Genomic DNA, 125,782 nt, shown 5'->3' with positions numbered 1-125,782 from the left:
TGGCGAATTCATAGGCGACTCTGAGGAAGGCGTTAGCAGATATCCCGATGCCGATCATCGCAGTGGAGTGACTGGAGTAGTGCCATCGTCCCGTAGGGGGTGGGGGAGCAGTTGAGGAACAAGCTCATTCTCGGCGGGTTAGGTGTTGGGTATGAAGACAGGATAGTTTAGTGTGACCCGGAATCGCGACCCAACGGGTGTCCCCGGGACCGCGCGCAACAACCTCTCCCTTCTGAGGGGGACCCTGTGGCTGTCGGACCCACACTCTCCCTGAGTCTTTGGTCTCAGGGGGTCCGGGGTCTTGCAAGTCGGGAGGTGGGGAGTGTGCCAGATGGCGGGATAGTGTGGCCAGTGGACCGTGTATTCGGCTGGTCGATGGCCTGCTGTAGCACGCTCGACCACCCCTGCAGTGTGCGGGAAGGCGTTAGCGTGCGCACTTTCTCTTTCAGCAGGCCGCTTATTCTTTCCATCAGGCCCCATGCCTGTGGATGGTAGGGGATATGGAACAGCCATGAGATCCCTGCATCAGCCGCCCAGTTCTGTACTTTAGCCCCTGCAAAGTGTGAGCCCTGATCAGATTTTACCTCCAATGGGACTCCATAGATGGAGGAGAGGTACTGCAATCCTTTGATGGTGCTGTTCTGGTCGACCCTCTCACAGGGCACCGCCACCAGGACACCCGAGTATGTGTCCACCATCGTCAAGGTGTATTGCTTTTTATTGCGGCGTGGGAGCATTCCGATATAGTCTATCTGCCACACATGACCTGTTCCCATGCTGCGGCGGATGTGACCCGGTGGCCCCGCTGGCCAGCCTTGTGGTTTCACTTGTTGGCAGGTGAGGCAGTTAACGACAGTGGTCTTGCACTGGTCCACTGTGAGGGTGACCCTGAACTGTTTTGTCCAATATCATGTGCCGGCGGTCCCTAGGTGACCGCTTTGGGATGTGCCCATGTAGTTAAAGCACTGAGGTCAGGTTCCCCCGGGGAGGCGGTAGTGCGGCATATTTCGGCAGTCTGCTCCACAGTGGCATTATGTATAGCCTCCTGTGTATTTTTGTGGGTATGAGCATCCACGTGGTGGACTGAAATCTGTCTTTGGGTGGCCTGATCCCAGATAAAACGCCAGTGTCCCTGTCCCCAGAGGGGGCGTCCATGAATTTCCCACCCTGTTTCGTGCCACCAAGCCATCCACACGGCCATACAGTTGGCCACTGCCCAAGAGTCGGTATGGATGTGGACCGGCCCGGTGGTGTTCTGTGGGGTAAGTGCTACTGCTGCCAGTTCAGCCAATTGACTAGATCCACCCACTCCCTCTTTGGTCAAGGTTTTCCCCGTGGTGGGATGAAGTGCCGCCGCCTTCCAATATTGTTTCCCCCCTTTCCAGCGGCTGGAGCCATCTGTGAACCAGGCGCGCAGTTTTTGTTCGGGATTGAGGGAGTTCAAGGGTTGGCCCCAGGACACGGGGGAGGGCTGGATCTCAGGTATGTCTGGGGGTGGGTCCTGGGACTGGGGGAAGGGCATGACCTGTTTGTGGAGGCAGTGCTCGGTGGCGAGGAGCGGCAGATAGCAGGCTAGCAGCTGGCGCTCGAAAGGGCAGTAGCAAGTGGCGGCCTCAGGAAATGATTTGGTCCAGAAGCCAAGCGGGACTCTACACCCCTGGACCTTCTGCCAGAGGCTCCATTCAGCAACGACTTGGTAGCGGAGACCTGTAACTGGAAGGGGACCCCTGCCTGGTGGGTGGCAAGCGGCAGGGCTTGCTCCACAGCTTGCTTGGCTGCCTCAAAGGCAGCCTGCTGTTCAGGCCCCCAGGAAAAGGTGGCCGTCTTCCGAGAGACCCTATAGAGGGGTCTCAGGAGCATGGTGAGGTGGGGTATGTGCTGCCGCCAATAGCCGAGGAGACCCATGAAGCTCTGGGTGTCAGTTTTGTCGGAGGGGACGACAAAATTTTAAATTTTGTTTTGGGCAGTTTCAGGAATGTCTCATGTGCCTGCGTGCCACTGGATTCTGAGAAACAATACATTCTGGGCTGGGCCTTGTACCTTTTCCATATTAATGGCGCAGCCCCGTTCTCTGAGGGAAGAAATTAGCATCTCAAGAGCCTCTGAGACAATGGCTTCAGAAGGCCCTTGTAGGAGTATGTCGTCAATGTCGTGGGCGGCTGACACCCCAGGGGGAAATTGAATGGCTTGCAAATCCCGGGAGATTAGCCTGTGGCATATTGTCGGACTATGAATGTACCCTTGTGGTAGACGTTGGAATGTGTATTGTCTCCCGTCCCAGGTGAATGCAAATTGGTCCTGGGAGGTGTGATGGAGAAGAATGCATTGGCTAAATCCACAACGGCTTACCACGGTTTGTCTGGGCGCCCCAAAATATCCTCCACCAGAGTGACGATGTCAGGTACAGCAGCAGTGGGGGGGGGGGGGGAGGAGGCAGAGTTATTGAGGTGTCTGTAGTCCACCGTCCTGTGCCACGTACCATTCTTTTTGCAGACGGGGCTATTGAAGGGGGAGGCTGCAGATCAGATGACTGCCTCCCGCAGCAGGGCTTGGATGGCCTCAGTGATGTCTTGGTGTCCCCCCGGCACCCTGTACTGTCGACTGCAGACGACCTTGGAGGGAGGGGGAACAACAACCGGTTCCCACTTGGCCACCCCGACTACCACCGTAGCCTGGGCAACTCCAAAAGTGGACTTGCCCCATTTCCTGTCTCAGCAGGTCCCGGAGCTGAGCCCTGAGGGCAGGGGAGTGTTTCAGGTGGGGGAGGGGTGGAGGCAGTATCAGTGTCTGTGGGGGCAGCCCACGTGGTCTGGCAGTTGGGGCACCCCCGTATTGGGCTTGGTCCCGGGGTGGCTGTGGGTCTTCCCCCGGCCGGGCTCCCCCCTGCAGAGCTCCTTCTACTGTGCGTGGAGAGTGGAGGTCAGGACCCCGTCTGTGCTGGTGTTGTCCACCCCTCTGCACAACAAGTCCGGGTATAACTGCTTGCGTGTGGGATGGGGGGGGGGGGTCGTGTCCCCAGCCCTCTTCTCCACTCTGCGGACCTGGATGGGCACCCCCCGCTGCATGTAATCCAGCCCTTACAGGAGAGTGATGGCTTCCCATATGGTCTTCCCACTAGTCGGTCCCATGAGGGGCAGGACCACTGGCCTCAGGTTGGAGCACGCGGAGGCAACCAGGTACCCCACTAGCGCGCTGGTCGCCCTGGTGTTCTCTAAAAGCTCAAGGACGCCGGCCCTCTCATAGATGCCAGTCACCAGCGCCCATTCCCTGATGACCCTGGTGCCCTCACTGACCGTGCTCCACTGCAGTCGCCCGTATAAATCCCACTCGAGGAGGGTAGGGTACCGGACCCTCACGGCGGTCACTACCCAATCCCACAATGTAGCGGTGTCCCCAATACCTCCCGGTGTCACCCGCAAGGCGTTATTAATGCTCTGTTGGTCAGACAAGCTCCCTAGGGCGCTTGCTTCCTGGTGAGAGAGGCTCATGTTGGGGGCCTCCTCATCCCACAGTCAGAGCAGCCATGCGCTCGCTCAGCCGCCAGTGGTACCAATCTGCCAGCTGGGTGAGTTCCTTGACAGAGAAATCCTGGGTCTCCATAAGTCTCGGAGGGATCACGGGCACTTCCCCCTGCGGGGGCCTCATCCTGACTCCCCTCCCCTCCGTGGCGGACCTGGGACCACATGGTGATGGGTCGAGCATGCAGGAGTTCAGGTGGGTAGAGGGGGGAGGGCGGGTGTGATGGGGCCCCGGCTCTTCGGGCACCTCCTCCTTGTCAGTATCCATCCATATATCCCCATCCCCCAACCACGTGTCCAGCTTGTCACTGCACCAGACCAGGGCACGAATTTTTAATGGGTCTGGCTGCCAGCCAGACCAGCGGGCTGCCTGCACCTACTGTAGCTGAATCAGCCTGCAGGCGACCTCAGTACCTCTGGCCTCAAGGTCATTGGCTCGGGTCTGGGCAGCCTGGACTGCCTCCTGCAGCACACAGCACCGCTGCTGCAGCTCCTTTATCTCCTTGTCTTTCTGGAGACATGTATTCTGTGTCTGGCTGGTAATCCCAACCTGGCATCTCAGGAGGGACGCAAACAGCCAGAAGGCACCTCTTTGACTCCCTTTGGCCCTGGGGGACCCCCGACTTCTAGAGGAGGGCGACCACGTGGTGCCCCAGTTTCTCACCACGGGGGTCTAATTGCTCAGCCCAGTCCACTGGCTTACTGTGGTCTGCCAGCATGCTGGCCAAGCTCCCAAATCCCTCACTCTCATCAGTCCACCCGGGGATCCTCTCCTCAGTGCCTGCACTGGCCTTCTTTCCCCTATTCCAAAACATCCTTCCCTGCATCTTTGTCCAGCCAAGACCTTCAAGATCAGCGCTAAATGTTGTAAGATCAGTTCTTTAAGGTCTCAAAGGGCAAGGACTCTGGACACAGTCTTTGGAGTAAGAAAATGATTTATTCACAAGACAAACGTGGGACAGAATGAATGGGAACAGATGCACACACACGCACAGAGATGATCGCGAATGTGGGGGAAATCGCAACATGGGTGAGATGTGTGTGCGTACACACACACACCAAACTGGTTACAAATGATCAAGGAAGAAACAATACAATGCCTGACTCCCTGACTCAGTGCAAGCATCGGCTCTACGCTCCCAGGAATCTACTTTGGATGCTCCTAACCCTTGTGGAATTGCACACTCTTACCAATGGTCTCTTCAGCGTTGTTTCACGATTGCTGGAGCAATCAAAAGAGAGCTAACCACGCACATGTGGCATTCTTTATAGTGCTGGAGGGCTGGGTGGTCCAGCCCAGGTAATTCAAACAATCCAATGATTCAAGGCCAGGTACAAAGGTGTGTATGGGAACCAATGGTCAAGGGTGTGCACTAATGGGTGGGTGGAGCCAGACCTTGATTGACAGCAGTGTGGCTTTCGACCATGTGCTCAATGGAGTCACGTGACAGCCATGACCCTTCACAATACACATGGTCAGACTGGGGAATTTCATACACACCATTAAAGTGAAGAAGGTGTAGCTTGATTTGATGGAAGTGTGTAGGAACATGACAGAGTTAGACAGGAGAAAGCCGTTCCCATTTATGACGGTTCAAGTACAAGGGACACAGATTTAAAGTGAAAGGCAAAAGACAGTGGTGGGTGGGGGTGGGAATTCATTTTTGATACGCTCAAAGTGGTGATAAACTGGAACTCACTGCCAGGAGGAATGGTGGAAGCCAAATCAATCAGGGCTTTCTGAAGGGAATTGGATAGGTGAGAGGGAAAAATAACTGGCAGGGAAAAGAGCAGAGGAATAAGTTTGAACAATTCGCTTTGGAGAGCAGCAGCAGAGATTAGACGAGCCACATGGCCTCTTTCTGTACTCTAACAATTCTAGAATCCTGTGTTGTTCTGAGCAGCCTCTCCATATTTTCTGGGGGTCTCTTATTTCTTGCAAATCAAAGCCTGCAGATGCTGGAAATCTGAAATAAAAAACAGGAAATGCTGGAAACACTCAGCAGGTCAGGCAGTATCTGTGGAAAAAGAAACAGTTAATGTTTCAGGTGGAAATCGCTTGATCAGAACTGGAAACTGGATCCTTTCATTTGGATTCTCCTTCCAACTGCAGAGGGGATGCCCCAGTTACCTCTGCATGACTGAGCTCTGGCAGTGCTCTTCGTTGACCTGGTTCCTCAGGTTAAAATGATCTCCCAACATTTTTAACGATAAGCACTTTTATAGAACACAGAACATTACAGCACAGCACAGGCCCTTCGGCCCATGATGTTGTGCCGACATTTTATCCTGCTCTAATATCTATCTAATCCTTCCCTCCCACATAGCCCTCCATTTCTCTATCATTCATGTGGCCATCGAAGAGCCTCTTAAATGTCCCTAATGTATCTGCCCCCATAACCTCTGCTGGCAGTGCGTTCCACACACCCACCACTCTGTGTAAAAAAACTTACCCCTGACATCCCCCTTATATCTTCCTCCAATCACCTTAAAATTATGCCTCCTTGTGTTAGCCATTTTCACCCTGGGAAAAAGTCTCTGACTGTCCACTCTTATCATCTTGTACACCTCTATCAAGTCACCTCTCATCCTTCTTCTCTCCAAAGGGAAAAGCCCGAGCTCACTCACCTGTAATGAGGTGACCAGAACTGAACACAATACTCCAAATGTGGTCTAACCAGAGTTCTATAGAGCTGCAACATTACCTCGTGGCTCTTGAACTCAATACCCCGACTAATGAAGGCCAACACACCATATGCCTTCTTAACAACCCTAGCGACCTGCGCGGCAACCTTTTGGGACCTATGGATGTGGATCCCAAGATCCCTGTTCCTCCACACTGTAAGAGTCCTGCCATTAGCCTTGTATTCTGCCTTCAAATTCGATCTTTTGAAGTGTATCACTTCACACCTTTCCGGGTTGAACTCCATCTGCCACTTCTTAGCCCAGCCTTGCCCTGTTGTAATCTACAGCACCTTCTACACTATCCACAACACCACCAATCTTTGTATCATCATTAAACTTACTAACGACCTTTCTATATCCTCATCCAAGTCATTTATAAAAATCACAAAGAGCAGGGGTCCCAGAACAGATCCCTGCAGAACACCACTGGTCACTGACCTCCAGGCAGAATACGCTTCATCTCCCACCACCCTGTGTCTTCTATGAGTGAGCCAATTCTGTATCCACACAGCCAAGTTTCCCTGGATCCCATGCCTCCTGACTTTCTGAATGAGCCTTCCCTGAGGAACCTTATCAAATGTCTTACTAAAATCCATGTACGCCACATCCACTGCTCTACCTTCATCAATGTGCTTTGTCACATCTTCAAAGAATTCAATCAGGCTCATAAGGCACGGCCTGCCCCATGCTGACTGTCCCCAATCAGCCTCTGCTTCTCTAAATGCCCATAGAACCCTTGGCAATTGCCTTTCTGGACTCTTCTAACACATTTGGTATCACTCGTGGAAAGGAACCCATAAGATATCTCTATATGCAGATGACCTGTTACTCTATATTTCTAACCCTGAGAAATCTATCCCTGCAGCATTATCACTGCTTGCTCAGTTTAGTGTTTTCTCTGGTTATAGATTAAATCTTAATAAGAGTGAGCTTTTCTCATTAAATATGCACATCCCAATTTATAGGCAATTACCAATTAGATTAGTGACTATTTTACATATTTGGGTGTTAAAATTACCAAGAAGCACAAGGACTTATTCAAATTTAACTTTTTACCCTTAATCGATCATGTTAAACAATTGTTTACTAAGGTCCCCATTGTCTCTGTCATTGATTGGCTGAATTAATGCAGTTAAGATGACTATTTTACCAAAATTTTTGTATTTATTTCAGGCGGTTCCAACCTTCATCTCGAAATTCTTTTTCGATACTATTGATTCTAAAATTCTTTCAGATATATATGGCAGAATTAAAACCCAAGGTTAAGTAAGAAATATTTACAAAAATTAAAAAAGGATGGCGGTATGGCTTTGCCTAACTTTAGATTTTACTATTGGGCAATTAATATTAGATACTTAATTTTTTGGACACAAGATTTAGATGTAATTCAATGTCCCCGATGGGTGTATCTTGAGTATGAGACTGTGCAAAGATTTTCATTAGCTTCTATTTTAGGAGCCTTACTCCCTTTTACACTTACTAAATTGAGTAAACAGATGATTAACCCAATAGTTAAACATACAATCTTCAGTTTAAATTTCGTAAATTTTCTAGATTGAATAAATTCATTTTATCAAGTCCTATCCAATCCAATTTTTTCTTCCAACCATCCAGAATTGATTTAGCTTTTTCTTTATGGAAAATGAAGGGAATAACATGCTTTCATGATCTATTCATTGATAACTGTTTTTTGTCTTTTGACAGTTGTCTAATAAATACAATCTGCCTAGATCACATTTTTTTCGATATTTACAGATTAGAAATTTTAAAAAAATTATTTTACCTATTTTTCCAATACCACATAAAATTGAAATTACAGAAAAAATTTTAGGTTTTAATCCTTATCAGAAGGGCTTGATAGCAATAATTTATGATCTGATTATGAAAATACGTCTAAAGACAAGAATGAATGGGAAGGAGAACTCCAGACACTTTTACCTATAGAGACATGGAAAAAAATTCTTCAATTAGTTAATACATCTTCAATGTGTGCCAGACACTTTGATACAGTTTAAGGTGGTTCATAGGACCCATATGTCGAAGGACAAGTTAGTCTGTTTTTATCACCATATAAATCCTATATGTGACAGATGTAATTTGGAGGTGGCTTCCCTGACACAACTGTTTTGGTCCTGTCCCCTTTTGGAAAAATATTGGAAAGACATTTTTAATATTATTTCAACTGTATTGAATATTGATTTACAACCTCATCCTATTACTGCAATTTTTGGGTTACAAATGATGGATTCTGGCCACTTACCTGCTTCGACTTGTCGTATGATTGCTTTTGTTACATTAATGGCCAAGTGATCCATTCTATTTAAATGGAAGGATCCTAAACCTCCCACCATATTTCAATGGTTTTCTCAAACTATAACATGTTTAAACTTAGAAAAAATTAGGAGTGGCACTGTTGATTCTTCATTTAAATTTGAGGAAGTCTGGAGTCCATTTATTCAGTATTTCCATATGATATAACCAGACGTTTTTCGAATCTCTTTCAATAACCTTTGAATATAGAGGAGCGGAGCTAACGATATAATTTTTTTTTAACTGAAGAAATATCAGTCCAGCTTTTTTTTGAAGTTTTTGGTTTACTTCTGGTTATTATTATTTTTTCTAATTTGGGGTTCTCTTTTCATATAATTAAACTTCTTTTCAAATTCTTTTGTATCATGTTCACTTAGTAAGAGATTGGGAGGTTCAGATTATATATTTTACTCCCTGTGAGGGTATATATTAACTGCCATTATTGCTATCCCGATCTCTTCGCACTATGTGTATAATCACTAATGTTGTGTATATTAATTTGAAATTAATTTGAAACTTAATAAAAAGATTGAAAAAGAAAGTAAATGCCCACAAATCCTGTCTCTAAGAATCTTCTCCAGTAATTTGCCCACCATTGAAGTAAGACTCACTGGTCTGTAACTCCCAGGGTTAGCCCTACTCCCTTTCTTAAACAAAGGAACAACATTTGCCACCCTCCAATCATCTCGCACTATTCCTGTGGCCAGTGTTGCCACAAAGATCATTGCCAAAGGCGCAGCAACCTCTTATAACCTTGGATATATCCCGTCTGGTTCCAGCACGTACTCTTTCCTCACTTTGACATGCCCTGGCATATCAACCTGTCGTACACCACTTTATGTAAACACTTGTTTGGAGACCCGCCTGTTCAAGCATTGGGATTATCTGCTGTATTAAATATACTATCTCAAAGCAAATTATTATGAAGATCACTTTGAACTAAAAAAAGCACATGCAAGTTTGCAACACATGCCCCCAAAATAGATCTCACTTGTTAAAAGCAATGTTTGTTTTTCTTCAAGAAGCAGAGCTTCCTGCAAATGGTGTTTGTTCCTGCAGGCAACGAATACCTCGTGAAGAATTCAGTGAAAGAATCTTCCCTTTAGTGGTTGTTATTTCTGGTGTCTTACAGCAAAGGAGGCAGATGCTGCAGAGCTCCCGGAGCTCAGCAACGAGCAGACTGGTTACTGGGGGCGTCACCGGGGCAGACGAGAGGAGGATAAGGATCCGGGCGAGTTGAGACCGCGAGGGGAAAAGCAAACGTGTTCTTTGCCCTTTATTGTTTGCAGCCCTCGGACAGCTTCCCGATCGGGACGTGCCGCCAAACGTACTCGCTGCACTGCCGCACTTCTCAATGCAGCTCCTGCTGATGACGTTCCAGCCGGCGGACCCGCTCAATCTCAGCCAATGAACAGGGCGAATGAAGAGGAAACGGAAGCCTATGGTGGCTTGTCTTGCAAGGCAGGCAACGTCCGTGGAAGGGAGGGCTTTGACGGATGATATTTGGAAAAGGAAGGGAGTTCCCGTAGCTCATTTGGTCATTGCTGCTGCGGAGGCATCGCATGTAAGTCATCTGGGTTCTGGAACAGTTCACCCTTCATGGAAGCTGATAAACATCTTGTCATGGCTTCTTGCTTTACTCGTGAGGGGCAGAGGGCAAAGGCACGACTCCTTCACTTCCAACGCCCTCCTCCTAAACCTGTTTCAAGAAGTAATTAAAGGACCAATAAATAAAGCCCTGCTTGAACCGCGATATTGTTGATCTCGTGATTCATAAAGTCACAGAGTCAGAGGCATACAGCCCGGAAACGGCCCTTTTGCCCAACTGGTCCACGCCGACCAAGATTCCCATCTAAGCTGGCCTCATTTGCCCATATCCCTCTAAACCTTTCCTATCCAAATACATTTAAATGTTGTTAACGTACCTGCCTCAATCACTTCCTCTGGCAGCTCATTCCATACACTGACCACACTATGTAGGGAAAAAAGTTGCCCCTCAGGTTCCTATTAAATCTCTCCCCTCTCACCTTAAACATGTGTCCTCTAGTTCTTGATTACACAACTCTTGGGGGGGGGGGGGAGGCTATGTGATTTAACCCTATCTATGCCCCTCATGATTTTATACACCTCTATAAGATCACCCCTCATTCTCCTGCACTCCAATGAAAACAGTCTCAACCTTTTCAACCATAACTCAGTCCCTCAAGTCCTGACAATATCCTCGTAGATCTCCTCTGCACTCTTTCCAGCTTAATGGCATCTTTTCTATAGCAGGGTGACCTAAACTGAACACTATTCCAAATGCAGCCTCACCAACATCTTGTACAACTGCAACGTAACATCCCAACTTCTATATTCAATGCCCTGACTGATGAAGGGCAGTGTGCCAAAAGCCGCCTTCACCACCCTGTCTACCTGTGATGCCACTTTCAGGGGACCTTATCAAAGGCTTACTGAAGTCCATACAGACCACGTCTACTACCCTGCCCTCATCGACCTTCTTGGTTAATTTTTCAGCTGAACTTAATCAGACTCCTGAGACTTGAAATCCTAGGCACAAAGCCATGCTGACTATCCCTAATCAACTCCCATGTTTCCAAATGCTTGTAAAACTTATCCCTCAGAATTCCCTCTGGTAACTTACCTACCACAGATGTTAGGCTTACTCATCTATAGCTCCCAGATTTTTCTTTGCAGCCCTTCTTAACTAAAGGCACAACATTAGCCACACTCCAGGCTTCTGGCACTTCACCGGTTGTTAACGATGATGCATACATCTCAGCCAGGGCTCCTGCAATTTCTTCTCTAGCTTCCTACAGTGTTCTTGGATATACCTGATCAGGCCCTGGAGATTTATTCATACACTTTAAGACATCCAGCACCTCCTCTGCTGTAATGTGGACTACCCCCAAGACAGCCCCATTAACTATCTTAATTTCCAATGTCTTCATGCCCTTCTCCACGGTAAAAACAGAGGAGAAATATTTATTGAGGACCTCAACTATCTCATACTGCTCCACACAAAGATGTCTATTTGGTCTTTGAGGGGCCTTATTCTCTCCCTAGTTACTCTTTTTCCCTTAATATACATAACATTTCTTTGGATTGTCCTTAATCTTCTCTGCCAAAGCTATCTCATATCCTCCTTTTTGCCCTTTTGATTTCCTTCGTAGCATCCTCCTGCATCCCCTCCAGGGACTCACTTGATCCCAGCTGCCTGTACCTGAGCCATGCCTTTTTCCTGACAAGAGCATCAGTATCCCTCATATTCCTGGGTCCCCTACTCCTGCCACCCATGCCTTTCACTCTAACAGGGACATGCAAACTTTGAACTCTCAAAATCTCACTTTTAAAAGTCTCACGCTTGCCGGATGTCCCTTTGCCTGCAAATAACCTACTCCAAAAAACTTCAGTAAGTTCCTGTCTAACACCGTCAAAACCTGCCTTGCCCCCATTTAGAACTTTAACTTGTGGACCAGATCTGTCCTTTTCCATAATTAATTTAAAACTACCAGAACTCTGGCCACTAGTCTCAAAGTGCTCCCCCACTGACACCTCAGTCACTTGTCCTGCCCCATTTCCCAAGAGCAGTTCAAGCTTTGCTCTCTCCCTAGTAGGGCCCTCTATATATTGCCCAACTAGACTTTCCTGAACACACTTAACAAATTCCACACCATCTAAGTCCTGAGCAGAATGGTAGTCCCAGTCTATATTAGAAAAGTTAAAATCCCCTGCTATGACAACCCTATTATTCTTGCAACTTTCTGTAATCTCCCTGCATATTTGTTCTTTCTAATTCCCATTGACTATTAGGGGGCCTATAGTACAGCTCCAACATGGTGATCATCTTCTTATTTCTCAGCTCCACCCATGCAGCCTCACTGGACGATCCCTCAGTAATTTCATCTCGGACTACTGCCATGATGTTTTCCTTAATCAGAAATGCAACTCCTCCTCCTCTCTTTCCTCCACCTCTATCTCACCTATAGCACCTGTATCCTGGAACATTTAGCTGCAAGTCGTGTCCTTTCCAGAGCCACGTTTCTCTAATGGCTATGATATCCCAGTCCCATGTAGCTATCCATGCCCTGAGTTCACCTACCTATGAATGCAGTTTAATCCAACAGTCTTTCCTCACTCCCTGCCATGCTGCTGCCTGTCTCATCTACTGACATTACTGTCATTGAATTCTGTCTCCACTTCCAGCCTCCCATCTGCCTCCCTTCTGATATGGATCCCACCTGCCTGCCAGTCTAGTTCAAACCCTCCCTAGTACCACTAGCAAATCTGCCTGCTAGAATATTGATTCCCCTCCAGTTTGGGTGCAACCCATCCCTCTTGTATGGGTCACCTCTGTCCCAGAAGAGACCCCAATGGTCCAAAAAACTGAAACCCTGCCGACTGTTCTAATATTTCAGCCACACATCCTATTCTTACCCTCACTAGCTCGTGGCGCAGGGAGTAATCCAGAGATTACTACCCTCGATGCCCTGCTTTTTAACCTCTTTCCCAACTCCTCATATTCACTATGCAGGACCCCATCCCCTTGTCTACCTATGTCATCCGTGCCAATGTACACAACGACTTCCGGCTGGTCACCCTCGCCCTTGAGAATGTTTTGCAACTGCTCAGTGACATCCTTGACCCTGGCATTAGGGAGGCAACACCCATCCTGGAGTCTCTGTTGCAGCCACAGGCCCCTCCCGGACTATCGAGTCTCCTATCACTACAGTTCCTTCTGTCTTCACCTTTCCTTGCTGAGCCTCAGAGTCAGTCCTGGTCCACAGACCAGGCTGTGGATGCTGCTGCTTTCTCCTGAACAGTCATGCCCCCCAACAGCATCCAAAACAGTATGCTTGTTTGCCAGGGGAATCCTTCACTATGTCTTCCCTCTCTACCTTTCCTCATGGTCACCCAACTACCTGCAGCTTGCACCTTAGGTGTGACCACCTCACTGAAACTTATCTATGATGCTTTCAGCATCCCAGATGATCTTAAGTTCAAACAGCTCCAGCTCCTTGACACGGTCAGCTTGGAGCAGCAGCTGGACACACTTCCCACAGGTGTGGTCCTCAGGGACACTGGAAGTCTCCTGATCTCCCACACCCTGCAGGACGAGCATACCACTGCCCTAACTGCCAACTTGACGCACTAAGTTGAAGACAAAAGTTGAGAGACCTTACCTGTGCTTACCTTGACTCTTACCTCTGCTCAGCCTCTTCGCTGAAGCCTCACAGTCGAAGCCTCAGCACTTTGACCTCAAACTCAAATAGAGCCACTCTCAAAATGTCCACTCCACTGGAGCCTGCGTCCCTTTTATACCTGTAAAGCAAGTTTTAAACTCTGCAGGCTCCTCCCCTCTGCTGCTAAGGCTGCTGAGTCTCAAAAACAACAAATCCTTACCTGAATTCAGAGAATACATGTTGTTTATTCCCATGCAAAACTAGTTTTTTATCATTTGAAACATTGCATAATTACTTCTGCAAATACATTTCTCTATTTTATAGTATTCTTTGTCTTGATGATATCGTAGACAATTTTCCAAAACTGTATAAGGCAGTGAAAAAAAAGACTGTGCAAAACATGACATTGGTGCATGAAAAACCCACAGAGACAAGTCCACGGCAGTGCAAGAGGTGGTCTGTAGTGTTCCGTTGCTGAGGTAGGGTTAGGGTTGTGCAGGTCGGTTCAAGAACCTGATGGTTGTAGGAAAGTAGCTGTTTCCTGAACCCGGTGGTGTGGGACTTCAGGCTTCTGTACCTCCTGCCTGATAATAGCAGTGAGAAGAGACCGTGACCCAGATGGTGGGGGTCCTTGAATGTAGGTGCCGCCTTCTTGAGGCAGCGCCTCCTGTAGATGCAGTCAATGATGGGAAGGGCTGTGCTTGTTAGGCACCAGGCTGTGTCCACTATTCTCTGCAGCCTCTTGTGATCCTATGCACTGGAATTGCTGCACTAAGCCATGATGCAGCCAGTCAGGATACTTTTAGCAGTTGATCTGTAGAAGTTTGTAGAGTATTTGGTGACATGCCAAATCTCATTAAGCTCCTCAGTGTTCTCAGTGCCAACCTGAAAGCTCCTCATCCACCCGGCGGTCATGGGCTAAAATTCCCAAGGAGTAAGTGGGGAAGTTGCATTTCATGAAGGAGGCTTTGAGTACATTCCTGAATCTTTTCCTGTCCACCTGGTAATCTCTTCCCATGATAGAGCTCAGAATAGAGCGTTCATCTCAGAAGCCTGATGTGACCTGGATGTGAACATGTGACCTGCCCAACGGGGTCAATCAGTGCCTACAGCAACTGCGTATAACGCACAAAACATTGAGTATATCATACAGTTGTTCCCCTGCATATCTTGTGTATTTATTATCTCCTTTACATGTGCGTTCTCATGCCATAGTTTTGGCTACCTTGCTGTTTCTTTTGATTTGATGTTGTGCTTTTTGCTTTTCTCAGAAGTGTTGACATGGAGGCGGCCTGGTGCTGTTTCAGTGATCATGTTGGCTTCCGTGGCACGATCAAGAATTCTGCCAGCGATTTTGTGGTGACAGAGATCGACACGTGTGGAAGACTGGTCAGCGACATTGGAGTCGATTGTGTCCAGGATACTTGTACCATTAACCACCAACAACTCAAGTCCCAGCCAACACCCAGCAAAAGGCTAAAGAAATGGGAAAAACCATCAGAAAACGATTCTGAACAGACAAGCATTGATAAATCAGAGGATTCCACAGCCGCAGGCAGCATTGTCAGCCAGACCACTGATTGTGGGTTGTCAGAGTCTGCACTTAATTCTTCTCCAATTGAAATGAAGGGAAGTACCTTGGAGCTGCTTTTGGGCAGTTCGCTAGCCACATTGCTGGAACAGTTTGCAATTTCAGCTAAAGAAAGTCAGCCCACGAAGGGGGAAGATGAGGCCACACTTTCACTTGGGACCTTCCAAGAGAAAAGCCAGCGAGCAGCTGTCCACTTGGCTGTACGGCAGAGATTTCCCTTTCTAAAGACCATTACCAGCAGCACTGAGATTCAAGTCAGGCTTGACCCTCACTACTCTGAGCTCTGTCAGTTGGTGTCTGAGGAGGAAGCAGATGGGTTGTTCCGTTTCTTGGATTCGAAGGACAGAAGTTCCAAGTTTTCTTTTCAGCCGGATGGAGACAAGGAACATCGGAAGGCTGTCCACCATTTTGTCAGCAGGTATTTTGGGAAACTGCTGGAAACTAAAAGCTTTTCGGAGCAAGCTAGCAGGAGCCAGGGTGATGCGGTGATTACTGTGAGGTTTCGAGACAAAATTAGCAGTGGCAGGAAACGAACTGATGAATGCCAGGCACCTTACACAGGTATCAAAATCACTTCATGCTTTTAAACAACGGGTCACAGTTTTTTGGGGGGTGCAGAGGGCTGATGAGTTTTAATGTTAATCTTTTTGGACATTTGGGAGGTGAGGCAAGGAAAAGCAAGGGGTTTTTTTTCTTAGAGATTATGAATATTAGAGGATGTGAGAACAGAGTGAAATTGGCCTGATATTAATGTGATGCATGGCATCCTGTGGCTTTTATTATCTCAATTAACAAAGGGAATATTTAACATTCGTTGAGAGACTAATATGGCTGGTGTCATTCCTCAGACAGTTAAATAAGAGGTTCACATTGATGTGGTATTGGGGAGGGATGAAGGTTGAGGGGAGCTGCATGTGAAGCTGATAAAAACAGGCATGGACCTTTTAGGTGGAGTGGCCTGTTTCTGTGCGACCTAGATCGAAGGAATGTTTTGACAACCTCTGATTCACTGTGACTTTTTTTACAGCCAGTGGAATATTCTTGCAATGTAATCACTGTTGGAATGTAGTTAAATGGAAATGGGAATCCAGAATTGGCTAATGGCCAACAGACTGTGGTGATGCTGTATCAGCCTAGTTCTCTACCTGGTTGGAATGTTGAATGTTATTTGTTGTGAGGTAACAAACCAAGTTATCTACTCAAGATTATTTATTTGGGATGGATAGACATCCAGGAAAGAAAACCAAGGTGGGGGTTCATGGTAGCTAGGGTTCTTAACTATTCTTGATGTAGTTCGGCTTTAAAACATATCTGGACATATTTTGAAGCATTCACCCTGTGCAAGGTGAACATGGAAACTCTGGATGCGGTCGCTTGCCTGGCCTCGGAACTTGGTGTGGTACCGTCGGACTTCAGCTACGCAGGCATCAAAGACAAGAAGGCTGTCACTTCCCAGACCATGGTAGTGAAGAATGTGACAATCAACAAGTAAGATCTTTTAAAAGTATGTACTTTTAAAAGTTTGTTTATCCAGCTGTGGCTGTCAGAACGGATGCCTTTTATTGCCTAACCATGGCTGCTACAAGCAGACAGTGAAACGATAGAAGTAGATCAGTTATCAGTTGGTGGGGGCTAGATTGCAGAGACCAGAACAGGTGAAAACAATGGCTCACGCTCAGTAATCAAGTTCATCCAAACATTTCTACTTATCCCCTCACAAGCACCAAGTGCAGCACAGCCATGGGCTCTAGGTCGGTCAAATTCTTCATTTTAAAATATTTTACTGTGTTCAGATCCCTCCCTATCTCTGTGCCCTTCTCCATTCACACGTTCTTGAAAAACTCTCCAGCATCTCTCACTTTAATCTTCTGGATCCTGGGATCCAAAATTCCCACTCTCAATCTCCAACTCTCCCTCCTTTTTAAGACCAATATAAAGCTGATCTTTCAACCAAAATTTTGGTCAGCTCTCTTGATATCCCCTTTGACCTGCTGTCAATTCCTGTCTGATTATCTTTAAATGCTTGTTGTTATTGTTCCTTCCCATGAGCTCAGTAAAGAAAATAGATATAAATAGGACACAAGTGTTACTGTCTTCTCACTTGTGGTCCTGATCAGGAAGTACGGTTGTCACAGAGACTGGAATCTAGTGTGTTATTCCTGTTGGTTTGAACCTGAATCATGATAGTCACTTCCCCCATCTGGCCTGCTATGTGTGACCTATTCACTCACAATTAACCCTGGCTTAAAAACATTTGTACTCAATTGAAACGTGGTGTAAGTCAAGTAAATTCCTGCCAGGAAAAATATTTGATGGATGGATTTCACTTCAGTGGGATAGAAGGTGAGGACAAGGTGAATTCTACCCTTACTGGGAGAAGAGTGGGCGAGAGCAGAGGTGTGGGAAATGAAAACCTGATTGAGAGCGCTGTTGACCAGGGCAGGGAAAAGGAAGACCTCTCGGAAGCACCGGCATGAAGAGTCTCAACATAAGAACAGAAATGACAGGGAGAGAAAGTAGAAGAATGAAATGGTCTCGTTGCAGGAAGAGTGAGAGGAAGGAGCAGGCAAGATACCTGTGGGAGTATGTGGGCTTGTCATGAATATTAGTGCACCTCCCTGTGGCGCCAGAAGCTTTGAGTCTTTTAACTGAGATGAACATGTTCAAAAGTGTAGCAAGGCAATATTCAATATAATTAAAACAAGTCTTTGTGTAGCTTCTGTGTTCTTTAAAAAGTCAAATATAGGCTGTCCCTGGGATAAAAATGCTCGACTTATGGAAACCCCTACATATGAATGTGCGCCCATAATATTATTAAATTCAAAAGTCAGAAGTATGTACATACATTTGTTCCTCTGATCAGCAGAACTAGTTTCTTCTCTCTCTCTCCACTTCTAGTGATTGTACTTATCAGTCTTATGTGGATTCATCACAGTACTGTGGAGGTGTAGTTATCATATCAAGTGATTTTTATGTTTTCTCTGACTTATGGACAAAATCAACTTATGGACATCTGTAGAAATGGAACCCGTTTGTTACCTGGGAACGACCTATATTTTGGGCTCTGGAAATCAACGGTTATTTGGATAGAGCTCTGGCAATCTGGCCGAAGCCCAAATTAGGTAATCAGGCTGGAAGTTGCACTCTTTGCATCATTTATTTTTATGCTGTAAACGGAAGAGGAAATAAAGAAGATTTGAACTGACCCTGAATTTGCACTTCAGTGGCATTGTACATGATTAATTATTTTATTCAGTGGTATAAAAGCACAATTTTTTAATAATTACTGTCTGCTGTAGCACAAAGGCCCAGATAGCAGTATATCCAGTATGAGAAGGGTGGCAGTGGGGCAAGAGCAGGATGTTGTGGGGAGTTGAGCTGAAAGTAAACACAGATTAATATCAGATGTTTGCCAAATACATCCCCAGTTTTCTTTAAGTTTTGGAACACCAAGTACTGAAGCAACCTACACCTCACTAAAGGAAGTGTTTTATAATTGTATCATTAATGAGTCATTGCAGAGTTTTGCAACCTGCAAGGAGTCCTCTGGGTCAATGCTGCAGTGGCTGTGGAAAGAGACGGCGGTTGAGGTCCTTGCAAGGGGTTCAGCTGCAAGAATGTGGATGGAGAGCCATGGAGGGTTCGGCGGCTTGGGCTGAGGTATTTGAACAGATCTTGAAATCTCGTTCACCATCAGCATGGCTGGCCTTGTGACCTACGCATTGTGCCACACCCTTGGCACTCGTCTACCAGTGAGCTCAGCAGTGAGAACCCAATGATAACGTCTATCTGTTACTCCACAGCTTCCCACCACTCCCGAGCTTGCACGCATAACTGGCTATTCGACCTTTGCTGTCAGAACATATCAACGTGGCAACCCACTCTCTGACACACATTCCTCACTCTTCCAGTGTGTTTGTATATTAATGTATGTCATTGTTAGTTTCACTTGCTGAGACAAGCATTGCTGCCCATCCCTTATTGGTATTGGTTTATTATTGTCACTTGTACCGAGGTACAGTGAAAAACTTGTCTTGCAAACCGATCGTACAGGTCAATTCATTACACAGTGCAGTTACATTGAGTTAGTATAGAGTGCATTGATGTAGTACAGGTAAAAACAATAACAGTACAGAATAAAGTGTCACAGCTACAGAGAAGGTGCAGTGCAATAAGGTGCAAGGTCACAACAAGGTAAATGGTGAGGTCAGAGTCCATAGCGTATAAGGATACCGTTCAGTAGTCGTATCACAGTGGGATAGAAGCTGTCCTTGAGCCTGGTGGTACTCGCCCTCAGGCTCCTGTATCTTCTACCCAATGGAAGAGGAGAGAAGAGAGAATGACCCGGGTGGGTGGGGTCTTTGATTATGCTGGCTGCTTCACCAAGGCAGCGAGAGGTAAAGACAAGAGTCCATGGAGGGCAGGCTGGTGTCCGTGATGCGCTGGGCTATGTCCACAACTCTCTGCAGTTTCTTGCGGTCCTGGGTTATTGCTCAGGTGTGGTCATGATGGAGTGGCCATTACACACTCAAGGGTCAATGGCAGCACAGAGACCAGTGCAGGTGAGGGGCTGCTCAAATCTAATCCTCCTCTCATTTCACTTTCCTATCATTTTGCAATCCAATTTGATGTGCTCATCTTTTACTAACCACCCACTCCTCCCTGTCACAACCCTACCCTTGTACCCTCAGATTGACAGGAACTCGTCTGGTCAATCAATAGTAATGGCTCGGCAGTGATAGAGTAGTGACAAAGTCCCTCCACTAGTCTGACGCTTGTAGTCACCAGCTGCGATTCTGACACCTAGTGTAGTGTAGAGGCAGGATCTGTGGACATGAGCACCCTGGTGACAGGGCAAAGGGAAAGCAGTAGCCTGGATGAGAATCCCTCAGAGGAGGTGGTCACACAAGTTCTGCTCACAAGGCACAGCCTGCAGAAGTTGCTGACGTACTCGGCACATTGGCAGTTCTGAAAGAAAACGAGTGTTCAGTGTCCGATACAGGAGGCAGCCCAGCTCCAGCCTAGTGCGGTGCTTTGCCCGGGGTCTGTGTATTACTTCCCGTGCGGATATATAAGCCAGCTCCATTTCTAAACTTGCAGATTCAGCCTGGGGGCCAAGGCCTTGACATCCACTGCAGTGCAAACAGAAGCCAGTGATTATCAGCACTGCAGCAGAAGCTGAAATTTCTGCCATGCAAGTTTGGACTGATGCCGTTGTGGTTCTGGGTCATGGTGTTCAAAGTGGCTCTGAGGGTGTCCCAGCAGTACAGAGTCTTCCTTTCAAAAGATCATAAGGATCAGCGGCTCCACTAGGCTTCTGTCCATTCTCAGGGTGGCAGTATCTGGGGTCCCACATTGCCACTGTGCCAGTACTCTTGCTCTCATTAATCAGTCAGACAGCCAGGACTGTTGAGATGATGCGGTCTTTAGCTTGGACCTTGGAGTTATCTCTTGGAGTTCTCTTGGAGGCAGTTGGAGAGGTGTTCTTTTCATGAAATTCAGCACCCTTTTTTCTCCAAACTTTCCTGCGTCCTCACCACAAAATTCAGTGTCAGAAGTTTGCAAAGGAACATCTAAACAAGCCTGATGCATTTTGGAAACAAGTCCTGTGGACTGATGAAGTTAAAATAGAACTTTTTGGCTGCAATGAGCAAAGGTATGTTTGGAGAAAAACGGGTGCACGATTTCATGAAAAGAGCACCTCTCCAACTGTTAAGCTCGGGGGTGGATTGATTATGCTTTGGGCTTGTGTTGCAGCCAGTGGCACGGGGAACATTTCACTGGTAGAGGGAAGAATGAATTCAATTAAATACCAGCAAATTCTGGAACCCGTCATCACACTGTCTGTAAAAAAGCTGAAGATGAAAAGAGGATGGCTTCTACAACAGGATAACGATGCTAAACACACCTCAAAATCCACAATGGACTACCTCAAGAGGCACAAGCTGAAGGTTTTGCCATGGCCCTCACAGTCCCCTGACCTAAACATCATCGAAAATCTGTGGATAGACCTCAAAAGAGCTGTGCATGCAAGACGGCCCAAGAATCTCACAGAACTAGAAGCCTTTTGCAAGGAAGAATATGTGAAAATCCCCGAAACAAGAATTGAAAGACTCTTAGCTGACTACAGAAAGTGTTTACAAGCTGTGATACTTGCCAAAGTGGGTGTTACTAAGTACTGACCATGCAGGGTGCCCAAACCTTTGCTTCGGGCCCTTTTCCTTTTTTGTTATTTTGAAACTGTAAAAGATGGAAATAGAAAAGTAATCTTGTTTAAAATATTAAAGAAGTGTGTCATCTTTAACTTTATGCCTTTTACTCGCTTAGCTATTCACAGTAACAGAAATTTTGACCAGGGGTGCCCAAACTTTGGCATGCCACCGTAGATGCCCAATTTTGAGCTGCCTGTTTGGTCTGACTCTGTACCAATTAGCATGGTGATCATGCCACAAAAGGCTCTCTTCAAAGTGAAGAGAAAACTTTCTCTCTACAAAGACCATGCAGTGCTCAGGTCCTACCAGTGCAGGCGTGGACAGATGCTTCTGCAGCTGGTGGTTTGGTGAGGATAAGGTCATGTCTGTTCATCCCTCTTGATCGAGTGGGTTTGTCACTACCCACTGCAGAGCCTGTCTGACGGCTGTGTCCTTCTGGACTGAGCCAGGTCTGTCGTTGTGTTCGTGTGGACATTGATATGGTTAACACTGGGGGAGAGATGAGATGGGAACTCTGATGGGAACTGGGATTGTGTTTATCGAAGTTTGGGTTGCTCTTGTAGTTCCTAAGTGGGCTTTCGACGTAGCCTCCTCCGTTCTGCTTTATAGCGGCTGGCAGGGGCTGAGTTTGTGTTCTTGCCAGATGAGTGGTAATTTGTGCATTATGCTCCTTAATTGGGAGATCCACTCTGCTGAATATGACTGATCTAGTGCTGCTAAATCTCCCTGTGCTCTTCAAAAACTTCCAACACAAACCAGCGTTTATCTGCAGTCATATCTCCTACAAATTAACCACCACAAACCTGAGAGCAATTGCGGATCCCTTTAAATAGCAGTTTGTCGTCAGGGGCCCGGTTTTTCTTGCTGTTAGTGGGGAGTACAGTGACACAGAAGGTAACTCTGCTGCCTCACAGCTCCAGGATCCAGGTACGATCCTAGCCTTTGGTGTGGTCTGCCTGGAGTCTGCGGGTTCTCTCTGTGACTGCATGGATTCCCCCGGGTGCTCCAATTCCCTTCCACATCCCAGAGATGTACTGGTTGTAGGCTAATTGGTTATTGTAATGTCGTAAGGTGGTAGATAATCTCGGTGTAGCTGATGGGCATATGGGAGAGAATGAGTTACAAGGAAATAAGTGGGAGAATAGGATTGCTCTGAGAGACAGCATAGATTCAAAGGGATGAATAGCCTCATTCTTTGTTGTTAGAGTTATGAGAGTTAGCCACTCTCCACACCCACAATAAACAGTCGATATCAAGCTTCCTTGCTCACTGGTTTATTCAAACGTATGTAAAGAAGTCACCAGGTGCAACGTTCCAGGAAGACTTTTAAGTTCCAGGAAGACCATAGTGATTATTATAACCTAGCATCATTACACATGATTTCTATCACCGAATTCTAACATTACACATCATAGATGAGCATTTTCTTGACCAAACATCAAATGTATGAGTATTATTCTTTGATTTACCAGAGATGAGACCTTTGTCCCTCGTCATTACCCCATCATATTAAAACCTCTCTTTGATTCATAAATCAGTCATTGTTACATACATTTATTAGCCATTTGTAGTCTACAAGCTTGCTATTATTAGGGGGCATATCTTTAGTGACAGGTTTTGTTTCTAAAGTCATCACTCCTCTCCACATTTCTACAGAGGTTAATTGTTTTAGGGACAGACTGGGACTCTGTCCCATCTTAGGAAACATTCCATTTGGAGCCATTTAAGTAATTAAGCTAGTAGCCTGGGCAGTACAAATATCTGCTAGCTTAATTACAGAAGTCAGGTCTGACGTGTTTAACCGGACAGAGACATTTTTTTCTTTTGTGACATGTTTTACCAGCTGCATCATGTCCCAAGTGTCATAAAAAAATATACTCCTAGAGTAAGGAAACATGAGAAATGATCTCTGGGTTCATCCCTGTTAGCTGCACACATGATGTTTGCAGATCCATCAAAATATAAATTGACAGCACTGGTCTGGAATCAGCATTGCACAGGGATTGGCATCAGTATCTGCCTGCTGTGCAACCTTAGTATGTATTAGCAACGCATGTCCCCAGTATGGCAGATGTTCAGACCTGCCCTTAGCGAAGAAAATTCAAAGCCAAGTGCAATCTGTAGGGTTTAAACAACAGCTAATATGGAAAAGAACTTTGTAACCAGTAAATGAATAAACAAGAGTCTTGGTTAAATCCAGTTTTGAATTCAGAGAAACTTCTGCCTGGATACGGTGAGAATGTGGAACTTGCTGCCACAATGTGCAATTGATGTAAATAGCATGAATATATTCAACCAGAAGCTTGGTAAGTTTATGGAAGTAAAAATTAGAATTCGACAAAAAATAACACTGAGGCAATGAAGGAAATATTCAGAAGGATAGCCAACAGATCTGTCCTGGCCAGGATCAGAGAAAATAAGTTTTTTAAGCAACTTAATTCTGCTGGGCTGGCATGACTGTGTTTCAAAAGGAGTGAGTGGGGCCATCCCAACCCTGCCCATGAACAAGGGAATATAGAAGATGCACTCTATAAACTTCTGAAATATAAATCATTGAGGAATATAATGAACTTCTACCCATTCATTATCAGGGAATGAAAAATATTGCCAACCTAATTAACAATTGTGGTTTTTAGCTCAGTGGACAAGATACAAGGCATGACTAATCTCTCTTGCATTGATTGTATCTCATCCAATTTCTTTAATTTTTTGTTCTATGCACAGTTCTACATTAAATTTTGTATTAGGGAGAAAAACAGGGTGGTTTTAAAATAGCATCCACATACTATTGCATAATGAAATGCTCACATTTTTACACAGGGTAAAGCCTGTTTTTGGCAAACCGTGAAACTCGTCAGTGTCTGGTGTTGTTATGGTGTTGAAATACCTCAAAGGTGGTACAGAGGAGCAAAATCGACTTTCCCCGATGTCGGAGATAAGAGCTAATGGTAATGATGTGATAAGTTGGCTCTTCTCCCAGATAATGTCTGAAGATACATAAGTACTTAATGAGTACTTTTTCTTTTGCAACAAAATGAGGGCCCAAGTTCTCCCATAAAGCAAGTATGAACTTTTAATCAGGCATCAAAGCTTACAAACTGGACACATCCACAAAGGAGGAAGATATTGTTACTGCGATGGTAGTGCTGCTGTGCTGGAATGATAAGATCAAGTAGGCTGAAGAGCCACCTTTAAGCTAACACATAGTGTGATGGTTTTCTCTTGATCCGTCTGTTGAAAATATTCTAAAGTCCATGTTGGTGTGCCATTTCTATAATTAGCCTTTTATTCTCAGTTGAAGGCACACAGACCACTAGACATTACATTACGGGCATAATTGGTTGTAATTTTACCCCCAGCAAAGTTTTCCAAAAGAAAACAAAAAGCCAAAGATGCTGAAAGTCAAAAATAAAACAGAAAATCAGGCAGCATCTGTGGAGAGAGAAGCAGGGATAATGTTTCAGGTTAACAAATTTAATTGGAACTGAGAAAAGATTGAAATTAAACAAATTGCAGAGAAGGAGGAGACAAATGTGGAGGGGAGAGGGGAAAAGAAAACTTGAAAGTGTACGATACACAGTGATGCATAGAGGGGAAGCAAAATAGTGCAGATACTGGAAGACTTAAATAAAGGCAATGTTGGAAATACATAGCAAGCCAGGCAGCATCTGTGTAGAGATAAATATAGTTAATTATTGTTGCATATTGATGACTAATCAACATAAATGGCCAGTTCTGATGTAATCTGGATAGGCTGCTTATCTTTTCTTTAATTCAATGTTGCCCTGAGGGATGTATGAATACATTGGGCTTTTTACAACAGTGTAAAGAGGTGAAAGACCAAGGTTGGTCAGAGTGCGAGTGGATGGAGAATTAAGTAACTGAAAGCTAAGGGCCACAGTTGTGAACTGATTGGTGTATTGCAGTTGATAGTCACCTCTACATTGGAGAGATGCAGGTTGAGTGGCTGCTTCGCAGGAAACCACTGTACAGTCCCCAGCGATGCCCCTGACACTTTATTTTCCATTCCACTCTCATTCTGACCTCCCGGTCCTTGGCCTCCCATAGTCTTCCAATGAAACCTGACTTAAGTTCAAGGAAGAGCATTTCATTTTCCAAATTGGTGTATTACCACCTTAACGACTCAACAGTAGATTCAACAATTTCAGATAACCAGCCTTTCTAGAGTGTGTCAAACTGGCCAGTTCTGACAAAAGGCCACTAACTTGCAATGTTAACTGTACCTGTGACTCCTAACTGCTGCCTGAACTGCTATTTCCAGTATTCTTAATTTTATTTTTTATTTCTTATATCTGCAGTGTTTTGATGCTTCAGCATTTTTTTTCCTCCTGTTTCTATCTCCTCCTGGCAACACACCTGTGATTAACAAGCCGTTATCACCCTTGCTCAGCTGGCACCACCACCATTGGTGTTATTCAGTCCCTCCTGCTCTCCACCTGATCACAGACATTCCCTTTGCTCTCTGTGCCCCCTCCTCATTCTCCACAACTTTGCAGTTTGTCCGATTTCCAGCTTCTCCCAGTTCTGATGAAAGGTTTATGACCCGAAATGTTAACGTTTTTTCTCCGTCCACAGATGCCACCTGACCTGCTCAGTATTTCCATCATTCTACTCTTATCTCAACAAAGTTCTGCCTGCTACCTCTGAACCAGTAATTTCAATACTGAAGGAATCCCACAGTGAGCAGTAGATGAGCTCTTGGTCTGTGTTGTACAGAATTTGGATCAGGCTGTCACTGGGAATTAGTTAGGTTATTCATTGTGCAAGGCATTTTGGTAAGTTATTCATTGCCAAAGACAACTTGGTGCTCAAATGTTGCATCTGTTGAAATCAAATTTGGGATTTTATCTGCCATTTTACACTCAGATAATTGCAGATTCCTGCAACAAACAAACAAACCCACATGTAATTCCCCATTCTAATTAACATATCACAAAACAGTCTCTGAAACAGTACCTCATGCTTTATCTTAATGTGGCAGGAACCAGATGCTGTTGCTATCTTGTATTAAAGTCAGATGGCTGTAAGGAAGGACACATCTACTCCTCTGTGCATGGAGAATGGTTTGATTCTTAAGAGAAGCTGTAAAATTAGATTGAGTAGCCCATATGCTGTTTGTGCAGTTGTTCTTGCGTTATCTCAAACTACATGTAAAGAATTAAGAAGTAGCAGTAAAAAAGTAATATCATCTGCTCAGTATGGTCTTCCTGTTCAGTAAAAATGCTGTATACATCCTCCTCCTCTCTTTGCCCTGCTGCATGTTGAGCTTTGTTTTGTTATTTTAAGAATAGTTTGAAATTTTAGAGATACACTCTGTGTTGCATGCTGCCTTTTCTGCACTGAAGTGTACAAATCGAAATTTTGCCTAATGTTACGAAGTTACAGAGGATTTACAGCCCTTTCAACTGTGGCCAAAGGAAGTTCAATAAATGATAGTGAGATAAATGACCAGATTATGTGTTTTGGAGTTGGTTTAATGGCTCATCTGAGGGAAGGGTATGACATATTGTTGACACTCCATCATTGCAACACTGCTCAGTACCACAACCTGTATTATTTGTTCAAGTTGCTGGACTGAGACATTGCCACACAGCTTCTGACTCAATGGATTGAAATAAGCAGCATAAATTTATGTAGCTCAGTAACCTAGCTCTTGTGGTCACACGAACAAAGCTGCTAAAGCTATTCTGCCTGGGACTCTCTGTTCCTTTCTTCATGTTAAAGGGTGCTACATTTTGTTTGCTGACATTTAGCTTTTGCCAAAGAATGAGGGAACCCTACCAGAAGCCAGTGGTCGAACTTGTGATACTTAAGTTAAAATGTTTTGTGTGTGTAAAAAAAAGTAGAATGTTTGCACTTGTAGCCTAATCCACTGTAGTCATACACACCGACTTTGTTTCCCATCAAGGTTAAAAGCAATTCAGTCGTCAATCCAAAACAAGGATTTGAAAATATATAACCTCCGTGCTGCAAGCCAGCACTTGCGAGTTGGACAGCTAAAAGGAAACCATTTTAGTATCATCATAAGAAATGTCAGCAAGCACCTGGAAGATGATCCTGAAGCAAGTCTTACTGAAAGGGTATTTGATGCCATTGAGAATGTCAAGGTAAAATTCCATTGAAAGTTGTTGCCTATATTGTACTGAGGATAAACAAAGAGAAGAGAAAGGGGAGATAGATTTATTCACTCGACCCTGAGCCGTGCGCATATTAATGTTTGATAAATATTTAATCCTCCACCTTTGTCCTTGGGTCGGCTTGGTTGACAGACAATGACGAGGCTGACATGCCAATCGTTTTAACACATAGAGTTTATGCAAATGATGTGGCCCCAAGATCATAGAATTACAGAAATTTAAGCACAGAAGCAGGCCATTTGGCCCATCCTGTCCATGCCCACTTTAAGTTAAATCTACTGCTCAGCTATTGTTTCATCGTTTTGCAGATAATGGCTCCTTAAGTGATCATTCAGGTCCTTTTCAAACAAGGTGAGAGTTTCTGTTTCCACCACCCAGGCATTGAATTTCAGATTCTCATTACTCATTGAAATGGTCTTGCATCATCTCACCTGTAGTTCTTATACCAATTGACTTTAGTCTAATTGTAGAGTTATAGATCAACACAGCATGGATACAGGCCCTTCGGCCCAACCAGTCCATACCAACCACCTTCTCTTCCCAGCTAGTCCCAATTTCCTACGTTCAGCACATATCCCTCTAAGCCCTGCCCCGCCATGTACCTATCCAAGTGCTTCTTGATACTATTGTACCTGCCTCAGCCACTTCCTCTGGCAGCTTGTTCCATAGACTCACCACCCTTTGCCTGAAAAAGTTGTCCCTCAGGTTCTTTTCCCTCTCATCTTAAACCTCTGCCCCCTAGTTTTGGACTCCCCTATCCCGGGGAAAAGACTGTTACCATCTATCCTATCTATGCTTCTCATAATTTTAAACACTTCAGTGAGGTTGCCCCTCATTTTCCTACGTTCCAAGGAATAAAGACCTAGACTGGCCAACCTCCCTATAACTCAGATCCTGGCAACATCCTCGTAAATTCTTTCCAGTTTAACCACCTCTTTCAATATAACAGGTGACCAAACCTGTACACAGTGGGGCCTCACCAATGACTTATACAACTGCAACATAATGTCCCAACTCCTGTACTCAGTGCCCCGACTGATGAAGGCCAGTGTGCCAAACGCCTTTTCCATCACTGTCTACCTTTGACATCACTTTCAATGAACTATGCACTTTGTGTTCCTAGATCCCACTGTTCCATTACATTCCCTAGTGCCCTGTAATTCATAGTAATAAGACATTTAGACATTTAAAGACCTTTTTCAAAGCCCTCAAACCCAAAAAGGAAAAAGGGACGGAAAAATAAAAAACCCACAACCCCAACAAGGACCTGCAGACCCCACCACAGATGGAGCAGGAGGTGCTTTGGCTTCGATTTGGGAGGTGAATGAGCTCCTTCTGATGCTTATGCTGGGTTTCTTTATGCTCCCAGTGCTTGGACTCGAGGTGCTTGATGCCAATCCAAATGCTCCTCCACTTGGGGTAGTCATGGGCCAGAGATTCCCAATGAAGCTGATGTAATTAGGGCCTCATTACTGGGCATATTAGCCTGGGAGAGGATGCTGTTGTTGGTTTGCTTATCCTGCTAGTGGATTTGGAGCATTTTGCAGAGTTAGAGTTGATTGAATCTCTCCCTGCTATCTTGGGTGTCCAATGAAGAAGGTAGCCGTTTCCATCATAGCAATGATTAATCACAAATACAAGAGCTAAAACACTCAATGTTTGGAGGAACTAATGTCACCTCTGCAAGGTAAGATCCCCTGATGGTGCAGTACATAAGTGTCTGACAATTTCTATTCTCTGGAGTGAGTGCGAAAATGAAACACTCCTGGGGTAGAGACAGTGCACCTGCAGTATGTACAGGGTGCAAACAGCAAATACAGGACAAAATGTGCTTGCTAATTACTGACATCTCGACTAAGGGGAATGAGTCCTCATTGTTTACCCTGCCTAACTTCCTCATGTTTTTAATGAAGTTCAATTAAATGTCCAAGAATCAAAGAACAGCCCCAACCTAGATGTCTCTCCTCTTGACAATACTTCTCCAGACCTGCAACATTCTCAAATTTCTTCTTTACTCTCCATTGATCTCGCGTCCTTCCTGTAGCGTGGTGACCACACTCTACGCGATGTTCAAACTGTGGCCTAGCTAATGCTTTGTACAATTCTGGGTGACCTCCCTGCCCCTGTGTTATAGCTGAACCAATAAAGGCAAGTATCCCCGTGCTTTCTTAACCACCTTATTTACCTCTCCTGTTGCCTTCACGAATTTTCAAATATGCGGCCCAAGGTGTCCAAGGTGACTTTTTAGTATTCTCCTGTTTATTGTGTATTTCCTTGTCCTATTTACCCTTCCCGAATGCATTGCCTGTCTGGATTGACCTCCATTTGACAACTTCATGCCCACCCACTGATATCTTCCTCCAACCTTGAAATGTGCTGCCAACTTTGGTATCATCAGCAAATTTCTTAATTGTGGCTCCTATGTTTAATTCCATATCATGTTATACCACAAGAAGCAAGGACCCTAGTACTGAGCCTTGTAAAAGCCCCCTGAATACAGCAGCTGAGTCACGAGAATTCTCATCAACAATTGTCCTTGGATTTCTGCCACCGAGCTGTTTTTAAGTAAGCTTTTCTCATTTACCTTGTGTCCATTGGGCTTGGGCTTTGTTGATTCATCTTCCTTGTAGGATTTTGTCAAACACCTTTGCCAAAATCCATGGGTGATATTATCAAATGCTCCATCCTCATTGATCATTGTTAGCTCCTCAAAAGAAGTTGTTAGTCAAACATGACCTCCCCTTAACAAATGTATGCTGATTAACCTAGAACTCTCTAAATCCTGATATGTGCCATCCTTCAGAATTCATTTTCAACAAATCAGCACTGTCAACGTCAGATTGATTGGCCTGTTGTTGTTAATTTTAGATCAGTTTACTATCCCTTTTCACCATTTTTCAGCAATAGTACCACGTCAGGAGTCTTCCAATGCTCCGGCATGCTGCCTGTTGTCAAGCAGCATCAGAATAATTGTAATCCAGAGCCGGTGCTGTTTCTTCCCCAGACTGGTTCAGAACTTGAGATACACTTTGTTTGGGTCTGATGTTCTATCAACTCTTGAAGGTGCCCTTCCCTTTATCGCCATAAGATGGGCTGGAAAGTATAGCCTTGAGTCAACAGATCCTCTGTATGTTGATGAGATAACAGAGTTACTGTTCTACCAAACTTTACAAAGAGCCCTATCTACACTGAATACGCCACTGTTTAAGATAAGATCAGATATCTTTGTTAGTCACATGTACATTGAAACACACAGTGAAATGCATCTTTTTGCATAGAGTGTTCTGGGGACAGCCCGCAAGTGTCGCCACGCTTCCGGCGCCAACATAGCATGCTCACAACTTCCTAACCCATATGCCTTTGGAATGTGGGAGGAAACCAGAGCACCCGGAGGAAACCCACACAGTCGGGGAGAACGTACAAACTCCTTACAGACAGCAGCCAGATTTGAACCCGGGTCGTTGGCGCTGTAAGCATTACGCTAACCACTGCACTACCATGCCTGCCCTGTTTATTATTCTTTGTAGCAGACATGGACCATGTGTATTTGTTAAATCGTAAGCTGCAGACTGAGAAAAGTTAATTTACTTCCCCTATTCAAGTGGAGATGCAAATTCTAAATCCTTAGCTGTTTCTTGGGTAAGACTGTTTAGTGATTATAAGGTCATGTCCATTTATCTTAATGACAAGTTATTACATGGAGAAATTTTATTTCCCTCATTCCTATTAATAATCTCACATTAGTACTGACAGTAATGTATTCCTGTTAAATGGCAAGTGAATTCTTTCTACTGCAGGAGAAAGGATTTGTGAACTACTATGGGCCTCAGCGATTTGGCCTGGGACAGAACGTTCAAGCAGATCAAATTGGTTTGGCTCTCCTTAAGCAGAATTTGGTAAGACTTCTTTCAACATGAACATTTTAAGACTTTCAGGTATACAGGCATGCTGAAGTAATTCTCAGAAGGGCTGAAGGCTTGAGAACTTCAGGCTGTTATAATGCCATTTCATAGCAACAAAATTTTAACCTGTTTATAGGCAATTAATGATTGGTGCTGATGTATATCAGGTTTCCTGTTAATGGCCCTGAAGTTGCAGCCAATCTGTATCTTTACAGAATTGTTATAGAACATTCAGAGCATAACTATTTTTACAGCCCAGAGTTTATGGGACAAAATTATACGTGGTCCATTTAAAGGAGCTAAATTTCATATTTGAGATTCAGGTAATGGAGGGTTACATTGCCAGTGCCAGAAAAAGAGGGATGAGAGGAAGTTCATGCAGGTTATAAATTGGTTTGGAGCATTTGAGCCAAGTGGTTGTACTGAAAGTAGTTTTTTTGCCCAGGCAGTGGATCTTGCTCCTACACCTTAGCTTTGAATAATCTTGTGATTTTTATATAGAGATTGAAACCGAGTGAAGGAGCTTTTACAAGAATGGTAAAGCTCAAAAATCACAAATCTAGGATTTCTTTAGTTGAGATGCAACCCGTTTATTTCATGATTCTTCAACCACTTAATCACTGGCTGATGTTGAAACGAAGGCATTTAATGATGGCAACTTCTAGTTGGTTTTCTTGCAACACACACACATTATAAATATTCCTGTTTCCTTATCACACAGTTGGCTATTTGGCCCATTGAGTCTATGTTGGCTGTCTGTGTAATCCCATGTACCTTCCTTGTAACCTTTTCTCTCACACATGACTATTAACACCCCCTGAGTCTCCCACCAGCCACCTGTACTAGGGGTAATTTTACATAAGCCAATTAACCTAACATCAAGCAAGTCTTTGGGATGTGGGAAGAAGCTAGAGCACCCAGGGGAAATCCACATCGTCACAGGGATAATGTGTAAACTCCACACAGTGAGAATCAAACCCGGGTGTCTGGAATTGTGAGACAGCTACACTACCTGCAGTGCCCAAGTTGGTAGCTGGCTTGAAAGTTAAAGAATGCTTCCACTTATGCAGAGCCTTTTCAATCACTGAGGTGTTGATTCACTCTACTGACAGTGGCAAATATGGAAGGCAGTTGGCATAAAAGGAACAGGAAACAGGAATGAGAGAGAGAGGGAATTTTTATTGTGATGTTGGTTGAGGTATAAATTTCTGGTCAGAGCACTTGGTAGGACAACAAATGTTCTATTTGAATGATGATTGGAATTTTTCTTACAGCCACCTAAAGAGACCATGTGGACCTTGATCTATTGTTTTAACAGTTCAATCTTTGAAGATTATTTTATTGACTTTTAAGGCAACAACTATACTTGCTTTTCCTGTTTAATTCCCATTGCAATGCACGGAGGAGGTTTTAATTCTGGTTATGTTATACCAGTGACTATTTTTCTGATCAGTGGATAAATTGGTCATTTGAAAAATTGCATCTGGGTTGAACATGCATTTAAGTTTCTCAAACACATGTTAGTTAACAAGGCTACTACAGACGATTTTGGAAAACACTTGGTGTAAATGGGCCACTCTATAACGTAACACCACATACAAAATATTGTTGAGCTCCTGAACGTTACCTCCATTTAAAAGAAAGTTTTTTGTGTCACTTCAGCCATATTGGGCATCATCCTTTCTAAGTTTAAGAATCAAAATTAAAATTAAAATTTTTTTTAAATTTTATTTACAGCGTGATAACAGGCCCTTCCAGTCCAACGAGTCAGCGCTGCCCATTTTAAACCCAAATTTGCCTACCCGTACGTCTTTTGGAATGTGGGAGGAAACCCACGCAGACACAGGAGAACGTACAAGCTCCTTACAGACAGCGACGGGAATCGAACCCCAATCGCTGGCGCTGTAATAACTCTCCTAAGGTCTGCTGCCTTAACCACACCAAATTCTGTCCATAAATCAGCACTGTGCTTGTTGATTGGTTTCCACTTTAAACTTTAAAATTCCTTGCTTCATTTTTAAATTCCTCCTGGGCAGCTGTCTTCTGCCTTCTTGTGCACAACCAAGTTTATTGCTGCACCACTCCTTTCAGGCCCAGAGCTTTGGAATTCCCTCCAAAAACCTTTCTGCTTCTCCAGCACTCTCTAATTCCTTGAGCTTCCTTTCATCCTAGTTGTTTACACGTGTTTAGTTACCCATCCTGATGTCTTTCCCTTTGGTTCATGTGATATTATTCTTCTGGGAAGCACCTGGGAATATTATGATTTGAAATGCTGTCGTTGCTGTTGTGAGGGTGATTATTGAAGTCCTGTCTGCTCCTTTATATCTGCACTTAGGTGAAAGCTCTGCACTTATTTTTTACACCAGAAGAAGGAAATGACCCTGTGAATAAGGCCAAAAGGCATTTTATTCATACTGGTAAGTGTCAACAGCCACAATTAAAAATGTATTTTTTTATTTTAGGTTTTGCTTGCTTGTTGTTAAGCAAACGGTTGTGTTTGTTAAGCAAAAGGTGTGATTGGCCTTCTGGCATGCTTTACCTATCTGGTTTATCAAAAGGGGCAATTTAATTAGTCCCAGCAATTTTTCCAATTTGCTTTGTGAAAGTTGGTATTGAACTTGATGCGTCGATTATCTTGAATCTGTCCCTTCTGGTTATTGCCTGGAAGGGATGAACTAGCATTTTTTTGGCATCTCTCAGTCAGGTATTCAGTATAATTCAAATCACTCAGCAACCAATGGCTTACTCTCAATTGATTATATTCTCACTGTTCAACAGTTTTCTTGCTGCCTCCCACCTGGAATCACTGATCACAGCCCCACATCCTGAGTGGATGCAATGGGTCAAACTCATTGGACCTTAGCATCCTGGAATTCCTGTTGAAATCAATGAGGTCTCAGACCTTGTGCCAGGAATTTGCAAAATGAGTGCTTCCTCCCCGCCCTCACTCCTGCTGAACAACTCACTGCAAGTTTCCAGATTTTGGGCTGTTCCATGCCATTTTTTGGTGTTGAAACAATCACGTGAGGCACCCTTATGTTGTTTCTGAAGGTCGCATAAAGATCTAGTGGTGAAGTTCACCAGTAAAGGCATTGTCTGGTGTCCATGTAACACCACACTGAAGCTGATGTTATTAGTTTCAGCATGGAGTTCTCACAAATTGCCAACATGTAGCCCAGCAGGTGCGATCTTTGCAGCCAGCTCTTAAAGGGACAAACCACAATACAAACAACACACTTCCAGCTACAGGAGTCTTGCTACTGAGTGGATAGGCACTACAATGATGAGAGGGGGTGTGGGAGGGTAGTCCCAAGGGGTAAGAGGGCTTAGGCAGGCTGGATGCATGTCCTCTGTGTGTGGCACCCTGGGAACCCTCTGGGGCTAAACCTAAGTGCTCCCAGTAGGAGGTTGCGAGGGAAATCTCTAAGGATGCACTTTGAGGGACCCTGCTATGCAGGCAAATACCCGTGCTCACTCTGCCTGCTCCTCTGGGGTGGAAGGATTAGTAGATGGCATCTCTCCTCGTGTACGGGGTTGGGATTTGGAGCAGTGAGCAGCAAACTGTGGGATGTGACAGAGATCTGCAGCTGCCTGGAATGGTCTTAAGATCAGGAAGCCAAGAGTGACCCAATGCTGACCTCCGTGCAAAACAGACAAGGCACACACGCGATGTATTTGTTGACATAGAAGGTAACTGACCTCATTGAGGGCAAGGAATGCAGTTTGAGTGTTGGCCCTTCACATAGCACAGTACCAGGGAAGCTACTGATTCTGTGAGTACGAACTGTTTCTTTTACCAGTGAGGTTGAGAATCACACTGCACACAAACTCTGCTTGTTGACGTCACTTGGAGTTTTACACTGGACGGGAAGTGCTGGGGAGAACGAAAATCCCGCTGAACATGAGTTGAATTTCCCATCAGACTTCTATTATTGGATTACGCTGTTTTGGTCTACATTGGATTAGGCTGTTTTCTCAGGAACACAATGCTAATTTTCTCAAAGTTTTAAGAATAAATAGCTGTATGTTTCTATTTTACTCCCAGATCTCCCAGGTATCAGGATTTTTTATTTTACTTATTTTTAAAGCAGTTGATGACTTCATTGGGAGAAGTACCATCCATGGAAGTGTTTTTTTTGCCCAATTTTAAATGCATTGAATGTGGATTTCATCTTAGCGTGTCAAAGTGCCTCCTGCAGGTGAAGCTATTAGGCTCATCACTTCTGAACAAAAATAAAGTTTGCCAATTATTTCACCCCACCCATGGCAACAGTAACTCAGTAAGTGTGTGATGAACTTATTTCATGCACATGATCTATGCCCAACGTTATATTTATAATTTTGCAGGTGTTCCTTGATTCATGGATGTTTGATTTAGGTATTTTCATTGTTGCGTTATTGACTCTTTCAGATAAATGACTTAAATTTACAAAGCTTTCAGATTAAACTAAGGCTCCATCTGTCCTCTCGGGAAGATGAGATTCCATGGCATTGTTTTGGAATAGAGCAGGGGAGTTCTCCACACTATGCTAGCCAAAACTAATCACTCAACCAATATCATTTTATCTGTGAGTTAGGAACTGCTACTATGGCGAAAATTGATGCCATATGTCTTACTTTAAGAGTTACTATACTTCATTGTCTGTATCGTGCTTTGGGATGTCTTGAGAAAAATGCTTTATTTCTGTTGCTGAATGCTAGTTTGAAACAAAATATAATCTCTGCAGCAAGAGCACAGAGTTAACAGTGGGAGATTTACAGGAATTGTAGGGGTTTCCTGCACAAAAGTTTAACTACCACTAGAATATACTCCCTCACGTGAGGCACTGAAGAGTCCTTGATACCATGTCTGTAGTGTTCTCTTTCCTTCAGAGGATGCCAAAACAACTCTTGCCCTGATGCCAGAGTATAAAACAAGAGAGCGACTGGTGCTACGTGCATTAAATCGCTATGGCAACGGTCAGGAAGGCTGTACCCGGGCTTGGCTAAGTTTACCACACTACATGCGCATTCTGTACATCCATTCGTACTGCAGTAAGATCTGGAATGAAGCTGTATCTTTCCGTTTGAAGACTTATGATATGAATGTTGTGGAGGGAGACCTGGTCATCTGTGATAAACTGGATCTAGATGTCTCATCTCGAAATAGCCAGGTAAGTCAATTTGATGGTTTTAAAAATAGCGTTGTGCTTGCTTTTGAATTTTTCTTATCATTTGCTGTACTGCCTTATGACCATAAGATCATAAGACCATAATGGATGTATTGCAGGAGGAATCAAGAATCTCTCAATCCTTTATGAATGGCCAAGCATCCACTCCTTTCCTTTCCTGAATGAGTAAAAGGATGCTTAGTGAAAATCCAGCTTTTTATGAACCACATATTTATTGCTAATCACCAGACACAACACCCTTCTCAGTTGTATGCTGTGCATGTACTCTCATTACAAGTTTGTTCCTTGGTGTGAATCCATTAAAGGCTGTGATTCTCGCAATGGCAGAAGAAAGGCTCTCCCTGCATCTCTGGCAAGAATAAACAATTTTTCACTGAAGGGACAATAATTCTTGTTTATCTTTATTTCACACTTCTTTTAAACAAAATTAGACAAACTAGTGGTGAGAATTTGATGATATCTTCTGTAATGAAATCAGCCATTTTAGTCCAAATTGTTCCTTTCTGCAATAGTTGGCTCATTCTAACATCTACGTCTAGCTGGAATAGAAAGCATGATCACTGATACCTTGGTTTCATATCTGTCGACATCTGTGATGTCTCATAACATTGGGCCTATATTCCTTTGAGTTTAGAAGAAAGAGACATGATCTTATTGAAATGTGCAGAATTCTTACAGGGCTCGCCAGGATAGATGCAGGAATGATGTCTTCCTTGGCAAGGGTAGCTAGAACCAGGGATCATTGTTTATTGGATTTGATTTAAATTTTCTCACCCCAAATATTGCCAGGTAACATATAATCAATGTTGCTTCTTCCAGTATAGAGGGAAAATGAGGATTCACTAGGTTGATTTTTTTAAGAAAAAGTGTCCATTGTTACTGTACATTTTCAAAGGACTTCTTTTGGAAAAAATTAACAGCATTTGAATTATTCCCAACCAGCAGGTGCACGTGGTGACAGCCAAAGACGTGGAATCCAACACTTACTCCATTGACCGGGTAAGGATGATATCTCTGTCCTTTATCTTAAACCTATCCCTCCATCATTGAAGGGTTTTTTGGAGAACATTATGCATGTATTCCTGAGGTCTTCACTGTTTTATGTGGAAGTAATGCACAGTATTGGTCATAATTGAAAGAAGAAGGTGGTTAATTGATGTCAGGAAAATGGACAAGTATATATGGTGCCTTACTTTGGATTTTCAGAAATGTAACTGCTCAGTCAAGGTAGTATTCTTCTGAAATTCTAAAACCATTTTGGTATAAACCTTGACTCAGTCATGCCTTGTCTCCCAATTAACTTGGAAAGCTGTAGGCTCAAACTAATTTCAGCATTTGTGCACCTAATTTAGTTCTGATATTCAAACCATCTCTGCACCCTCAGGCAGGTTAAAAGGTGCTGCAGCAGTACTCAGAGGAATGACTGATAGTGCATTCACCAATTGTTGTGGTCAACATTTATTCTCAGCTAATATAAATGTACAGGCAGATGACCTGATCATTAATATGGGGAACCACAAACACCAAGGGGTGTTTGGAGAGGCAGACAGTACCTATAAACTGATTCATTGATCATGGTCTCCATGCTACTTAAGCAGGTTGAGTTTGCCAACAATATTGTCACTAGGTAAAGAATTGGCTGTGGAATACTTAGGGTCATCATTAACTGATACAGAAAAACACATTTAATTAGAATCAGAATCAGGTTTATTATCACTGACATATGTTGTGAAGTTTGTTAGAGAAACAAAGGACTGCAGATGCTGGAATCTAGATGAAAAACACGATGATGCTGGAGGAACTCAGCAGGCCAGGCAGCATCCGTGGAGAAAAGCAGGCGGTCAACGTTTCGGGTCAGGACCCTTTTCCTATCTTCAGTCCTGAAGAAGGGTCCTGACCCGAAACGTTGACCGCCTGCTTTTCTCCACGGATGCTGCCTGGCCTGCTGAGTTCCTCCAGCATCATCGTGTTTTTCATCGTGAAGTTTGTTTTGCAGCAGCAGTACAGTGCAAGACATAAAGACGTAAAAATTACTATAAGTTACAAAAATAAATAAATAGTGCAGAAGAGGGATAACAAGTTGGTGTTCATGGTTCATGGGACCATTCAGAAATCTGATGGTGGAGGGAAGAAGCTGTTCCTGAAATGTTGAGTGTGGGTCTTCAAGCTGCTGTACCTCCTCCCCGATGGTAGTAACGTGAAGAGGGCATGTCCAAAGTGGTGTCCTTAATGGTGGATGCCGCCTTCTTGAGGCACCGCCTCTTGAAGATGTCCTCAGTGGCGGGGAGGGTTGTGCCCGTGATGGAGATTGCTGAGTCTGGCAAGCTATTCAAAAATATGTGCGAAATACAAGACTAACATTTCTTAGAGTACAAATTAAGAGGTTGCTTTTTGTAGTTTTCTTTCAGATGGAAATTAATCTGGTGTTTCTTTTTAACTGAAGGTTGTTCTCCCCATGCCCGGGAACAGCATCCAGTATCCCTGCAACAAGCTAACTTTATGGTACCAGGATGCTTTGGTGCGAGACGGGCTGGAGGCTTGCAGGTTTAGAATCCCTGCGCTCCAACTGAACGTTCCAGGGTGTTATCGGCCGCTCCTAGCATGGCCTCAGCAACTTGTGTATCGGTGGTTGGAAGGTGAAGAAGTGCTTTGTGCAAAGGAAAACTCTGGCTTTGCTACTGGTGAATCCAAGCTGCCGCCAGAAACAGGAGATGCTCTTTCTTTGTCATTCAGCCTGAATTCGTCAAGCTATGCAACAGTGTGTCTCCGGGAAATAATGAAATGCAACATATAGTTCAATGTATGCTCTTTGGCATCATCACTGTTGGTATTGTCAGAGAGGCAGTTGGCACTTTTGGTATATAGAGTGTTTGCTTTTGGAGACGGGGACTATGTGTTCATGCTTGAAGGCTGCTTTGGAAAAAGTCTGACAGGTCAGAGTTTAAGCTGCGAAAATTGATTTGTCTCTGCAAAATGAGAGTTACATTGCTTCAGATGGAATTGTGGCTGCAGATCCTCACGGCCTGAAAGGCAGGAGAAATCAAACGGAGGCGTGTTTGAGCAGGGTTGGAACTCGGGATAAATTGTCCATCAGGCATCACTGTCATGGGATGTTAAGCAGGTCTGCCCTCTCACCTAGAAATACTTCAGTCCAAGGGAAACCAGGCAGCATGAAAGGACGGGGGATAAAAGCACAATCACGGGGGAATAACCACAGAGGGAACCAAGTCACGCTGAGGGAAATGAAATATATATCTTTAAGCATGGAATATGTGCCCTTTAATTATTCCGTGAGCACTTGAATCAGAACTTGTTTCCAGTCCTGCACTATAGCCTCTATTGGCTTTGGCCAAACAACTGGTAGCTCAGAATAATCAGTGAATCAGAATTACCTTTTAATATTAAAATAGGAATGGGCAATATGGTCAGCTTGATGACACTTAAATGTGATTTTGTGTTTGAGATGTGCACCCTGTGGTTTACTATTGAGGGTGCATTGCACATCCAACATCATGATACGACCTGTTACCCTTTGCCCCTGTTATGTATTAATGTGCCCTTTTCACCTCAAATTGGTTCAAATATCCAACATCCTAAATTAAGAAGATTAAGAGCTGAGCTAATGGAGGTGTTAAAATGATGAATGTAAAAGAGCAAAGATATTTCCCATGAGTCCACAACAAAGTGCAAATCTTAACAGTGGAACTGTACCATCCAGTGGTGATGTCAGGAAACACTTCCTTACACAAAATTTGAAACTCTCCATCCTCCAACCGTATCTCCTAACTCCCCCATCCTCAAAAGGTTAAGTCAGTTGAAAATACAAAAAGTGCCGTTATTACCTAAGGAGTTGAGTAATCTACTGTTGTTGCAATGTTCCCAAGGTTCAGTTTGAACTGAGACAAAATTTGCGTGTTGTTTTTCTTTCAAAATACTAATTTTTTTCCACTGCAATACTTTCAAAGATATTGGATTCATTGGAACAAAATTATCCATTCTATGGCATGGTTGAATGACAAATAAAATGCTTCCTTGAGAAGGGAGAGAGTGTGGCACTAGTACCTGGCTCTAGTAACGCAGTTAGACAACAACAATGGCATCATCGTGAAGTATTTTCAGCCACCAGTGAAGCCATTGTGGTGCACGTGTGGTCCAGGAACTGGGGCCTGGACACAGATTCTGCTTCAGCTCCGCACAGTCCAGCCCTTCCTCTCCACAGGAGTATTGGCCTGAGGCCGAAACAAACCTGTGGTGTAAATGCAGCCACAATTACAGCATCTGCTGGCAATTCTCTGTGAACAGAAGGTACTTGGACCAAGGAGTTGTCGCCAATTAAAAAAATTAGAGGTAAGTTGCTGCTTCACATGGAAAGAGTGGGTGGTGGGGAGGGAAGAGTTAAAAGTACATTTGTACAGTGGCTACTTTGAGAAGGGAAACAAGTATTAGTGGAGAAGGAAGAATAAAGTGGGGTGTCTTGGAGGACAAAATCGCTTGGGAACACTGGGAGGGGCAAATACCTGCCTGGTGGTAGCATCCCATGAGGAGATGGAAGCTGTGGAGGATGAGGGCAGGGCGTGAAGGCTTTTTGGATGTAAAAGCTGGTGGAATGGAAAGTGAGGACGAGGAAATCTTCTCCTTGTTCTGAGAGGGGTGAGAACAAAAGTGTGGAAACTGGAGCAGACATGGTTGAGGGCTCTGTTATCCGTGGAGAAGGGGAGTGCACAGTTGAGGAGAAAGGAAAACATGGAAAGCAGTGATGTGATGGAGAACTGGGAAATGGAATGAACTCCTTAGAAGAAGCCAGCGTAGGAGGAAATGTCATCAAGCTAGCTGTGGGAGTCAGTGACCTCAAACTCTCAGATGTCTGTCACTCTGTCTCCATCTGACCTCTGCCTTCTACACTATTGGAAAGGTGTTCTACGTGAGCTTGAGGAACAGCACCTCTTCTTGCTGCCTTCTGGATTTAACCTTGGGTTCAACAATTTCAGATAATCAGCATTCCTATTTTTATTTAAGATTTCCCGAACTTACTCCATCTTGCTCTGGTAATTTTGAATAATTGATCTGAATTTACAACTCCAAACTCTTGCCTGATTTCAACAGCAACAACCAATCCGTTGGAAGAACTCAGCAGGTCGAGCAGCATCTGTGGGAGGAAAGGAATTGTCTAAATAGTACACTGCCATCCTATTTCACTTTGCACTATTAGCCCTTTTGTCATTTAAGCTCTCTTGCTTGTCATCCTTAGGTTTCCCCCCTTCTCCACTTACTCTGAATTTATTACTTTGTTTCATTGTTTTTACTAATTCTGGTGAAGCATTAACTCATCTTCCCTCTCCACAGGTGCTGCTTGACCTGCTGAGTATCTCCAGCATTTACTGCTTTTATTTCACGTTTCCAGGATCTAGAGTATTTGCTTTTGTTTTTAGTGCACCTTCTCTTGCTTTCATTGCTACAGCTTCAGAAAGAAATACCAGCGTTTTTATGATATTGACAGTCAGTGCTGATTGTTGCTGATCCTGTTCCGCACCTCAGGGTCACGACCCACACCAACGCACTGCTGAACTAAATTTATTGAGGCTGCAAGGCTCCCAAGGTCTGCCCTATGTTACTACCACAATTCATTCCATGAGATGTGGTGGACATGAGCATCGACTAGGCTGCAATCAGCAGAAAGTAAGACCCTGTCTCTGCAGCACCTTGATGTCCTTTGGACAGCTTGTGGTGAAAGATCCTTTCATTGTCTCCTGATGAGCAGAGACATTTAGAAATAGTTGGGGGAAAAACTAGATCATTGAAAGAGAAAATGTTGCTTTCAAAACACACAGAACTGCCAGTGATTAATTATGAACATAAATATACATTGAAATAAAACATAAAAAGAGAAAAGGAAGATTTGTACTTATGAATAAACAAATTAGGAACAGGATTAGGACACCTCCGGCATTCCCGCCACTTAATAATATCACAGCCGATTAGATTCTTTCTTTCTTTTTCAATCTTTTTATTAATTTTCAAATTAATACAGACTAATACAAATAACATCGGTAATTATACACGTAATACAAAGATCAGGAGGACAATCATGACATATATAGTCATAAAGAATAAAAAATATATTGTAGGCCCCATGGTTTCTTAGTAAACGAATATATTACAAAAAGAAAGTCAAAGGAGAAAAAAAAGATTTATTATATAAAAAAAAAACCCAAATTGAAAAAAAATTCTAAGTAATAAAACAAACTAAAACAAAATTCCAGAAGAAAAAAAAAGCTGGACTGATATTTCTCGATGAACAAAGAGCATTATTATGTTGTCACGCTGCTCCTCTAAATTCAAAGATTATAATTAGATTTCTACTCTGTTCTAGCTGTGTTTGGATAATGTTGTGGGGCCAGATATGAAGCACAATTCTTTGGCTCAGCCCCTGGACTCTGGCCCATCGTGCGCTTGCCGCCATTCATCGACTCCTTATCTGTGAGCCACAATTTACACCGTTACTGAACCTGCTGTACTCCTGATGAAATTTGAACGCCGGACATGCCTGTCATTCTGCAGTTAGGTCCTTTGGAGGTTCAGCTGTGAGCTGCTGAGAGTTGACAGACATGAGCTTGCCGTGCATCCATTACTGCCTGAGTAGCTGTACAGACAGGGGCTAATGTTTCAGCATTCTCCCATGAGCTGGGTGAGGAGGTGTGTTAGAACTTGCTTTGAGAATAATAGTGTGTGGTCTGATATTCCTATTTGCTCTGTAGATAAGTTAAGGCAAAACCTCTTTCAATATTTACTATGCTTTTGTACAGTTGTGCTAACTATGTAGGTCACCAAGCTCTTGAAGCATTAACGGGATAGAGAACGAGTCAAATTCTTGCGCCCATGTAAGATAATCCTTTTCCTTTAAGCAGGGCCCCGGTTGACGTTGTCTTGCTACTATTTCTATACGTAATCGTGCAGCTATTTATCTTTCACTTACTTATTTTTTGAGAAAGGTGAGTGTTATTTATCTGATAACTTATCAAAATGAAACCCCATTTCTTTTCCGGTTTTTTCCAGTAACACCATCCCAAGTATAAAGTTGCCATCATGGTGCCCCATCAGTTAGGTTTGGGACAGGGCTTCACCCAACTTGCCCCAAATCATTAACCAAACAGCCCACCAATACCAAAAAAGTTTAGTTTCACCCGATTGTAAAAGGGATTTAATCCTCTGCCTCAAATTAGGCTCTATTTGGCTTAAAACATTTATTACTGTTTCCAAGTACTAACAAGACTGTTTAACTTTCAAGATCATATGCTTTCACAGCAGTGCAGCTGTGGCCACTTAGTTCTAGGAGGTGATTAATGCTTTCTAGCAGGTGTTTTGGAGAAGTGAATCTTTAGTTTTAAGTTACTTTCACTTTAAGATGGTGACAGCATTTTGAATGTCAGTTATTGGATGGAAACCCAGGTGTGTGTAAACAGTCCTTACCAGTGCAGTAACAGGTGTAGGAAATGAAGACTACATGCTGAGTTTGTGACTGCTTATTGCAGTTAAGTTTTAAGTAGTGTTTAAACCACTGAGGAAAGTTGGCTGGAAGCATGTATATTGGTTGCTTTGTTAGAAGCATAACTCTCTCAAGGCTCTTGGCTACTTTGGGGAAAGTCAATGAATTACTTTCTATAAAGAGAGGTAAGTAGGCAATGTAAACTTTGAGCAGCAGCTGTGAAGTGATAGAATGCATAAATGTAGAGTTTATGCAAGCATGTAATAAAAGCAGAGTGGTTTTAATAGGGGATTTTAACTTTAATATATGTGGGATAAGCACAAGTGCTCATGTTAAAAATGCAGAGACTTTCTGGCACATACTTAGGACGGTTTCAGCATTCTGTCCAAGAACCAGTGAGGAAGAGGAAGTGTTAGATTGAATAATAAACCAGCCTAATTGTACATGAGCATTTATTTTACCACGATCATAATTTGCCATGCAATATAGTATTTGAAAGGAAGAAAACCAAGGTGTCTATAAGTTTTTGGATTTATGTCAGACTAACATACAATGAGGATAGAGGCTATTCCCAAGACAAGTCTACCAATGAACAGAAAGAAAGTTCTGTGGGTGGTTCTTCTGGGGGGAAACTGAAAGGCTACACAGTAATCTTCTCCCCAAAAGACCAGAGCTTTACAGCCCTCCCCCATCCCCACCTACCCTCTCCTTTCCCCTCACTCTCCTCTCATCACCCTCTTCCCCCTCTCCCTTGTTCACCCTCACCCTCTTTCCCACACTGAATCCACCTCGCCCTGCCATCATGCTCACAGTGGACCTCCCTTCCCTCCATGTCCACGAGTCCCAGACTTCCTCCCAGCTTCTTTGTCCATTCTAACCCCATCAAACCCCCTGCCCACATTAACCCCACCAATTTCCCCCCACCCTAGGCTTACACTAACCCTCTGCTGTGCCCCCTGCTCACTCTGACTCTCCTCCTACTACCCAATTTGGACTGCCCAGCAGTCATCAAGCAAGCTCTTATTTCTCTCCCCATCCCCTGGGAAATGAGGGAATATTACAGAGGGAGGTTGAGTGTTACTGGAGCTGCATCTATCCAGGCAGAGAGTATCCCATCACAGTGCCTGGTGCTGGTGGAAAGTCTTTGGAATAACAGGAAGTGAATCACTTGCTGCAGGATACCCAGCCTCTGACTGCTTATGACTCACCACCTGACACTTCCAACTAGAAGCTCAGGACAAAGCAGCCTGCCTGATCAGCCTTCCATCCACCACCCTCAGCTGGCATTCTCTCCACCACTGGTGATGTGTGGCTCCATCGGGTGCCATCCATGAGATGCATTACTTGCCTGTGCCACTGAAGGTCTGGGGCACAGACTTCTGGTCTGAGATCGATGGGTATTTGTTGGGTATCAAAGGATGTGGAGCCAAGGTGGGGAGATTTGATTAACAAACTGAGCAGTGAGATGACGTTCCAGGATATGAAATACCTTGAGGGAGCATTCTTGCTTAAACTCAAAATGCTACTCCCTATGAAAAACCCTGAAAGATCCTGTTCTTTGTGATCTTGTTTACTCTATGCTAATTTAAAAACTTCACAAGTGCTGCCTGACCTGCCGAGTATTTCCAGTATTTTCTCCTTTTTACCTGTACGATTGGTTACCTGTATGATCGGTTTGTAAGACAAGTTTTTCACTGTACCTTGGTACAAGTGACAATAATAAACCAATACCAATATTTCAGATTTCCAGCATCTGTAGTTATTTGCTTTCCAAATGTCCTCTTTCTAAGCAATAAACTACTCTGTGGGGAACAGTTTTTACTGTAATCACGTCACTGCTCTTTTGCAAAAACAGCCCTAAAAGACTGAATTTTCAATTACCAGTACAACCTCGCTGTGTGAAAACTTAGAAGATGAAATAAACATTTGTAAATTTCAGAAACCAACATGGAAGCAGCCTTGGGAGGGAGGGAGACAGATAGACAAACCTTCAAAAGAAATTCCTGCAAGGATGTGTAGTAATTGGAGATCTCCACTAGATAGCAACATTGTACTGCTGGCTTGACCCAACAAAGTAAAACTGAACACAGCATGGACAACAAACTCAGTGAATCGTTGACCTTGCCATCAACTGCCGGGTAGGGTATGTTAGTTCCTGATAATCCTATGACTTCAAACAAATATAAACTGACAAAGGGCAGAAAGATATTGGATTGAAAAATTACAGGCCAGTCACCAATTAGCTAAATCAATTAAAATTTATTCTCAAGCCTTCAGAATTTAAAAAAAGATGCATTCCTAAAAAACGTCCCAAACTCCTAAGACAGCTATTCCAACCCCCAGGTCTTGACATAATCCTTATTGCTCTCCATAACCTGTTACCTTTGAATTCGAACCTCCAAAGCTTTGAACATGATCTTTCATATTAACTGTTAACACTGATCCCCAAAGCCCAACTCCTAAACCTGTAACCACTGACCCCTATCTCCAACTGCACAAGCAATGAATTTCAAACTAAATCCCTCTATCATGGTCCTATGCCATGACTGCTCCTTGAACAATACACATTCCCTTTAGGACCTAGATATTTGCCAGTACCATTATTCTTCTTGGATGTATTTCAGTGCAAGTTCATAATTAACAAATGTCAAGAGCAACTTTTGTATTCTTGCTGGTGTTCTATATTGGTAATCGTGGCAGATTTTGTTCTTGGGCCTGTTGATCAGTTTCTACTACAAACCTCCTCCTGTACAGATAAGTGTCAAATTTCTCACGTCCATATACTATTGCTAATAGCATATCTGGCATACCTTCTTTCCACAGATGTGAGTGCTTTCGATGCAAATACCAGAGCCACTCCCAGCCTTAAGAACGTTAACCAGTAACAAGAAAGTTTCTTTCCTGTTGCAATATGACAGGCATTAAAATTTTAATTTTTTCTTAAAGATCCACAGGTTACCAAGCGTTATGTTGTAAGTCAATTTATTGGTTCATTAAGAAATGACAATTGCCCTATTTATCACAGTATAGTAACACAAATAGGTATACAACCTGCAAGATGCAATGATTTGCTGGAGTTGGATTGGCCAGTGAAGCAGTGAGCAGCAAGTTGTTTCAGTATTGGACACAAGCATTTTCTCCGGCTTCATCTTCCAGAGATGATTAAGGTACAAAGCCAAGGCTAGCATAGGGGATTTACCTTGAAGAGCTCTTGATTAGATGCCGATCCCTCAACCTTCAAACACTAAAATTGCAGACAGTGAAGGTTATCAAAAATTACAGTGGGATTTTGATCAGGTGGATAATGGGCAGAGAGTGGCAAATAGCATAACCACCAAGTCTGTTGAAACTAAATGGTTTCTCATGTTCCATTGAAACTCAACTGTTTTGTTTTCTACGATCCTTCGAAACTCATCAGGCCTCATTCCATGCTCCGTTGAAACACACCAGGTTCTGTTTCCCACATTCCTTTTCAACTACCAAGTTTGCTGGAAAATGTGTATTATACTACTGTTGCATCAAAACAAAAAGTGAATTAAAAGTGTTGGAATAACATTTAATATGTTGTAGAATCTGCTGTTTACTGAGCAAAGAGGATGCAGAGGCTTCAAGGGGATAAAGACAAGCTAAGTGACTGTGAACAATGTGGCAGATAGAGTACAAGAAGGAAAAATGTGAGATTACAACCCGAGTAGAAAAAAGATATGTTGTGTATTTTTTAATAATGAGAGATTGGGAAACATTCAGAAGGGACCTGGCCATCCTTATACACGGGAAATGTAAAGCTAACACAGTGCAGCAGGCAATTGGGAAGGCAAATGGTACATTAGCTATTATTACCATTCATGAGAAAGTTGGTGAAACACTTGTACGCTGAAGCTGTAGTGTAGCGGTTAGCGTAACGCTATTACAGCACCAGTGACCCGGGTTCAATTCCGGCCGCTGCCTGTAAGGAGTTTGTACGTTCTCCCCGTGTCTGCGTGGGTTTCCTCCAGGTGCTCCGGTTTCCTCCCACATTCCTAGGACGTACGGGTTAGGAGCTGTGGGCGTGCTATGTTGGCGCCGGAAGCGTGGCGACACTTGCGGGCTGCCCCCAGAACACTCCACGCAAAAGATGCCTGTTTCCATGTACATGTGATGAATAAAGATATCTCCTCTCTTAGAGGCATAGAAGTGCACAAAACAATGCAGAGCCTTGTCTCCCAGCACAGAGAGAGGGTAGAAGACACCACAAGTGCCCAGCAGCTCAGGCAGCCTCTGTGGAGGGAGGAGGGCAGCGAGGGCGCACTGCCGCACGGTCCCCTTGTGCTCCCATTTCCTCGGGACGCCATTGGTCGAGCCAAAGAGCGCGCGCACAAGCAGTCCTGTTGCCGGGCAACCGGTCCCCCCGCCGCTCATTCACGAAGGAGCCGCCTACTCGGTCAGCAACCATTGGACGCGCTTGATCACGTCATCTGATTGACGGGAGGAAAAGTTCCAAGGGGGGAATGTGGGCGGGGCTGCCGTTAACATTTCCTTTAATAAAAGTTTTTGCCAGAGATAAAATAAGAGCTCGCGGCACCTTTCCAACGGTGCCGACGTTACGATTTAAATCGGACCGTTGACGCAGCAGGCACCCTGCCCTGCCCGGCGAGCGGCGGGCGGCATGCGGCGCTACCTGCGGGCCGTGCTGCTGTGCCTGGCCCTCGCCTTCGTCCTCGTCCTCTACGTCTTCAACGAAAGCGCTGAGGCGGAAGGAGGAGTTCGCGGGCCGCCGACTCGGAGTAGGCGACATGGAGGGGGTGAAGCGGGCCCGCGGAGCAGGTAACGCGGAGGCCTGGGTTTAATTGGGGGGGGCCGCTGGGTCCGCTCGGGGCGGCGTTAAAATCCGCCGCTAGCGCGCCCCCTGACGGCTGGGAGGCCAAACACCTATGGGGGGGAGGGAGGCATGGGGGGTGGGGACATTGGTATTAGTTTATTAGTGTCACTTGTACCGAGAACTTGTCTTGCATACTGTTCATACAGATTAATTCATTAAGATTAAGATATCTTTATCAGTCACATCGAAACACACAGTGAGATGCATCTTTTGCGTAGAGTGTTCTGGGGGCAGCCCGCAAGTGTCGTCACGCTTCCGGCGCCAACATGGCATGCCCACAACTTCCTAACCCGTACATCTTTGGAATGTGGGAGGAAACCGGAGCACCCGGAGGAAACCCACGCAGACACGGGGAGAATGCACAAACTCCTTACAGCGACAGGAATTGAACCTGGGTTGCCGGCGCTGTAATAGCGTCGCGCTAACCACTACACTACTGTGCTTGACCACGCAGGGCATTGAGGTAGTACAGGGTAAAAACAATAACGGAAAAGTGTCACAGCTACAGAGGAAGCACAGTGCAGGTAGACAATAAGCTGCAAGGTCAAACAAGGTAGATTGTGAGGTCAAGAGTCTTATCTCATCGGATGTGGGGGGGTATGGGGGGATGTGGGGGGGGAGAATGGGAGCAGCAATGATCTCTAAGAGAATGGTTTAATAATTTATTTGGGCTACTTGCAGATGGGAGGTGTTTGCATTCAGATAAGGTAAATGGGGCAGGACTTGTACAGCAAATGGTAGAGCCCTGAGGAATGAGACCTAATTCTACCTCTGGCTAGATTTCCCTCAACTTGCACTAATGTGGTTATGTTCGCTTTTATTTATTTTGTCACATAAACTTAAATTAAGTTATACACAAATTATGTAATTTTATGCTTTGTCAGATTTGTAATGTGTTGTGCTGTTGCTGCAAAAAGTTGACTTTCATGGCATTTCTACCTTTTGGTGTGCATATGACAAGAAACTTAAACTTGGATGCTGTAGAACAGAGAGACCTAGGGGTGCAGGTGCATAGGTCATTGAAAGTGGAGACATGGGTAGAAGGCATTTGGCATGCTGGCCTTCATTGGTCAGAATATTGAGCACAGGGATTGGGACGTGATGTTACAGCTGTCCAAGATATTGGTAAGGCCACATATGGAGTACTGCGTATGGTTCTGGTTGCCCTGCTACAGGAGGAATGTCATTAAACTAGAAAGGGTTCAAAAAAGATATACAAGGATGTTACTGGGACCGGAGGGCTTGGGTTCTAATGAGAGGCTGGATAGGCTAGGACACCTTTCCCTGGAGCATGGGAGGCTGAGGGGATGACCTTATAGAGGTTTATAAAACAATGAGGGGCATAGATAATGTGAATAGACACAGTCTTTTTTTCCTAGGGTAGGGGAGTCCAAAACTGGAGGCCATCAGTTTAAAGTGAGAGGGAAAAGATTTAAAAGGGACCTGAGGGGCAACTTTCTCATACAGAGGGTGGTGAGTATATCACACAAGCTGCCAGAGGAAGTGGTAGAGGCGGGTACAATTATGACACTTAAAAGGCATTTGGATAATTACCTGAATAGGGAAGGTTTAGAGGGATAAGACCAAACACAGGCAAATGGGACTAGCTCAGTCAGGCAACTTGATTGGCACGGATGAGTTAGACTGAAGGGCCTATTTCCGTGCTGTATAACTCGGAATCTATGAGAGAGTCAGTGTGTGCTTTTCAGGTCACACTGCATTTGCATTACATGATTCAGTGTATTAGAGAGTAATATAACGTAAGAACCATCCACTTGGCTCTTCTTGCATGTGCTTTTCCTCTGTACCTACCTAGTTCTACTCATCTTGCATATCCTTGGAACTTTTCCAGTCTTGAGGGGAAAAAAATGCTGCAAATAATCAGGGCACACAGCATCCGTGGGAGGGAAATAGTGTTTTGGAGTGAGGTCATCAATTTATGTGAGTGACTTGGATGAAGATACAGAAGGTATTGTTGCTAAATTTGCTGATGGCACAAAAATGGTAGGAAAATAAGTTGTGAACAAAATAAGGAGACTTCTTGTAGTCTGAAACTGAAAGTGCTGGAAAAAAAACTCAGTAGGTCAGGCAGCATCTGTGGAAAAGAAACAGTCAATATTTCGGGTTATTCTGACAAAGGGTCGCAGACCCAAAATGTTAACTGTTTCTCTTTCCACAGATGCTTCCTGACTTGAGTTTTTTTTTTAGCATGTTCTGTTGTGGCAAATGGGGAAAATGTTCAATTTGTCAAGAAAAATAAAAATGAAGCATGTTATCTAAATGGTGAGAGATTAGAGCTCTGAGGCTGATTGATTTGAGTTTCCTAATGCATGTTTCACAAATCTTGCTGTTTAATGTTGGGGGATTTGAGTACAAAGATATGGTGGTTATATTTAATATAGACTTTGATGTCAATGTAGGAGATAGGATTAGTAAATTGGCAGATGACACAAATTGATGTTGTGAAGAAAGTGTCAGACCAAAGGAAGATATTGATCAGATAATAAACTAGGCAGAGCAATGGCAGATGGCATTTAATCCTGCTAAATTGGAAGTGATGCATTTTGGGGGCTCAAATAAGGGTAAGATATTCACAATGATTGGTACCCAAGGGAGTACTGAGGAACAGAGGGTCCTTGGTGTACAAGTTCAAAGATCTCTGAAGGTAGCAGCACAGGTAGAGAGTGGGTAAAGATGGCATACAGGGACATAAAGCTGTGCCCTGCTCTGCTACTTTATAAAATTTTTGTGTAGCTGTCTCTGGAATATTGTGTGCAGTTTTGGTTGCTTATGTGTTGAAAGGAAGTGATTGCTTTGGTGAGGGTGCTGAGGAGATTCGTCAGGATGTTGCCTGGGATGGAGTGTCTCAGTTATGGATCGGCTGGGTTTGTTTTCCTTGGAGTGGAGAAGGCTGAGGGGGATCTGATAGAGGTTTACAAAGTTATGAGGAGCATAGTTAGGGTAGACAGTAGTAAACTTCTATCTCCTCCTTTTTCCACCCCCCCCCCCCCCCCCCAACAGAGGTGTCTAGTGAGAAGAGCTTTAGAGGGGATATAAGGAAGATTTATTTTTTCAGAGGGTGGTTGGAGTGTGAAATGCACTGCCTGAGAGTGTGGTGGAGACAGACTCCCAAAACATTTAAGAAATATTCAGATGAGCACTTGAATTGTCAAGGCATAGAAGGCAATGGATCAAGTGCTGTTAAATGGGATACGTGTAGATGGTTGTCATGGATGAGGTGGGCCAAAGGGCCTGTGTCTGTGCTGTATGACTCTTTGAATTATATATGATGTTGACAAGCTTTGTCTGGAATACTGTGCACAGTTTGTCTTTTTGAGGGAAGGATATTAATAAATTGGAAGCATTTCAGAGAAAATGTACTAGATTAATACCGGGAAAGGGCAGATTATCCTATGACAGATTAGTCTTGGATCTGCTGGAGTTTAGAAACATGAGAAGGGACTAATTGACACATACAAGATCCTTGGGGATTCTTGACAGAGTGGAGATGTTTCTTTTTGTGGGAAATTCTACAACAAAGGGTCACTGCTTAAATAAGGAGTCCCCATTTAAGCTTGATGAGGCATTTTTGTTTTGCACTGAGGATCTTGAGTCTTTGTCTTGCTGAAAAGGCAGTAGTCTTTGAATATTGTTAAGGCAGAGGAAGATAGATTCTTGATGAGTGAGGGAGTAAACTGGAATGTGGAGTTCAGGTCTAGCACACAGAATCAGGGCAGCCATGATCTTATTGAATGGCAGAGCTGGCTTGAGGGGCTGAGTGGCCTGCTCCTATTGTAATTCGTATGTTTCAGGCTAATGACCTGCCCTAAGTGTAAGGTTTTCAACCTAAAGCATTAAACTTTGTTTCTCTCTCCATGGATGCTGCTTGACCTGCTGGGTAATTTCAGCAATTCTGTTTTCATTTCATTTTCCAGCATCTGCAGTATTTTACCTTTGATAATATTTTCATGTTGTTTAACCTTTTGATCTGGTTTGGGCACAAATAAGGTATTTTGTCCAGTTCTGAATGCTAAACTTTGGGGAAGATTTGAAGGATATAGAAAGGTCACAGAAGAAATTTGCTAAAATAATTCCAAGGATAAGGAGCTTTAGTTATGTAGAATATCAGGAGAACATTAGGTTATTCTCATTGGAGAAGAGGAGGTTGAAATCAAGATGTTCAAAAGCCTGAAATGTTAATGCAGAAAAAAAATAGAGAAAGAAGTGTCTCATTAATTAATACTAATGTGACAGATTTTTCCAACTATAACTAATGGCTAGAGTCATGGACACAGATTCAATTGTCGCTTTCAAAGAGGTTGTTGTATAAATAACTAAGTAGAAAGGATTTGCAGGGCTATGGGAAGGGCAGCGAAATGGGTTTAACTGGATTGCTCTTGCATAAAGCTGATACAGATTTGACAGGCCAAATGGCCTCATCCCATATTGTGATCATCCTGTCTTTTTTTTTGCTTTAATTCTTTCTTAAACGTTTGTTTAGAGAATGCAACCTATTTCCTTGGGTGAAAGCCTCTCTCCTCCTTCGCCCCTTTGCCAATTTTCTTGAATCTGTACCAGTGGAAATAGCTCCATTCCTCATTATTTTAAATCTCCCTCTAGTTTCATGTTTATTATTACTGATGCATACTATTCATTCAGTGTTTGAAGTTCCATGAGTTGTTAGTCCAGGTCTCTGAGTCACTGGTATTTCCAAGCTTTTTAGGATAATCTTTAGATTCTAAAATACTAATGATGCATAGTGAAAGACTTTTCCCTAATCAAGTTTTCAACATTATTGAGATGAATTCTATAGAAAAGAATAGTGAGTGTAAATTCCTTGCGACTCACCTGACGTTTTATTCCTAATTGTGCTTTATTTATTTTGGAGTGTGCAGCGTTAGAAGTTATGGTGCAAAAGCATGTGATGACATTTAATAAAATTTAATGAGTTCACCACCATCATCCTTGCAGACAGTTGAAAGTGGTTTTGAGGCCAGTCACCATTACCTCCTTCATGACGATTAAGGATGGATATTAAATACTAACTTGGCTAATGACACCCACATTACAAAAGCAAATGAAAAAATGTTGCTGATGTATGCATGTTGGGATAAGTTTTGCTCCATTGTTAAATGTGAAGGTGAGGTAAGACAGCTTGACTAGTCATTTAATGGAGATGACAGGGATATGAGGGTGCAGATGTTGTGAATGAGCATTGCGTAAGAGTAGTGGTGTCGTTGGTAAGATGTCATTTGAAAATTAAGCTCCTGCATCTTGCTGAGCAGCACTAAATTGTTAAAGTTCTTCATGCACTGTGCTAAATTTCTGATGTTAATCTTAGTTCTACTTATTCCCACTGCCTCCGAGCATACGTATCGAGGGTTAATGTAAAAACAGAAAATGCTGGAAAAACTCAGGAGGTCAGGCAGCATCTGGGGAAACATTTAACATTTCAGTTAACATTTCAGGTCGAAGACTCCTCATCAGAAGTGAGAAAGAAAGAAAGTTGATTAGTGTAATAGCAGTGAAGGTGGTGAAAGGCAGTGGGTGGAAGAAAGGGATTGTCTATAAAAGTGTGAATAGGACATTTAAGCTCCTTTTGTCTGTGTAATGTGTTGCTAGCGTTCTGAAGTCTGGCTGTGGTATAGTCTGACCTATTGGGGTGTACCCAGCAGGCCAGAATATATAAATAGAAGAGACTAATGGCAACAAAAATGGCAAGTCCTAATACAAACAGAAAGAAAGAGTAAATCATCTGAAGCTTTAGAATTCAATATTGAGTCCTGCAGGCTTCAATGTGCCCAGATAGAAAATGAGGTGTTGTTCCTTGAGCTAACATCGAGCCTCATTGTAACAGTGCAGAGGCCACAGAAGGAGCGGGATGGTGAATTTAAAATGGCAGGGAATTGGAAGTTTGGGATTGGTCCAATGGGCAGAGCTCGGGTGCTGCACAAAGCAGTTATCCAATCTTCATTTGGGTTCCTCACATAAGGGAGGTTGAATGCAGTACACCAGACTGGAAGAAGTGCAAGTGAATTTCTGCCATTCCTGTAAAGATTGTTTAGATCATTGGATGATGGAAAGGAAAGAGATGAAAGGGTAGGTGCAGGCAACTCCTGTGTTATTGGGGGAGGGGGGGGAGAGGAGGGGGTGGGTTGTGTCCCTAGAAGATGGGCCTTATAGGGATATTTTTTCCCTCCCATAATGCAAAGCTGCGTCATCTGAGCATGTGCCAAGAAATGTGAGTTGGGGGAAAAATTTGTATTGATTTTTTTTTCAGAGATTTTGTGAGAGCAAATTTTATTCCGCATCTCAAAGTTTTGGGTAGTGATTTGTGAATTCTGTGAGGTTAAATTTCCATAACCTGAATGGCCGTAACATGGTGGTTGCCTATCTCACAGTGGTTGCTTGGGGAAGGGCCATATGACAGGAAGTGATGGGTGGGGACAGAAGAACAGACCAGGAAGTTGCTGTTGGGAGGGGAAGGATAAGTGTGCTTGGTGTGGAATCCTGTTGGAGTTGGCAGAAATTACAAAATGTGATCTGTTGAATTTGGAGGCTGGTGGGATGGAAGGTGAGGACCACAGGAACTCTGTTCTTGTGACTTGTCTACTTGCTGCACATCTGCTCTCACCCCTTCTCCTGGACAGAGCAAGAACAGAGTGAATATTTACTGTCCTGCCAAAACTGCACTGAATGGTTGCAGATAATAGGGACAGCAGTTCCTTTATCTGTTTATGTTTCTTACCCAATTTAACACTAGTTCAAATTATACTTTATTGTCATTCACCCATGTGCTGTAAAAACACGTTGAGGAACAAAATGTCGTTTTTCCCCAGACTCTCTCAACAGAGGACATACAATAAATGCAGACAAAAAAAATTGTGCAAGTGCAAATAGTGCAAAAAACTGTACATACAGAATACAAAATTAGTGCAGGGTTAGTGCAAAACCGAACAAAATACAGAACTCTGTGTTGCACTAAATGTATAAACATGTTCAGCAGCAGCCAAAGTTCTTATATGCTGTTGTGCAAACCAGGGCTTTTGGCGCAGCATTTGTCTGAAACTGCCTCCAGGGTATTCAGGAGCCTGACAGCCTGGGGGGAAGACACTGTTGTACAGTCTAGTAGTTCTGGCCCGGACGCTCTGGTACTGCTTGCCAGCTGGCAGTGGGCCAAATAGGTCGTGGGAGGGATGAGAAGGGTCATCTATGATTCTGCAGACCTTGTGTGTTGTAGATATCCAGTGTGAAGGGAAGAGGTACTCCAATGATCTTTCCAGCCTTACTTGCAATTCTCTGCAAAGTTTTATGGTCAGAGATGTTATAGTTACTGTACCAGGCAGAGATGCAGCTAGTCAGGACACTCTCAATGATGCCATTGATGCACAGGGTGAGTGGTCAGCCTGGGCCTTTCTAAAGTCCCAATAATCTCCCTGGTTTTGTCCACGTTCAAGGAGAGATTGTAATTATGGTTTTGAGAATGGAGGTGAATACTGTTAATTGTCGCCTAATTCAAGTACTTTTTTTACCTCAAGCAACTTTGAGATTAGTTAGTGGTTCTCAACCATGATTCAAATTAGTAATTATTTTATTGTCTTCTACTATGTACTAAAAACCCATTGAAATCCTCACATACATCGTTGTCTACTCAATTGATCATTGCAAATCGACCCAAGCAAGATAAGCAGATATGTGGGCAAAACAGGAAATGTTGTTTTTTCCTTTATCTTGTATTGAGGCAATGAAGCTACTGGTAAATTTGACACCTAAGAATTAATGAAGTGCTGCACAATCATTGTAGAATCTAGCTGTTTGATTTCCAACAAGTGGAAATCTTGTGCATTTCTTTCTGTATTTTTTAGTAGAGCAACAGTGAAGTAAAATGGTGGAACAAAAGCAAAGACAGGCAGTTGCCTAAAGCACTTCAAGATTGAAGCATTACCTTCTGGCATTCAGACCCATAAATGGGAAGAAATTGCTTCCAGGTATCACATTAGTATTGAGAGAGGCAGAGCTGATCTGCCAATGATAGAGGAGGAAAAAAACTTAGTTACAGTAGGAAATTGGTTTTCCATGTGAATTTTGTTTTTCTGCTGTGGAAGATGCCTGTTTGAGGATGGATTCTTGATGTAAAATTTGGTATACAGTTGATGAATTAGATGGTGGTCAGCTTGTATGCCGCTCTAGATCCTCATTGCTTTTATGTTGATGACTCTAAATTTCATTAAAAGACTCCAATAGCTGAGGGTTTATTTAATGAGTATCTGAGCTTTATAAATAGTAGATATACCAGGTTTGATCCTTAAATTATGATGGACAAGTAGTCTTACCTGATTGATTGATAATTGTGCATGGGACAAAGAGAAGTTCATTATCCACTGCTGTTGGCATTTATTTTTCTGTGTGAATGTCATGTGAAGATAGAATATGTGTGGTTGTGATTTCCTTGTTATGAGAGATGGTTGACAAAACATTAAAATTATTTATTCTAACAGAATATGTGAATGTATTTTAACAAATTCCTCATTCTCATCCATCCATTCCTACTTCATCCACTTTCTTACTGTAAAGTTATTGCAGGGAAGAAAGTTTTTCTGTTTTTATAAGGGGTTATAAGAAACAATTTGTACAAATATCAGGTGGGGTTCCAAAGCAGGTACATGCTGTCTATGAGAAAGTTAACTAACAGTTGGCTGTTATACTCATAAGATATCTTGCAGTCCCAATACTTAGGGAAAAAATACATTCATTAGTGAGTTATTTATCGAGTCCTTCAAGATGTTTATAGATGCATTGGTATTTACTAATTCTTAAAAAATGTCTTCAGATTTGTCGAATGTATTCGAGGATGTCCAAACCAAAATACATTGCCAAATCTTCTCATGTGCACCTCACTTATGATGATTAAGGAGTTTATGCTCACTAGTCAGGTTGACATTGCCAAGGTTTGGAATTGGTTTATTATTGTTGCATGTACTGACATACAGTGAAAAGCTTCTGTTTGCGTGCCATCCAGACAGATCATTTCCGTACGCAAGTACATCCAGGTAGTAAAAAGGAAAACAGAATGCAGAAAATAGTGTTACAGTTACATAGAGTGTGTGGTGCAGATAGACAAATGAAGTGCAAGGGTCATAACGAAGTAGATTGGGAGATTAAGAGGTCATCTTTTAGCATGAGACGTCTGTTCAAGAGTGTGATAATGGCAGGATTGAAGCTGTCCTTGAGCCTGGTGGTACGTGCTCTCAAACTTTTGTATCTTCTGCCCGACGGAAGGGGGGGAGAATAGAGAATGACTGGGGTTGGAAGCGGTCCTTGATTATGTTGGCTGCTTTCCAGAGGCAACAGGAAGTGTGGAGGGGAGACTGGTTTGCGTGATGGACTGGGCTGCATTCACACCTCTCTGTGGTCTTGGGTAGAGCAGTTGCCATACCAAGCTATGATGCATCAGGATAGGGTGCTTTCTGAGGTGCATCTGTAAAATATTGGTGAGAGTCATCAGGCATTCCTCAGCCTTTCGAGGGTGTAGAGGCATTGGTGTGCTTTCTTGGCCGCTGCATCCATGTGTCTGGACCAGGACAAATTGTTTGTGATAATTACACCTCAGAACTTGAAGCTCCCAACCATCTCCACCTCAGTACCATTGAGCACTTACTCCGCCCTGCTTCCTGAAGTCAATGACCAGCTCCTTGCTTTGCTGAAATTTAGGGAAGGGTTGCTGTCTTGACACCATGCCACTAGGCACTCTATTTCCTTCGAGTACACCACCTCATCGTTATTCGAGATCCGGCCCACTACCATGGTGTCATGTGCAAACTTGTAAATGGAGTTAGAGCAGACTTCGGCCACACAGTTGTGAGTGTATAGGGAGTATAGTGAAGGGCACTGGTGTTGAGCATAATCATGGAGGAGGTATTGTTGCCTACTCTTACTGATTGTGGTCTGTTGGTCAGGAAGTCAAGGACCCACTTGCAGAGTCCTAAGTCAAGAAGCTTGTTGATGAGTTTGTCTGGAATTATGGTCTTGAAGATGGAGCTATTGTCAATAAATAGGAGACACAAAAGACTACAGATCTTGGAACCTGGAGCAAAAAGAACAAGGTGCTGGAGGAACTTAGCAGATCAGGCTAAGTGGAGGGAAATGGACAGTCGACATTTTGGGCTGAGACCCTTCATCTGGACTGAAAGAGGGGAGGTGGCCAGTATAAAAAGATGAAGGGAAGGGGTGGAGCAAGGGCTGGCAGGCGAAAGGTGGATCCAGGTGAGGAGGGTTGATGGGCAGATGGAGGAAGGGAGAGTGAAAATAGTGACCGAAGTTGGAAAGTGATAGGTGGAGGTGACAAAGGCTGAAGCTGAAGACAGGAAGGTGGAGCATGGAATCAAGTGAGGAAGTTAGATGGGAACAGTGGGGGAGGGGAACCAGTGGGAGGAGTCGGTGGGTGATGGACAGTTGGAGTGGGTGGAGGAGGGGAAAGAAACAGGGTGATAGGTGCTGAGGCAAGTGTGGGGAAAAGCTGGGTAGATCAGGAGGAGAGAGAAAAGGGACAGAGGTGGAGCAGTTTGCCTGAAATAGGAAAATTCAAAGTTCATACCATTGGGTTGTAGACTACCCAGATGGAATACAAGGTGCTGTTCCTCTAGTTTGCGTTTAGAACCCTGGCAGTGGACTAGCCAGAGGACAGACATGTCGGTGTGGGAATGGGGATGAGAATTAAAATGGCTCACAACTAGGAGATTAAGATGGTCACAGCAGATGGAGTGCAGGTGCTTGGCAAAGCAGTTGCCAAGTTTGCATTTACACTCACCGATGTAGAGGAAGCCACATCAGGAGCACCTGATACAATAAACGAGGCATGAGGATTTGCATGTGGATATCTGCCTCACCTGGAAGGGCTGTTTCGGGACCTGGATAATTACCACTGCCAGGGTGAGGCTAAACGCAAACTAGAGGAACAGCACCTGGTAGTCCCCCTGTCCCTTTCGCGCTCCTCCTGATCTACCCATTTCTTCCTACACTCACCCCAACCCCCATCACCATCTTTCCCCTCCTCTCCCCACCCCATCTATCCATCACCCACACACTCCTCACACTGATTCCCCTCCCCCACTGTTCCTGTTTGCCTGCGTCACCCCCTCACTGGATTCCATGCTCCACCTTCCTCCCCATTCAGATTTCATCATCTTCAGCCCTTTGTTGCCTCCGCCTATCACCTCCCAGCTTCTGTCGCTATTTCCGCTCTCCCCTCCTCCATCTGTCTGTCGCTTCACCTATCTCTTGCCAGCTCTTGCTCCTCCCCTTCCCTTCACCTTTTTATTACTGGCTATCTCCCTTTTTATCTTTATATCCAGATGAAGGATATCGACTGTCCATTTCTCTCCACAGATGCTACCTGACCCACCAAGTTCCTCCAGCATTAGGAGTCTGACACAGGTCTCTTTGTTATCCAGATGTTCCAGAGATGAGTGTAGGGTCAGGGAGATGGCATTGGCTGTGTATCTGTTTCGGCATTCAGTGAATTGGGTTGAGGTTGTTTGAGAGGCTGGTATTGATGTGTGCCATGACCAGCCCCTCAAAACACTTAATGATGATGGATGTCAGATCCACAGGGTGGTGGTAGTCATTAACACATGTTACCTTACTTTTCTTTGGCACCGGGATGATAGTGGTCTTCTCAAAGTAGGTGGAAACTTCAAATTGGAGCAGGGAGGGGTTAAAGATGTCTGCAAGTTTAATGTTTGTATTTAATGAACATTGGATTGTAACCATCTAAAAGCAGCTTTTCATCATCTGTGAAGCCAGGATCCTCCTCTTCATTGGGATTTTTGCTTACTGAGTTCTTTAGAATTGCATCAAAAGAACTGCTGTGCCTGGTAACTTACCTGTTTTTTTTAGTCCTAACATTGAAACCATTTACACAGCTGTACCAATGAAACATGTTAAGTGGTTCATTATCAACTGCTTTCTGCTACTGTAAACATGGCTGACACAGGTAATGAGTTATTAAGTGTTGCTATTGAATTCTTACTGTTCTAATCTGATAGCAAAAGCTGTCTTGTTCTAGAATCAACTCCATCCAAACGCACCTACCTTGCATCTACCTCACTAAAAGGAGTATAATCATTAGCTTTATTCACATTCTTATTTGCTTATCCCCTTGTGAATTTATGAGATTCTGGAAGTGATCCAGAGACTATAACCCTTGAAAAATACTCTTAAATTAATTTCTAACTCCTGCTACACTCCTGACAGGACCTCTTGCCTGTCTTTACCCATATTGTTAGTCCTAACATGCATTACAATTATATCCTCCCTGCTCTTATCTCCAATATCTTCTCAAGATGGTTTGATTACAAAGGATGTTACCTTTTTACTTAATAATGGAATTTCCCCACAGCTACCAGCTGTCTTGGGAGGCCTCCTGTTCTAATGTATCATGATTCAAGTTCTAGCTGTCCTTCCTGGAGTCTTTATGCCTGTCCTAGCTGTTTGACTCAATTGCAACTCACTCCTCATTTCTTAGAGTCAGTATTAGACGTTAAACTCAAGATCCAAGTATTTACCAGAAAATATAGCTGTGATGGAATTTTTTACATTACACTCTGTTTCTATAGCATTCCCAGTTAAGACATTCTTCAACAAGATTCTGTTAAAATAGGTATCTGGGATAAAGTAGGCAATTTAAATTTGGAACAGGTAATGGAACAGATATAGTGCAAACTGACACCTCCTTTACAGTATTGTGGCAGTGTCATATTTGTCTTTAAACTGAACAATATGGAGCCATGTCTCGCATTGTTATGGTTCATTTTTACCTTCATGCCTTGATTTAATTGCATTTATCATGTTTGAGTTTCTCTGCTGTTTCAGCACACTAATTTTAGATATGTATTTGGCTTCATTAACTATCATTCTAATGTTTAATTTTAATTAACAGTACATAAGTTGACTGAATTAAGTAGTACTTTTTATGATTTTTTTAATACTTGGTTATTTTGTTGTATTTTGATAGAGAAAGGTAGTTATTTTTGATACATAGACTACTTTGTTTTTATTCAATCAGGTGTAAGGATGTATCTGTGTCTTTCTGGAATCCATATTGGATGCTGCCCACTGGTGTTTGTGCAGTGAACTGCTTTTGGGAATCTGCATTTAGGTAGGCTGATTTGTAATTTTACAGATTCACAGATTTTCTTTTCTCCCCACAATATTAATCCTACGTGGATTTGATATATCCAGGTTTTAAAAGGAGAAAAGATGAAGTAGGATTCATTTAATTACAAAATGGTTTGGTAAAAGATCACTTATCCAGCCTTTGCCAGATTTGATGGGTGCCAGTTAAACAAATATGCCAGTTAACTCAGCCCAAGCATTCTGTCAGCACTGTCTCGATGTCAGCCTGACCATTCCCTCTAAAATGCTGGTTGCTGGGTTAAGCTAGATAACTATACTAATCTATATAAAGCGATCTTGCTGATCTTGAGGAGGGCATGGCCTTACCTCTTGTTTTCCAACAGTGAGAGAATCTGCATATATTATGGTGTTGAGAGACAGGCATGGTATAAGGGATGAAAAGAGATTTTAAGTTTAAAGTTAACCTGAAACAGAAATTCTATATCTTCATATTTCTATGTGATATTAAGATATTACCACATTGCTGGAGGTGTCCACATATTTTGACATTAAACGTAGCCTTTGGCTGCCTGCTTGGGTACCTGTATCAGGACTTCATGGCTCTATTCAATGTGGAGAATAAAACTTTGCACAGTGTCTTCTGCTTGTGAATAACTTAACATAAAAGCATAGATTAATTTAAATAATTTTTGTCATTCCTGTTATGCCTAAATTAGCTAGTGCTTTTACTACATCTCAAAAGTAATTCATTAGTTGTGAAGCATTTTGGGGCATGAGAGATGGTGTCCATGTGCAAATTCTTTCTTTACATTGTATGTTTAGGAACTGTAAATGTATCTTGTATGCAGTAGTTGTACAGATCTTCCCCAGGTTATGAACGCCTGACTTATGGATACCCTGTACATACGAACGAGTATTTGAGAGACTAGCAGGATGGATTTGCTGGCTGCTGTGGGGCTGCAGGCATCTTCTGCTGGGTGGGAACGGGGCATTTCCGTGTGATTTGTTATGGTGTACTTAGGACTCGGCATACCTGCTTTATAGTACCTAAATTTGACGTTGGTGTAAAGTCGAACCAAATGTAAATTTGTAATGTAAGCATCCTTCAATCTCCACACTGGTGAATCGTTGAATGAGAAAAATTCTTCTTTATCAAGAGAAATTAACTGTCTCCCTATCAAGTAATTAAGTCATTTCCAAAGTTGTTTTTTTTTTGGAAGATCATTCCTTATGATTCTTCCCTGTTCAGTATCCTAGCTTACATCAAGTTCACCCATCACTTTCATGCTCACTGTTCTTCATTAGTCGATTTTGATAAATCCACTGCTGGTGCCTAGGCCAAATTCTGGAATTCTCTCCATAGACTCCTTGCATGGTGTCAAAATTTGTTGGTAATGCAATGATGAAGTACCTTGGTATGTTTACTTTATAAATGCAAGTTGATAGAGTGACATAAATGCATGCTGTAAATAAAATTAAAAAAATAAATAAATTGGTTAACCTTTCTTCAGTTTTGGTCTGTTGTTTTCTCTCCGAGCATCATGTAGTGCTCTGGAGTTGGTTTTGTATCTCTAATATCTGTAAGTCCCCTCTGTCACTATCTGTTAAGGGAAAAGTGCACCAGTTTCTCTAGTTCTTTTGTAAACCAGTCATTTGATGCTCAAAATCAGTTTTGTTACTCTTCTTTTCATTGCCTTAATGTTTCCTTCTCACGTTTGATAACCAAATTTGGACACATTAAACAGTTATCTGATCAGTGCACCCTAAAATATTTTCCCAATGTCCTCATTTACTCTGTTGATTTTACAATCTTTGTTCTTTTTGAAAAGCAAAGAACTGCTGATGATGGAAATCTGAAATGAGAACAGAAAATGTTAGAAGAATTTAACAGATCAGGCAGCGTTTGTGGAAAGAGAAACAGAGTTAGTGTTTTGGGTCGATGTTTTCTTTGTTTGCCTGAACCTTTTCTACAAGTGGAACTACTTCTTTTCATTCCATTCACTTCCTCCATAGAAAAGATGTTGCACTGGGAACCTCGTATTGGTCTTATGCCTCATTCTTTCTTGTGGGTTATGTGGAACATTTATTCCAGTGAAATACAAGCCCTTTGCTCTATTTTACCAGGAGTTTGATAACTATATCAATGTTAATCACTACTTTAGCTCAGAAGAAAATTGTCCTTTCCTTCATTCTTCCACTTATCCTCTGGCTTTACAAGGTTCATCCCTTAATTCTTCCATTTCCTCAACTTCTGTTTCTGGAGATAGACTGGTAACCAGTAGGACCACTAACTCCTACAGCTGCCTTTGACTACATTTCCTTTGGTGCTGCTTCCTTTAAGAACTTCTTCATTTTCCCATCTGACAGTGCCACGGACAGTGCTTCTGATTGTGTCTGCAAAGGCAGAATAATGCATTAAGTGGAAAATGCAAATAAAAAACAAAGCTTTGGAAATGCTCATCAGGTCAGACAGCATCCATGAAGAAAAAAAAGGACTTAATATTTTAAATTGGCATTCTTCTGCCACTTCTGGTATGATGTTGCCACCCAAACACACCTTCCCCATTTAAAAGGAACTATTCTCTGTACTTGGCACCCTTTTTGTTTTCCTACAGCACCTTCACCTGCAAGTGCTAGAGATGCTACACTTTCCTGCCACATGGGGTGGAAGTCTCTTCTTCCACGTTAAGCACTGATTTATGTGCTTTCAATTTAGCATACTGTTTTTGTTATTCACAGTGTGATCTCCCTGACACTAAGGTGACCAAATAAGATTTGGGTGATCACTTTGTGAAATTCCTTTGTTCAGTCAGAAAAATTTGACTTTGAGCTTCTGGTCACCCATCATTTTAATGTTCTATCGCACATGCACAGTGACCTCTGTCCTTTGTTTCCTGCACTGTTGTAATGAAACATGGAAAAGCACCTCATCATTCAATTAAGCGCTGTACAGCCTTCAGGCTTAATATTGTTTAACAGGTTTGGAACTGCAGTTGATAATGATTCCGCTGTTATCATTTAACACCTCCACACGCTTTTCAACATCCCATTTCTCTTGCACATCATCCCTTTTTAATTTTTCTGTTTATTGTCAATCTTCGCTTTGTGTTTTTTTTTCCTGCCCCCTCTCATCTCTGTGTAAGTTGAATCTTCTAGTTCTAATGGAACGCTGATGGGCTAAAAATTGTCCCTCTCTTCAGATACTGCATGATTTGAGTATTCCCATCATTTTGCGCTTTGTTCTTGGCTTCCAGCGTCAGCAGCCTTTTGTGTTTATGTGAGTGTTATTTTACTTCAATTACCAAGCCTAACCACCTACAGTACAAATTCCTCAGTCACAGGTGAAATTCTGCTCAGGAAGAATTGTTTTCAGCCAAGAACCCAAACAAAATTGCCAAAAATAAATCAATTGATGATCAGTTAACAGTCGCGCAAAGGAAAAAAAGTTGTATTTCAATTTTGACTGATAGAGTCAGAAATGGAAGGTATTGAAAGGGATAATAGAGTGTGTATTAATATTATCAAGAAGAAAAAAAATGTAGTGGAGCTATGAACAGACTGTCGTTATACAAATCCTGATAACTGGGAAGATTGATGTTTGAACCATGGGAGAAAATTTCCTGCCTGGTCTGTTTTAATCTTTAACAGGGTGTGAATGTGCTGGTAGGGTCTCTGGCATGCCCATCCCTAACTGTCACTAAGAATATGGCGATGACTGCTCCCTGGACTGCTGTAGACAGTGTGGTAAGGGGTGTAAGCTGGCATTTTCCTCATGAACATGGTGAGCTTCATTAACGAACGAGTTATAAATTGAAGAGAACTGTGTACTGATCAGTAAACAATCCAATTTCTAATCTTAATGATTGATGAAGCAGCGGTAGATGTTTGGATCTAGGATACTTCCTCAAGGAGCTCCTGCTGTAATGTCCTGGGCTAAGATGATTGGCCTCCAATAGCAATCCATGTACCTGTCCAACTGTCTTTTAAAAGTTGTCATTGTACCTGCCTCAACCACTTCCTCTGGCAGCTGATTCCACATAGATACCACCCTTTGTGTTTTTAAAAAAAAGTCGCCCTCAAGTTCCTCTTAAATCTTTCCAAATCTTTCCCCTCTCACCTTAAACCTATGCCCTCTAGTTCTTTATACCCCAACTCGGGGGGTGGGGGAAGGCTGAGTGCATTCACCCAACTATGCCCATTGTGATTTTATGCACCTATATAAGAACACCTCTGTCTCCTATGGTCTTAAAGAATAAGTCCTAGCCTGTCCAACCTCTCCCTATAACTCAGCCCCTCAAGTCTTGGCAGTATCCTTGTAAATCTTTTTTGTACTCTTTCCAGTTTAATAGCATCTTTCCTACATCAGGATGACTAAAACTATATATTTATAGCACTATAAAACTGTATCTTTATAACACTATATTCCAGAAGCAGACTCACCAGCGTCCTGTACAACCGCACCATGTCTTCCCAAGTTTTACATCTTTGATTGCACTAAATTTAATTCCAACCAGTGGACAGGTTTCTGCTTGATTTGCATTGGCTTATTTTTTCTAGAGCTCCTTGGTTCCACAGTTAAATGTTGATGTTAAGAGTAGACTCTTTTGCTTCATCTCAGCAGTTTAGCTGTAATATCTTTAATAACAGCTTCTAACATTGCCCTATGACAAATGTTAAACCAATTGGCATGTTGTTTTCTGCTTTTTGTCTCTTTCCCAAATGCTATTTTTTAATCGAATGGAACCTCCCCAAATCTAGTTAATTCTGGAAAATTAAAAGTAATGCACTAAGTATCTGACTAGACGCTTTTTTAAACCACTAGGATGAGTACCATTTCCCTTGTAAGTTCCTCCCTTCCATCAAATGTCTGCTTTACAGCTTTTTTTGTACATCACTTGCATCCTCTATGGTCAAGACTGATACATAGTGCCTGAAATTCATCTGCCATCTCCTCCTTGCTTTTGTATTGTTAATTCCCAAGATTTGTTTTCAACAGGACCAGCACTCAGTTTATTTTTATCTATGGAAACACACTTGCTTTCCGATAAGCTTTATCTTGTACTGCAACTTTTCCTTCCTTATTAATCTTTAATGATAATCCATTCTGCAGTTCTGGTTATAGATGGATGAAAATGCCTTGTATTTTGCACCCATGCGCGAGCTCCATTATGATAGAGAATAGGGTTGTTCGTGGAGCTACCTCCTTTATAATCATTGATTATAAAGCAGAAAATTCTGGAAATAGCAGGTCCAGCAGCATCTGGGAGGAGGGCTGTTTTTCATTTTTTGTCCTTTTCATGAGTTGAATTGTTCGTGGTTCATAATAGGATGTGGCGAAGTTTAGATCTGATTTTATTTCTGGTGTTGCTTAGATTTAGACTATATTTGTTAATGTTTATTTGTAATAGTTGCACTGAGGATTAGTAAATGGTTTTAAAGTAAAAAGAAATGTATTCTCGCTCACTCCTGATGCTATTGTTCCAAAGTATAAAGAACTTAAGAACCTATTTTTGAAAAAAAGGAGCAAATAGAAATTGCTAAAGAATAAAAGAGAAGACAGACCAAAAATGGCAATGGCTATGGATTTATTCTTCATATACCACTTAAATTGATCTTGCCAACTTCTAGTTATGATGCATTTTGTTAGATACAAACATATTAGCTGCTGTTGTCATCAGACTTGATTAGTGCATTGGTACCATTACAGTTTGGACTGCTTTCTAGTGCTATGTGGTCTGCAGTAAGTCATCTTCCATAGGGAAAGGCATGCTTCCTCATAAACGGAAATTTGATGCTCTGTCAAATATCTGGAGGAGTAGGTCATTTTGCAGGCAGTAAATGCTAATGTTTGGATTTAAACCTGAAATAATAGCAGACACTCTCACATTTGTGTTGCTGGTTGCAGATCAGCAGAAAAGAGATGTAGCATTATTCTGTTCATTTTGGAACTATAGACAAAGAACATACTAAAAGCTGGACATCATTTAATATCCTTTTCAGGATTAGCTGGCTTTTTACCAATTGCTTTAAGAATCTTAGTGAATTCCAGATGTGATTTATAAGATGTGGTTATGGTAGTATCTATAATTAGACACATCTCCACAGAACCCAACTTTGTTAGTCCATGCAATACTAGCAAAAGGTCATCACGTTACATTCAAGTTCAGACAACTTCTATCTTCAAAGCTATGTGTCAGAGTCAAACATAATAATCTACTACAAGAGAAACAAAGGCCTGCAGATGCTGGAATCTAGATGACAAACACTATGATGCTGGAGGAACTCAGCAGGCTAGGCAGCATCTGTGGAGAAAAGCAGGTGGTCAACATTTCAGGTCAGGACCCTATTTCAGGTCAGGACCCTTCTTCAGGACTGAAGATAGGAAAAGGGGAAGCCCAGTATATAGGAGGGAAAAGCAGAGCAGTGATAGGTGGACAAAAGAGGGGAGGCAGGGTGGGCACAGGTGGTGATAGTTAGATGCAAGTAAGAGATAGTGATAGGCAGATGTGGGGAAGGTGGAGAGAGCAGATCCACTGGGGGATGGGTCAAAGGTAAGGGGAGTAGAAAAAAGGAGAGAGGCTGGGAAAGGGAAGAAAAGAAGAAGCATGGTTGGGGCGGTGGTGGTGGGGATGACTTAAAGTGGGAGAATTCAATGTTCATGCCATTTGGCTACATAAGTTCCAAGATGGAAAATGAGGTGCTGTTCCTTCAGTTTGCGCTTGGAATTCTCCTGGCAGTGGAGGAGGCCAAGGACTGACATATCTGTGATAGTGTGGGAGGGGGAGGTGAAGTGACTGGCAGCGGGGAGATGCAGATCGTGGTTACGGATGGAGCACAGGTGTTCTGCGAAACGGTCACCTAGTCTGCTTTTGATCTCACCAATGTAGAGGAGGCCACGCTTGGAGCATTGAATGCAGTAGATGATATTAAGGGAGGTGCCGATGAAACTCTGTCTCATCTGAAAGGACTGTTTGGGTCCCTAGTGCAATATGAGCAATGTGCTGTGGGTACGTTACTAAGGAAATACTTATACTGACTGTTGTAAAATTAAAAATAAATGTTTCAACATGTAAGCATGGTATTGCTCAATTAATAGACTAAACCATTTGACTTCTGTTTCCCAGTTTATTTGTTCTCACCTGGTAGTCTCAAAGAAAGAGTAGCTTTCATTTTGTCTTTGACCAGTTTAAAATAATAAGTCCAAATGCAAAATACTGGAGATGCTAGAAAACTGAAATACAAACAGAAAATACTCAATAGATCAGGCAGTATCTGTGAAGGCAGAAAGAGTTCAATGATTTTTCCTTAGATTGAATATCTTTCCCAGGAATTATGTCACGCTCTGTTACTCTCTGCAGTACTATGAGTAAATTGCAGTTGATGCTGATTTTTATTTTAAAAGGCAGCCATATTCACTGTTTTACTAGCTGATTTAAATTCACTTTTCTGTCTAGCAATTCAATGGAACTAGGTGGTGCTAATCTTAAGAGTGTTTCTTCTGCACCAGATTTCTGATAGTTTATGCTTCCATACTATAAGAAACCAGCAACTTCAAACTCTGCCAGTTTTGTGATTGGAGATTATTTAGTTAAGATACCAATTAAATGACCGTGTGTGTGTGTATGTGTGTGTGTGTACATGAAACATTAATAGATATCTTAATAGATGCCCATTTTTCTTAAGATGTGGAATGTGACAAGCTTCACTTTTCCAGCTGATTTATCTACCTCTAGTCTAATCCCAGAAAGTTTATGTAGACTATGGAATTTAACCTTGAATGCTGAAATTTATTTACTATTCACTTATAAATTAATTAGAAATCCCTCCTAAAGCCATAGTCAGAAATCTCCAGAGTAATCATGTTTGAATTTTGCTGTGATATCCAATGAATATTTGACTGGAAATGAGTAAAGGACGTTAGATGATGTTTTCCTGGATTGGACTAGAGAGCAAATTGCATCTGGAAATGCTGGAGGTGCCCTGCAGAGTAAAATATACTGTCACCCTGTCTCAGGAATCTATCCCATGATTTATCAATGTCAGCCAGCCTTACTGACAAATTACAAGCTGCTTCATTTTGTAGACTCCATTACTAAACTGTATATTATGATTTGGAAAAAGAGTTGTTTATAAGCTGCTTTACTAATCCACTGACCTACCTAGTTGAAATGCTTGCCAGGTTCTTGACTCAGCGGTGAAAATACATGGGTGAAAAAGTATTTGCATCTCCATTTGAAACTGATTCTAGATTGTTGAACAGATCATCAGATCTGTGATCTGATGTAGACCACAGATCTGATGTAGATCAATGATGATGCAGATTGATGTAGATCAATGATGTGGATGTAGTGGGGGGAGAAAATATCATTTACTCTTGGTGGTATGAAGCCAAGAATTTGTGTAGGTGGGCGAGACTACCACTGCATGGAAACAAAAGCCTGGTTTTAGTCCTTCAATGACTCGGTGAAGAGCCAAGATACCAGGTTATGAAGGGCCAAATTCAGTCCCTACCTCATTGTTTATGGAATTGATCTCCATTAGTGTGTCAGACAGAATACTGTGTTGTCAGGTGTGATGATTAGCTGAACTTTCTGATCACTATTTAACAAATCTTATTGATATGTCCATATATGAACCTTGGATAGATCAGCATAGACTATGATTCCCTGCACAATTGAATAACCTACTAGCATTCATTGTGTTGGCACAACATGGAGCATAGCTTCCTGGGCATTTAATGAGTGCTTGTGCATTAATCAGCACCATCAAAAGAAGATTTTATCTCCTTTCTTGGAAGGTAATTGTTTTTCAATTTTTGTATTATTCCTCCCAAATAAGAGAGAAATTCATTAGTTACTTAAGAGTGGATGTCTGTACATAAGAGTCATTCCCTACTGGGTTGAGATTGCCCAAATTCTTCTACTTGCAGAATATTTGTTGCCAAAGTGACAGACGTTTGGTTCAAGATTTGCAGTGAAACTGTGTGCCACTCAGCCTTTAAGAATATGGTTTGATTTTGGGTCAATGTTTACTGGTCTGTACATAGTTTACAGCAGGAGCAGTTAAAATGTTGACCAAACTGATACGTAGCGTAATTTCTTAATACAATATCTTCCTTCTCAACATATCTGCAATTTTTGACTTGATTACACACCACCTTCCTCCTAACAGTTCCCCAGGCAGGTATGTCTTTCTTTACCTTGCTTCATTACTACCTGTCCAGTTGTTGCCAGAAATTCACCTGTTTAGCTTCTTTTCCCACTCTGACATTGTTACCTCCTAGCATTTTCCTTTAATTATCTATCCTGGGCTCCCTCCTATTTCTCAACCAAATACTGACCCTTGGTGTCATTTATCTGAAAGCACACTTCCACATGTATGCCGACAACACCCGGTTTTTCATTGCTCCTTTACTCATTTCCAGTTATAATATTCATTGGATATCACATCAAGATTCTTGATTTCCTGCACCCACCCCCCACCATCGTCAACTGTTCATAGATTGTAATCTGACAAACGACAAGCAATGAGCAGAAATTTCTAACTTTAGTTCCTATCACAGACACTGCTCTGAGTCCATTGACTCCATTTCACTCACCTTTATGCAGCTGGGTCCAACTTTTCCTGATAACAGTCCTGAGTTTGCTCTCCTACAGTAATGGTGTTACATAAATACATGCTGTCAACATTTTCCTAGAAATTTGTTAAAATTAATTACAATAGTACTGGTGAAACAATGCACCCTTAAATTTAATTTGGAGAAGGGATTGTACAAGCTCACTTGATATGAAGTGTAAAGAAAATAGCAACGTGTAGACTGGTCACTGCTCTTTGGTTCAATTCTGAGCTTGGGTGCTATCCGTGTGGAGTTTCCTCAACATTTCACAGTTATGATTTATTTTTAAAAAGGTCTAATGGAACCTATCTGAATTTTAATCAATAAAATTGGATGGATTCTACAGTGGATGGGAGATCCAGTTCAATATTCTGCTGCCCAACAGTGGAAAAACCTGATTTCAATGAGATCTGGAAATGCATTTCTCATCATTGTACTGAGGAAAACGTGCACCCTTTATCAGTAGATACATTAATCTAGGAATGGATTTAAGATTATTTTGACTTTTGATGGTTAGAAAACAAATTCTCTTGTGTCCAAAATGCATTTTAACAAAATTTTGGTGTGATTAATTTTACAGGTATGAAGTAGGAAGACTGAGCTCTACAGGCTCATTAAGTTCTTCAGGGAGGATGCATCTGGCAGTGGTAGCTTGTGGCGAGAGATTGGAAGAAACCCTGACTATGCTAAAATCTGCTGTTTTATTTAGTCAAAAACCACTTTGTTTCCACATATTTGCAGAGGATGAACTCCATGATAAGTTCAATAGCTCAGTAAGTACCTGCTTTGATATTTATGCTTTATTTCTTTACAAACACATCAAGAAAATCAGTAAGCGATATGGATTTATTGAATTTCTCATGGCAATTATTTTAATTTTTAATAAAGTTCCTGGAGCACTTTTTCCTTATTTCTAGTTTAGTTAAACATTTTTGTGTGCAGCTGACCCCTGTGTTATGGGGAAGGGGGTGTTTTGTTCCAAGAAAGTGGTCCATATCTTAATTTCCCATAACACACAGCTGTATCATTTGCATATGCGTCTAGAACTGTGAGTTGGAAAATAAATTGTGGTTTTATTTATTTATGTTTCCCACATAAATTCCATGAGAGTGAATTTTATTCCATATCTCAAATTTCTGGGTAGTGATTTGTGAATTTCCATTATCTAAACGGCCGTAACTTAGTCTGTACTCTGAATTACCCCTGGCATTTTTGTTGTGCTTGGAGTTGATGGTAGCCCTGGCATTTTTTGTAACTCTATCGGAATGAAAAATTACTTGGGATCTATCTTGTATCCTATCAACATGAAAAGGGTCATGAAATTGGTTGGAGAAATTACCCCAATGCATTGTGGTCCCCTTGTGCCATTTACTTTGTTGCACTTGTTGGCAGAAGGTAACTTGTAGGATATCCTGTTAATAATCTTTCTGTTACACATGCAGCTGGAAAACTGGAAGAAGGAATTTCATCAGAAGTTCAGTCACACCATCTACCCAATTACATTTCCAGCTGATACTGCAGCAGTATGGAAGAAACTCTTCAAACCGTGTGCTTCACAGAGACTCTTTTTACCTGTAAGAAATGTTTAAGAGGAACATGGGACTAAATGTTGGAGGTTGAGTGGAATAGAGTTTGGGATAACTTCAGAGGAATCTGTGGGCTGAGGTCCAACAGAAAACCTTTGACCTAAAGAAAAGATTGTGGGTGGAAAAACTACATGTGGATCAATTCGCTTTTAATCATGACATGTGGATTATTTATTGCTGTTCTGATCAACTACAGCCCAAGCACTCGAGGCTCCACTCTACTGAGGGTCTAGGGCAAAGGAGATCAAAGGCGGAGACAGTGAGTGCCCACTGGAAGGATATTGTCTTTTACACTTGCTATTGCCTCCGTCCAACAGCATAATGTACAAGTCCACAGGAAAACCCTGGAAACAGTGAATCACTTCCCACATCTTGAAAGCTGCCACTCAAGAAAGGCAGATGTCAATGATGAAATCTACATCACCTTCAGTGTGCCAGCACAGCCTTTGGCTGCCTATGTATTTAAAGATCAAGGCCCCAAACCCAGTGCAAAGCTCATGGCCTAATGGGTTTCAGTGATCCCTGACTTCCTCTATGATCTGAGACAATGGCTGTTTATGGGAGGTAGAATGAGCAAAGTCAAAGTCCTTTTTCAGGTCAACCTCTCCAGCAATGAAGCTATAATCCTATTCTTTCAGCTCCAATAGGCAGGCCACATTATTTGCATGCCCAACACCTAACTCCTGAAACAATCATGTTTCCTTCATGCTAAGAGGTTATCAGGTGAACAGTGAGAATGATTCAATAATGATCTCAAAACATTCTTGGAAGATGTGTAAGGTCCCTATTGACTTGTGTGTATTCTTGGTCCACGTCTGCTCAAAATGGAAAAGGAGCATTCAGAATGGCATTGAGAACTTTGAATCCCTTTGTTAGGAGTACACAGAAGCTGAATATAAATGATAGAAAATGTGCACTACTTTAGGAATTATCTACCCACCTGCCCAGTCAAATGCCACCAGTGGCAGAGTCTGCGAGTTCCTTGTTGGTCTTATCATCCAACTTGGAGCTCACAGCATTGGAGTCAAAGCAAGTCATTTTCCAGTATGAGGGACTATCTTAGAAAAGATGGTGATATATTTTGGATGTTTGTTTTATCTTGTGATCCGTCACAACAGTTATGTTACTCAAAATCACTTGCCTATCTATTTAATGATCAAAAAGATTCCCATTTATATTGATTTTAGGACCAAAGTACTTTGCAGCCATGTATTTTAGAAGTGGAATCACAATTTATAATGTAGGAAACCCAAATGAAGATGAGGAAATTTATATCTTTAAAAATACCATTAAATGATGATGCTAATAGCAATTGTTCGTTGACTTTTTAAGTATGAATAAAGAAAAAATATAATATTAACTGCATCAATAATCTAACTGTAGAAAATGGATGAAATCACTTTCTGGTTACTCTAAGAACTAACCCAAAGCCTGAGATGATAAGAAAAAAACAACAGCAAAATTTAAAATTTTTTTAAATTTTAAAATTAAAATTTTATTTACAGCGTGGTAACAGGCCCTTCCGGCCCAATGAGTCCGCGTCGCCCATTTTAAACCCATATTAACCTACCCGTACGTCTTTGGAATGTGGGAGGAAACCGGAGCATCTGGAGGAAACCCACGCAGACACGGGAGAACGTACAAACTCCTTACAGACAGCGACGGGAATTGAACCCTTATCGCTGGCGCTGTGATAGCGTCGCGCTAACCGCTACGCTACCGTGCCTTCATACATTCAAACAAAACAAAACAAAAACAGTAGCATTGTGTTAGCATTCCAGCTGTGATTCAGTTGGAAGCACTCTTATCTCAAAGACAAAAAATTAAGGTTCCAACTTGCATTCCTGAGGGTCAATTTACTCCTGATGCTCCCAGAAACAAGAATGTGATGATCATGAGATGATCCTTTTTTTTGGGAATAAAGATTGAATAGGGCACTAGACTACTCCTCTGTTCATCAAAATAATGCCAGGTCATTTTTGTTTTCATCTGCCTCTGGGCATTTTTTTTCTTTTTGGAAGATGGAATGTAGCAGCTCCAACAGTATAGCAATACCATATTGGAGTTTCATCCCATAGTTTTGAGCTTGAACCTCGGGAATTTCTGGATATTAGCAGAATTCACAGTATATGGAGATGAGGCAGGAAAATGGTGCTGAGGTAGAAGATCAGCCATGAAAGATCATCTCATGAAAGTTGAAGCAGTCTTGAGGGGCTGAATGGCCTACTGCTGCTTCTATTTCTTAGTTAGTATTTTTCACATTAACTCCATTTATATATAGGTTGATTAACCATGTCAAACACTTTGTGATAAGAAAATCTTCCTTAATGCTTTGACCAGTTTTCATAACCGTCATATGAAAAATAGGTCCTCAGCTTCCGAATACCCAACTTATGTATAGCCCTCACGTACAAACAAGGGTTTTGGAGACCAGTGGGATGGCTTTGTCAGCTGCTGTGAGGCTGCAGCATCTTCTGCTGTCTGGGAACTCAGTTTGCGGCCGCATTTCTAACTTGTGAACTGTTCGGGTTACGAACCATTCTCTGGAATGGAATCCTGTCATTACCTGGGGAGGACCTGTAAATAGTTGTCAATTCTTTGACGAAATTGCATTTGTAATCCTGAATGTTCCCAGCCCCTTTAAGTGCTTTTAATATTTTACGACTACATTAATATGGTGAATTCTGGTATTGGCACACATAGAGTCCCAATTTTTTTAATGAAATTTTCCAGTTGCCTGTATGATAAATTGGTTTATTTTTGTCACATGTACTGAGATGCAGTGAAAAACTTTTGTTTGGATGGCACACAAAAGCACTATTCTACATAAATGTCACAAAGGTTGTCTCTCACCACTAGTTGTAAAGCTTGGTGCACAGGAACAAGGAGGATGGAGCAGCACCAAAAAAAGTAGTTACCTCTAAGTATTTTTTATATTGTGCTAAGCAGGAGGGTTTAACCTAAGTAGTGCCCAGATGTGTGAAAGGTTGGGTTTGCCCCTTAACCAAGACTTGATTAACCTCTTAGCTAGACTAATAAGTGGTTAGACATTCAAATGAACATTGCTTATTGAATGCCAGTGCATGAACATGTAAAAGAAGAAAATTTTAAACAAAAAAACTGTCAAAGATACCTATGAAAAATTGCTTGGGACATTGTAAAGAAAAATAAAATTTTGCCTTTTATTTAAAACACTTGGAGCTGGACACCTGACTCCACGGTGTGATCTATGCCAAATAGAAATATCTTGAGCAATCAGTTCTCTTGATACGTCCACACTGTGATGATTCAAGAACATCTATTTTACCTGTTTAATAGTTCTTCCTGATATGTTCTTGTTTTTTAAGTTGATCCTGAAAGACGTGGATTCCTTGCTCTATGTAGATACTGATGTCCTTTTTCTGCGTCCTATGGATGACATATGGGCATTTTTTGAAGATTTCAATCAAACTCAGATTGCTGGAATGGCACCAGAACACGAGGAGCCACGAATTGGCTGGTACAACCGTTTTGCCAGGCATCCATATTATGGTAAAACTGGAATCAACTCTGGAGTAATGATGATGAATATGACCCGAATTCGAAAAAAGTACTTCAAAGTAAGTGCATCTGGACTCTTGGTCATATTAAATGCTGTAATATTACATGCCTGTTGTGTTTGATCTATCTTTGTGCTTTAAAGGATGTAGGAAGCAAACGAATACAAATTGATATCTTCTGAGTTAATTCTAGTGCAGCATGAGATCTATTAAACCATTGTTAGTTCATTGTCTTTTATGGCTTAATTATTGTAGTATTGAGTTGGTTTTTAAGAACAAATTAAAAAATCATTTAGTGCAAGTTTAGATCTAACTAAATGAAAATGACACAAGTATAAAAATCAATTGCCAGGAAACATCTGATCAATAAAATTTACATAGTGAACCTAATTCCTGGCTCCAGTTTACTATTTGAATAGTGATCAAGTTGGGTAACCCTGAATGATATTGCCAATGTCCTTGCTTTTTTTTATCCTGACTCTTTTAGCTCAGGTTGCTGATATCACTGTAATCATTCAAGAACAGACCTTTTAAGATAATAGCTGATGTTCATTAGTTAGCATCAGAGTAATAGAGTTCATGATCAAATTAGAGAATAATGATGCAGAAGAAATTTTCTTAATTAATAGCTGCAATCTAAGATCTTGGAGTATATTCTGAGGGATTGTATTTTAGTAAGTGCTTTGACCAGAGGATGGCGATATTGGGCTGTCATCTTAAAGTGCTTGATTTAAAATTACATGTATGGGGGGAGAAAAAACTAATTGTTCAGTATTATTCGATATGTCACAAGCTCCGAGTTTCACATTGGCTTGTTTTCCAACTAAAACATGCTTAAAGGAGATAAAATTGCTTATTTTTATGGGAAAACTGGGTAAGGCATTGCAATGCTGTATTTTCTGTTGAGTTAGATTTGTAGCTCTGCACTACTCAAACTATAGACTGCTGTGCATAATTAGGAGTTCATTTATCACTTTTGTAATGAAATCTATATGGATTATTGAGGAATATTTTTCACATGCATTTGCATTTTATCAAATTCGCTCCAATAACGTGCTTCATTTTTTTATTTATGGAATATTATACATCGAAGAGCATTGTAATAATTATCACATTTTTATCAGCATTTTTGTTAGCGAAGTGGTTTTGGCATTTGTTGTGGTAATTTTACGTGCACTTTGAATGGAATGATCAGCAAAACTTGGACAGTTAGATATTTTAAAGAATTGCATGTTATATTTGATACCCCTTTCAATTTCAAAGCTTAGAGTTTAGCAACTCCACCTGCTCTTGGAATTGGAAGAAGCATCTAAACCCAAGGCCTTTCAGTGGTGTGAACCAGTTTGATGTGTAGGCCGCTTTTGGAAAAAAAAAGCTATTGTCTCAAATACTTTACCTGCAATTGTACTTCACAGTTGCATAACTTTGCAATATTAAAAGGTAAGGGTAGAAATTTTGTTTTAAAAATATTATGAATGGCTGTGAACCATATGGGCTGTTTAAGCCTGTTCTGTCATTCGGTAAGATCCTTCCTGATCCTGTCTTGTCCTGTTTTCTGTCCAATTTCCATTGTTTTCCTTTTGACTAATATTAATAGATAGTACTGAATATACTTAATTAGCACAGGGCACATACCTCCAGGTATGAGATTCGTAGCTGTGTGAACAAAGAAATTATTTCTCCTCTCAGGACCATGGCCTAGCCTACATCCAGATTTTCTAGACACCGTAAACCATCGATCCACACCCCTCTCAATCCCTTACTCAGAAACCTAAGTTTTGGTAAAATCACCTCTTGGAACTGTTGGAGGTCCATCCTACTCAGTTTCTCATCAAAGGTCAAGCATCTTCTACTCTGGAATTCATCAAGTGAATATTTGTTCTATTGTATCAAAAACAATTATATTACGGAGACCATAATTGCACATGTTACTCCAGGCTCTAAGCATCCACTCTGTCAATCTCTTAGTCTTGCATTAATCTTTAACTTATCAAAGCCATCCTTTAACTGAACAGTGTAGTACTTCCAGCTGTAGTAGGGACATTGTCTGTTTTGTTACTTAGCATGAACTTGAACTAAAAGTCTAAAAGGCATTTGCCACGTTTGTGACTGTGCTTAATGTGATGTCCTTGCAGCTCTTGAAATGAAGACTGTTTCACGATCTGGTTTTGCTAGCATTCCTTGCATCTTGTGAAATTTTAAAAAAACAGTTAAAATCTGTTACAAAATTCAGTTTTGGTGTTTAACATCTGTTTCATTTCTGAACCACTCATGCGGGACAAAAGACTAAATGTCATAATAAGAGGAGGCAGTTTTGCATCTTTATGTGTTCAGATACTGCCTGCTTGAATGTTTCCTCTTTGTACCAGCTTTAATCCTCTGAGTTTTAAGTTGTTGAGTTTTTTTTACATAATGGGTCAACAGCCTAAAATTACCCAATTGAGCACTAATTGTCAATCTTATTCACAAATGAATAGCTGGTATGGTTGTGTATGCAGTAGTAGATGCTTATCAGTGCTGGTACAAAGAAATGGAAAAATAGAGTATGTAATTGTTTCATTTACATGGCATCCTGGATTGATGGTGCTCTCTGTGTGCGTGTGTGCAATAAAGTAGCAAAAGGAACTTGAAGGGCGCTTTTCTGTAGGAAAGAGAAGGGTGAGACGTGACATGATTGGGGCCCCTGAGGAAATGAATGCCAGATAATCACTACAAGGGAATTAGGGAAACACTTTGTAACTGAGAGTAGAAACTATGTAGATTGTGATAGTAATTCAAATAACTAGCATTTTTCCAATTTGGGATAAATTGAGCAAACACATATGCGGGGGGGGGGGGAGAAAGGATATGGTGCAGAATAGTAGAAGGGGAATTTCTCTTTGTAAATCTATCCATGAGTGGAATTGCTTTAGGCTGAACTGTCTGAAACACAATTTAGCAAATTTGTTCTGACAGCTTTAAGGTCTGATAATGCCCATTTGTGGTCTCTTTTGATGTTCACAAGCTAGTGTAAACTGGGTACAAAATGTGCTTCAAGCATTTGGACCAATGTATGGTGTGTTTGATGATGAAAAACTGCATTTTTTTTTCTCTGTCCAAAATAATCAACAGTTGATATCAAGACAGCACAAAATTTCCATTAGGGACTTGCTTGATGTGTCGGCAAATGGATAACTTATTGGTGCTTGGATCTTGATTTTTGAATGGTTCAGTATGTCCATTCCACTTGTCTGGAAGTTCTTCATCCAGGGAAACAATTTATTCTTCTGTTTAAAATTAGTATATTCTTTCTGTTGTGTAGAATGATATGACAACTGCACGGCTCAAATGGGAAGATTTGCTTCTACCTCTCTTCAAAAAGTACAAACTCAACATCACCTGGGGAGACCAAGATTTACTCAATATTGTTTTCTATTACAACCCAGGTAAATATCATGTTTCCCTTGTTGGTTACATCCTTCTGCATTAGTAGTTTAAGTAACTTTTTGACAATGCGGTTTGAGTTGAGAATTTTTGATGCCATTTTAATTTCAAATGGTACAGCCTGTTGAATGGTTAAAAAACCTACTGCAAGAATGATTCTATATTTGATGCATACCAGAAAAATTAATGTGGAATACTTGTATTTCTTTCAAAAATCCAATTTGTACTTAAAATAGTAATGACTAATCTGAAAAATCGTTTACAGTGCACTAATTTAGTATCACCTTTATCCTATTGCAGAAAGTCTCTTTATTTTTCCATGTCAATGGAACTATCGCCCAGACCACTGTATGTATGGCAGCAACTGCAAAGCGGCAGAAGACGAAGGAATCTTTGTTCTTCATGGAAATCGAGGAGTCTACCATGATGAAAAGCAGCCAGCTTTCAGGGCTGTGTACAGAGCAATAAAAAATGTAAGTACTGTATCCTAGAGATGTAGTCTCAAAAATAATTAAAGCTTTTTATTCACTCTGTTTGAAATTATCCATTGATGTACCATAGTGTAATATTTTAATGCAGTTGCAAAGAAGCATTCTTGTGAAATTTATGCAATGCAACTGCCTCTGGGTCTGGTGCTGCTCTGTGAATTCATTTTTCACTCATACGATGTTATTTACTTGGCTCCAGTTACATGTTTTAAGTCTGGGAATTTCGAGCAATGGTTTCCAGTATTGAAATATGATGTAGCAGTAGTTATTTTTCTCTAAAAATCAATAGTAATGGCCTTTGTAATTAGTCCAATGCACATGGGGACATTTTTTCTTTTTCATGCTGCAGCAAAGTTGCATCAATTAAAGCCAGCACTCTGGCAGGTAATACACTCTTGTGTACATAAAGTCCTCCCATTCAAGTGTGCAGCAGTTGTGAGTTCCTTTTGTACTCATTAACCTTGTATAAATAAATACATCATAAGATTATTCCTTTTGCTAGTTGTTTAATGACATCCATTAGCATTTCAAAACACTAGAATATAAATTAAAACTTGTTTAATTTTACATGGAATGCTGCAAGGATCTGTGCTTGGGTTTGTTATTTAATGTCTATCAATGGCTGGAATGAAGTGATGTACCCAAGTTGCTAATGATGAAGCTCGATGTGGAAGTAATTGTGAGAAGGATATGGGCTGGTTAACTGAGCAGAAAGATGGGCGTAGTAATATGTGTATGTACTGACTCCAGTAGGATGAAATAGCAAGTATTAAATATTTCAATTCGCAGAGATTTGTGTACATGAATTACAGATGGTTAATAATACAGTAAGTAATAAGAAGAGAAAATGGTATTAGCCTTTATTTCAAAGTAACTGAACTAAAAAGCAAAGGATGTTTGCTGCAGTTTTGCAGGGCTTTGTTGAGACACACCTGGAGTACCATGTGCACCTTTAGTCTCCTTGCCAAAGGAAAGATATGCTGGCATTGAAGATTAAGTTCTATACACAGCACAATCTAATGGTTCTAATTTATTTTGAAAATTGTGAAATGGTCAAGTACACAGAGGTGTGCCATATACATGCTGCTTAAATGCATTGGCTTGCTTAGAAATTTTGATATTCAATATCTTTTGGGCTGTAAAATAAATATTGCCTAAAATTCAGTTATATTTTATATCATAAAAAATAGCAAATCAACCAGTTGCCTTTTCACTGACTGCAATTGCCACAATAGAAATTAAGATATCTCCAATTTAGGATTTGAGACTGTATTGATTACAGCGGAAGTGTATTGCTATAAAACTTTGATTGCAGTCTATGTCCTGTGAGTATCATAAAGCTGTATATATAAAGTGCTTTTATCACTCAATGCAATTTCCTTGATGGTCTTATTTTGTATTCTGTGTATGTTAGCATTAAGGTCAATCCACTTGAAACATTAAAACATTTAAAGAGTTTTTTTTTGAAGTGCTTAGAAATATGAGGAGAGAAATCGCCCTAATAATCTAGAGTAGATTTATTGGCTAAGGTGTATGTAACAAATATAACTGATCCTACTCACTCATGATTGCTAGTTCATTAAGGCAGGAACATTACAGCATGCAAAATGCAATGAATTTTTCTGCTGCCAGAATGTAGATTGTGTCCATTTAAGACTATAAAGTCTAATTGAGATCATTCAAAGATTAATTGTTATTTAGACCAGGATCATTAACTCTGGCTTCATTGGTGGCAAGGTCAATTGAGTGTCTATAGTATTTTTTGGATTGCTACAAAAATTCTCATTAAATCCCATGATAATATGTTAAGTGATCAGAAGTTTTTCATGTTTTAGGTTGCCCTTGGAATTTATGCAAGTAATTGATAAGTACATACTTCCTTTGGTCTACTATTCTAAAGGACATACTACCCTCTATAAAATAGGCTTTATTTAAAAAACACAATTCAGTCATTTTAGATGCACTATTAGTCTGAAAACTAATATTTATACAATGTAACTTGTGATGTACGTAAAGAAATGATATTCAGACTGTTATATAATGTCTCTGTGATATAAGCATCTAGCCACCATATCAAAGTTAGAAATAACAGCTTTTTTGGCAAAGCTGCAAATCAGGCAGGCAGGAGAAAGTGGATTTTATTGTGCCATGCATCCAAAAGTGGAAATGAAGATCTCATGCCCATGATGCAGAATTTTCCAATGTGTCAGATGGGAAACTGTCAGGTTTCTCAGAGGGTATTGCAAACTCCCCAGTCATAATAATAGGAAGCAGTTTTTACTTTATTCATTTCCTGGTTTCTGGGCATCACAAGCAGGGCCAGCATTTATTGCCCTTTTATCGCTAATCAACCGAGTGGCCTGCTGGGCTCTTTCAAGGGGCATTTTAGAATCAATCACATTGGTAGGTCTGAGGTCACACATAGGCCAAACCAAGCAAATTTCCTCCCCTTAAGGATATCAGTGAGCCAGATGGATTTTTATGACAATCTTGTAATTTTGTGGTTATCATTACTAATGTCTAGTTTGTTTTAATTCTGATGATCAGCTGAATTTAATTTCCATTGCTGCCTTGGATGGATATGGTTTTATGCCTCTATTATTAGTCCAGGCATCCAGATGACTAGTCCAGTAAATTAACCACTGTTGTCACCCTAAATTTTGCAGAGGTGCCAGATTTAAATTTTGACATCCTGATTTTAAAAAAAAATATTCTGCTTGTCAACTTCAGCATTAGTCTTGTGATCTGCTTCAAACCAAATTAGTCAATAGAAACCCTACTTAGTTTAATTCTTTCCTCTTTCTTCTTCTCCAAACATCCCTGAATCATGATTACACAGGTGCTCGGAGTATTGTTGTGCCTTCACCATCTTGGTGGTACTGTTTTATTCAAACAATTCAATCAATCCGAAACCTATCCTCATTTTTTTCCATGTTTGAGTATTTTATCATGGTGGACATTTAATGCAAATACACATCAATAGCTTTTGTTGTTCTTGATGTCTTCCTACTGCCTTTACTAGTTTAGCAATCTGACATGTTGCTTGTGCTTCAACAGCCTAGGCTAGCATTGCCATGGTAAGGGTTGGGTTGTGGCTGAGACTTTTTGTAGGCAAGGACGCAATAAGCCCCACAGTATAACAGATGATCCTGGGAGCAGCACAGGCTCAATGAATCGTACTGTTTCCTCTAACTAGGGATATTATACGAAGTGTTAAATAAATGAAAGAAGAAAGTGACAACAAAATGCAGCACTTGCTGGTTATCCATTACTAAACTTTGACCATTAAACCTTAATGGTTATTCTCCAGATCATTAAGGAAAATATACATAATAATAGCTTTTATTTCAAAAGCCTCAGTAATCACACACAAGCCTCAGAGTGCAAATACTTTCCATTCCCTTGTGCTAGGAGGCCAGAATTTCCTTCCTGCCCAACCTCAAAATCACCATCCTTCACAGTGTGAGCTTTATTTGAGAATCCCTCAAGTTCATGTGCATGTAGCTATCTCAGCCAAGAGTAATATCTGAAAGAGAGGTCAGAACAAGGATGGTAATTCAAAGAATCCCACAACCAGTGATGCCTGTAATAGATTTTTAATTGCAGTTAATGTCAGCAAGAGATCTGCCCAGGCTGTGCCCTGCCACCCAGGCATATCTCTTTGATGGGCACAGGTAATGGAAAGAAATCGAGGTTAGGAAGGCAGGAAAGAGAACAGAAATGAAGGATGAGATAGAATAAGTAGAGAATGTGTACACATGCCGTTCCTTATTTTCCTGGGCCTGCAGATACAGTTTTAGTTGTAGTGGGGAGGTCAATTCCCAGCAGCATCATCACACGTGTGTACGCTGTGAATTTGTTGTCACAAGCTCCAGCTTTAAACTGCCCCAAACCGCCCTACATTTATTCGGAAGCAGTTAACAAAGGCTTAAAGGTGAAGTCCAAGAAGAAGATTGGAAAATGAAAAACAAGTGGTGAATCCAAAGGATGAAAGAAATCCCACAACTCGCTGATAATTCATAGCTTGTTTTCAGTGCATCCAAGGGTGTTTCAGGCAAACTCTCTTGAATTCACACACAAAACTGAATATTGCTGGGATTATTCAGCAGGTCAGGCAGCATCTTTCAAAAAATATAGTTAACATTTCAGGTTAATGACCTTTCATGTCAATGTGGAAAAGTTGGAAGTAAAACCAGTTTTAGGGTGGGGAGGAAACTGAGGAGAACAAAGGGGAAGGTCTGTGTTAGGGTTATGGCAGCAGAGATGAAATATAGTGATAGCGGAGCTGGGTAAAGAAGTTATTAAAGAATGACAATAGGTAGAGCAGGAAGGAGTATATAAATAGAAGGCAACTGAATTTGTGACATTATCAACAGAAATAGGAAGGGGTAAATAATGGATGCTGGAAATAAAATACCAAGGCTAGAATTGCTAATTATCTGAAATAGTTGAGTTCAGCCTCAAGTCCAGAAGGCTGCAGTGTGCCTCATCAGAAGATGCAGTGTTGTTGCTTGAGCTTTCATTAGACTTTGTTGAAACAGGTTTTGGAAGCCAAACACCAACAGGTTTCAAAAGTGGAAGTGGGTTGGAGAATTAATGTGACAGACAACTGGAAGCTCAAGGTTATGCTTGTGGACTGAATGGAGGTGTTCTGCAAAGCAGTTGTCAGGAATGCTCTTATCAGTAAACCAACCAGAAGTTTGGCAGATGATAAAGATTGAAGACCACCAAAGCAGCTGGCCCTGGTGGCATACATACTGAAGGTTTGAAAGTTGGTGGAGAAACTGACCAACAGACTCCAAGTTGTTTCTCAGCCTGGATACATTCTAGCATTTTTCCAACTAATAATGTCAGAAAAGCTGGTCAGCAGTTCCCTATTTTCTCTCCCACCTTTCCAGAACCTAGAGAATTTTGGAGGATGCCTACCAGTGCATTCACTACCTCCCGTAACCACTTCCTTCGCAGTCTAGGAAGCAGATCATCAAGTCCTGGGGAGGTATCAGCTTCTATCCCTGTTAAGGTTTCCAGTACTATTTTTTATTTCCTAATGCTTTTCTTTGATCTCATTCAGCCTTGATCTATATTTCCATACCTTTTAAGATGTCTCTGTGTCTTCGGTGAAGATTGACTCGAAATATTTGTTTTATTTTTTCTGACCCATCTTCCTTTTTATTCTCCAATATAATTTCCCCTGCCTGAGTCCATAAGAGACCCACTTTAACTGCAGCTAATCACTTCCTATTGAGATACCTGTAGAAGCTCTTGCAGTCTGTTTTTGTTTTGTTTGCTGCAATGTTCTTGTATTCTACTTCTTCATTCTTTAGTCATGTCTTGGCTCTCTGTTATATTCTGAGATTTTTTTTCAGTTGTCAGGCTTGCTGCTTTTACTGGCAAAATTACAAACCTTTTCCTTTGATCTAGCATTACTTGATGCCATAGCTGGATCGCTTCCAATTTTTGCCTGAAAGGGGTATATATTATTTGTTAGCTTATGTACTGAAAGGTACTGTCATACCTTTTTAATATAGTTTCCCATTGTACTCTGTTACTCTCTGAAGGCCACTTCGTCACTAAATCATCAATTAATCCTTTCATTACATAACAGTGGATTTGTTCCCTATTTGATTTCTCAACATACTGACTTTCTGCTCTTTTTTACACACCATACATTCATCCTCCAAGATATTACTGCTAATTAGATTTGACCAGTCTATGTAGATTAAAGTCTCCCATGATTATGTTATTAACCTTGTTGTATGCTCTACTAATTTCCTGATGTTTATACAATGCTCTACTGTCTGGAGGCCAACATTCAACTCCCACCAATGGATTCTGCCCGTTGTTTCTCAGCTCTATCCAAAATAATGCTCCTCCTTGATTTTCTGTGCTAAAAGGTTATCACTTTTTGTGGTTGTGCTTTTTACTTTGGACCCAGGCTGCACATTCCTTCAGCAGAACCTTCTTTGTCCCATTTGTGTCCTTCCCTGTTTTTCATAGTCCAATAGTTCAGCTAAGTTATAAGTTTGCATGTACCTTATTAAACCCTGGACAACAATGGCAGTATCCCAATTGTAGGGCAATGTGGCAGGAAAGGCCTGAGCAAATCATTCCACTCTTTAGGAAACGATAGGCAAAACATTATTATATCTGAATATTTCACTGTCCCTAAGTTGGGTGGTAAATTCATAAATTGTTTTAGTGAAATTGTCTTTTCACTGATCTCTCTAACATCCATTCAGCTGCTTTTGAATTCCTGAAAACCTGAGAAAATTTGGGTGCACCTAAATAGTAAGCCGTCATTTGATATTCAATTGTTTTCCTTTGTAAACAAAAGAAAATGTATTTTTTTTTACTTAAAATTTAGTTGCTACTTTGATTTAATTCATTAATTGTTAAGCCTTTTTTTCTTGCAATCTCTACAGTACCCTTTCGGAGAAGATCCCATCCATTCACTCCTATATCCACTTGAAAAAGAACTGCAGAAAACTACAAATACTTATTGTGGAAAGATCCATCAAGTCTTCACACAACGGCTGCAGAAGAGCATAAGAACTTTACAGGGAAAAATTTCAAGAGGGAGGTGATTTTGTGAAATCACTTTTTCAGAATGTATTTTTGCCTTGAACTTTAGGAATTTGACCTTTTCTCATAACCTAAACAAGAGATGTTTTTAAACACGAGGAGGCAAATTGAAATGAGATAACTGACACCAATCACTGTATAGGCATGGGTATTTTCATTGAAACCTATAAATGTAGTCATTATCTCCATTTGAGCACTAATTTTACCTCTTTTTAAAAACTGAAGAATTTATTTAGTGGAAGACAATGTTTACAGAGACGCAAGTGTTATTCTGTCAAGTGAAGGTATATTAGGACTGACAATCTGTTTAATGTGTTTCAATATGAAGGTAATTAATCTGAAATTGTGTGGTGCGAAGTTAACTTCAGAAGTGTTGTATGTTCATGACAATCAAGTCTTGTATAGCACCACAAAAGATGTTTTTGCTCTGTTAGAATCTTTGCCTATTATAATAGTGTGAGAACATGTAAGTGAATTGATTAATTTTTTTTGATTATTGATGAACAACTAAAAGTAGTTCACTTCAGCCAGTTACAATTTTCCAGCAATAAAGATATTCATGCCAGAAAATATACCAAATTGGTACCTCTTAAGAATAGTTTTTCCAATTATTTTAGAAAATGAAAGAAATTGCTTTGTGTGTTTTAGCTTCATTTTGAGTTTAAATGCAGAATGTTTAAGTTTGCACCCTAAAACACACAGATGTGATGCCCAGTACTTTTTTTTTTAACCACTTCAATATGTTGCTGGAATTTGTCTTATAGCTGATATTGCAGGAAAACTCATAACTCCTGTAATTAAAGATAACAAATTTTAGCCAGCCTGGACTGAAATGTATTCACTCATTTCTTGACAGTCAAATTTTGTTTAGCAGAGTAAAATACTTGTTTACTGCTTGCCATAGTGTTTTCTTTTCCTGCAGCTTCTGAGAAATGGGATACTGTGTAAACCATGTAAATGTACCAGACGACTAAATGAAATTGACGTAGTTGTAATTTAGAGATAAATTAGTGAGAACTGAGTGCCATCATTTCATGATCTTTTTGGCTGATTGCTTAATATTTTAGTTCTTTCAGATTGAAATCCCTGGTGGAATGTAGTTATTAAAAATAAGTACCAAACATTTTATAGAAGTTTGGAATTATCTACATCTAAGGATATTTTAAATGACAAACTTAAAATATTGTTACAGTAAATGTGAAAATGCAATGTGTATTTTAATGAATAAAACAGTGTCAAATCTGTTCATGAACCAGTGTACATATTGCTCTGAGATCATCCAAATAAGTTGCAAACACCAGAGCAAGAATATAAGAAATTGGTTAGAAGCCTTGAGATTAATCCTGGGGAAGATGATCATAAATGAACATGAGCAGTTGGTGTTCAGTTTATAGTTAGCTCACCTAAGGTCTGGTAGGCCAGCTGTCTGAAATGCCAGAGCAATGGATAAAAACAGGTGGCAAGATAGACAATCTATTTTTTTGAATATTAGTTATTTATATCATATTTTGAATTTTATGGTGATCTGCCATTATGCTCACCAGCAAACTGAACAGGAATTTCTACACCTCTAGCAATTGAGAGCAAATGTTTATCTACACTTTATAGAAAGATCAGAGATACAAAGCCCAAGTTCTTCCTAATCCTCGAGTTTAGCAGCAGCAAACAAGAATACTGCACGAATGTTGAGAGGTTCCGTTTGAGTACTGCTCTCATAGAACTTGACCACACTTGTAAATGTAGCTTTAATTCCTGGAAGAAACTTGGAAAAAGGGGATTATACTTGACTTTGGTAAGTTAATATCAGTAGAAATAGTTTCTAAGAGGACATATGATAAAAAACTTGTGTAACATTATCCTGACTCTGATTTCCAGTTTTTTTTTTCAGCATTTATAGGTAATTTTTTTTTGACCAGGAGTTCCAAGTATAATTACAAGTAATAGCCTGCAGTTCAGAGATATCGTATGTGGAGTTTAGTTAAGCACAGATGAGTGGAATGCCACCAGAGGGGATGGTAAGTGCAGATAATGCATTATCTAAGCAGACAATTGGTCTGCTTAGTCTACCCAAGTAGACCAAGTCTACTAACTCTAGCTAAGTAGACTAAGTAGGTCAATATTGCAGCAGCTAACCTATAACAAAGAAGAGTTTGTATGTTTTGTGTTCATAGCTTTGAATACTGGAAATTTTCAGTAGCGCTTAGAATGCAAGCTATAAACTTCACCTTCCTTTTCTGTACTATAATCAAACATATTATTAAATGAAACCTTGTACTGCTGAAACATTGATAGACACAATAACATGTGAACGAGTCTCTGAACCTGTGAACCTCCTCATCCGTTCTGCCCAGTTTCTCATTTGATGACCTTGTTGAACCAGTGGCAAGACATAAACTTGCATTTTAAAGCTTGCTTTTAACTTTGGAATACTGTCCAAAATATCATTTGGAGTATTTTGTATTTTGTGGCCCATGGGGAAGGATTATTGGAAAACCTCAACAATTCATCTGAATAATGTCTTAAGTAATCTTACTTGGTCAGGATAATAGCTTGGATAAATTCAGATTGAATTTCTTGGCAATGTGTTTAGGAGGTAATCCAATTGATGATAATTTAAAATAATTAAGGGAATTGTTATGGGAAATTACTCTTCTCTCTTATTAAGAGTTTCAGAATATGGAGATACAATAAAACTACTGCTCCTCTGGTAATTGACAATTTCATGGAAAAGCTTTGTATTAATGCCTGACAAAATGGTGAAGAGAAATCTTTGGATTGAAAGGCCTAATCCTGATCCTGTGACATTGTTTCAAATCACCAGTGTTGAAGCAATAGTTTTGTAATGTGTTTCATGATGTCAGGATATCCCAAAGCCCCTCACATGATTATTTGAAGAGTAGTCACTTGTTTTGTAGGGCAACACACACAAAATGCTGGAGGAACTCAGCAGGTCAGGCAGCATCTATGGATTGATGTAGGGTCATGACCTGAAACGTCAATAGTCCTGATGAAGGATCTCAACCCAAAACGTCAACTATTTATTTCCCTCCGTAGATGCTGCCCAACCTGTTGAATTCCTCCAGCATTTTGTGTGTGTTGCTCCAGATTCCAGCACCTACAGAATCTCTTGCATCTCTGTTTTGTAGGACAGACAAAAATGACATCATTGATTTGACTTTTTCTTGATCGGGTTAGTTGATACAAATGCAACAAAAAAGGGACTAGAGAAATTATTTTGGTGGATCACATTGGATGTTTTTTATGACAAACAGAAGGGATAAATATCCCAATAATGGTACAACATATCAATGCAGCATTGTACAAATGACATAGTTGTACAGCGCGGCAAAAGGCCCTTCAGCCCACCATGTCCATACCAACTATAGAGTACCTATCGATACTAATCCTATTGACCAGTACTTGGTCCGTAGCCCACTGTGCCCTGGCGATTCAAGTGCATTTCCAGATACTTCTCCAATGTTATGAGAGTACCTGCCTCCACCACCACCTCAAGCAGTGCATTCCAGACTGCAATCACCCTCTGGGTTTTAAATAAAAATTCTTCCTCTGATCCCTTCCAGATCTCCGACTCCTCACTTTAAGGGATCTTCGGACATGTACACCAAGTTCCTATTGTTCCACGGTATCTCCAATGACTTTCCATCCATTTAAAGCCAAAGTGGATATGTTCCATTGGCAGTTATTCAGTAAATGAAGCAGTTCCTAACTGCATGCAACAACACATCGGCAATATTAAGGAAAAAGTGCTAAGTGCAAGTAATGTTTGCATCATACAAGTTGCAAGCAATGAGTATCTCCACAAAGAGAAAATCTAACCATCTACTCTTAATATTCAGTAGCATTGCCATCAAGATAACCTTGAGGTGAGGGTTAGACCCGCCATGCAATACAATGGCTACAATTGTAGGTCAGAAGTTGGATACCTTAAGGTAAATGTGAAATATTATTTGCTTGCCAGGCTGAGTGCATTTCCAACAAGACTCAAGCAAGATGAAATCCAGGGCAAAGCTCCCTGCTTGATTGGCACCCTGTCCATCATCCTAAACATTCTCCTCTGCCATCAACAGACCATTGTTGCGATACGTATGACGAACTGCAACCCCCAGCTACCTATCCAGGCCACTCTGGCAACATATCCTAAGGCTGCAAACTCTGTCCGCAAGAAGGAAAGCAGGGTAGGTGCAGTCAATGCCAAAGAATCACTATCACCAGCTGCATGTTTCCCTTGTTGGGCGCCATCTTCATTTGAAAGTAATTTACAATTCTGTGATGAAGACTCAGTGACAATGAACGATCTCCCTACCCAACTTCATTGTGGGAATACTTTCGCCAGCAGGATGTCAATGGCTCATCACCAACCTCTCAAGCAATTAGGAACAGGCAATAAATGCTGGTTTTGCTAGTAGCACTTATGTTCTGTGAAATGAATGAAAAAATATTCTAAGGAATGGCACAGAATCATTTAAAAACAGAATTTGACACCATAAGCATTGAGAATATTAATACAATTCACTAAAAGCAGGCATGTTCGATAAGATGGATTCTTGATCTCAATCTTATTGACCACCTGCACTGCACTTTCTCTGTAACTGTAAGACTTTATTCTGCGTTCTGTTATTATTTTTCCTTGTACTACCTCAATGCACTGATGTGATGAAATGATTTGTCTGGATGGCATGCAGAACAAAGTTTTTTCACTGTACCTTGGTACATGTGACAATAATAAACCAATTTACCAATGTTGTTTTCTCCTGGTTAGTGTGTCTAGAGCCAAGAGTCAGTCTCAAAAATTAGTGGCTGGTCATAGGACTGAGATGAGAGGAAATTTCTTCACCCAGAGTGGGGTCAGTCTTTGATATTGTCTGCCCATTGGGGGATGTGGAGACTTGCGGCTGAGGACATTTAAGTCTGAGAGTGAAAGGTTTTTGGATATCAAGGGAATTGAGGAGTACTGGGTTAGTGCAGGTGAATAGGCACGCTATGGTTGCTGCTGGCTGGGACTTGTCTGCTTATAAGTAAGGTGTTGTCTTCCTTTCCAGGGTCCTTGAGACCTTCACACAGTTATATTTTTCTTGTGCCAACATTTCTGTTGTGGCTGTTATTTTAAGGCCAGACAAATGGAGTCTGTAGAATGAATTAAGTTGTGATCAGTTGGCAATCATTGATACCTGTCATGACATGGATGATGCCATACTGTAACATGTGTCAGTGCCTGGATTGGGATTGTTGCCAAGAGGTCTTGTACTTATCACTCTGATGAAACAGAGTGCTAAGTTAAAGTTGTGTTCCAAGTATTATGTCTGGAGGACAACACCATTGGTGTTGGCTTCCTCAGTCCTTTATTATCAATCATGACTTTAGAGGTTGTTTGCAACTTCAGTGTTAGGATCTGGGATGCAAGTCAAGATTTTCTCAAAAATGAAGAAAAAGTCCTATTTGGCCCCATCTATAGCTTCAAAGGAGTAAAGCAGCAGAATGGATTGTCTCAGTCTTAGGGCAAACAAGTCCGTGAACTTGCTTGCAAGTTGCAGTAGATTAGGATAGAGGACTCGAGGGATAGGATTAAGATAATGAATTGGGATTTTTTTTTACATTGCAGGAATATATGGAAAAGTTTTGGCAAAGCAAAGGAGGACTGTTGTTCTGTCATTGAACTGTTGCTAGCATTTCTATGTAGTTGATATATATCTTGTGTTAGTTGGCAACACTCTTGTTTCTCACTCAGAAGGTTGAAGGTTCAAGTCCAACTCCAGAGATTTAAGCATAAAAACCTATTCCACACTTTACTGTAGAGGCAGTGCTCCATAGTGAAAGGTGTCATCTTGCAGATTAGTTGTTAAACTGAAACCCTGCTTGCCTTCACAGTGATTATAGAAGTTCCTATAATGAACAGGGGAGTTGTGTCTAGAGTTCTGGCAAATGTTTATATCTCACACAGCACTGAATGAAAAAGAACATTAACCAGTTGTCAGATTGTTACTTGTAGGAGTTGGCTGTTTGCAAATTGTCTGCCAAGTTTCCTAGAATGACTGCATTTTAGCCATACAACTTTAGTTCTAAAATTAATTGAGCTGTGATTTGCATGTAGAAGTCACTGTATAAATGCAGGTCTTCTTTCAATTTTCAATCACAGAAAAAAAATGACATGAGTTTTAATATTTATCTTATAAAATGCATGTTATAAATAGGCAAGTCTTTCTATTTTTTTCAGCAACAGTGATTTCACCCTAATCCCAATCTCCTGTTTGTTCCCATAATCTTTTTAATATTGTTCTTCTGGGAAATATTGTTAAAATAATTTTTAGATGTTCATAGAATAATTTGTAGCAGAGATTTGTAGCAGCTAAATTCTAGCTGTTTTGTGCATTGAGATTTTTTTCCAAACTCCCCTTCATATTTTATACGTGATTTTCTTTAATGAAGCCATAATATGATCTCATCAATCACTAGAATCACTCCATTACAGTTCACCTGGTTTTTACAATCCAGTATTTAAAAACTTCAATCAGATCATTCTTAAAGCCTGGTATCTCTCATAATTTCACTAACTCCAATTTCTTCTCTCTCTTAACTATAATCCTTCAATCTTGATAACATTGAATCTTCACATTTGTTCAGAGTTCCTACATCCTTCCAAAAGACTACACAATAGTTCAATTGCACCTCAACTCAGATCTTGTACCAAGTTGACTACCTGGTCAATTCTACTTTGTGCAAAACTGCCTTATTTACTTGAACTGTAATTTTTAATGACGTACATCTACAAATCACAACCCCTCTGTTTTCCTCCTTCCGGAATCTAATAGTTATATTGATCTCTATTCATTGATCCTACCAGCCTATACAGACAAAGAACCATAATCTGCTACATAACTGCCACATAGAATCATTTAGACTTGCCTTATCAGAGAGATTCCCTTTGTCCAACCCATCCCTTCCCACTTTCACTGCTACCAGAAGCTAACGTTTTCTGTTTCTCAGTTCTGATGATGGGCCCCGGGCCTGAACTGTTAACTCTGTTTCTCTTTCCACAGATGTTGCCTGACCTGCTGAATGCTTTCAGCATTTTCTGTGTTATTTCAGATTTCTAGCATCTGCAGTATTTGTTTTGATTTTCAGCTTGTATTTGCCCCCTTGTAATTTTCTACTTTGTTTTTAGGCACAATTTTTCTTCTGAGTTTTGGGAAGTTATTGAGCTACTACTATTTTCTATAGCTATTTTTGGAATCCTCCGACACGAACTCTAAGGAAAACATACAATAGGTATCTTACAAGAGAAACAAAGGACTGCAGATGCTGGAATCTAGATGAAAAACACGATGATGCTGGAAGAACTCAGCAGGCCAGGCACCATCCGTGGAGAAAAACAAGCAGCTTTTTTTCCATGGATGCTGCCTGGCCTGCTGAGTTCCTCCAGCAATAGGTATCTTACATTTTGAATAACTTCAGTATCATTTATCTTTAAATTGTAACCAGCACTAACCATTTACAATTCCTCAGCAATTGAAATAGTCCATTTCTACATACAGCAAGATTTAAGCAATATTCAAACATGGCTAATAAGTAGCAAGTAACAGAGAAGTGCCAGGCAATGACTCCCTCTATAAAGAGAGAGTCTAATCACCTTGCCTTTCAGTGGCTTTCCAATCATTGAGTTTCTTACCATCAAGATCCTGGAATCACTCCTATCCAGAAACTCAACCGAACTAGCCACATAAATACCATGGCTGGGTATCCTGCCATCATAACCTATAAAGCACAAGTCAGGAGTGTTATGGAGTGCTATCCACTTGTTTGGATGTGTACAGCTCCAATAGTTAACCAAAAAAATTAACACCATGTGGGCCAAAGCCTTATTCTTAATTGGTACCTCATCAATTATCCAAGCATTTACATTGCTGTTGGTGCACAGTGGCTGGTCTGCAGTTACTTGCCTGGCCTACCCTCTCACAGCAGCCCCCTCCTCCAAACTCATGACTTCTGCCACCAAGAAGGACAAGGGCGGCAGATGCTTGGAACCCCACCAGCCTGCAGCTTTTCTCCAAGTCACACAACATCCTGATTTGACAATCCATAGCCATTCCTTCGCTGCTGCTGGGTTAAAATCCTGGAACACTGTTGTGGCATTCCCAGAAGGATTGTTGTGATTCAAAAAGGTGGCTCCCCATCACCTTCCCTAAGGCAATTAGGAATAGCTAATAATTGCTGGCCTTGCTGTCATTACCTGATCCCTCAAAAAATGAATGAATAAAAAAGGTTTTGCAATCTTAATAATTATCTCCACAGTAAAAACTGATGCCAAGAAGAGTCATTCGATGCAGCCAGACCTGTTCCAATATACCCCTATGCCAATGTGTTTTGTGTGTGTGTTGAATTTAACAACAGCTGGTCCATTAAGTGCCTCATTCTATAGAGGGGGCTCTACAATAAAGGTAAAGCCAAGTGCAACATAAGGCAGATAAAACTAGATTCTGACTGCATCTAAGGACTCTGTAATTATTTTAGAATTGGATGTGAGATGTGCTAAACTAATACTCAAAGTAGTACTTAATTAGATGCCAAAGGGTTATTTGACTGAATTGAATCTATGAACAGTCTGAAATGATGATTATCAATTAATGTTCTGCCATTTAATGACTTCAAAGTTCATCTAAGACACTGTTATCTCAACAGGCATTTTGAATTTTAGGATCTGTTCAATAGATATAATAGATATGCTGCGATTGATAATTGTAAGTGAAGCCAATTGCAATTGCCCCTGTGCTTCATAACCATTTTCTGTTCAAAGTTAAAGATGTCCAGTAGTCAAGTATAATGTTCCTTTACTCACAGTAAGTGCACACAGATACCATGCACTTCTATTTTATGATGATAAGTTGCAGACAATAGATTAGACCACCAAGAAAGTGTGGCCAAACTATTCCATTTGGGAAATAATAATGGTAATGTTTTTAAACAATTGTTTATATTGTTGAAATTGTAAATATCAGACACATAATCCCACTGTGGACCTTGAACCCTTTGCCATCTGTTTTGCATTAGTTTACAATAATGCATTGATTGTGAATTGCTTCAGAAACACAATGGCCATCATTTAAAATCTATTAAAATCATGTTGTATGAAAAATATTGTATAACTTGTTTGAGATTATTATATTGGTCTACATCAAATATTTTAGTTTTTATGCTGAAAGTAAAGTACAACATTGTTGAAGATGTAACATTTTACCACATTTTAAATATTAGCATCATCTGACAGTAAGATCTTCAGAATAATTGAATAACTGTAAGCCTTTTTGAATAATTGATCCCTTTTTACAGTCAGTAATAAACTTGAACTAAACCCTGTTATCTCTCACTTCATGTATTGTCTGGCAGTTTATGGATGTGTGTCAAGTAAATTTACAACTACTGGTTAAACTGTGTAATGGAGGTCACTGCTTTGTTTTATAATGCATACCCTGGTCTACATTGCTGCTATTTGTTCAAATACAGTAAAATAGTTTATGATTAGCCTTCATTTCAGTCTTGCTTCAGTTTTTCAAGAGGTAGCATTGACGTAAATCATGAAAGTACTGAATCGACACCTCCATTTTGGTTTGATTTGCACACTCCCTGTCCATGTGTAGACAACTGTGTTGGTGTGGTATGGTTGTAGTACTTGATTTCTTGCAAAAGCAATATTTAGTTTTTGCTTTATTCATAAATTTAATGAGGATGAACTGTTTGAGTGATGGAATAGCTGTGATTTAAGAAGTTGTCCCCTCCAGGTATTATTAATTGAATTTCAGTTGCTACTTTGGTTTTCTGAATTGAACAAATGTTCTGGTGTAAAATTTGATTATGTGGTGTTACAGCTAAATTATAGTATTAGGAAGTTGTGTCACACTGGTTACAGCAGCTGTATAATTAACATACTGTGCCCCATTTATAATGTCACTCAGAGAATGGAGCAGGATCTATGTCTGTACCATCAAGCTCATAGTTAATGTAAACTTGACAAATTCATACACTCTGAATCAGTTCTGGCACAAATGAAGCCTACCTCTTGGGGCCAATTTAGAAACTGTACTGTACAAACTGTCAGTGGATTCGTTGCTGAATTAGCCATTGAAAAATGTGCATGACCTGGAGCCAGCTGGAGGAACTGGATTAGAATGAAGAATGGCCTAATCAGGGTCTTGGGCTCACTCAGGGGACCCAAAACTCTCTCACTGCTTACTTTGTTTGGAATGAATGCTGAAACTTCCTATCTTCATTAAGCTGACAACAAGCTATACATTAATTTACTTGGGTTAAAATAAATGTGAATTTCAATCCTAATGACAAGTTTTGATTGGTGCAAGTCATTGTAAGCAGCATGATGATTTTTATACATGATTTTATTGGAAAACGACTCATTAATGTTTATGAATGATGAACTCATTGAGTTCATTAATAATGGTTATATGCTTGGAAATGAAAGATCATTTTATACTTGTAAGGGTTCTCCCTGTGAACCTATAAACCCAGTCATAGTTTAACATACAGATACCAATAGAATCAAAATACAAATTCACACAAACGAATGAAAATTGAATCATTGTTACGTAAATGAGGAAGCTCTTCTGAACTTGCCATTGGGCACCTTTGATGAGCTGGGAATTTCACATAAAAATAGTGAAATTTGTGTGTCATTATAAGGTGAGAAGAGGGTTTAAACGAAGCAGGTTCAGAGTAATAGTATGCACAATTCTTCAGTTGTAGAATTTGAATTAGACTAGTTCTTCTTCTATCTAACCCATCCTTTGTTATCATATTTGGGCAAATTGGGCTACAAAGACCATTTGCTTCTTTTGCCATTTCTTAAGTACTTCTTGGCCAGTCTCCTCATTTTTCTATCCTATGGTGCAATTGTTTTGTCCTGGCTCACATACTTTCAAAGTCTGGATTTAGTGTATGCTCAATCAATCTAGCATTGCAAGCAATGATTTGTGTTTGGATGGGGAGGAGATGGCAGAAATTGGCCTTGTAAATAGTGAATGAAATGCATGGCTAGCTGATATGTTTTTGATGGTGTTTTTAGTTTTTAAATGATGCCATCTTTGCTAATAGTTGGTGCCATTGGCAAAACATCATATATTATCCATCTGTAGTTGCCCTGAGCACCTTAATGGAATTGACCAGTTTGGTAGGCCATTTCAAAGGTCAATTAAGAATCAACCAATTTTTCATTATGTGGGACTAGTTATGTTGAGGCTGGGCTGGGTTACGATGGCATATTTCCTTACAGTACTGCGAGACACACTAGCACGTATCTCGACCATAAGCATTTGGCTGAATTTCTGGGATGGTGTTCAATGACTTGGAAGTAGTCACAATTGCATTCCACTGTAGGTAAACCCCATTTTCCATTGCCCAGTGGTGAAAAAACACTGCCAAAGAATCTAATTTCTTGGCAGATGACTTCAATCTCATATCACTAAGGTTAACTTTAGAATATCCTGCAAAATTGACACATCACTGATTTTCCTTTTGCATTGTATTTGATTTTATTAAATTATTCTCTTTCACTTTTGATTTTATTAAATTATTTTCTCACAGGTGGTAACCTAGCTAGATCATGGTGATCTAAATGGGTCATTGATGCACAGTAAGTAACCAGGGTATGCCTTTGAGGAGCAGCCTGATAACTGAAGCAATTGAAATGAAATCTCCCCAAAAGTACAGGTTAAAGTTGAAATTCCACATTGTTTCTTTTTCAGTTACTCAACTCTGAAAGTTGTCAAGATAGCATGACAAGACTACAGATTTATGCATTAAATAGAAAGTGAAACAAATTAATTTTCTATTTATTTGGCATTAATAACCTTTTGATAAGAAGGAGGAAATGAATTCTGTTGAGTTTAATGTCACAGCTCTTGATTAGTATAAGCAGGGCTGATTCCCTTGACAGCTGGTTGAACTGAACTCACTTTCACATTTCATTTTACATTCAAGCCCCCACATATCTTTGTCTTCATGGGTCATTTATTTGCATACCATAGAGTCTCCCAGGCCAGGTGTGGTTTAAATTATTATACCCAATAATTTTCGTTTCTGAGGTTTAGATGGTAATATCAGTATATTCTCATTATCCAAAAAATGCACTAAGAAAAGTCCATCCTGAATATGCAGGCTTATCTAATTCAAAAAGATCATTGCCATTTGTAAGAAGTATAAAACTGCTAATGGATGTAAGCTGTATCGTCTACATTGGCTGGATTTTCTGGGGTTCTCAAGCCATCCCTGATTTTTGCAGATCATTCCCCTTACTAACACTGGGAGTGTGGAATAGGGAAGACATTTTAGACAGGTTTCAAAACAAATGATTGAAGCTTGTCACTTGATTAGTCAGCCACGGGGATTCTGCTTATCAACATCACACACCTGGTTGTTTTGATTTTGCAATGCCATCCTAAAGGCATCAGAGAATTAATCCTGCTTTTGCTAGACTATTTGTCAAAGGACGTGTGATAATTTCCACAGATACAGGCAGAAATGCAATTGACATATTGACATTGATGAGGGAATACCCGTTGTAAAAAGTATTGGGAATTGTTTTTGATTAATTTAGTGTCCCAGGAATTTGTGCTCTGGCTAGCAGTATTATTTTATGAAACTATTGGAGAATTGCTCAGAAAGTAAATGATTGAAATCTTGTCACAAAACAAGCAGTGTAATCAAAATAGCCTGAGATGTATTGAATCTTTGCGTCATATTTAACAGCAATATGTTCTAATTTTCTAGATGTATTAGCTTGCATTACTGAAAGCAAGGCTTTGTAGATTGCCTCAGCAGTAAACCTTTTTCTTGTGGTATTGTGAGTTTTGATCAAGCAATTGGTAAGACTATTAATCTGCATAAAGGTGCTTTTGTAATGATATTTGCTTGGTTAATTAGGCAGTAGTTCACATGCTTCATGTGCTTTCATTACTAAAGCAAGCTTCTGCAAAACAGTGAAGGAGGAATGTGCTGAGTGGGCTGGAGAGGGAGGGTGGACTGGGAAGAATGAAGGGGGAGGATAGTGAGTGGGCTGGGGAGAGTGAAGGGGTGGTGAGTGGGCTGGGGAAAATGGAGGGAAGGGTGGTGAGTGGGCTGGGGAGGGTGGAGGGGAGGGTGGTGAGTGGGCTAGGGAGGGTGGAGGGGAGGGTGGTGAGTGGGCGGGGGAGGGTGGAGGGGAGGGTGGTGAGTTGGCTGGGGAGGGTGGAGGGGAGGGTGGTGAGTGGGCCGGGGAGGGTGGAGGGGAGGGTGGTGAGTGGGCCGGGGAGGGTGGTGAGTGGGCCGGGGAGGGTGGAGGGGAGGGTGGTGAGTGGGCCGGGGAAGGTGGAGGGGAGGGTGGTGAGTGGGCTGGGGTGGAGGGGAGGGTGGTGAGTGGGCCGGGGAAGGTGGAGGGGAGGGTGGTGAGTGGGCTGGGGTGGAGGGGAGGGTGGTGAGTGGGCCGGGGAGGGTGGAGGGGAGGGTGGTGAGTGGGCCGGGGAGGGTGGTGAGTGGGCCGGGGAGGGTGGAGGGGAGGGTGGTGAGTGGGCCGGGGAGGGTGGAGGGGAGGGTGGTGAGTGGGCCGGGGAGGGTGGAGGGGAGGGTGGTGAGTGGGCCGGGGAAGGTGGTGAGTGGGCCGGGGAAGGTGGAGGGGAGGGTGGTGAGTGGGCTGCGGTGGAGGGGAGGGTGGTGAGTGGGCTAGGGAGGGTGGAGGGGAGGGTGGTGAGTGGGCTGGGGAAGGTGGAGGGGAGGGTGGTGAGTGGGCCGGGGAGGGTGCTGGAAGAATAAAAAGGAGCAGGAGTAGACATTTCAACCCCTCGTGCATGCACCATTCAGTGAAGTCACGGCTGACCTTTTACCTCAACACGACTTTCACACAATAACCTCATATCTCTTGATTCTCTTATTTAAATACCTATTAATCTCTTAAATATACTCAGGGGCTGAGCCAACACAGCTCTGTTTGGGAGAAAATGACCAACATTTATTGCAGTCGTGATGAAAAAATCTCATCTTGGTCCTGAACGGCCAACCCCTTTGTTTTGAGATTGTGAGCCATGGTTTTGGACACCCCAGCCAAGGGATACAACCCCCTGCATCAAACTTGTCAAGCCCTGTGAAGCATTTAGAAGTTTCACCGAGATCACTAGAGGTGTGAGTGAGAGTGGAGGGAGGTCGGGTGGGTGAATAAAGGAAATGGGAGCTAAGACGGAGGTGATGAGTGCCGGGAAGAATGGAGTGTGGAGGGGAAAGTGCTGGAGGGAGGTGGGGGGGGAAGGAACTGGGTAAAAGCAGAGAGTCTTGGAGGGAAGGTTGAGTGAAGGAGTGGAGAGCAGCGGGTAGTTGTTGAAAGGAGGCATAAGTGAAGTGAGCAAGTCCTGCTTGATAACAATGACAATGACACCTTTCATCCCTTTTTAGTAATTGAGAGGAGACTGATTAGCTAAAGTGGATTTGTCCTGCTTTTTGTGAACAGGACGTAGCTGGCAATTTTGTACATTATCAGGTGTTGCAACTATACTGGAACAGCTTGGCTAGGGATGCAGCTAGTTCTAGAGCACAGATATTCAGTACTAAAGCTGTGATGTTACCCGGTCCCAGAGCTTTTGCTATATCTTAATAGCCCCAGGAGGAGGCTGAGAAGGATCATTTTGTTCATCACTTCCAGCTGAACACGGTGAGTCAAGCAGGAGGGGGCTGAAGGGGGTAAAAGGGAACTGATGGAGGGAGCTGAAGAGACTCTTGCATTTGTTTCTTAAGACGGCTTTGAGAATCTTATTCCCTGTCCATCTGTTAATCCCTTCTCATGACAGAGCTTGGAATAGAGTTTCGGGAGTCTGGCATCAGGCAAATGAATGATTGAATGTAATTAGTCCCTCAAGGTTGGGGATGCTGGTCTCAGGAGGATGCTGATATCAGTTATCCTTTCCATGGATTTGGAGGAATTTGCAGGATCATTATTGGTGGTATCTCTCCAGAGTCTTGGGGTGCCTGTTATATGTTCTTCAAGTTTCAGAAGCTTACAGGAGGACAGAGATCAATGTAGCCCAGTGGACCATGAGTTTTGATGTTTTGATCTTCAAATACCCATTTTCCCCCAGTCAGTCGGTAGCTGTGCTGGTGCACTGAAGTGATGCTGAGGTTTATCATCAACATCTATCATTGCTGATGGGTGACTCCCAAGATATGTATTTCATGTTTTCTAGGGTCTCACTGTGAACCTGTATCATCGGGAGCAGTTTGATCAAGGACCTCTGCTGATATTGAGTGTAAGGCCCATCCCCTTGTATGCTTCACTGAATGAGTCAGTGATTCACTGGATTATAGTTTAAATAATCTAGTGAATCACAAATGGAGATTCATAAGTTAATTTTCCATTTTCCTAAGATGCAATATTCTTTTGGATTTATGTGCATCGTGACACATTATTTATTAAATGATATTAAATATTACTTATTAAATCTTGGGTGAATGGGTGTCTGAGATTCTATTGGCAAAAATTTCCATTGTAGATGTTCAAATGTAAAACTGAGTGATTGGAGGTAGCACTACTTGCCTAGGATCTCATAGCAACCCTCCTGCAGGACAACCGAAGGATCCAATGAGGAAGATCATTCTCTCTCTCAAAGATCATCCATCTAGAATTACCATGGAGTTCCTTCCACTGCGTGATTGCAAGATTTTGGTTCCAGTCACCAAACCGAGAAGTTTAACCTCGTGTTTCAATGAAGATAACCTCCTTATGTTGGTTGCTATTTCGATTGTGTATCTCCTTGCCTGGGTTTCATGGATTAGCTTGAAATAACATTCTTAGTTTGCCCTTGCTACCAATTTTGTCTTTCTAATCAGTTTCATACACCTCTTACTTCCCTGTCTTTGGTGATGAAGGTCCAGTTCATCCACTTTTCTAATAACTCAATCTATTAATGCCAACAATCTGAAGTTGTGTGCTATATGACTTTATGACTCCAACATTGTGTTCTTTGTCACACTAACCTTGTCGCTCTTTTATCTACCTTGCCAAATTGGACACAGTAGTCCACAGTTTTGGACACTGCAGTAGTCCTATCCTACTACACCTTGCAGAGTGCAATTCTTGTACACTGGTCATATCTGTTCACTCTGTGCATCAGTTGGACAGCTCCAATTACACAACCTATCCAAAGCCAAGTATTTCTAGCTTGTCATGTGTATGGCAATAATTCTCCATCATGACATTAGGCCTTACAGGATGTTGCCTTGGGTTCTTTGATATTGATTTAGTCATAAATACAGCTTTATATATTTTTATTTAACACTTGTGCAATATGTCACCTGCGGGTGTATTTGACATGAAGGATTCATAGGCATTCATGTAGTTTAATGAAAGATGTGATTTGCACTGACCTTGGTTGCTCGAGGAAAGGGGGAAAAAAACATTTGACATTCCACAGTAGGGAATCAAATACCTCAAATCAATATTTTTTTTTGAAAAGATGAAGCATTGGTGTGAACGTTTATTTTTCTTGGGCCATGTTCCACGTATCAAAAATCAATTGGAGTAACAATATAAATTGCCTTGGCACATAGGACTTTATAAAAGAGAAAAAGAAATTAAATCCTTTTGCAAATTGTGGCTGATAGATTTATCACTTTGCTGTCTCTTGAAATATCTGATGGACTAAACTGGCTCTGTACTAGATTTGCCAGCTGATGGATTAACTGGTGTTGGTCAATCATTTGGTGGTAATTGGTAATGGGCCAGGTCATGACCTGATCCCCGCCATGCCTTATGATTACCACCTGCATTAGAACAGAGGACATAAGAAACGATAGGCCATATTGCCCCTCAAGCCTAACTTGCCTTTCATAATGATCATGGATGATCTGATCTTGATTGCAAATTGCTTGACTCCCCTCTGGACAGAGTTTTGGTCTATCTTGAATGTACTCAATCACTCAACCTCCACAGCTCTCTAGGGTAGAAAGTTCCAAAGATTTATAACCCTCTAAGATAAGAAATTCCTCTTCATCTCTGCCTTAAATGGGAATGCCCTTATTCTGAAACTATGTCCCCTAGTTCTAGACTCCCACATGAGGAGAAAACTTCTCTTATCATACACCTTGCGAACCCCCCTCAGAATCTTACATGTTTCAGTAACATCACTTTTCATTCTTTTAAGCTCCAATGCATATAAGCCCAATTTACTCAACCTCTCCTCATAAACAAACCCCTGCAACCCAGGAATCAACTTCATGAACCTTCTCTGAACTTCTTCCAATGCAATTATCCCTCCTTAAATTGGAGAGCTAAAATTGTATGCTGAACTCCAGGTGTGGTCTCATCATACTCCTATACAGTTCAAGGAAGACATTTATACTCCATTCCCTTTAACAACAAATGCCAAAGATTAACTTTATTGCTTATAAAAAGATTTTAGCTTATGTAGTAACCTTTCAGATGGTATCTTATGAACTGGCTCCCGATTATCCACTCTGCTCATTACATCCTCAAAGAACCCTTATAAATTTGTCAAACATGATTTTCCTTTCATAAAACAATGCTGACTCTAAATGTATTATGATGTTGTGAATGTACTGTTGCTACATCCTCATAATAGAGGTGTTTATTTTTGAAGTTTTCCAATCTATTCCAGAATCTAGGAAGTTTTGGAAAATCACACCTAATATATCCACAATCTATATAGCCACTTCTTATAACACTTGAACAGGAAGGCCATAAGGAAAACAATCCGAGTTTGTCCAACTCCCCCTTGTAGCTAGTATACTCCAAACCAGGCATCCTGGTGAATGTCTTCTGCACCCTCTTGTCTCTTTAGCATTTCTTTCTGCACTACTTCAGATTGCCCCACTATCTTTGCACCATTCTGTTGTTTTGCATTTGTCGCTGTATTTATTGTTGTATTCATTATTACCATGTCTACTGTTTACTCTGTGAGCTTCACGCAAGCAAGGAATTTCATTGCACCCTTGTAGATGTGACAATAAACTGAACTAAACTAACTAGGCCTCCACATTCTTTGTATAGTGTGGTGACCAGAAATGTACACAATACTCTAAATGTGGCCTAACCAGCTGCATTATGACTTCCCAACTTTTATACTCAATGCCCCAGCTGATGAAGGCAAGCATGCCATATGCCGCCTTTACCACTCTATCCATTTGCGTTGCCACTTTCAGGGAGCTATGGACTTACACCCCAAGATCCCTCTGTATTTTAATGCTGCTTGGGGTCCTGCTATTTACTGTATGCCTTCCTCTTGATTTTGATCTCCCAAAATGCATCACCTCATACTCGTCTAGATTAAGCTCTATCACCTCTTCCTTTCTCCCTAACATTTCGGAATTTCACAGACTGAATTTCTGTATGGCTCCCAACAGACTGCTAGCATTGCCATCAGAGGTGCAGTGGGCTGCAGGTGGTGACTAGGTGACCACCAAGATGCTTCTGCTGTCAGAAGGCCATTTGTTTCAAATGTCTATCAAAAGATATTTGGGGGAAAAAAAATTAAAAATAAACAGTAATGAGTAAAAAAAAGATGAATGTATTTAAGAATATTAAATATTAATTCAAAACATAAATATTGAAAGTGATTAATCTGTGACTTTAACTCAGCTTTTATCTCTCCACAATGCTGGCTGGCCTACTGCGTGTTTCTAATATTCTCTTTAATTTTAGACTTCCAGTAGCTGTCGTGTTTGAGTCCCAGTTCTCCTTTTCTCCCCTCTTCTCCGTCCTCATTAATCTCCTTATATTTACACCTCCTCCAAACAGATCAGCTGCATTAACAAACCTGCACCTCCTTCCTTAGCCAGCACCACCAGCTGTGAGTCCTGATGCAGAGTTTCCACCTGAAACATCGACAATTCCTTTTCCCCCACGGATGTTTCTCGACCCACTGAGCTCCTCCAGAAATTTGTTGCTCCAGATTCCTGCATTCAATCTCTTCTGTCTCCACCAGCTTTTATGTCACTCTGAGTCTCTTGGTCTTCACCCTATTTCAGACATTCCTTTTGTTCTCTCCACCACAATGCCTTCTCTGCCACTTAAAACATGTCCAATTACTAACTTTGCTTAATGACCATCCATCAGAACTGAAATGTTAATTTTGTTTCTTTCCTCAGGGAAATGGCCCCACTTGAATGTTTCCAGCATTTTCTGTCTTGTATCCAGTAAAATTGTGAAGTTTTAGGTCAGGAGGTACGTCTCTACTGGTGCCATTGGAGAGACATTCACCACAACTTATTTTTGTGTAGTGGCATTCAGAGACTTCTTAATAATGAAGAAAGGGTGGGGAACATCAGTGGGGAACCAGGAAGCAAATAAGGAGGAACTAAAGGTATCATCATAAAAGAGTGTTTTGTAGAGGAAAAGCTTCATCTTAAACCTTTGATCAGCCCTTTCGATTATTTGCTCGAATATCTTATTATGAGGGTTGCTGTCCATTTTTGTTTGATAACACTCCTTAGAAACATCTTGGGATATCTTACAGTATTGAAGGCACTATATAACTATAAGTAGTTATTATTACTGAGAACTCTTTAAACAGTTAGAGCTCACTAAAGATTTGGGATGGATGACCCAAGAACCATTTATTAAGCTAACATACACTAACAGAAATATGGTGGTAGTAACCTTCACTTTGATTAAACCTTCATAACCAAAATGGATGCTTGAATTCTTCACTGCCTACTCCTCCATTAAAGGAAAAGCTTTGAAAGTGGTAAATATTTTTAGAATAAGAGGTCATCCATTTTTTTCTTTTGTGTTGTGAGTCTTTAGAACTCTCTTCCTAAGAGAGTAGCAGAAGGAGTCTTTGGGTATTTTTAAGGCAGATGTTGATTGATAAACGAGGGGGTGAAAGGTTACTGTGGGTTGGTGGGAATGCAGAATTGAGGTTAAAATTAGATTCAACCATGACCTTATTGAATGGTGGAACAGGCTTGAGGGAATGGGTGGTCTACTCCTGCTCCTAATTTGTTCACTGCTTTTTAAAAAAAAACAAGCTGTGATGCATTACAGGCTATGTTGGGAACTAAAAGCAGGAATAGACAGACTGATACACTTCAGACTTCAGGACTATTTATGTTGCTGCTTTTGACATTTATGTTTCTAATTAAACTCAAAAGATGACATATTTTCCCCTCTCCTAATATTCTTCCTACTTTATTTGCCTGGGGTACAGATCGACAGGTGCCAGTCATTTTCTGATGCTTTAGTTAAATTTCCATTGTTAATGGATGTGAGTTCATTCAACCAAATCGTGGTCACACCTCCCACAAAGATTTTCTAGCAGGTACTGGTCAAAGGCAGGAGCCCCCTGAGATTTTCTTCTCCTGAGTCCAAAACAATTTTAATCAAAATTATAGCACCCTAACTGAGATTAGTGTGTTTAACTCATCAATGAGAGGTTGGCTTTGGAGGTTTGTTTCACCAAACACCTGATTGCATTTATTTATGTTATGAAAAATATGCATATTCTCCACACATCCGATATAAACAAAATTTGAGATGTCACATTCCTGTGTAGTTACCTGATTGTTACTCTGTTGTGACATTACTTAGAAATTGAATTGTGTTTTTCAAAATCAAACTATATAGCTTCAATATTATTTTTATTTATTGAGCATACTTCCGGTTCATAAATGTTCATTACATAAATGAGCTCTTCCATAATCATGCAAACCTGCATCAACCCAATATGCTGCTTAACAAAGAGTGTTGCATGTACAAGGAATTATGTTTTGTAAGATGTATTATTGACATATAACTTGTGCAGCTCTCTCATCTTCCAGCACATTGACACATGAGTTTTTGTGGATTGTGAAGCATAATTAGCAGTGTATGAATAGACCGAGAAGCTTTGCTCAGTTTTTTTTTCTTGATGGTTGTGGCCAAATCATATGTATCTTAATACAGCAAGAAATCTGTTAGATCTGCAAGCAAGTACCTGTTGAAGTTTTATAAAATATCTTCACTTAAGGTGACACTGGCAAGATCAGCATTTATTTCACATCTGTATCTGCCTCAAGGAAGTGATGGTGTGCCTTTCCCTGAACTACATTCCCTTTGGTGATGATGCTGCTAGGATGGCATCAGATAGGAATGACCTGACATTGACCCTATGGCTATATATGTCCAAGATTGGGATAGTACTTGAATGTAAAGGTAGTTTGAGTTCATGTGACCAGGAGAGGTTTCTCTGCGTATTTATGACCTGTACATATTGAGTTCCTGAGACAGTAGAATTAATGGGAAGGTTTGACTGTTTAAAAAAAATATGGCTGGTGTTAAAAAGAATGTTATGTTCATCAGACGAAAATGCTCTCTGTGTGAGTTTGAGGACCATTTAAAAACAGCTGGGTGTTAGTGTGAAGTTGATATTTAATATTGATTGTGAACTATTGGACATATTCATAACATTCAATGTTCCAAGGACACCAATAAATTAGTGAAAGAATAGTTTGAAAATGTGGGTGAAAATAATCTTATAGTTGTACATCCATTTCATATTTTTGTATCTTTAGAGCAGATATCTGATCAGTTGACACCTGACCAGCAGAAATGCATTGAATGTGACAGACAGGATAAGTAAGAACACTGGAGATAGAAGCTAGAGGAGATTCACAGTTCTGTGAGCCTACTCTGTCATTCAATAAGATCATGGCTGATCCTACAACCTCTTCCTCACTCCACTCTGATCACTGTATCTCCCACATTCCAAAGACATACGGGTTAGGAAGTTGTGGGCACGCTATGTTGGCGCCAGAAGTGTGGCGACACTTGCGGGCTGCCCCCAGAACATTCTACACAAAAGATGCATTTCACTGTGTGTTTTGATGTACATGTGACTAATAAAGATATCCCATCCCATCCCCTAGTCTACCTAGCATTGAAATGTCTATTCCAGCCTTGAATATACTCAACAGTTGGACATTCACACTCCTCTGAGGTAGAGAGTTTGAGATTTTCAAAACCATGTGTAAAGACATTCCTTTGAGCCTCCCAGCACTTACCCTGCCAAACTCCTCTCAAAATCTTGAAAGAATGATATCACCTTTCATTTTCCTAAACTCCAGGGAATAGGGGCCAAGCATCCTCAATTGCTCTTTGATGAGGGCAACATCCTCATCCCAGGGATCAATCTTGTTAATCTGCTGTTGGTCTCCAAAACTAAATGGGTGGGAAAATATTATAATCCTGTCCAAACATTGTATTACATTATCCCATTGTATCAAGCATGCCAAATGTTTTGCAGTTAGTTACTTTGGAATCAAGTCCTGATGATGTTAGTTCGATATTTAAACAATTTCCTGACATCATAACTCACTCTTAGGAAATGAATGCCCAATGTTCCTACCTGAGCTGTTCAAAGAAACTTGTTTAAAGAGCTGACAACAATAGTAAATGGTGTAATGTGAAGCTATATCCTTGCTTTCTTTTGGTTTAATTCCCATCTTCCTACAGGCATTGTACAAAATGATCTGGCACCTACTGTTGTTTTGCCAAGCCCATTATGACAAGATAATGGATCTCCCGTTGGGAATCTGCCTTTTCATATGTTCTTTGGAGGAAGATGAGGATCATTAGCAGGGCAACAGGTAGGAAACAATGGCCCACAGGCGGATGCCTACCTGCAAATTCTCTACCGCTGATGTTTATAAATTGAGGTGCACGTGGCAAATTTAAAAATGTGGTAAAAAAGATGTGCTTTCAGTAAAATGTGCAGAAAAATATCAGATTGCAGTAAATAACTGTATAGTTTCCAAATGCCCTTTAGATCAAAAGCCTACCATCCTTACTAGACCCCAACTATAGTTCCATTGCAACGTGCTAAATCCTTAATAGCCTTCTGAAAAGATATAGCAAGTCACACACCACTGCTGGTAGCTTAAGAAGGTGGATCACCGCCTGTACACCTTCAGTACAATTTGGGATGCACAATAAATGCCAGAATGCCACAATAAATTTGTTATTGAGAGAATTAATTTGTAAAATCTCCTGACCAAGCAACTTTATTTATTGAGCAACTGTACCATTCTTCCAGCATTTTTGCCTAAAGTTCACATCTACTAGAGTTTGTATTGCTTGTGCCCTAAACTGAAACCAATGAGGCTTCTAAGAAACAACTTTTAAAGTGAGAAACCGATGCCTTTCAGATTGACATGACCCCGACATGGTATAGATTTAACTGTTGGTAAAAGCCTTTACCTCAGGTTTCAGGTTGCACATATCATCTGGGCAAAAAGTGCTAACAATCAATATATGGATTAATTATCACAATGAAATTGGTGGGATTATAGATTGCATGCTCTTAACACTGAAGTGTTAATGTCACTTGAAGTAATCACATAGTCAATGTTTGCTTTCCAAGTATGTGATGTACTTGAATGAGAAGGATTAATGCTAAGCAAACTTGTAGGACTTTGCCATAATTTCATGAGCCAAGTGCATTTCCAGCTATTTTATCACAATGCTCTTGAACCTGAACATATGTTTAATCCGTATCATAGTTGGCAGATTTAAAGATATGTTTTCACAATGTTTATACTTTGTCATTAGCATGATAAGCTAACATTTTAAGGGACATCCTTGAAAATGATCTTGAACATGGTTTGATTTAAGTTTTTGCCAGTCTCCAAAAATAGGCAGATTTTTGATAATCAAGGGGTGAAAGGTTACTGGATGTAGATGGGAATGTAGACTTGAGATTACAGTCAGATCAACCATGATCTTATTTATTTAACATAATATTTCAACATTATTTTAATATTTTTCATAGGTCCAAAAGACACACGCATATTCAATAGCAGTGACAGCTTTGGTAGCTCACTAAATTGTCAGAAGTGTTCTTTGCATGCAGCCAGCTCTGAGATAGCCCCTGTGCTGCACTCCACCAAACTGAAGTGCAGGGAGCCAGGATTCCAATGGAAGACAAAGCCAGAGGCCACAATAAAAGAAGTGTTGTGGCTCATGGGCAGGCAGAGATTTCAGAGTAGCAGAATATCTGCCCAACTAATATTCTCCCATCAATCACAATGCATAGTCTACTTACAGCAACACACAAAGTGCTGGAGGAACTCAGCAGGTCAGGCAGCAACTACAGAAGGAAATGGACAGTCGGCATTTCGGGTCGGGACCCTTCATCTGCACTTTGTGCGTTGCTCCAGATTCCAGCGTCTGCATAGTTTATTTATCCTGATTCTTTGTATCCCTTTAAACATGCTATATCCTACCCACACACTAGATGGTGTTAACAATCATACTTGCCTCAAAGATCCTGAGCTGTTTCATTTACTTTGAATGAATTTTTGTTTGTTTTATTCTTTGGAGTCCTGCGATTCTTTTGAATTTCCCTTTTTGGCTTCCTGCTGCATCATAACAGTGGAATGATTACCCTGAATGCAGACTGAAAGTGGCAATAAGTAACTCCAGCAGATGTAGTAAACTGTTGAGAGTAAAGATCGTAGTTATTTCCACAATGATTACTGTTGTATATTATATTACAATTATTATGCTATAAAATTTGTCAGTCAACATTCAGTCAAAACTCCTGAAGTGTTTTTATTCCTAGATGATTTTTGGTGTTACTTTAGTATATGTCCAACAAAGTAGATAAATATTTTATCAGGTTTTTGAATGTCAGATCTGAACTGCAACTGTAAGATGCACGGCATTTATTCACCAAGCCTATTTTGTGGTACATCTGCCAACTAGAAAGACAATGGGAACACCACCACCTGCAGTTTTCCCTCCAAGCCACGTACTTGGAAATATATTACTTTTTCCTCAATGTTATTGTGTCTAAGCTCTGGAAAAAAAAGCACTATGGGAGTAGCTCCAGGATTTTGAAAGACTGCAGCAGTTCATGGCGGCAAGTCACCACCAGCTATTCAAGGGCAATTATGGATGAGCAATAAATCCAAAAGTTCTTTGTCTTTCAAATATTCCTTTTATTGCTACTTTCAATCTATTTCACAAATGCATGGTGCATCTCATGCTGAAGTATCTCCCACTATGTATCTGCTGTTTGATCCATCACTTTTTCTCCTTAAATATATTTATTTAAACAAATACCAATTCATCGTCACATCAGATTTGCATACTTCCTAGTCCAATGCACTTACTCTGAAATAAAAATGGAAAAAGCTGGAAATACTTAGTAGGACAAGTAGCATCTGTGGAGAGATAAACAGAATTAGCGATTCATCTTTTGTCAAAAAATTCATGTTGAACTCTCCTGCCTCTTGAATATTGCCCCTTTTCATCTAATGCATTTGTCTCCCTTATTATTCTAAATCAGATCTAAACTGCTTCCATGATTGAACCGGCAATGTGCTGACTGCCCGTTCCTTGGAGTAGGCTAAATCACAACCAATGTCTCAAAGAGCAGTTGAGGAAACTTGGGAAAATAGGAACAGGAGTAGGCTAGTTAGCTCCTTGAGTATGTTCAAAGAGATCATGGTTGATCTGTGACCTAGCTCCACATATCTGCCTTTCCCTATATCCCTTAATGCCTTTGGTTTACAGAAAATTATTAATCTCAGAATTAAAATTAACATAGACTGAGTATTAATTCCATTTACAGAAGTGAATTCTAAATTTCTTCTTCATCTAATATTATATTGAAGTACCAACCATGGATCAATTAGAGCACTTTCTTTTTTCCAGCGCTTGAGTCACCATTCTAGACAACTAAATCTGGGAGGATCAGTGCAGGGGTGAATGTTTCACTAACATATCTATGACTGCTTTACAGTGGTGGGGTCAAACCAAACCCTCATCTGCTCTTTCAGGTAAAAGATTCTGCGGTATTGTTTTGGAGAAGAGAAAGAAGAGTTCTTTCTGGCATCCTTACCAATATTTACTTTTTGACCAACATCACTCCCAAAACAAAAACAGATGGTCACTTTCAAGCTTTTAAAAATCCTGAATGTTTAATGTCAATGCGATGGATTATCCAACCCACTGACCAATGGTTACGGGGCAAATAACACAAAAACATAAGAAAATAGGAGCAGGAGTAGGCCACCAGGCCTCTCAAGCCCGCGCCATCGTTCAATATGATCAAGGCTGATCTATGCTGGCCTCAACTCCTTTTCTGTGCCAGTTCTCTATAACCCTCAATTCCTCGAGCTTTCAAATATTTATCTATATATCTACACTTAAAATATACCTAATGATCTGCCCTCCATCACCCTCTGGGGCAGAGATTCATTTCCTTCTGAGAGGAGAAATTTTTCAGCTCATGATTTTTAAATGACAAGCTCCTTATTTCCTTCTGTCCCCTTGTCCCCTTGTTCGTGACTTTTTAAAAAATTCATTCAAGGGATGTGGGCTTCGCAGGCTGAGCCAGCACTTAATTGCCCATCTCTAATTGCCCTTGAGAAGGAGGTAGTGAGCTGCCTTCTTGAACTGCTGCTGGCCTTGCTGTTAGGGAGAGTGTTCCACGGTTTTGACCCAGTGATAGGGAAGGAATGACGCTATATTTCCAGGTCAAGGTGGTGTATAGCTTGGAGCGCAACTTCCAGGTGGTGGTGTGCCTGTGCTTTTGCTGCCCTTGACCTTTGAACTGGTAGAGCTCATGGATTTGGAAAGCGTTGTTTAATGAGTCTTGGTGCTGCAGTGCATTCTGTAGACGGGTCAGCTGCTGCTACTGTGCATCGTTGCATCATCAGTGAAAATCCCTCTTCTGACCTCATGATTGAAAGAAGGTCTTTGATGAAGCAGCTGAAGATGGCTGAGCCTAGGGCACCACCCTGAGGAATTCCTGCAGAGATATCCTGTGGCTGAGATGATTCACCTCCAGCCACCACAACCACCTTCCTTTGTGCCAGGTATGATTCCAACCAGCAGACGGTTTTTCCCCGATTCTCATTGACTCCAGTTTAGCTGGGGCTCCTTGATACCATGCTCAGTCAAATGCTGCCTTGACGTCAACGACAGTTCTCTCACTTCACCTCTGGATTTCGGCTCTTTTGCCCATGTTTGGACCAAGGCTGTAATGAGTCAGGAGCTGAGTGACTTTGGCAGAACCCACACTTGGCTTCTGTGCGCAGGTTGTTGTTAAGCAAGTGCCACTTGATAACACTATCAATTATCCCTTCTATCACTTTATTGATGATCAAGAGTACACTAACGGGGCGGTAATTGGCTGGGTTGGATTTGTCCTGCTTCTTGTGGACAGGATGTACCTGGGCAATATTCCACATTGTTGGGTGGATGCCAGTGTGGTAGCTGTACTGGAACAGCTTGGCCAGGGGTGAAGCAATTTCTGGACCAGTTCAGGGCTCTCCCATTAATGAAAATATCTCAATATCTACCCTGTCAATCCCCCTTAGCGTCTTATATATTTGAATTAAGTCACCCTTAATTCAAACTTCAAGGAATACAGCTCCAAACTGTCCACCTCTGTTGATAAGACAACCCTCTCATCCCAGGAATTAACCAGGGAAATCTCTTTTGGACTGCCTCCAATGCTACTGTATCCTTTTTTAGATAAGGGGACCAAAACTGTGTGCAGTATTCCAGGTGTGACCTCACCAACACCCTGTACTACTGTAACAAAACCTCCCTATTCTTAAAGCCCAACCCCTTTGTGATAAAGCCCAAAATGCCATTTGCCTTCTTAACTACTTGTTGGACCTGCCTGCTAACTGGAGGTACCTTTCTTTGTTTTTGCATTTGAAGGTGAGTGCTATAATGACAGCACATGCTGATCTCCAATCTTCCCACCATGCTGTGTATCATGCAGGACTCTGTGTTGCTGATTGCCTTTAGAACAGAATCTCCCAACCTTTATAGTAATGCAAAGCGATGATCCTGGCACTGCCAAGATTTTCCAGCACATCTGGATTGCTGAATGGTGAGAGGCCTCTGGATGAGGGACACCCTAGGAAGAAACAGAGTCCTTGGCTCTGTCTGGGACATGGGGGATGTGGTGGGAGGAAGTCTGACTTGCAGACATCACCAGTCTTTCCAGAGAAAGAAGCCAGTGAGTGGCAGGTCAGGAGATGCGGCCAGTGGCCTATATTAAGTCAACAGTTATTTCTGCAATTCATTGCTGTTTCTCCAACTTATTCTTGATTTCATGTATGCTAAAGCAGAGGCTGGCTTCTGCAAAGCAAGCCTTGACAAACAGCAGTTAGATAAATTACTGGATGATTTGTTTTTAGTGATATTACTTGAGGAACAAATATTGGCAGAACCCCTGGATAATTCTACACTTTTTCCAAACACTACCAGAGAATCTCTTATGCCTGATATGATATCACATCTGTGCAACTTATTCTTGCACAGTTGATTCTGAAGTACTAAATGTGAGTGAATGCCTTGATGGATTACAACACTAGCAGAACGTTTATGATGCAAGACTTAACAGATCCCTCTGGATAGGGTAAGTTGAATCCACCTGCTTATCCAAAATAATTTCATTATGAAGTGTAGATAGTTGGAATAAATGTCCCACAACATCGCTAACAATGCTCACATCCTGTAATTGAATATAACATGGAACTTTGGTAAAAATAGGCGTTTTATAAGAGAGCATATAGAAGAACTGTAGAAACAAGAATATATGGAAATGACAACGGAGCTTCGAAAAGATGACACTGTATTTATTATTAAGGGACAACGTGAGGATATTTTGTAAGAACTGAAGTAAAAGGATAATCAAAAAGAAATGGGGACTAGTGAGAGATGAAGCGTCGAGAGTGCACAGAAGCATGAAGGAATGCCAAAGATGACTAATCCAGTGCATTGCACCAATTTCTACAGAGGCAGCTAGTCAGGAGCAACTGGGGAGAATGTGGAGAAACCACAAAGTATTAATAAATGTTCATGGGACTGAGGGAAAAATCATGGCACCTCCAGGTGCAACGAATTCCAGAAAGCTGAGTAAATACTTAGTTGATCATCTGGACAGGCTCCCTTCCCAGATCTCACTGATCTAACTGACCTTAAACTTGTGTCACGACTAACCACAGGAAATGGTGAGATTTCCCGATGATATCTTACTTGTTAATAATTGTCCAGTAACTTATCAATAAAACTACCTACCTTCACTCCTTCCCCCTGTTAGAAATAAGTAGATCAATCTACAATTGTAGGTTTGGATATCTGTAGCAAGCTTGAGGTGAGGCAGTGTATTACGAACAAATCTTCAATTCATCTTTGTTATTGTTCCATCTATTGAATATATGCCTGTAAGGGGAATTTTACATCTGCGTGAGCCACTTTAATTTCAACGTATGTTTGAATGCAACTCATTTCCACATGCTTTCAGCATAAAATTATTAAACATTAAGGAGTCGAGGGGAACTAGGAAGAGAGAGAGATTCAACTAACTGTCTCACATGGAGAAAACTGCTGGTGATTTCTTAAGCTGAATGACATATTCCTTATGAGAAGCTAGGCTATGATATTAGTATTCCAAGACTACATTCTGTTACTTAAGGGATCTCTCCACCATCCACCACCACCCCTCATTAGTGGTTTGATCTGCACAGGTTTTTTATGGTTGCACAGCAGGCAAATTCCATCAGAATTACATCTAGCTCAATCCTAATAAATCTGTCCTTGATGTAAAATGATTCTTGTATATTGATCAGCTGCTGTTCACGGACGCATTTCTCTGGCTTGTAGGGATCTCTCCATGGTCATGAGACCTTCTATTGTGAAAAATTATCTGAAGGACCCAAAGCCAGCCGTGTTGTCAATTGTGTTGTTAGATACGTTTGCTGGGAAATCCTTCTGTTTTAAACAGCTCAATGCAAAACAATTAGTTTGCTGTATGTTTGTAAATAGGCTGTTACATTCAGCTGATGGAGCTACATCCTTCTGTATGGGTGAACGTGGCATGGGAAAAAAAGAAACCATTTCTCCTGTGTTCCAGCTTCTGGTATCTTGACTTTTGTGTTTTTTCCTAATTGTAAGCACCTTCACTGATAAGGGATGTAAAATAAGACAGGGGAACATAATGCAGAAAGCATTGGATAAGTCAAAACATTCTGCTGCTCAAATTTATTTCATGCCTCCTTGCCATGTTGTATCCAGTAGGCCATGGCTTCGTAGCATGACTTCTGGCTGTGTCAAACGATTGTGAGTTCAACTTCCACTCTTTGAGACACTTTTAATCTAAGGTGACACTTTGATACTTTATTGAGGGATTGCTGCATTTTTGGAGGTGGTGATGTGTTATCCTATTGGGCATGAGATTCCTTGGTATTGTTTGGAAAAATGTAGAGTTATTCCAGGGGTTCTGCCAATATTTGTTCCTCAAGTAATATCACTAAAAACAAATCATTCAGTAATTTATCTTCTCTAAAGCCAGCCTCTGCTTTAGCATACATGAAATATCTTCAGAGCAACAATGATTAGCTATTCTCTTAGAACATCTCAGTGCTGTTAGTATCTGTTAATATTGAAACATGGTAACACCACTGAGTTTTCTGGGATTATTTTCTTTCTAATTAAATTTTATTTTTTAAAAAATTTTATTTACAGCATGGTAACAGGACCTTCCGGCCCAACGAGTCCATGCTGCCCATTTTAAACCCAAATTAACCTACCTGTACGTCTTTGGAATGTGGGAGGAAACCGGAGCACCCGGAGGAAACCCATACAGACACAGGAGAACGTACAAACTCCTTACAGACAGTGACAGGAATCGAATCCCGATCGCTGGTGCTGTAATAGCGTCGCGCTAACTGCTACGCATGGTAGTTATATACAGTATTGTCAGAATCAGGTTTATTATCACTGAGATATGTCGTGAAACTTGTTGTTTTGTGGTCAGTACAGTGCAAGACATAAAGACATAAAAATTACTATAAGTTACAAAAATAAATAAATAGTGCAAAAGAGAAATAATGAGGTAGTGTTCATGGACCGTTCAGAAATCTGAAGGCAGAGGGGAAGAAGCTGTTCCTGAAACATTGAGTGTGGGTCTTCAGGCTCCTGTACCTCCTCCCTGATGGTAGTAACATGAAGAGGGCATGTTGCAAGTAATAGAACATGGAACATAGAACAGTACAGCACAGAACAGGCCCCTCAGCCCACAATGTTGTGCCGACATAGCTATTGCCTCCTACCTACAAAATGCCCATATCACCTTACTTTCCTCTCATTCATGTGCCCATCCAAGCCCCTCTTCAAAGTCCACAATGAATTTGCCTCCTCCACCCTATCAGGCAACACATTCTAGGCATCCACCACTCTCTCAGTAAAAAAATGTACCCCTCATGATCTAGACCTCAGGAAATGAATCAGATTCAGGGAAGAGTGACAAGGGATCTTAGCTATTAGTACAATCATTCAAGCAAAAAAAAAGACCTATATTTTTTCCTATCTAAATTAGATCTGTATTCTTTGGTGTTCAGAAGAATGAGGGGCAATCTTATTGAAACATAAAATATCCAGAGGGGGCAAAACAATTTCCACTCATAGGAGAATCTCAAACAAGGGTAGATAGTTACAAGATTAAGGGCCGGTCATTTAAAACTGAGGTGCATCGGAACAACTTCTCCCAGAGGATGGTGAATCCCTGGAATGCTCTGCCCCTGAAGGTTGTTGAGGTTGGATCATCAATGGTAGATGGAGAGGTTGTAGATAGATATTTGAGAGATCAGGGAATTGAGGGCTATGGAGATCTGGCACAGCAGAGATGAGGCCTGGAGCAGATCAGCCATGACCAGATGGAACTGTGGAGAAGGCTTGAGAGGCAAATGGTCCCGCTCCAATTTTAATATGTTTCACCCTTCCTAATCCCAGAAGAGACCAACTAATACAATAGAGCCCTCTGGTCACTACGATTCCTATGTTGACGCCAAACTGAATGTCATGTGCTTCAGATATAGCGTCATGCCAGCGCCAAGTATAATGGATGTAGGTCCTTAATGATTGAAGCAGCCTTCTTGAGACACCGTCTCTTGAAAATGTCTTTGATGGCGGGGAGGGTGGTGTCCGTGATGGAGCTGGCTGAGTCTACAACCCTCCGCAGCCTCTTTCGATCCTGCACATTGGAGCCTCCATACCACATTTGTGTAGAGAAAACTTATGATGGTTTTGGTGTATATCCTCAAAAATATGTCATTATTGTATGTTCTTTACATATGCATTGAGTGACTTGTACATTTCTAACAATTATAGTTTTTGATGTCAATTTCTCCTTTGTGTGGTATTTGGTACTTTTTTAAAGTATTGTGAATTATTATCATTCATATCTTTGCTACTTTTTGCTTGGATCAATATCTCTGGCCTAGAAACAGCTCCACTCCCATTGTCTTGACATTCAGGGTAACCCTAACACTTGTGTAAATCATGTAAAGACCAAGAACTTTAGTAGTGAACTTCACAGTCTCTGAAGCTGTCGGTGTTCTCTCTGGATGTCTTGCAAGTTCTGGTAGTGATCAGCATGTAGTCAAGTAGGTGTGATCTTTGCAGCCAGCTCTTAAAGGGGTATACCATAGTAACGAGCACTCTTCCAACTATAGGGGAGTATTGCTACTGAATGAATGAATGCTGTAAATATTCGAAAGTAGGGGCTGTCACAGTGGGAGAATACTCTCATGGGGTCAGAGAAACTGGACAGATCAGGGAAAAACAATGCCCACATTCTTAGTACATAGGGGCCTTAGGCTGAATGCTACAGCCAGGCACTGTTGGCAGGTTTCCGCAAAGACACCAGTGCAGTCTCTGAATGTTAGTATTTTGGGGAAGCCTGCAGTATGGGCCAATACTTGTGTCCACTCTGCCTGCTCTTATGGGCTAAAGGTAAAGTAGTTGAATCCTCCTGCCCTTGAGAATCAGGATAGGGTGATCTCTCCAGTGCAGTAATGAGCAGCAAAGTGTGAGATGTGGCAGAGATCAGCAACAGCTTGGAATGATTTTGAGGCTCGGAACTAGAGAATGACCGTGGGCTTGACCTCCATGGGAAGAAATGGTCAAGACACACTTAAGGTTGCAGATGGTCACTAACTATTTTGAGGACAAAGAACACCAGGTTAGAGTTAGTAAAACCTGCTTGTTCTGTGAGTAAATAAGATTTACTGTTTTTCAGATGAGAGGTTGAAAATCTCACTGCAGATAAATTTTGCATGTTGTACTACCAATAATGTCACCTGTGGGAGTTTTATACTGGAAAGAAAGTGCAAGAAAAAAGGAAAACACTACTAAAAATGAGAAGACAAATTTTTTGACATGCATTAAGAGATGTCTACAAAATTGCTCTGCTCCAGGTTAAGTCATTTTCAACAGTGTAGCACCATTTTTTTGTTTGAAGATGTGCAAATAAATTTCTAGCTGTTGTGTTTGTTTGAGTATTGGAGGCATGATAAATCATTCTGTGTGTCCTGTTAAGTGTAGGATCAAGCTTACGATTTGCTTTGAGCTGTGTCATCCTTTAATATTTCAGGTTTATCTGTAATAACGATGTCTCAGTAGAAAAAAAGGAATAGGTTTTAGGGGGCTTTCATTTGCACACTTTTGCTGTGACAATTTTCTGAGTGTTAACTATGTACAATGTTGTATTTCAACATCATCTTCCAACTTTAATATTGCCACAAACAAAATCATGAGTCATCATGATTCAAGGGAGCCATTGTTCAGATGCACAAAAAAAAAGGTTTATGTTGTACCTTACATAATATCAGGACTTCCAGAAGTATTTTGCATCCAACTGAGAGTTTTGAATTAAGTTCAATTAGTTAACCAGCTGTGAGACTCTCACTCTAAATCTTACCACTGGTCTCTTAGATCTGTGCAAATCTGAAGGCACTAATAATACAAAACAGAATCTCAGTCCACCACCCTCTCACCCCATAGTTTTATGTGTAGTCTTACAAGGTCAGGTATTGGTCCTCCAAACCTGCAGAGGCGTTTGAATCCTGGTGCAGCAACAACATCAGAAAGGGCTTTCACTGGAGTGAACCAGTGAGTAATGGAGCGCAGTATCCTTGTCAAGAGAAGAGCACCAGTGTGGGTGGAGAGTTGTCAGCTTGAACTCGGATGAGACGCCAGTAGAGTTCCTTAGTGGGTCAGTAGGTCAGACATCAGAGAAGGATAGTGCGGTGGCATAGCAGTTAAGCCAGCTGCCTCACAGCTCCAGTGACCCAGGTTCAATCCTGACCTCCGGTGCTGTCTGTGTGGACATTGCATTGTTCTCCTCATGACCACACGGGTTTCTGCTGAGTGCTCCAGTTTCCACCCACATCAAAGGTGTGCTGGTAGGTTAATTACCCCCTAGGAGCAAAAGAAACTTAGGGGAGCTGATGGGCATATGAGAGAGTAAAAGTTGCAGGGAAATAATGAAGGATGAATGGACTGATGGAAGTGCAGTGTTGGGAACCGTCATGGGTCAACTGGCCTCCTTCTGTATCAAAATAAGTAAAGTGATTTAGCAGTCTCATTTTACAATTGACTCAGCGTCTATGCCATGGGTATTTCAAGTACTCATCTAAACACTTAAATGCTGTGAGAGTACCTTCCTCCACTAGCCCCTTAGGCGGATTTCAACAATCCAGATTTAATGTTGCAGGTCAATGATCTTTCATCAGAACTAAGAAAAGTTAGAAAATACACCTGTTTTAAGTTGCATAGAAAGGGGGAGGGTGGAGGGAACAAAATGAGATGGTGATAGGATGGAGACCAAGAGAGACCGAACGCCATCAAGTGGTGGTGGTTTAGGCTGACAGAGGTTGGTGCAGGCTCAGTACTTACAGCTGACCCACCTGGAGGGGATGCAAATAGAGACAAATGAATGAGAACGGAGGAGAGCAAAAAGCAAAGCACAATACTGGAACAGTGCGAACCAGAACACAGCAGTTACTAGAAACCTGAATCAAAAGAGAATGCCATTCAACATCTGTAAAGAGAGAAAAAGTGAGTTAACATTACAGGATTGATAATCTGAGCACTTCTAACATTTCTATTTCAGATTTCCAGACCTTCAGTTTTTTGCTTTTTGATGTAAAACCTTCAAATTCTACTTAAAAGGATGAAAAGGTATGAATAAACAGGATTTTCCATTGTCTATCTGATACTGTAGGTTGAATCTTCAGGTACAGTTGCTTAAGGTTCTTTGCACTGTAATAACACCAGATGTCCATCTCTGTAACCCTGTGCTACCGTGATACTATAGTCCTCATAAGGTCCTCAGTGAAGCTTCGGTAACAAGACAATAACAGAAGTTTCTTACGAAAATATGAGACAGAATTTCTCATATGATATTCCACACGCTGAGTGGTGTTACAAACCATTCACTCAATTTGTACGTTCTTTGACAGCACAACCTGTCATGTGCTGTCAGTGGAACCCAGTTAGAGATTACTGTAATTTGAAAGTTCACTGAGAACAAAAGGAGAAGTGAACCAATGAAATTGTGCAGTTGGCATAAAATACCTTTAAAATTCATATTTTTAAAACATTCCAGGTTGCTGGAGCACTTGTAATGCTGATACAGAGTTTTAGTATTTTTTTTAAAGCTTTTAGGTGTTTTATATTGAGTTATATAATTACAAGGCAAAATAAGATTTTGAATAGATTGAATATGTTTAGTCAGATCTTGTGACATAACTAAGATTTATATAGGTCGTAAAATGAAGAATTTAAAAATGGTAAAATTTTTCAGGACATTTGGCCAACATTTCAGGCAACCCACACTAGATTCTAGAACCTAATTTCAAAACCTCACCATCAATATACAAGATAGTAGAAGGAGAATCTCCAGCCATCATTTCTTTAAAGTAGTCCTTGACAGCCTCTTGAATTCCATTTACATTAACATCAACTCATTCCAAATCCAATGTTTCGGATCCATGCTATTTCACACATTCCTAATCCCCCTCATTAGCATCCTTCCATTCCATCTCACCTCCCAACTTTGAAACCTTCAAACCCTTCCATAACGCCCACTCTGACTATGCCTCAGTTTTATAATATCTCACTCAGGACCTGTCACAATCTCCTCATTTCTGCAACCTCTCCCAACCTTCTAGGTTTCTTTGCCCCTCCAATTCTGGCCTTGTGGTCTCCTGATTGTAATTGCTACTTTACCGAATGCTGTGTTGCTAGTTACCTAGGCCCCAAATTCAGAGAATTTTATCCTTAAAAACCCGCTGTACTTGTTAAAACATACCTCTTGACTAGCCTTTGGTTACTTTTCTGTTGTTTGATATCATCATTCCTTCATTAAATTACCAATTTATGTCTTGGGCTATCAAGAGGAGCTAGATAAAATGCAAATTTTGTTGTTTTCAGACAAACATTTGTAATTTATTGATTAATCCCCTTACCAACTACCTTTTGTAAGGAGCACATACACAGGGGTTCAATTAAGAGGAGATGTTGCATAGCTAAAGTTTGCATTGTTGACTCCTGAGGTTGAAGAAGTAATGAAATTGAGATGCTTGAGACGATGAAAGGATTTGATTTGATAAGATGATGAAAAGAAGAGGAAAACTATTTCTCCTACTACTGTAATTGAGAACTGAGATGTTCGTCGTGTTAGAGCTAGTGGTTCAAGAATGATCCTAGGAAGCAGCGCTGTGGAATCCTGGAATGCTCTTGTCAATAGGCTGACGACAGTTGGTTAATTGATTATTTCATACTGTTGTTAACTTACTACAACAGAGAAAGAGATCATCCAGTCCATTGGGTTCAATCCAGAAGCCAGCAGAACCTCCTATCAGTCCTATTTCCTTAATTATTTCTTCATAACCCTCCAATTTTTCTCACATACCAATCAACTCCCCTTTGATTCAGGTAACTTGATTTCTGTCTGTATCAGTCATCCATCTGTGATATTGGCTCAGATTGTTTGTTTCTCCCCCTTTTTTCCTCTGGGAGTGGAGGATATGCCCTGCCAGACATGTCTTCCTACTCTGCATTTTGCAACGCCTACATTCTTTTGTCCATGTTCTCACTCTCAAACTGCTCCCATTCGCTCGATAACCTTCTGTATAGTTGATCCCTATGATCACCCCAGTTTTACCCTATCAGAGACATCCCCCTCTCTGTAGCTTAACGAGCTTCATTTGTCTCCTTCCCAGTTCTGATGAAGGGTCCTCGACCTGAAATGTTAATTCCGTTTCTTTTCCCACAGATGTGGTCTGACCATTTGAGTATTTCCAGCATTTTCTGTTTTTATTTTCGATTGGTAATGTGATGGGGGATTAAAGTCATAATTTACAAGCTTTGAGTCCTGTAGGTGGCCTCAAAATTAACTTTCAACAGCTTTAGATTATAGCCACTACTCTCATCTTCTTGGGCAAGAGATTTTGGTTTAGGATCCTGCTGCATCAATTCATCTCCTCTGCACTCATTTGTTCTCTATTACCACCCACTATGCCGTACACCATAACTTCTATTTCCTATTATCAACCTTCCTCTTTATTCTTCCCCTGCTATTGTTTTATCCTGCTTCTATATTTATTTAAACACTGCTAGTTTTCTGTTCTGATTACCTAAAACATTACCTGCAATTCTGTTTACTTTTGTTTCTCCTCTGAAATACGTCACTTCACACTTTAAGATGGTGAATAAAGGGTTAACTGCAAGGTTGAATTTGAACACACCTGTGCTGGATGATAATTATGCCACCAAACGAGGCCTGCTGGGGACTTTTCAGCAGAAAAAGTAAAGATCTTTGCTGCTGAAAGTTTTTGAACAAAAGTTTGGAGGTGAAATTCCCTTTAAAAATATACACACTGCACTGAATATCTTGTACGTGTTTTACTGGTGTTTTTTTTTATTTAGGAGGGTTGGGATATTATAAGTTTTAGTTTCTCCATGTGTTCTTAGGGGAAAGACTGCAATGATTACTCTAACTGGAGCATCATTCAAACAGGTCCCAGGTGGAATTTTTGTCCCTACTTTTCATCTCAACTTTATTCTTCAATCAGAATGTTTTATCTCCTACCTCAGTCCCCTGAAAACCCTCTTAAAGGAGTGAGATATCATCGTTCAGTTCTGAATATGTTTACGCACAAGCAAATGTTTACTTGCATGAAATACTAAGATCTGTGTGATAGGATCAAGCATCTTCTCTACACATTCATGCTGTGTGTTACTTTTGAAGAAGTTATAAAATGGATATCAGGTATGTTTCATGAAAGAGCAGTTTGTTACATTGAAGGTATTGGAATTACAATATATCATCCTTGCTTCTGGGAAGACCAGTCACCAATGTGAAATGACAGATGCAAACATAATTTGAAGTGAAAGCTGGGTGGAGTGGAAAAACCTAGTCCATGGGACAAGTCACTGTTGATAATTATGTGACAGAGCAAGATGTGGAGTGGGTAACTGCGGAGTAGGAAGAAGACCAA

The 125,782-nt window shown here is 41.2% G+C and overlaps 2 protein-coding genes across 5 annotated transcripts; both read left to right on the top strand.

Annotated features, from left to right (window-relative positions):
• The first annotated feature begins 9,945 nt into the window (after positions 1–9,945).
• Positions 9,946–45,880, top strand: pus7l (pseudouridine synthase 7 like). Of its 3 annotated transcripts, none has more exons than XM_052030261.1 (9): positions 9,946–10,077; positions 14,968–15,848; positions 16,616–16,775; positions 27,429–27,627; positions 31,455–31,553; positions 33,895–33,976; positions 36,432–36,712; positions 37,673–37,729; positions 39,174–45,880. In XM_052030261.1, exons 2-9 carry the CDS (start codon positions 14,978–14,980, stop codon positions 39,522–39,524), a joined length of 2,100 nt encoding a protein of 699 aa, XP_051886221.1. In that variant the 5' UTR covers positions 9,946–10,077; positions 14,968–14,977; the 3' UTR covers positions 39,525–45,880. The 3 variants fall into 3 exon arrangements, with proteins under 3 accessions (XP_051886221.1, XP_051886222.1, XP_051886223.1); XM_052030262.1 differs by having other exon boundaries at positions 9,972–10,077; positions 14,971–15,848; XM_052030263.1 differs by lacking the exon at positions 9,946–10,077 and having other exon boundaries at positions 15,681–15,848; positions 16,633–16,775.
• Positions 45,881–47,565: 1,685 nt separating this feature from the next.
• Positions 47,566–88,689, top strand: gxylt1a (glucoside xylosyltransferase 1a). Of its 2 annotated transcripts, XM_052030259.1 has the most exons (8): positions 47,566–49,016; positions 62,135–62,227; positions 72,402–72,594; positions 73,264–73,395; positions 76,755–77,006; positions 80,248–80,371; positions 80,670–80,842; positions 87,280–88,689. In XM_052030259.1, exons 1-8 carry the CDS (start codon positions 48,859–48,861, stop codon positions 87,439–87,441), a joined length of 1,287 nt encoding a protein of 428 aa, XP_051886219.1. In that variant the 5' UTR covers positions 47,566–48,858; the 3' UTR covers positions 87,442–88,689. The 2 variants fall into 2 exon arrangements, with proteins under 2 accessions (XP_051886219.1, XP_051886220.1); XM_052030260.1 differs by lacking the exon at positions 62,135–62,227 and having other exon boundaries at positions 47,567–49,016.
• Positions 88,690–125,782: the final 37,093 nt, after the last annotated feature.

Source organism: Pristis pectinata, chromosome 15 (assembly GCF_009764475.1).
Source record: "Pristis pectinata isolate sPriPec2 chromosome 15, sPriPec2.1.pri, whole genome shotgun sequence".
NCBI lineage: Eukaryota > Metazoa > Chordata > Chondrichthyes > Rhinopristiformes > Pristidae > Pristis > Pristis pectinata.
The sequence above is the reverse complement of the archived record's forward strand: the minus strand, read 5'-3'. Positions and strand labels throughout refer to the sequence as shown.

What these genes read in the sequence shown, in the direction of transcription:
- pus7l (XM_052030261.1), top strand. Translation starts at nt 14,978, where the DNA reads ATGGAGGCGGCCTGGTGCTGTTTCAGTGATCATGTTGGCTTCCGTGGC. An exon ending in CTCTCCTTAAGCAGAATTTG is followed by an intron (nt 31,554 to 33,894) that starts GTAAGACTTCTT and finishes ATCTGCACTTAG; the next exon opens with GTGAAAGCTCTGCACTTATT. An exon ending in AAGGCATTTTATTCATACTG is followed by an intron (nt 33,977 to 36,431) that starts GTAAGTGTCAAC and finishes TCTTTCCTTCAG; the next exon opens with AGGATGCCAAAACAACTCTT.
- gxylt1a (XM_052030259.1), top strand. Translation starts at nt 48,859, where the DNA reads ATGCGGCGCTACCTGCGGGCCGTGCTGCTGTGCCTGGCCCTCGCCTTC. An exon ending in TTTTGGGAATCTGCATTTAG is followed by an intron (nt 62,228 to 72,401) that starts GTAGGCTGATTT and finishes TTAATTTTACAG; the next exon opens with GTATGAAGTAGGAAGACTGA. An exon ending in ATGATAAGTTCAATAGCTCA is followed by an intron (nt 72,595 to 73,263) that starts GTAAGTACCTGC and finishes TTACACATGCAG; the next exon opens with CTGGAAAACTGGAAGAAGGA.